Source organism: Diceros bicornis, chromosome 11 (assembly GCF_020826845.1).
Source record: "Diceros bicornis minor isolate mBicDic1 chromosome 11, mDicBic1.mat.cur, whole genome shotgun sequence".
NCBI classification, from domain to species: domain Eukaryota; kingdom Metazoa; phylum Chordata; class Mammalia; order Perissodactyla; family Rhinocerotidae; genus Diceros; species Diceros bicornis.
The window spans coordinates 65,349,194-65,493,372 of record NC_080750.1 but is presented as its reverse complement, the minus strand read 5'-3'; the positions used below and the strand labels follow the sequence as shown (position 1 = coordinate 65,493,372).

The following is a 144,179-nucleotide window of genomic DNA, read 5'->3' as shown; positions in this document are numbered from 1 at the left end:
ATTTCACGAAGCTTTCACTTCTCTAAGCATCACATGCCCCCTTTTCCACTTACAGAGGCAAGGAATACTCAGGTGTTCAGGTCTCAGATGCCTCCTGGGTGGGGCTTTGGGGGTCTGTCCCTCTCATCCTCGCCTTTATAATGTGTTCCCCTAAGTTTCGCGGGCTCACCTGTTTCTCTAGTTCCTCCGGAAATCTTCCTAGATACGCCTGTCTAAATGATCTGGTACTTTCTGTCGAAGGAATACATGATTTTCTCCATCACCATTGCACCTGGGCCCTGTCTCCCACGCTCTCTCTACAGCTGCAGGTGTCAGAGTTTTACTCCCGACTCTCCTTATGTCTCCTAATTAAATTTCCTCAATACCGTTTCCTCTTCTCTTAGCCCTCCATACAGCCTTTCTTCATTTTCACAATCATCTTGCCTCACTTAGGAGGTTGCTTATTTCCCCTGAGGGATGTGGCCGCCAGTGAGGGCAAACTGCCACCGCGTGGAGAAGGGGCCTCAGCCATACGTGGCCCTGTGGCCCACACAGCCAAGCCTATCACTGGCATCGTTCCCGAGTCAAGGATCATAGTCTACTTTTGGAGGGTTTAATTATGCCTTATGCTCCTTATCAAAACTACCAAGCATAAATAGTGATTATAATTAGTATGTTTACATAAACAATACAAGTAGATCGATACCATCACACACTTCATTTATTAATAGCTTAATTGTTCTCTATCATTGTTTACTTTGCCCTGGTTTCCCTTTCAACTTTAATTAGCATAACTTTTTAAGTTTTTAATTTATAATGAATATATTAACTTAAGCAAGCCCTGCCAGTGTGTGGCAGATGGTAAATGTCAAGAGCCCATGGGGAAGGCTTCTGTTTAGCCTGTGATTTTTTGTTTTGTTTTGTTTTTTAAGCCGGAGAAATGTTTGACTGTGCTGATAACTTGTAAGCAGACATCACCATCAACGTTTATCGTCCTTCAAATTCCTTGTTCTCCCCCTGATTTCTCTTCTACTGCTGGCCTAGGAGGAGCCAGGAGACCAGGCAGAAGCTTGCCTGAATGGCCTGTGTGATAAGCCTCATAAAGTTATATTTCTCAATTAATGGTGTTCACTGACAATTTACTGCTCTGCTTTAAGCTTCCCCATTTCCTTGGGCGTCTGTACATATGTCTGTGATAAGTCTCATCCAGTCTAACAAAATTGGCCCTCAGAATACAGACTGCCCTATTTTAAAAAGCTCATCTCTCTCTCTCTCTCTTTTTTCGGAACATAACACTTGAAAATACATTTAAACAGAAGTAATAGGGCCTTAAAGCAGAGCTATAAAAGTGATTTATTCATGAGTACATACTTATTCCTCTCCCAATTGACATCTGTTTTACATTAATTTTCCTTGAGTGTCTATCCTCAGCTTTTTTCTAAATCTTTACTTCTAACATAAACTTTTTATTTCACCCTTATTCCCTTCTATTTTGCTCCAAAGACTCTCATATGTGCTGAAAGGGATCTACTTGGTTCAGAACCACAATGTGGGAAACGGTGCTATGAGATGATAATGCTCCCTGGTCATAATTACTGACTTTATTAGGGAGCCAGTTAGCTATTTTTTAATTAGGGAAAGCAAAGTTCTTAATTCATTTTTTCTGAAGTTACTTAAAATGTATTTTTATAATCATGCCTTACTGGTAGCAGGAAAGCTATGGAAAGCATACCTTTTTCTTAGGTCAGTGGAACCTTCATTCTTTAGACATGTAATTTCTACAGAGAAATTTCTGTAGCCTCTCTCCCTCCACTCCAGAGGACTCATAGCACAAGAAACAAACAATGATAATAATGCTCCCTTCCTACTGTATAGTTTTCAAAGCAGATTCATACACATGAGTTCATCCAGTCTCTTTTTTTTTAAACAGAGGAGAAAACAGAGGCTCAGAGAGATTAAATAAAAGGCATCTTCAAGGTCACACAGCCTCTCAGTCAGTGTCAGAGACCAGGATTTAAACCACCACTTGATGATCCTGATTAAAAAAACAAATTCAATGTCACAAGTAGGATTAGAGATCCAGTGACTTTCATTAATGTTGTGGTGGGAATCTTTTGTAAACAATACTTACCAGTGACTGTGCTTTTCTGAGCTTGGATTTGTCCTGCAATTTATTTTTCTTATCATGTGAGTGTCGGCTGAAATCTGGGGTCATTTCGTGTTTTTTCCTTCTTCTGTAAATTGGAAAGCATTGGAAAAATTACAAATGATCATTTTAAAACTTTGTTGGTTTGCATAGCTATCTGTTTGATTTTGTTGTTCCTGTGATTTAAAAGATTGTCTTCATTAAACTGGAAACGAGCCAAATGTCTATCACTAGAGAACTGGTTGAATAAACTCTGGCACATCCACACAATGGAGGACTATGAGCTGTAAAAAGGAAGGCAGAATATTTCTATATAAAACTGTGGAGTGATCTCCAGGATATACTGTTACATGAAGAAAGAAAGGTGGAGAAAAGGGTATGTACTGTGTGCTACCATTTATTTCAGAAAGGGGTGTGTGTGTGTATATTTGCTTATATTTTCTTCAATGGAAGGATTATACCATAACATTTTGAAAAATGGTTACCTATAAGTAGGATTCCCATGTGATCCAATTAATAACAAGGAACAGTTGGAGGGGTAGGAAGAGAAGCTAGACTTCTCCAAATATATCTTATTTTATATATTTGACTTTGGAACCATCTCAATTTTTCTCAAAATTATAAAATAACATGAAGGAAGAAAATCTCTAAAATCTAAAAACAAAATGAAACAAACAATCTTGTCTTTTGAGTTGGTGGCATTACCACACAGAGAGGAATTATTTTGGGGGACTTTAACACAGTAATTTATCTGAATATTCTTAGCAGAATATATCCTAAGGACAAAAACACGGGCAAAGAAATATTAAACATTTTTCAGTAATCCTATTGTTTGTATTAATATTAATATTTGTTTTCTAAAACTGTCATATACATTAGGATAAAGTAGAGATCAGCAAACTACAGCCCAGAGGCCAACTCTGGCCCCCTGCCTGTTCTTGTAAATAAAAGTTTGATTGGAACATAGATGCTTATTTTTTGCATACTGTCTATGGCTATTTTCAGGCTACAATGGCAGAGTTGGGCAGTTGTGACAGAGATGTGTCCTGCAAAGCCTAATGTATTTGCTGTCTAGCCCTTTCCAGAAAAAGTTTGCCTAAAATAATAGATCTAGGCAATGATCATCACTAGTCACTAACATCACAAAAAGAGAGACAACCAGAAATTATGTGCCTCATGATGGAAGTACATGATCATTACATACTCAAGCCTCTAGATCTGACTACCAGCACGGCCAAGTACAGGAGACAGAGGAACATGGTAAGCTGCATGTTGGGAGTATAATCAGCAAAATCCAGAATGTGAGAAGCTCTACAGGATAAATGAGCTGATTTTTATAACAAACAAAGTGCAAGGGAGAAAAAAAGGCCAGAGGGGAAACCTATAGATCAAAAAGAAAGACTTAAGTGACACGTGGACCAAATGCAATATGTAGATCTTACTTGGAACCTGATTAAAAAACCAACTGTCTAAAAATATCACACACTTATGAGACATTCAAGGAAACCTGAAAACTGACTTGATATTTGATTGATTATACTAAGGAATTATTCATTGATTTAGATGTGATAATGATATCATGCCATGATTTTTAGAGTCTTTTTTTTTTTTTTTTATGAGGAAGATCAGCCCTGAGCTAACATCCATGCCAATCCTCCTCTTTTTTGCTGAGGAAGACTGCCCTGAGCTAACATCCGTGCCTGTCTTCCTCCACTTTATGTGGGACGCCGCCACAGCATGGCCTGACAAGCGGTGCATCGGTGCACGCCCGGGATCTGAGCCCAGGCTGCCAGCAGCGGAGCGTGTGCACTTAACTGCTATGCCACAGGGCTGGCCCCTAGAGTCTATCTTTTAAGGATAGGCATTGAAATATGTATGAATGAAATAACACGACATTTAGATTTGTCTCCAAAGTAACCTGGGGAAGGGCAGAGTGGGTGAGGAATAAACGAAACCAGACTGGTCATGAGTTGAAAACTGTTAATGCTAGATGATGGTTACAAGGAGTTCTATTCTCTCTGCTTTTATATATATTTGAATTTCCATTATAAAAAGTTTTATTTAAAAAGATCAACTTTGCCCAAATATTTCTTGCTGCTTAATTTTCAAAAATTTCCCCAACTTTTAGTTAAGAAATTTCAAACATACAGAATAGTTGAAATAGTACAGTGATTACCCATATACTCTCCAACTACATTCAACAATTAATAACATTTTGCTATTTTTGGTTTATCTCTCTATATACATAAATACATACACACAACATATATATATGTATGTATTTTTACCACGCCATGAGAAAGTAAATTGCAGACGCTTCACTCCTAAATACTTCAACACTCATCTCCTAAGATAAAGACATTTACCTACCTAACCACACTAGTATCATCATACCTTAGAAAATGAACAGTAATTCTTTAATATCATTTTATTTCCAGTCCACATTCAAATTTCTGCAATTGTCTCAAGAATGCTTTTTATAGTCTTTCTTTGTTGAACCAGAATCCCATCTAGATTCCAACTGCATTTGGTTGTTATATCTTTTATGTCTACAACACTTTCCCCACCTCTTTTTCCCCCCATGGCACTCTTTGAGGAGTCCAAGAATCTGGTCTATTTTGGTGAATGTAGCACATGCACTTGAAAACAATGTGGTTGTGGAATTGTCTATTTATCTCTTTAAATCTGTCAATTTTTGCCTTATGTACTTTGAGGCTTCGTAATTAGGTACATATGCATTTGTAACAGTTATGTCTTTCTGTTTAGTTGATTTCTGTATCATTACGAAATGTCCCTCTTTATCTTTGGTAATACTCTTTGTCTTGATGTCTATTTTATCTGATATTAGTGGTCATTCTTTCTTTCTTATGCTTACTCTTGCATGGTACATCTTTTTCCATCACTTTATTTTTAAACCCATCTGTGTCTTTATATTTAAGATGTGTCTCTAGTAAAAAGCATATAGTTGGTTCTTGCCTTTTTATCCATTCTGATAATCTCTGCTGTTTAATTGGGGTGTTCAGTACATTAACATTTAATGTAATTATTGCCTTTCACAAATAGTATTTGAGTCTCACAGAAAACTCAGGAAGTTATCAGTTTATCTCATGTTAATGTACCATTCATATGCCTGGGTATCTAAGTTAGCCTCTCTCTCATTTACCATCCTAGTCCAGACTAAGGGCCACGTACAAACTCTTAAATACTATCTCTAGGGATACACTGATCAACACATAGTCAGTACATTCACAATGGTTCAAAATTCAAGAGTTTGAAAGGATCTACAGTGAAAAATTTCCTATCCACCCTTGTCTCTAACTTACAGTTCTCCTCCTTGAAGGCAAATGATAGTATCAGTTTCTTGTGTATATTCCAGAGATATTTTATGTATATACAAATATATTTGTTTCTTTCTCCTCCACCTATTTTAATATAAATGGTAGTATTTTTTTCAAACTCTGTTTTGTACCTTGTTTTTTATCCCTCAGTACCTTCTAAATTATCAGCGAACTAATTGGACTTTTTTCTGACACAACTAGATGAATTTAAAGTTCATGAATCAAAAAGCTACACTTCTTTCAAAATCAAACATGTAACAAGTATTGCAATGCCAGTCAGTAGGGATATAAAGATGAGTAAGGCATGGTCTGTGCCCTCAAAGGGCTTAATTCTTGCTTAATTAGGGATACAGCTCTCATCTCATCTCACCTCCAAAGGGACACAAATAGTCCCGAAAATATGTGCGTAATCTTAATGGCCAAGTCATCAGGCCTTATGGGATTACCTTTTTCTTTATTAGCCAAATAATACAATTTTAGAAACTATCCTACACAAGAAGTCCTTACTTACTATGTGTCAGGCACTATTATAAGTATATGTCACATATATTAATCCTCACAGTGATGCTATGACTTAGGTATTACTACTATTGCCATTTTATAGATGTGGAAACTGAGGCACAGAGGGGTCAAGGGACTCCCCAGGGCCACATAGCTAGAGGTGTCTGGATTTGAACCCAAGCAGATTGGCCCCACAGGCTGTACACTGTTACTACCCTATGCTGCCTTGATATTAATCTGTTGAAATATATTCTAAAAACATGGCAGATATATTAAAACATTCTCAAATGTTTCAAAATTTGTTTCCTTAATTTCTTTTTTATCCTGTATGTGTGTGTGTTAACAAGTGAACAGTATATATGTACATACAGATACAGATGTATATTTTCTTACTTTGTCATCTTTCTATACTATGGGTGTCATACTATAGATATTCTTTGCAATTTGCTTTTCTCGATTAACAATGTACCCTGGAAATCACTCCTTATCAGTTCATAGAGATCTTCCTCTTTCATTTTTACAGTTGCCTAGTACTCCATTGTGTGAAGGGACCATACCTAGTTTATTCAACAGACATTCTCTTATGTATGAGAATTTATTTCCAGTATTTTAAAATCATAAACAACGCTGCAATAAATGTTCCTGTGCAGATGTATTTTTGGTATTTTCAAAGTTGATTCCTAGAAGTGGAATTGCTGGGTCAAAATGTAAATACATATGTATTTTTGCTAGATATTGTCAAATGTCCCTCCATAAGGTTTGTGTCAATTTATATTCCCACCAGCAATGTATGAGGGTGCCTGTTTGCCCACAGCCTCACCAATAGAATATATTATCAAACTTTAAAGTTTTTGCCAATCAGATAGTTGAAAAAATGGAATCTCTTGTAACTCTGTGCAAAAAGCAATACTGGAAGGATAAACCAGAAACTAATTAGATTTGTTACTGGGAATGGGGTAGAAAAGATGACAGGGTGGGAGTGGAGTGGTAGACATGGGGGGGTGTGGTACTTCTCAGAGTATACCTTTTGTACACTTTTTGTATACTTTTATATAGTTTTAACTTTAGAACCATGTGACATACCCACACAGAAGGAGATATTAAAAAAAAAACCATATAACTTTTGAACACAGTATTATGTGTATATACCCTCAGACTAAAGGCAAAAGAGAGCCATAAACAAATATTGAATTCTAGTTAGTATATTTGTTTTAATAGTGATCTGGGTCAGCAATTCTGAAATTACTTTCAGAGTGTGTAAGTAAATATATACTCTGTGTGTGTGTGTGTATACACACACTATACGTAACATACGATTTTATACAAAATAATACAAAAATAATACATATAGACATATATGTATATAGTAATATTTATGATATGTAATCTTTATATTATTATACATTAAATAAATATGAGAGCCAGGTTTCTCTCTGTCAGAGAGGGGAGGTGCAAATATGGAATAGGAAAAGACTAGAATGAACCCTATGATGCTGGATTGGAATTTGAGGTATTGAAATATTAAAAGAAGCTATAATATTAAATCATTACAGCTACAAAATGCAAACAAATCCTAATGAACAGGGCTAATTTACCAATAATGGTTTGTTTACTTTTCAATTACTTTTTGCTTCTATGTATTGAAAAGCATTTGTATTTCACAGTAAGTTCTATTTTCATCTACTGAAGTGCCAGTAAATTGTTTCTGAAAGCAAAGAAGTGGAGAAGGGCATGGAGCTTCTCACCCTTGCCAGATTTGCTGGATGGGGTCACAGTTGTCCAGGTAATTGAAGCGAATGATATCAGTTGGGTGCTTGTCGGAGGATCGCCAGGGTGGGAGTTCTTTCTCCCCTGGGTGATTCTTCTTTCTTAAAGAGGACGAGGGCCGGGAAGCTGATGAAGCAGACTGCTTTTCCTCTGGAGAACTGCTTGTAACTGGCTGCACATCAGCAATCACAAAGCCGTCTTTTGGAGGTGTCTAGAAGAGGAAGATTAATTACTTCCGTTCTTAAAACACTGTAATAATAATGACAATAAAACAAAGAATATCATCGTCATCATCACCATTATCACCACGATGGCAATGACAATGGTAACAATGATTACAGCAGCCACCAACCCAGGAGTACTTGCTATGTGCCAGGCGCTCTCTCAGGAAGTTTTCACGCATTATTTTAGTTAACCTTCACAATAACTCTAAAAGGTAATCGTTACTACTCCCATTTTACAGAAGAAGAAACTGAAGCTAGGATAAACCAATTAATTTGCGCACTGCTACAGACATAGCAAGACTCAGAGTCAGAAGTTGAGTCTGGGACTGTCCTGCTTCGAGTCCACGCACTGAACTCTCTCCGGTACTGCCGCCTCTTCCGCCACATCATTATGTAGTTTTTCCACAATTGCAGTTAATTTGTTCATAAAAATGTACACTTTCCTCCCCAAAACAGTACTGCAGCCCTAATTACCATAGAGACAATTTCGAGTTATGTAGGGGTGGACTACAGATTTTACCAATTATCAAAACCTCAGCCGCTCCCACAGAATACTTTTGCTTTAATTTCCCAAACTGAAAGTCTGTTTTGTGTGTGTGAATTTCATAAGGTTTTTATGTGGCTGTAGCCTCAGGGAAGTGGTATTGGTATGTCGAGAAGCCATTAAAGGCTTAATTTTTGTTCTTAAAGAGATTAGGGAAGCTTTGCTTGGTAAATGGGTTTGCTTGAATTGTTTGTGAAAATTAAGAAATTTCCCAGTCCCTCCAAGCAGAACCAGTTAGTTTCTTATCCTTGTTCCAACTACTCTTTGTATCTATTTCTTTTATAGGCTAGCACTTAGTATTCAGTGTTGTAATTATTTATTTGTCTACGTCCTGGGCCACTAGACTAGGCTCCTTGAAAGCAGGGTTAGGATCATTATACTCTTAGCACCTAGCACATAACAGTATTTAATAAATATTTACCCATTTAATGAATGATTGTAGTCTAGTAGATTAAGAAGACAGTTTATATTACATAATCAATAGCTCATTATTGGTTTAGTATTCAACATTTTGTGCAGGTCTCATTTAGAAGGGACATTCATTTCATTTCTGAGCTTAAATTGAATAAAATGTCTGTCTTGCTGCAGGAGGTCTAGTTTAATACACTGGGAATAAATAATATATGATGATAAAAACAATTTCAGGAGGAAAAATTCAGGCATAAATGCCAGTAATTATATAGAAAAAAACACCAGTAATCCTGAAAAGAACAAAATGCTTGAATTTTTAAAATCATGAATGAATGTTGAATTTTTTGTTAAATGCTTTTGTTTGCATATACTGAAATGATCATCTTTTCTCTTTTATTCTGTGAATTACATCGATTGATTTTGGAATATTATGCCAACCTTACTCTCTTTGGATACATCCTACTTGGTCATCATGTATTGTTCTTTTCTTTATATATTACTGGATTTAATATGCTAATATTTTTAAAGGATTTTTAAATCTGTGTTCATGAGGGATATTGGTCTGTGGTTTTATTTTTTCTTATAAATTCTTTATCTGGTTTTGGTATAAAGGTAATGAGTTGGGAAGTGTTCCCTCTTCCTCTATTTTCTGAAAGAGTTTGTGCACAATTGGTATTTCTTCCTTAAATGTGTGACAGAATTCACCAATAAAGCTATCTGGGTCTGGAATTTTGTGGAAAGTTTTAAAATTATTAATTCAATTTTTAAATTGATAAAGATTTATTCACGTTTTCTATTTCTTATTGAGACTGTTTGGGTAATTTGTGTTTTTCAAGGATTGTCCATTTCATCTAGGTTGTTGAATTTAGTGACATCTTCTCTAATTCTCTCATTATCATAATATTCTCTCATTATTCTTCTAATGTCTACAGGATCTGTAGTGATGCCCCCTCCTTCACTCCTGTTACTAGTAATTTGTGTTTTCTCTCTTTTATTTCCTTGATCAGTCTAGGTAGAAACTTACCAATTTTATTTATGTTTTCAAAGCAGCAGCTTTGGTTTCATTGGTTTTCCCTATTGTTTTTCTGTTTTCAGTTTCATTGATCTCGGCTCTTCATTATTTCTCCCTTCTATTTACTTTGGGTTTAACTTACTCTTCTTTTTCTAGATGAAGTCTTTTTGAAATTATGTTTTTTGGAGTAGATAACGTAGTCTTACAGACAGTTATAAAGATCATTCTAGTCCAGTCTTCTCATTTTAAGGTTGAGGACACTAGTATTAATCACTACCATCTGCTCATAAAATGCTTTCTAAAGCTCTGCTGGAGCATATGCCAGGTACAAGGTATTGAGGGGAAGGGAGAAGGTGATGTTGCTTGAGGGAAGGTAAATTATGCTCTACTCTAGTGGCTGTCTATGTTCACCATCATTGGAGCAACCTCACAGGGAATTACACAAATTATTCAGGTATGTATAGGGCTGACAGTTGACTTTATTAACCTTAGTCAGGAGGCTTTATTAATCTTAGTCTTTCTGACTTAGATCTATTTCTTTAATCAATAAATTTAAGATTATTAGTTGCTTTTATTAACCTTTGTGTTTCTGATTTAGGTCTACCTCTTCAACAGAAAAACTAAAGTTTAATACAACAAAGTACTCCAGAAATTTAATACTGAGCAAAGAGGTGGAAATTTTCTTACATCAGAACTATTCATTATTTTAAAATATAGTTAGCATAAATATTATGTGGAAAAAGAGTTACTGCTGAAGATGAAGCATTAAAATCAGTCTTATATATAATACTCAAAACTTCTTTTCATTCTATAAGTTGGTTAATCACTTTCTCTCTCTGCCCCAGAACAGCCCAAGTTTCAGCTACTAAATGCCATTCCCTGCCCCCAATTGAGAATGAGAGACAAGAAAACTCTTATGAGAAAAGAAGTCATAGCTATGGTAATTTTTAAAATAACTTTTTCCATCACTGCATTTAAAATTTTTCTTTTTTAAAGAAATCCTCATGGAGCACACCAATTACTGAAATCAGAAAAACTAGTTTTGTCACTGCAATTGTAAAAATATTAATTATGCATAGTTTATTACTATATTAAATATAGATGGATTCTGCTTTGAGAAAACACAATAAAACTAACCTAAATGAGCAAATTAGGAGTTGACTATTCATATTTCAAAAGGATTCTTCAATTTTAAAAGGATTCACTGCAGCTTTTTCATAGAATATGATACCCCTGTGGTTTTAAAAATCATTTAAAAAATTTAATTTACACATAATTTTTCAGGAACTCATCTATTGTCTAAAATGATACACAACTCTGCATGTGTATAGATCATGCCATAAAGAAAAGGCTCATAAAAATTTCCCACAAGTTATCTAATTAACTGTGACTATAAGAATGAACATAAACATTGGTTATAATGCATAGAAAACCACTAGAAAAAACTATTCTTGCATTATTTATTTTTTATGATTTTGTGTAAATACTTTACATTGCTAGTTTCTAGCTTAAAAACAACTTTAATATGCCCATTATGCCCTTGCCTAATTACTGATTTATTGGAAAACTTTTCTTAATAAACAATACAAAAATAAACTTCAGCTCACCTGGTAGAATCATAGAAAATTTGAATTAGTAAAGTAAAATCTGATGACCCATAGATAACAAATGCTGCACATTACCCACAGAGTTCTGACACTGGGTCAGAACTGTCTGGTATCTGAGTCAGAGATACAGAGACCCAGGTCCTGGACACAGTGAGGAGCTCCATAGTCCTAACCTCCTGGGTGGAACTGTGGTTTGGAAGTGTCAGATGAGGGCTCTCAATGAACATGGATCTCTTGAAAAAGGCTGTCAAGCTCTCAGAAAAGGAGAATTTTGAAGTCACAGTATGTTTCATTTGAACCAACTCCCTTCCCCAACTTTGATCATTTAGTCTTAGTTCTAGAATTCCTAAATAGCTGATGTTCATAAGTGTGATGCTTTTTGCCTCAAATTTACCTTAGGCTTGGTAACATGAAGTTCTTTCACCATTTGAATATAGTGCTTCTTCCATACACCCTGTTCAAAGGGAGTTGGAGAGAAATTGATGTACCAGTTAAACCGTAAACATTTGAGCATCCAGAGCTGATCCAGCTCAGTTAAGTTCTTCCAATGCCAGCTCACCTGGGAAAACAACAATTGGAAAAAAAACAACAAAAATCCTACTCAGTTTACATGCCCACTTTCACTAGGTTTTGAGCTGTCACGCTGGACCTGAGATAACTTTTTTGTCCTTTTCCTCCAAATCACAGCTTAAACAGTTACCTCCTACCTAAACTGGTTCCTATCCAGGCAGAAGGATTTTCTCTAAATGTTAATTCAGACTTAGAATCAGAGACAACTGATATTTATTGAGCATCTACTAACCATCCTCATGGCAACCTAAGGAGGTAAGTATAATTATTACTCTCATATTGCAAATAAGGAAACTGTGGCTCAGACAGATTTGGAACTTTCTAAAGGTTCCTAAAGGTCATATGAAAGTTATACAAACATTATAGAAACTCCTGTCTGCACATTGTTTATTCTTTTCATAGTATGTTTCCATTTTCCCTCCATTCTTATGACTTAAGCAAATATAATTTTTTGTGTCTGTGTGAGGAGGATCAGCCCTGTGCTAACGTCCGCCAATCTTCCTCTTTTTTTTTTTTTTTTTTTTGCTGAGGAAGACTGGCCCTGGGCTAACATCCGTGCCCATCTTCCTCCACTTTATATGGGATGCCACCACAGCATGGCTTGCCAAGCGGTGCGCCGGCACGCGCCCGGGATCCGAACCAGGGAACCCCGGGCTGCCGCAGCGGAGCGCACGCACTTAACCGCTTGCGCCACTGGGCCGGCCCATAAATTTTATAAAGGGAAAAGAATTATTGATACTATATGGTGTGTCCTATATAGCCTTTAAGATTCCATAGAGCATAAAGTATTTGTTCTGTACATTCCATTTCCATAGAATTATGGTCAATGCCACACATCCAGCAAATGGTGGAGGTGACCCTACTATGTGTAGCAGTATTTACAACAATTTACTCCAATTTTGAATAAGACTTGCTAGAAACTAGGGTCAAGTTCATATATAAGTTGAGACGGCATTCTGCCTGTTATCTTCAGAGTTGCAAAGAGAACATCTAACTTTCAAACTCAAATTTCATCCTTGGAAAACTGGCCTCTTTTTCAAGATTAATTAAATAACTAATAACTTTTGAGTGCCAAAAAAATAAGCAGAACACTCTAATGGGCCTTGTTATCCATACATCCATTTATTTATTCCCCTTTCCTCTCTCCTTCCATCCACCATGTACTGTGTTCCTACTATGTTTAGCATTGTTTTATGTGCTGAAGATGAGACATGCAGGAGAGAGGAGGGCACAATTAGAAGAAATAACAGGTCTAGGAGCTGCAAGGAGGAAAAGATCAGAGGATCCGATAGAGCCCTGCAGACAGAAACAGAAATTACATCTACTTTGTTCAACCCAGAAACGAAACAACACTGACCTTAATCCCTATATGGTTAATTAACTCAGAATTCAATGGAAAGGTGAGGTTTTGGAGGGAGAGGATGGGAAGAAAAGTTTCTCAATTCTCACTTCTTTCCTCCTTTTCCTTAGATCTTGCTTAGACCTGGGTATTTAAGTTGGTTTCTTTTCCCCCAGGGTAGATAAAGTTTTCCTTTTTGGTGTTTCTTTTTTTTTTAAGGTAGACAGAATAAGGAGAATTGAGGGGCAGGTAGGAGCTTTCAAAACTATAAGACCCCCACCCCCCACCTTTTTAAACAGCCCAAAGCTCACTTTAGTGCAATGACTTTATTGTTTACTTTAAATCTAACTGAAGAACAACTGCCTGTGTCCTCACAGTCAGTACTGGGAATAAAACATACTACTTAAATCTTGCAAGACTGACATATGGTGCACATAGATGATAGGATTAGCAATTGCAAATAACATTTCTGTCAAATGATAACATTCTCATTGTGGAAAACTTGGAAAATTCTGAGAAGTTTAAAGAAAAACAATACCCATAACCTCATCCATCAGAGATGACCATTATTAACAACCTGGTAGAGTTCTTTTGCTTTCTTTTTTCTAGGCATGAATGAAACAAAATTGGAAAACTCTATATAATTTAAAATCGTGCTTTCTTCATTTTACATATCATAAGCATCTCTGTTCTTCCAAAACATGTTTTATAATGGCTGCATTATAATTCATCATATGGCTGTATAATACTTTCCTGTTATTGGACATTTAGAATGCTATGCTCTTTTGAAAAATTGTTTCAATTTTGGAATAGGTGACATGTATACATTATACTAAATTCAAAGACACAAAGGGACATACGGTAAAAAAGAAGTCTCTCTCCCATCTCTGTCCTCTAGTCACTCATTTCCTTCCCTAGATGTAACCACTGTTACCAGCTTCTTAGGTGTATCCAGAAATATTCTAGGCCTATATTAACAAATATGTCCATATTCTTTTTTATTTTCAAAATGGTAGGACAGTTCTGTACTTTCACTTTTTTTTACTAATGATGTATCTTGGGGATTGTTGCAATTTATTTATACATCTCCCTAATGGTAGACACTTCCATTGTTTCCAAACTTTTCTATTACAAACAATGTTGCAATATTCTTAGCCAGACGTAATTTTTGAGTATGTTGAGTATACCCATCAGCCAAAATCCAAGAAGTATAACTGCTGGGTCAAAGGGAATCTTTACTTAAAAATTTAATATTACCAAATTGTTCTCCATGGTAGTTGCACCAATTTATCTACAAACAATATGTGCAAGTTCTTGTTTCCCTACATCCTCACCAGTATAGAATATTATCATTAAAAAAAAAAACTGTCATTCTGAGTCATGATAGATGGAATGTCATAATGAGGCTAAGCATCTTATATATTTTAGAAATATCTGCATTTCTTTCTGTGAACTACTTGTTCATTTCCTTTGCTCATTTTTCTGCTGAGTTGTTCATTGTTTTTTTCTTAATATAAATTTATAGGTGTTCTTTAAAAAATAAGGAAATTAGCCCTTCGTTGGCAATATGTTTTTTCCCTGTTTACAGTTTGGATATATTTATGGTGTTCTTTTCCACAGAGAAAATTTTAATTTTTATAGGCACAATTTAAAATCTTGCTTTCTTTATTCTTGCTTATAAAATATACATAGAAACATAAAATATATATAAAATGAATAAAGCAAGATTTTAAATTATGTATTTTCTTTTAAGGCTTCTGGGTATTATAGAATACTCACAAAGGCCTCCTTCCCCATGTTTTCTTTGAATACTTTCATGGTTTCCTTTGATTTCATATCAATCTTTTATTCTACTAGAATTTTTTTTTCAGATAGCTGCCCAATTGTCCCAACATAATTACTGAATAATTCACCTTTCTTACTGCTTACTGGACTCTATGAAAAGACTCAACAAAATGACTACCAGTTTTATACTTAAATAATTTAACTACACTTTAATACATCATGAAATTGCTTCTTAGAAAATAACGGTCAGCTCCTTTTCCAAGGCCTCTGTGAGCATACATGCCCACTCTGAACTCTTTTAGTCTCATACTCTTTTACACATATCTCATTAGCACCTTACTTTGAGGTTTTCTAGTTATGAATGGCCTGCACTATATAATTTAGCATTTTATTGTATTTATATGCTATACAATATAAGACTATCCTGCTGATGAACCATTTCTTCTATGTGTCTTTGCCTCCCCAACTAGCTAATACATTTTTTGTGGACATTAATGGTATCTTATACTTCTCCCCCCTGTTTTAGCAGTAAATACAGAGTTAGACACAAAGGAGATGGCGGTTTATCCAAACGACACAGAGTAAACATACTGACCATCTCATCTACTTCTTGGTTTTATGTATGTGCTTTTTTTCCCTTAAGTTGTCCAATTTCCAAAATTCCTAGGCTCTCCTTACAAAATGCTGTACCTTGCTTCTTTGCCGTTACCTGTGCACAACGACAAAGGCTTCGGGGGTCCAAGAAAGAAAAGATATATAAAGATAACACCCTTGGAAGCTTGGTAGTAAAATCCAAAGCTTCTGCTGGAATTTTTTCCTGAAGCTTTCGACAGCAGAACTTTTGCTGTGACAGGGAGCAGCGTTCTAACAGGCCTGTCAGGATTCTTCTCCTTTGAGAGTCTGTCCATTTGTCAAACTGGAAAAAAAAGAAAAAGAAAAAAAAGCTCCAGGTTTAGTCTGACACTAGAGATTTATTATGAGGAAGAGATAAAGATAGCATAGAAAGTGAGTTTACTAATTTATTTCTAATGAAAAGCATGTATTTCTTTTCCTAATTAGTAAATTCCACATTTTGCCACCTACCTGTCCTTTTGAACGTTTATATGTGTGATCATGTGCAAGAGCTGAGTGTGTACACAGAGGTGCACTTGACCTCAGAATTTGCAGTTACCTAAGAACAGTAAGTTGGGAGCTGGCCATATTCATAAACTGAGAAAATATACACTTATAAAATACAATTTCAAGAGCAGACACCTAGGCAGCCCCTCTCCTTCCAAAGAGTTTCTATATTAGCTTATCAGTGCTTAAAACTTGAAGACCAGCACAGATGTTAGCTCTGGGCTAATCTTCCTCAAGCAAAGAAAGAGGAAGAATGGCAACAGATGTTAGCTCAGGGCGAATCTTCCTCAGCAAAACAAAACAAAACAAAAAACAAAAACAAAACAAAACAAAGCAACTTGAAGACCAGAAACAAACCTTTGCATTCACAATTGGAGATAAGGTATAACATGCAAATACCCCTAAGAAAGGGAGTCTATTGGGTTAAAGTCCAACTAATGTGTAAATGATTGATACGATTAGAGAGGAAATGTCGATATGTGGACCTAGAAAAAAAAGAGTGCCAGGGCCAGCCCCGTGGCTTAGCAGTTAAGAGCACGTGCTCCGCTGCTGGTGGCCCGGGTTCAGATCCCGGGCACACACCTATGCACTGCTTCTCCGGCCATGCAGAGGCCACGTCCCACGTACAGCAACTAGAAGGATGTGCAACTACGACATACAACTATCTACTGGGGCTTTGGGGAAAAAAAAAAGGAGGAGGATTGGCAATAGATGTTAGCTCAGAGCTGGTCTTCCTCAGCAAAAAGAGGAGGATTAGCACGGATGTTAGCTCAGGGCTGATCTTCCTCAAAAAAAAACAGTGCCAGAGACAGGAAGTAGATGCCAAAGTAATCTGAGGGGTGACAAACAAAAGCTTTGGTTACTTCACAATCTTCCCCAGAGATAACCCTAAATCAGTCCCAAGATCAGTGACTGATCAAAGATAAGAACTTGAGGGCTGGCCAAAACCAAAAGAAAGATTCTTATGGGAACACCTACCACCTGAATAAGCCACTCTACCAGAGGCTAAATCTCTCTTTTCTTCCTTAGCCCCTTAGAGAAGAGAAAATAGGGACATCCGGGGCTACTTGTATTTTGTATACTATTGCATTTCACATACATATATTTATTACAGTTACAATAAAGTAATCAAAATTTTATAATGAACTTTAGTTGTAATCATAAAATACACTGACTACCTAAAAAGGCTTACAAAGCAAAAATGTATTTTTTACAAGCCTTATGACAACTCAACTTCATTATAGTCATATGATGTATTTTTTTAATTAGTAGTGTTAAACAACAAAAAATTCAACTGAGTAAATTTAAAAGATCAAATTGGCTTTATTGAACGATTCATGAATTGGGCAGCATCCCATTTGGGAAAGAGAAAGGAGCTCCACTGAGCTGCAGAAAAGAAAGGTATTGAGGTAATTAGGAAAAGTTTTTAAAGGTTTTTAAAGAGAACGTGGAAGAAAGGAAATTATTAGCAAAGAATGCATTGTTCTAGGCAAGGTTGCCCACCTAAGGGGAACAGAAGGGGTCTATCAGTGGATCACCTCCTAGCACTGACCAGGAAATTCCACGTTGCCTGGTTAAAAGTCACATTCCTGGGAAGGTTGAAACTGCAGTGAGGTTAGGTATTAAGTTTTGATGGTCCTTAGCATAAGTGACTCCATTTTGGGGCTGTTGTCTTCTTTTTAACAGTATGAATACTTCTTGATTAAAACTATTCGGGCCGGCCCCGTGGCTTGGTGGTTAAGTGCGCGCGCTCCGATGCTGGTGGCCCGGGTTCGGATCCCGGGCGCGCACCGAGGCACCACTTCTCCGTCCATCCTGAGGCCGAGTCCCACATACAGCAACTAGAAGGATGTGCAGCTGTGACATACAACTATCTACTGGGGCTTTGGGGGGAAAAATAAATAAATAAAATCTTTAAAAAAAAAAAAACTATTCACTATCGGGAGGTGACGTCAGCATCATGGTGGAGTGAGTTGTACCCTTTGTCTCTCCCCTCTAAGTTACAACTAAACAGACATTCATTAACCAACAGAGGATTCCCTACACAACACAACAGGAAGCCTGAGAGATCCACGCAGCTATACATGTGAAGGTGGGTGGACTGGATCCCCAGGAAGCGGTGGAACTAGGGAAGCAGCCCTCTCCCCCTCCCTGGTGGCAGCGATCCAGGTCTTGGATCCTCACACAGCAGCCGGCATGACTGTGAGTGGAGGTGGGGGCAGCCTGGGCCACAGGCAAGTGCTTTTGGAATGGTAGCCTGGCCAGTGGGAGTGCCCACCGAGCTGCAGTAGCCCTGCCCATAACCAAAGCTCCCCACTGAGTGGCGGCAGCTCAGCACCCGAGAAGGCACCCCGCCCACCAAGCGCAGCAGCCTGCAAACCTGCACACTGAGCGCAGCACCAGGCCTGCAGGAAGGCACCCTGCCCACGCAAGTGCAACTTGCCAAACGGCAGCAGCTCAGCCCATGTGAAAGGGCCCCACCCGCTAAGCACAGCAGCCCGCAGGACCCACCCAGAAGCACAGCACCAGCCTGCATGAAAGCACCCTTCCTGCCTAGCACAGCACCTCAGCTGAACCCACCTGCCAAGTGCAGCGGCCCCACCTGCATGAGCGAGACCTGCTGAGTGGCTGTGGCCAGGCCTTGTGAATGCAGAGCGGCTCCACAGGCACAACTACCAGCAGATGGAGCAGGAACAGAAAATACAGCTCCTGCCCACCCCCAGCAGTGGCAGGTGGAATCTGCGACCTGATACTACCAAAAATGCACCAGCAGAGCATCAATTCATCAAACACCATGAAGAACTACAGTAACACTGCAGAGCAAAAGGAAAATGACAAGTCTCCAGAAACCAATCCTGAAGTCACAGAGATTTACAACCTAAATGATGGAGAACTCAAAATAGCTGTCATAAAGAAACTCAACGAGTTACAAGAAAACACAGAAAGACAGTTTAATGAGCTCAGGAATAAAATTAATGAACAGAAGGAATACTTCACCAAGGAGACTAGAGCTCTAAAAAAACTATACAGAAATTCTGGAGATGAAGAACATAATTAATGAGATAAAAAATAATGTAGAAAGCACAAAAAATAGAGCAGATCTTATGGAGGACAGAATTAGTGAATTAGAAGACAGAAATATGGAAATGCTTCAGGTGGAGGAGGAGAGAGAACTAAGATTTTTAAAAAATGAAGAAATTCTTCAAGAAATATCCAACTCAATTCATAAAAGTAACATAAGAATTATGGATATTCCAGAGGGAGAAGAGAGGGAAAAAGGAGAAGAGAGCTTGGTCAAAGGAATAATAGCTGAGAACTTCCCAAACCTGGGGAAGGAAATAGACTTACAAGTACATGAAGCCAGTAGAACTCCTAATTACATCAATGCAAAAAGACCTTCTCCAAGGCATATAATATTAAAACTGGCAAAAGTTAATGACAAAGAAAAAATATTACATGCAGCAAAGCAGAAGAAAATAACCTACAAAGGAACCCCTATCAGGCTTTCTGAGGATTTCTCAGCAGAAACCTTACAGGCTAGGAGAGAATGGAATGATATATTCAAAATAATGAAAGACAAAATCTTTCAGCCAAGAATACTCTATCCAGCGAAATTATCCTTCAGATTTGACAGAGAAATAAAAGCTTTCCCAGATAAACAAAAGCTGAGGGAGTTCATCACCACTAAACCTGCCTTAAGAGAAATGATGAAAGGAGCCCTCCTACCTGAAACATAAAAAGCAAAGGCCTACAAAGCTTTGATCAAGGAGATAGACAAACGAAATCAGAAAACTGCAGCTCTCTATTAGAATAGGTTAGCAAACACTTATTTATAACATAAAAGACAAAGGGAAGGAAAGCATCAAAAATAACTATAATCACTTCAATTTAGTCACAAACTCACAACACAAAAAAGAATAATTTGTGGCCACAATAACTCAGAAGGAGAAGAGGAAAGGGATGGACCTGCTTAGGCTAATGAAGATAAGAGGCTACAGAAAATGGACTATCTCATCTATGAGATCTTTTATACAAACCTCATGGAAACCACTAAACAAAAAAGTCACAGCAGAGCCACAAATCATAAATAAAGAGAAAACTGAGAAAACCATCACAGAAAACCACCAAACTGAAATGGAAGCCAGAAAGACAAGGGAAAAGAAACAATGGAAATATAGAATAACTGGAAAACAAGAGATAAAATGGCAATATTAGACCCTCATATATCAATAATCACTCTAAATGTAAATGGATTGAATTCTCCAATCAAAAGACACAGAGTGGCTGGATGGATTAAAAAACAAGACCCAAGGGGCTGGCCCGGTGGCATAACAGTTAAGTTTGTGCACTCCACTTTGGTGGCCCAGGGTTTGCTGGTTTGGATCCTGGGTGCAGACCTATGCACCACTCATCAAGCCATGCTGAGGTGGCGTCCCACATAGAGCAACTAGAAGGATGTACTACTATGACATACAACTATCTACTGGGAAAAAGGAAAACAGGAGGAAGATTGGCAACAGATGGTAGCTCAGGGCCAATCTTCCTCAAAAAAAACAAGACCCAACAATATGCTGCCTCCAGGAAACACAGCTCAGCTCTAAAGACAAACACAGGCTCAGAGTGAAGGGATGGAAGATGATACTCCAAGCAGATGGAAAGCAAAAGAAAACAAGTGTTGCCATTATTATATCAGACAAAGCAGACTTCAAGATAAAACAGATAATGAGAGATAAAGAGGGGCAGTATATAATGATAAAAGGGAAATTCCACCAAGAGGACACAACACTTATGAATATATATGCACGTAACAGAGGAGCACCAAAGTATATAAAGTGACTATTTACAAACCTAAAGGGAGAATTGACAGCAACATAATAATAGTAGGGGAACTCAACACCCTACTTACAACAATGAATAGATCATCCAGATAGAAAGTAAACAAGGAAATAGTGGAATTAAGTGAAACACTAGACTAGATAGACTTAATAGATATACATAGAACACTACATCCAAAATCAGCAGAATATACATTCTTCTCAAGTGCATATGGAACATTCTCAAAGACAGACCATAAGTTGGGAAACAAGGCAAGCCTCAATAAATTTAAGAAGACTGAAATTACATCAAGCATCTTTTCTGACCACAATGCCATGAAACTAGAAATCAACTACAAGAAAAAAGCTGGGAAAGTCACAAATATGTGGAGACTAAACAACATGCTACTGAGCAACCATTGGATCAATGAAGAAATCAAATACCTGGAGACAAATGAAAATGAAAACACAACGTACCTAGTCTTATAGGATGCAGCAAAAGTGGTACTAAGAGGGAAATTTATAGCAATACAAGCCTCTCCTAACAAACAAGAAAAATCTCAAATAAGTAATTTTAAACACCTAACAGAACTAGAAAAAGAACAAAGCCCAAACTCAGCAGAAGGAGGGAAATAATAAAAATTAGAGCAGAAATAAATGAAATAGAGACTGAAAAAACAATAGAAAGGATCAATGAAACTAAGACCTGGTTCTTTGAGAAGATAAACAAAATTGAAAAACCCTCAGCCAGACTCACTAAGAAAAAAAAGAGAGAAGGCTCAAATAAATAAAATTAAAAATGAAAGAGGAGAAATTACAACAGATACCACAGAAATACAAAGGATTATAAGAGAATACTATGAAAAATTATATGCCAACAAATTGGACAATCTAGTGGAAATGGATAAATTCTTAGATTCATACAACCTCCCAAAATTGAATCAAGAAGAAATAGAGTACCTGAATAGACCAATCAGAAGTAAAGATATTGAAACAGCAATCAAAAACCTCCCAAAAAACAAAAGTCCAGGACTACATGGCTTCTTTCGAGATTTCTACCAAACATTCAAAGAAGATTTAATACCTGTCCTTCTCAAACTATTCCAAACAATTGAAGAAGATGGGACTCTTCCTAACTCATTCTATCAGGCCAACATCATGCTGATACCAAAACCAGACAAGGGCAAGAAAAAAGGAAAATTACAGGCCAATATCACTGATGAACACAGATACAAAAATCCTCAACAAAATATTAGCAAATTGAACACGGCAATACATTAAAAAGATCACACATCATAATCAAGTAGGATTTATACTAGGTTGCAGGGATGATTCAACAACCGCAAATCAATCAATGTGATAACACCACATTAACAAAATGAGGAGCAAAAATCACATGATCATCTCAATAGATGCAGAGAAAGCATCTGACAAGATCCAACATCCATTTATGATAAAAACTCTCAATAAAATGGGTAGAGAAGGAAAGTACCTCAACATAATAAAGGCCATGTAAGGCAAACCCACAGCCAACATCATACTCAATGGGGAAAAACTGAAAGTCATCCCTCTGAGAACAGGAACAAGACACAAGGGTGCCCACTCTCACCACTTTTATTCAACACAGTACTGGAGGTTTTGGCCAGAGCAATTAGCAATAAAAAGAAATAAAAGGTATCCAAATTGGAAAGGAAGAAGTAAAACTCTCACTGTTTGTGGATGACACAATTCTATATATAGAAAACCCTAAGGAATCCACCAGAAAACAATTAGAAATAATCAACAACTACAGCAAAGTTGCAGGCTACAAAATCACAAATCAGTGGCATTTCTATACAGTAATAATGAACTAGCAGAAAGAGAAGTCAAGAATACAATATCAATTACAATCACGACAAAAAGAATAAAATATCTAGGAATAAATTTAACTAAGGAGGTGAAAGACCTATACACTGACAACTATAAGACATTATTGAAAGAAACTGAAGAAGACATAAAGAAATGGAAAGATATTCCATGCTCGTAGACTGGAAGAATAAACATAGTTAAAATGTCCATATTACCTAAAGCAATCTACAGATTCAATGCAATCCCAATCAGAATCCCAATGATATTCTTCACAGAAATAGAACAAAGAATCCTAAAATTTATATGCAACAACAAAACACCCTGAATAGCCAAAGCAATCCTGAGAAAAAGGGACAAAGCTGGAGGCATCACAATCCCTGACTTCAAAATATACTAAAGCTATAGTAATCAAAACAGCATGGTAGCACAAAACACATTAGTAGCACAAAAAACAGACACACAGATCACTGGAACAGAACTGAAAGCCCAGAAGTAAACCAGACATCTATGGACAGCTAATCTTTAACAAAGGAGCCAAGAACATATAGTGGAGAAAGGAAAGTCTCTTCAATAAACAGTATGGGAAAACTGGACAGCCACATGCAAAAGAAGCAAAGTAGACCATTATCTTTCGCCATACATATTAACTCTAAATGGACTTGAACGTAAGACCTGAAACCATAAAACTTCTAGAAGAAAATATAGCAGTACATCCTTTGACATTGAGCATCTTTTCAAATACCATGTCTACTCAGGCAAGGGAAACAAAAGAAAAAATAAACAAATGGGACTACACCAGACTAAAAAGCTTCTGCAAGACAAAGGAAATCATGAACAAAACGAAAAGACAACCCACCAACTGAGAGAAAATATTTGCAAATCATACATCCAACAAGGGGTTAATTTCCAAAATATATAAAGAACTCATATAACTCAACAACAAAAAAAAACCCAATCAAAAAATGGGCAGAGGATATGAACAGACATTTTTCCAAAGAAGATACACAGATGGCCAACAGGCACATGACAAAATGTTCAACATCACTAATTATTAGGGAAATGCAAATCAAAACTACAATGAGATATCACTTTATACCCATCAGAATCGCTATAATTAACAAGACAAAAAATAACAAATGTTGGAGAGGATGTGGAGAAAAGGGAACCCTCATACACTGCTGGTGGGAATGCAAACTGGTGCAGCAGCCACTATGGAAAACAGTATGGAGATTTCTCAACAAATTAAAAATAGAAATACCACATGATCCAGCTATCCCACTACTGGGTATTTATCCAAAGAACTTGAAATCAATGATCCAAAGAGATTTATGCACCCCTATGTTCACTGCAGCATTATTCACAATAGCCAAGACGTGGAAGCAACCCAAGTGCCCATCAACTGATGAATGGATAAAGAAGATGTGGTGTATATATACAACAGAACACTACTCAGCCACAAAAAAAGACAAAATCATCCCATTTGCAACAACATGGATGGAGCTTGAGGGTATTATGTTAAGCAAAATAAGCCAGACAGAGAAAGACAAACACCGTATAATTTCACTCATATGTGAAAGATAAACACATGGATAAGGAGAACAGATTAGTGGTTACCAGAGGGGAAGCGGGTGGGGGGGAGGGCAAAAGGGGTAAAGGGGCAAATATGTATTTTGACGGATAAAAACTAGACTATTGGGTGTTAGCAAGATGCAGTGTAAACAGAAACTGATAAATAATGATGTATACCTGAAATTATACAATGTTATAAACCAATATGACCTCAATAAAATAATTTTTTAAAAATATAATGAGTATTCTGAACTCTAAAAAGACAAAAAACTATTCACCATCATAGATCTATTCAATGACCCATGAATCTCACTTTGGGGACTAGAATTTAAGAGGGAAAAAAATCCCCAAAATGAAAAAAAAAAAACCCCAAACCTTAACTTACAAATAAATGATTAAAATTTATTCATGTGTGAGTGTTCCCTGATTTCCCCTATCTTTGTCTCTACACAATCCATATCTCCAACTCCCACAAAAGCAGACTTCTTTCCTTTTGGGATGGATTATTAGAATGAATAGAGAGAAGCCCAACCGGAATGGCTACGCCCAGGGGATGGACCAGGCCCAAGAAGCTGCACTGATCTGTAAAATAAAGAGCCAAGGCAGGGTTGGGAGGGGAGAGAAGAGCTGTGGGGCTTTGGCTTTTTGGGAGTTTGGGTGTTCAGACTGTAATTGCCTCGCTAGCAGTTAGAGTGTGAGAGAACTGAGCAGTGAAGGAAAAAGATCTGAGAAGTCCTGTTATGAGTTTTAAACTGGATCCCCTGTGATTTTTCTTTGAGAGACAAAATGAAAATGGGTATTCATTTTTTAAATTACTTTTAGGCAGTGCTGTGTGGCTCTGCAGAAACTGAGCTACGTAGGACCCAGGATAATTATGGTTACAAAAAAATTTTCATGAGATATTATTATCACTGGAAGAAATCAGAGAAAACCCAAAAGGCCTAACAATAGGGGATCAGCTAATCAAACTGTAATATAGCAACAGGATAAGGGAAAGTATGACATTACAGATTGATGGTGGGTTTGGGAATGAGGCCATTGGGAGTCTCACATCCTATATTCTATTATTTCTAATACTCTTTAGAAATAAATCACTAAATTCCAGCTCCACCACTAACAACCTCTCAATTTCCTCATTTACACACTAAGAATAATGATATCTAAATTGTAGGGTTGTGAGGATTAAATAAAATAATATATGTATGAAATTCTTAATAGAGCTCATGACTCATTGTAGACATGGCAGCTATTATAATAAAAGACCAAAGTGATGTTAAAAATAATAAATACATGGGTTAAATCAATGTAAAAAGAATATATATGCAAACAATTAAATTAAAAGACATAAAATTACCATGTTTGTACATTGGCAAGGATGGGAAGTACATTTAGAATGACTGAGGTTAGCTCATGTACTTTCACTGATGCCCACAAAAACAGAATGGGCTCAAATTGAGGAACAGTGATTTAAAACGAATATAAAAAAACATTAGGATTGTAAAATGCTTAAGAAATCTATAAAAGGAAACACTAAAACATTTTCCTCTAGAGATTAAAAAGATAATTACATTGGTTCCTCATTTATTTCCCTGATTACAATGGTCGAAGGTAACTTAAATTTGACTTTGATAGGTATTCTTTGCCTCTAGGGATTTTCCTTTCTAATTGTGTTTGTTTAGGCTAATAGGAACTGAATTTGCATTCCTCGAACTCCTACTAATTGAAGGTGGGTAGATGACTCAGAAGAATGCTTAACAGTTGGGGAAAATCCCTTTGGAATTTAAAAGGTGCTAAAAATAATCCAAAAAGTAAATGATCCCTAGAAGAGTTAACTCCACAGGAATTCGATAATCTCCCACATCTCTTGCATCACCTCTCAAGTAAAAGTACCCAGAACACAGTAGCCACGGATCCAAAGTGTGAGACTGAGGAGCAGCTAGGACCATTCTCCTATCCTGGTATCTTGTATGGTACCTCACGTCACAGTGAGTTCCTTTTTTACATTACATTACATTACAACACATTACATTACATTATATTATACTACATTATATATTATAATCATAATTATAATATAATTATATTTTATAATTATTTTTAATGTCTTTTTATAGGGCTTTCTTGACTCAACAGAATTGTGAAAATCCTATTTTCGGAGCAGTTGGTACAAGGATTCTTGCTGCAGTTTCAGGAAGTGAGGCCAGTTGCTAGAGCCATCAGGTTCCACTCATCTCACACTCAATGGCAAGGAAAAGTTCACAGGGTTCGGAGGACAAGATGAAGAGGGAGGCTTGTTATTTTTTGCCTATTGGTTGCATTATCTTAATCTGGTTGAGTTTCTGAGTCCTATTATCAAAAACTTAATTTCACAATTAAAGTATGAATACATTGTTGTTTTAAAAGTTTCAAATAGGTACACAGAGTTGAACATGAAAATCCTCTTGAACCACTCCTCCCTGACAAATCTCACTGCAGTCCCCAGAAATAACCCTGTTCTGTTCGTGCATTTCTATGCATTTACTTACACATATATCTATCAATATGGAAGCAGTTAAGTAAATTAGAGCATACCTATCCTGTGGAATACCAAACAGCAGTTTAAAAATCAAACAAAATATAGCCATAAATGTCCTTATATGTAATGAATTCCAGAGCATATTGTTTTCTCATTCATTCATGGTAGGATGGACATGCCATGATCTATTTACTCAATTTACTACTGATACCATCTAGGTTGTTTCCAATACAAAAACAAAAAACAAAAAAAAACAACCCTGCAATATCCTGGAACATGCCCTTTCATGTCCCATGTGAATATTTCTCTAGTACAGATAAACAAAAGTGGAATTACAGGTACAAAGGATATTTGCATTTAAAAACTTAATAGATGCTGTCAAATTGTCTTTTAAAAGTCTGCATCATTTTACATTCCCTCCAATTGTGTTTAAGCATATTCTCCTACTCCCTAATGAATTCTTACTAACATTAGATATTATCTATCATTTCAATTTTTACCACGTAGACAAAGGGGGGAGAGGTTAGGAATCTCATTGTTTTAATTTGCATTCCTCTAATTCCTTTAATTTTAGTAAAATAGAGTATATTTTATATGTTTATTGGCCATTTATATATTTTTGTATATTTCTCATTCTTCTATATTAGCCCATTATTGTGTAGCGGTATTTGTATTTTTCTTGTTGATTTGTAGAAAGTCTTTATATACCCCAGATATTAATCTTTATCTATCATGCCATTTACAAAATATTTTCCCCTGTTTCTCTTTTTATTTTTTGACTTTTTTTTGTGTGTGTGTGAGGAGGACTAGCCCTGAGCTAACATGTGATGCCAATCTTCCCCTTTTTCTTGAGGAAGATTGGCCCTGAGCTAACATCCACATCCGTGCCCATCTTCCTCTACTTTATATGGGACACCGCCACAGCGTGGCTTGACAAGTGGTGCATCGGTGCGTGGCCGGGATCCAAAGCTTCGAACCCGGGCTGCAGAAGTGGAGCATGCGCACTTAACCGCTTGCGCCACTGGGCCGGCGGCCCCGTTTCTCTTTTGAATTTTAACTCTGAGTATGGTTGTTTCCAGCAAATTAAAAGTAATGCCATCCAGGGGCTGGCCCTGTGGCTTAGTGGTTAAGTTTGGCATGTTCCACTTCAGTGGCTCAGGTTCGGTTCCCGGGCGTGGATGTACACCATTCATTGGTGGCCATGCAGTGGTGGTGACCCACATACAAAACAGAGGAAGACTGGCACAGATGTTAGCTCAGGGCAAATCTTTATCAAGCAAAAAGAGAGGAAGATTGGCAACAGATGTTAGCTCAGGGTGACTCTTCCTCAGCAAAAAAAAAAAAGTAATGCCATCCACTTTTTTCAAATTCTTCATAATATTACTATTATTTCTATTCACAAGAAAGATGTTGAGGAAAAGTTTGAGATGCTTTCTTTTCAACTAAAATACTTCTGCTGTTGTTTTCTGTCTATTGGGAGGCAATTGCCTTTTCTAACAGGAACTGAAGGGCAGAGAAGATTTGAGAGATAAAGGACTAAGTAGCATAAACCAGCAAAGTAGAAGAGCTTTTCAGTTCCTCTTAATTATTTTGTTTATTACTGTACAGAACATTAGATAGGACCATGTGCAAATGTATGAACAAAAGTGACATTCTATGGCCAAATATAAAATACTTTCAGATTGTTTATTATTGAATAGGTTTCATACTACATCTTACCTCACAATGTCCAGATTGTTTTAAAAAATGACTTTACTTCTAATACTGGATTGACCTTTAAAACTAATACTTGATCCCTACAATGAAACTCCCAAGTAATGCTAAGTCAAAAATTGGTATCCTTATTTCTCCTTTCTTTTTTTTTGGAAAAATGCATTTCTTACGTTATCAATCCCTTTCGGTGCTCATGAAACACAAAACCTAAAAAATCTAAAAACTAAAATAGAGAGAAAAAATTAAATAAGGGTGAATTGGAAGTATCGCCCTCAAACTTAATTCATGGAGCTTTCATGGAGGTATATAGACTACTACATGATCTAGTGAATTTAAGCAATAAGTTTGCTGTTGGGCAAAAGAGAAAAACCAGTGAGTATCACTTATTCATTTAGAAAATATTTACTACATGCCTAGTAGTATCAAGGAATGTACAACAAGGATCACGATAGAACCACATCTGGCCCCCATAAATTAGTCTATTGGAGAAGACAGATAATCAGTGATCTTTGCAAATACATGCTTCTATTAGTTATGGTAAAAGAAAAGAATAAACAAGATCTTTTAAAAAGTTTGAAGACCTTGAATATTATCCAGGGTCATATTAAAAATATTTAACAATTGGCAATGCCACCAGGCAATCAAAACAAACAGAAGCTGGTCAGACACTCCAAATACTGGATGAACATTATCCCTGGTTATATTAATTTAGGGATTTCCACTAATAGTAAGTGAAATGATAGTGCAAAAATAGTCATTCTAAATAAGTCTCTTTTTAAGTTGTTGGTAACAGATGCAAAGTCAGTTTAAAAACAGAATATGAGAAAAATTCAGCTAGATTTTAAATTTTTGGTATTTTTCATTTCTTAATTTTTAGTAAATTTATTTTGTAAAATTTTATTATTATTTTGAATAGGTAATACATTCACATGATTAAAAAAAGCAAAAGATATGAAAGGCTATTCAGCTCAAAGAGTCTTTTCCACCCTGTCTCAGGCTCGCAGTTCTCCTCCCTGGGGGAAACCAACGTCGCCCCTTTTCTTGTGCATCCTTCCAGAGAGACTATATATATGGTTTTTTGTTTTTAATTTAGGTTAATAAATAGCCTTAGATTGGAGCTTGCAGACCAACATAGAAAAGAACCGGCAACCAACTAAGACAAACAAGAACAGTAAGAAATGGTACTTTATTTAGTCTTATCGCAATGGACTGCAAGTTTGTGTCCCGCACCAAATTCATATTTTGAAACCTAATCCCCAAGGCTACGGTATTAGGAGGTGGGGCCTTTGGGGGTGATTAGGTCATGAGGGCAGAGCCCTCATGAATGGGGTTAGTGTCTATAAAAGAGACCCCAGGGAGATCCCTCATCCCTCACTATAACCATGTGTGGTTATAGTGAACAGACAGTAGTCTATGATCTCACCAGACACTGAATCTGCCAGCACCCTGATCTTGGACTTCCTCTAGAATTATGAGAAATAAATTTCTGTTGTTTATAAGCCACCCAGTCTTTTTTTTTTTTTTTGTTATAGCAGCCCGAATGAACTAAGACATTTAGGAAAATGAGTTTCAGTAACTCATAGGAAAGGGCATTCTGTCTACTGCTATATTCTGGGTCAAAGATGCTCCCTTAAGAAAGAAGGTTTTGACTGTATGTTTTAAGGATGGAATATTTCAAGTTTATTACATATATCAAGAGTTAAAGAAATCTAAGTATAGTTTTTTGAAAGGATTCCTGATTTATTTTTTAAATTGAGATATAATTCACATGCCATAAAATTCATCATTTTTTATTGATGTCTTAATAGTTTATAACATTGTGAAATTTTAGTTGTATATTATTGCTTGTCAGTCACCATATAAATGCCTCCCTTCACCCCTTGTGCCCACACCCCCAAACCCCTTGCCCCTGGTAACCACCAAACAGTTCTCTCTGTCCGTGTGTTAGTTTATCTTCCACATATGGGTGAAATCATGCAGTGTTTGTCTTTCTCTCTCTGGCTTATTTCACTTAACATAATACCTTCCAGGTCCATCATAAAATTCATCATATTAAGTGTACAATTCAGTTTTTAGTACATTCACAAGGTTGTGTAACCATCACTACTATCTAATTCCAGAACATTTTCATTACTCCAAAAACAAATTCCACACCTATTACAGTAAATCCCTCTTCCTCTTGTCCCCTAGCCCCTGGAAACCACTAATCTACTTTCTGTCTCTATGGATTTGCCTATTCTGGACATTTCATACAAATGGAATCATATAATATGTGGACTCTATGTGTGGTTTCTTTCACTTAGCACACTACTTTCAAGGTTCACCATGTTGTAGCATGTATCAGTATTTTATTCCTTTTTCTTACTCTTGCTTTTTAAAAGTTTTGGTAAAATATATATAACATAAAATTTACCATTTTAACTATTTTTAAGTGTATAGTTCAGTGGCATTAAGTACATTCACATTGTAGTGCAACCATCACAACTATCCATCTGCAGATCTTTTTCATCATCCCAAATTGAAACTCTGTACCCAGTAAACAATAACTCCCCATTCCTTGGAAACCTGTATTCTCTTTCTATCTCCATGAATTTGACTACTCTAGGTACCTCATATAAATGGAATCATACAATATTTGTCCTTTTGTGTCTGGCTTATTTCACTTAGCATAATGCCTTCAAAGTTCATCCATGTTGTAGAATGTATCAGAATTTCCTTCCTTTTAAAGGCTGAATAATATTCCGTTGTTATGGATATACCACATTTTGTTTATCCATTCATCAGTTGATGGATATTTGGGTGTTTACACTTTTTGACTGTTATGAATAATGCTGCTATGAACATTCATACACAAGCTTTTGCATAACCATATGTTTTCAATTCTCTTGGGTGGTAGAGACTTTCAGAGTGTAGAGGAATTTGATGATTGATAATTGATGAATTTGATGATTGCTAAACATTGACCAGAGATGGATACTTTGATCATGACCCAGGGATGGACAATGACCACAGGGACTCTGTGTCTCCTTTGAGGAAAGGGTGAGAAAGTCTTCATTTGCATAAAGGATAGTTGTATCTTGTTAGATAGAAGCATAAAGTTGTTACAGTTTTCCTTTGGAAGTTTAAGTATATGTACAAGAGTGTATATGGATGCTAAGTAGCCAAACGGATGAACTGTGCTGGTTACTAAGCTATTGTCTCTCAGACCCCAACCCACCTTTCTATCCTCTGTGAGTAAAGAAGGCTGGGGCTCCACAAACCATATTTCTCCTTTGACGGCAGACTCCCTGTTAAATGCTGCCACTGGGGAGGGCAGGACTACAGGGAAACTGAGGGAGAAGAGCCTTACTCCTTTCCGTTCCCTTGCTTTTCCTGGCAGTATCACCTTACTCTTCACCCTGGCAGTAGCTGTTGACTCCAGTGTCCAGTTTTTTCCACACTCCCAGAACCATCATGCTGCCTCAGTTATATCAGAATCAGCTGGCTGTGATGTCATCTACTTTATTCCTTAGGAGTCTGGGTCCCAGCTCCACAGGGTCCTTTTCTGAGCTCCTGAGGTATCAGAAAAGCTGGTAGAAGCTACTTCCTGTAGTTCTATCTCCACTGCACCTCAGTGTTCCCTTTTTATCTTTTCCATTTTCCAGTGTTTGTTTAACTAGTTCTATTTATTAAATTTATTTATGTCTGTTAAAATAACTGGTATGATTTCTGTTTTTCTGACTGAACCCAAACTGATACATAAAGAAAGTACTAGTCAAACTTCTCAGGCAATGAGCAATCACTCATTACCTTATGTCCAAACCGAATTCTTTGGGCTGTATGATAACATAATATGAAAGTAAGGATATTTTAATTGGTTACCCATTTTCCAAGCAGAGCTCTTCTTTCTTCAAATACCTACAATAAATAAAAAAGGATGGAATGATTTCATATTTCATGGTTCAAAATACCCATTACAAGAGAGACATCATTAAAGTATCAATAAATAAATGTTGACAGTCTTTTCCTTGTGTCAACTGGATATAAAAAGACAGATTTCATTCCAGAGAAGGTATTTTACTTATTTTTAACTTGGGCAAGGTATCTTTTTTTCTCAGTTTCTCCATGTGGAATAATTTATCTTAAAGAAGAAGTAATTTTTTTTAAAGGCAAGAAATAAGAAAAGAATGGAATTGTAAAGTGAAGTCAATTTTAGAATTTGAAAGGAGATGAAAAAACTGACAAAGGAAAAACAGGAAAATGGAGATCCTCCCTCAAAATATTTCAATATCAATACTATGAGGACTTGTGAAACTTATGAATGAGCAGCTCTGTTTTCATATTTCAGTGTGCGCACATATCAGTGGGTGTACATGTACTTACACGCTTGTAGGATTAGAAATTTGTTTATGTGCACCTCTGGGCTTACAACTCAGGGTTTGTCTGTATAGCTTTGTTGTTATATACTATTTAGGACAGAAACCATGTCTAATTCATCTTGTCTACAGCGTGGAGTGCGGTACACAGCATATTACAGGTACTCATGTCTGCTGGATTGAATGAATGTGGTTGCGACAATGAATATCCTTATGGAGGTATTGGTACAATGTGAGTGTATTTATAATATTGGTGTGGAGGTGTTTTTCTGAGCATCAGTCACTTGTGTATTTGAACGAGTGAGGTAGGGAAGACTAATTGGAGAATGTCTGGCAGAGGAGGGAGTTATGGAGGGAGGAAGCAAGAGAGAAGAATGAACAGACATGAACGTCTGTCTCACTCCCACACACACACCTTGTGTCGGTTTTCAAAACTGGGATTGATGTTTTTCCCTTCCTCTGAGCACTACCTAAATTCTCTAGCACTGTAAGAATGTTCCTACTCACAGAGCAGCTCAGGCCTATTTCTTCCCTTTTTGTGGAGGAGGATGAGCAGCTGGTTTTAGGCTTCTAACAGATAATGCTTTCCTTCCTTTTTTAGACTCTCAAACTCTAGGTTCAAGGGACATACAAAATAGGCATTGAAATAACTGCTTCAACAACAACCTCAAGGCCAGGGAAACGTCAGTTTTGCTCCTGGCCGGAGAATCTCATACATCACAGGTAGACACTTTTTGCACATTAGAGAAGAAGAAAAAGAATGCCCTTCACCCCTTCCCCCTAATTACCTGGGCTACTAGGGCCCTCAAATAATGGCAATAGATAAACTCAATTTCTAGATGAAAATAGAAAAGAACATATAAAATACAGAAGATTCAAAAATCTGGATTCAAATATTTCCTGACCTCTTCTCCTCTATCTAACCAAATCTGATCAATAATCCATTGCCCAACCCAAGTCACCAGCACTAGCACTTTTCTGATGCCCAGTGACCTAGCTCCTCCCAACTCGTACTCTACTCATAGCCCAGCTCCCCTTGGACTATACTGGGTTTGCTGTGGCTCTCTGGTTGTTTCTGTTCATTTTATCTTCCCAGGTAGATTACAACCACTTTCTCTATATGCTCCACGACACCTGCTGATTGAACAACAATAACAAAAAGCTTCAAAAGCCACAGAATTTTAGAGCTAAAAGAAATCCTAAAGATCTTTTTGTTCAATTTCCTTATTTTAGAGAGGACAAGCAGAGGCCCAAAGGGGTTACATTTATAAATTAAAAAAAAAATAATCGATTCCAGACTGTCTGTTCAGCTCAACTCTGTACTTGGTTCCTCACCAGAACCTTGGTCTTCCCTATCCTGACTTCCAGCCCTACATTCTCGATGAACTGCTGCCCATGCTTTGGCCTTACAGCAGGAAGAAGTAAAGGTTAGGTGAAGACCACAACCTGCTTTCAAGAGGAGGATGGGATGACCATCATGATGCCCAATGACAACATGGGGCATTGAAACAACGGGGCACTAACTTGAAGGTGAGAGGAGAGTCAGCAAGATGATAGCAGAAAAGGAATAGGGTGGGACCTGGGGAGTGTTATTCAGGCTAAAACAATAGTCTTTACACGGCCAATGACCAAGGCTAAGCAGGGTCCAAGCAAATCCAGTTCCTTCCCAAAAGTCATCTAGACCCAAGTAGAAATTGATGGGAGTGAAGAGGCAGAGGAGAAACACTAGACAAACTCAAATCTGGTTCCAACTCTACTCTCGACCAGAAATAGAATTTGGGACAAATTATTTAATTATCAGGTCCTCAGTCAGACTTAGAGTCTTATATTCTCTAGTTTGGAGCAAGTCTTCATTCCAAAGATTTGCAATCAGGTTCTTCATCTTAAAGAGCTGGAAAACAAAGTATCGATTCAAAATGGAAATATTAAAATGGATCCTCTTGCCTCACAGAATGCTGCAGTCTGTTTATATCACAGTTTACTCAGAGCCTGCTGTTAAGTCAAAATCCTACGGTTGTTATTTTAGTCTGTTGACACTGCAGTTACATATTTCAACATGTGACATCATTACAGTATAGGAGTAAGACATTTAGGGGCTCCTAAATTATGATTGATTGATAGCTGCTTTTTCTCAGAACACCTTTTTAACATGTACTGTTCTACATCTATGAACCTACTCAAAAAGAAACGTTGGTTACTTTCAATTAAAACATTAGATGGCAAAGAAATACATACTTTTAAAACATTCCTCCTCTCAAAATTCACAATGCCTAAATTATTCCGAAATCTGTTACATTTGCCTATGCTGATGATGCTATTTTTTTAGGCATCTGAATTTGAATTCAATCTCTCTGCTTAAAGCCTGCTGTGAAGTTAAAATCCTGTGACTCTTGGGGCCGGCCCGGTGGCGCAAGCGGTTAAGTGCGCGCGCTTCGCTGCGGCGGCCCGGGGTTCGCTGGTTCGGATCCCGGGCGCGCACCGACGCACTGCTTGGTAAGCCATGCTGTGGCGGCGTCCCATATAAAGTGGAGGAAGATAGGCACAGATGTTAGCCCAGGGCCGTCTTCCTCAGCAAAAAAAAAAAAAGAGGAGGATTGGCGGATGTTAGCTCAGGGCTGATCTCCTCACAAAAAAAAAAAAAAAAATCCTGTGACTCTTATTTTAGTCTGAAATAGTTACATACTTCACATTTTACTACAGAATAGAAGAAAGACAAAATTAAGACAAAAACAAAAATCAGGACCTCAAAATTACATTGATCATTGGTGACAAATGCCTCGTTTTAGAAGTGTAGAAAACTCCTTGAAATTATTGTCTGGACACCTTCTGGCCAGCTGTATCCTTGGCATCTATTTTTAATCCCTTTCAGACAGTCAGAATGTCAGATGTGGAAGAGACCTTCAAGGTCATCTGATCCAACCCACTCATTTTATAAAGGAGGATAGTAAAGCCCAGAGAAGGTAAGTGACTTACTCAAGTCATGCAGGAAATTATTGGTACAGTTGATCTGGAACCAGAATTTTCAATTTCCAGAGTTATTGTTCTTTGTTTACTTTTATTTATATTTGTTTTTAAGATTGTTTTAAAATTTGAAGTTTTATTGCACTGTATAAAGTGAGAAATGAAAGCTCTTTTCTAACAGGCCACCTCCTCCAAAGCCATCCAACTCTTTAGGGGAAACCACTATTAATAGCTTGGTATATGTATATACACATTCTGTGTGTATGTCATGCACATTTATGTACATACATATGTATATATACACATACAAGATTTTAAAAAATAATTTTACTCCAAACTAGAACCTAACTAAACCAAAAAATAATTTTCTGGAATAAAATGAGAGGTCTGAACAACAAAATGAATATTATCTCTAAAAATTATCATTGAATTTGACAAAATCTATTCAAGAACCAAGACAATGTAATGTTTGCTGTGATACACTGCCCAGATCCCCTCCAGGACTGAAGGATTTATTCCCCCACCTGTTGGGAGTGCTGCTGGCTGCCAGCCATGAGCTTGAGTAATCTGCTTCATTCAAGGTCCTAGCCATTAAATGGTCAGTGTGCAAGTACAAAGGCCAGGCCCCCTTGACGTAATGTAAGACTCTGAAGCATCTTCAGGGTGTGTCCTATAGGGTTAAGAAGGTCTTACTGAGACTGCATCAGAGCTCAGCTTCTTCCTCTGCCCCGAACCCATGTCCTCTCCTTCTCTTTCCTTCCCTTCTCGGGTGCTGATCCTGAGAGCCTTCCCCAATCAACGTCCTACACGCCAATCTCAGAGTCATCTTCTCTAGTAACCCAACCTACAGCAGGCAATCAGGCAATTCAGATACTTTTTCTCCATAGCTGCTAAATTGATCAAGACTCCTAATTTTTCAAAGAAAATTTCTGAAAATCAAAGCATCCAACGAATCTGTATTTCAATTCAAATCAATTTTTCACATGTGTGTAAAACCTTCACAATTCTATGGGAAAACAGATTTCAAAAGTAAACATTGAAGTTTTTTGGGGGGAAAGCAGGGAAGCTGTTATATAAACTGTTGGAGAGCTAAGAGCATTGCAAACAGGTGCTCAATAAATAACTGTTGAGCTGAATAAAAAAGACTTGCAACAGACTTGTTCATAGCTAGATGAACCCTGAATTTCTCTCTCTTTCTCTGCTTTTCCTTTTCTTTCTCCTGGTCCTTCCTTTCTTTTCTATTTCTCACTCTTCGTTCCTCACTCCCTGTATTTTTTTCCTTTTCGGTCTCTCTCCCTTTTATTTCTCACTATTCCGATCTCTATGCTGGCTCCCTGTCTTTCTCCCCAAATTGCTCATGTTTCACATTAGAGGAGTAGAAATAGGAAAGTACTGAGTAGGAGGGGTCAGGATTGACGCTCCAGCTTTGCCAGAGTGATTAGCATATCTGTTAGGGTTAGAGAGGGAAAGGTCAAACCCAGGCTAAGGAAGGAGAGGTGTCGGGACAAGAAGGTGAGAGGCAACGAAGGAGGTCCCCGAGAGTACAGCTGAACCCTGACTCCATTCCTTGTTCTTCGAGAATCAAATCAGGCACTGGAGATGCAGAGAGAAAAGACAGAATCTCAACCCTCAGCACAGTGGAGTCTGGTGGGAAAGTTGGTGAACAGTGATGAGAACAAAGAAAAGCAAGCAGGAGGAGGTTTCCCAGAGAAAATGACACTTGAGTTGACTCTTACAGGCGGCAATGAGGAGAGCATGTGCAAAGGCGTGGAGGTGTGAGACAGCATGGCTCACCCGGGGGCCACTTCACTTGGCGTGGACATAGGATGAGAGGAAGCAGTGGCAGAGTTTGGAACTGGGAGGTTGGCTGTGGTCAACTCATGAAGGGTCCTCAATTCTATGGGTGGAGGTTTGGAAATTACCCTTTAGAGTGGCCCATTTTACATAATAGGATTAGATTTGTACTTTAGAAAGATCATTCTGGGACCAGAACAGAGCATGGATTGATAAGGGATAGAGGCAGCAAAACCACTTAGGGAGTTACTGCAATGTACTAGGCAAAGGATGATAAGGGTGTGAACTGAGAAGGTGGAGCTATATAGGTGAATGGAGAAAAGAGGCCTCAGTGAAGAGATCTAGGAGGAAGATCCCAGAACTTGAAAATGAATTGGATGTGGAGGTGAGAGGGTGCTAAGTAGACATTCCTCCCTGGGCCTCTCAAACTCCTAAATGTCTTAGAATACCAAGAATGCAAGGACCTGACCACTCTATTCTTGGGCCATCTCTCCAAGTTGTGTTTGCAGCAAGGCAACCTTGAGCAATGAGGTATTGTCTCCCTTTGAGACTAAGAGCAGGTTTGCTTACTGCTTACTATAAAAGCAGTGGATTCCCTGGGCTCACTGTTCCTCAGCTGTGATGCAAACCCACGGTGTGTGTAGTATTTATCTGGGCCCTCTGCATCACTCCTGTGAGACAAGGTAGGAAAGGAGAACCAATGCAAACATGATGCTCATGCTGCTTGCTGCACTGTGAGTAATAAAGTTCTTTGTCTCTGACCCAAGAATCTTGTGTCTTTTACTGTGAAACAGTACTGTCTTCTATGCCATAACAGGCTAAGTTATTAGCTTGTAAATTGGGGAAAACCAAATCTCAGACCCAATAGGGAGAAAGAAGAGTTCTGGCTTGAGTCACTTGATGTAAAGTGGTGCCTTTCACCAGCGATTGGAACTAGTGTGTAGAAGCAAGATAATGAGGTCAGTTTTATTGATGTTGATTGTACTTTACTGCCAACTAGGTGTGGTCCTTGTAACAGGTGCTCACAGACCCGTTGGTAAATTCTGCCTCTAACTGAAGCAGGAATAGAAATCCCCAGAAGTTGGCCAGTCTTACACCCCAGCATGATACTCAGCTTCCCACTGTTGCAATCCTTTGTTTAGTGTATTCTACTAGTGCCTCCCCAGAACGCAAGTAGGAAATCAACTTCTTAGGAGAACCTGAGTAATGTGAGTAATCAGTTGAGATTTATTCATTTTATTTATTTGGTTAAATGTAGAGCATTATCCAGTAACCACAGCTCTAGCAAGAAAATCTGTTGTTTGGGAACTCCTCACAGACTTTCCTCTCCTCGCTCATTCCTGTTGGTTCCAGCAGAGAACCAGTGATGGAAAAAAAAAGCATATGGGGTGAGAGAGAGGAGTGACAGTGGAGTAAAGAACAAATCTAAGACATTTTCATTGAGGGCAGGGACTCTGTGTCTATTGCCAGCCTTGCCCAAATAGCAAGAGCTCAGTAAAAGTTTTTGAAAAAATCCTTCATTTTTTTTTCATCTATTACACAATCCTAAACAATTCCTGTTCATATTTTGATAACCAAAATTTTAATATATTTTTTTTTCCTTAAGGTATAGATGCAACTGATAAAATAGCTCTAGTGACTTACCTGGTCATTCAAATGCTGATGGTTTAGGGGTGTCCAGGTACTCATCTTTGTCTGCATCTTGGGACCATCTGTGCATTTTGGAGGTGCAAATGCCATCATGAAATAACTGGATATTCTTCCATGAGAAAAACTATACCTATCAGAAGAAATGAATCATATAATCTTCAGAATACTAAAAATACTAATAACATACACTGTTGAGAGAGGGAATTGACGGAAGGAACATTTATTGGGAGCATTTCATATGTCAGGTACTTAATAAGTATGCTCAATTAAAGCTCATAACAATCTGGTGAGGTGGTGGGTTTTAGCTCATTTTACAGATGAAGAAAATGAGGCTCACTGAAGTTACATACCCTGCCCAAAGGTTATACAGACACTAAGTGGTGGAACTCAGGTCTGTTTAACTCTTTTTATTTTCATTGGACCACTGAGGAAAATCCAGAATCACTCCTAGCTAAGAACATACCATAATGACCAGAAAGTAGTATTTTAATTTATAAAATCATAGTGCAATATAAAACACCCTATCCTTTTCCCTTGTGACTTTCTTCCTCCCCTCCTAACTTTCTGACATTTAAATAAGAAGGGTTCTGACATGATACCATATTTAAGAAGAAGGGTGTAATGGACAAAGCCAAGCCTTTGGAGATGGACTAGGTTTATTGAAGGAAATGTGCTGTTTTTAGATGTCCAGTATACGTCTGTCTTCATTTGATCTAATTTCTACGAGGAATTACTTTTCCCTCATTGTTTGGTGTCTGCTGGGTTGGTTAATCAAGGTGGCCTCCCCCTTCCTGGTCAAGAGGTGGTCAAACCAAGCTAGGCCAGTCGGACTGATGCTGGCTTAACCTTACTTTATAGCTGAGGTGGTCATTCAAAGTAGCACTGGTGCTCTGTTCAGTTGTTCCTGCTGCCACATCCCTCAGAAGCCCCTCGTCCTTTCTTGTCTATTTTGTGAGCCACCTCATATCCTTGCAATAAATTTCCTCTTTTGCTTACATTAGCTAGAATCTACTTCTGTTGTTTACAAGCAAAATTTTTTACCTTATTAAGGTTTGACCCTGGCTCTAAAACTTACTAGCTGTATATCTTTTTGCAAGTTATTTAATCTACCTGAGCTTCAGTTTCGTCATTTGAAAAATAAGGATGTATATATCTACCCTCAACTGCTGCTACTAAGATCAGAAAAAAAGGGTCCTGAGTGCCTGACAGATACGTGGCCTCAACAAGTAGTAACTTTCATGCAGCTTTTCTTAGAACTTCCTATCATTACAGAGTGCCTCAAAACCTGTCCTTTAGACGGCCATGACAAAATATTTTAAGGTGGAAAACATTTAAAGCAGAATGATGGTAGTTTCAATATGTATCCTCAGCGTATCTCCTTCCTCTGCCTTCCTTCCTCTCTGAAGGTGAGTTTCATATTGGAAGGCAGTGGTGATGACTGAGCGTTCCAGGGCTTGCCTTCCCCATCTATGGCCTCCAAAAATTGCTCTACAGTAGCAAATATTGGACAATTTTTAAAAAGTCATTAGTTTTGGGCTGATATGGGATTCCCTCAAATGCTAGATCTGAAATCTTGGAGGTCTCACTTGGCATGTAATATTCTCTCTCAGGTTTAAGTCATAGCTGAAGATAAAGCCAATGTTTTAAAACCTCAGGGGCATCATTAGACAATACCTCTTGCAGTTGCCTGCTGCCAGCCTAGCAGTGGAATAAAGGGGGCTCAGATCCGCCCTCACATTCTTCTCAGCCCCTAACAGCTAATTATTTGAGTCACACATGTTTAGCTAAGCTGCAAAAGGCATAAGAAATGATTTCATTATAGTATTATTAATTGGCAGTTATGAAAGTACTTGTGAGCAGGCAAATTATAGCTATAAAGCATGGTCACTGAGTCTAGGTCTGCCCAGTTAAAAATTACGTATTGCTTTTTGTTGTTGTTATTTATTTACATTGACCTTTCTTCTCTTTAAACTAGTCGTTTTTAATCTTTTTTTTTTTTGAGGGCCATAAAACTCTTTGAGAATATGATGAAAGCTATGAATCTTCTCCCTAGAAAAATGTACATGAACATAAAATTTTGCTTACCCCAGGTTAAAAACTCCTGCTATAAGCTGAGAAACTCTCTCTCTCTCTCTTCCCATTTGGTGTAAGAAACAAGCTAGGCACAATTTTTGAATTGGACAAAGTAGCTTTTCTAGGGTCTCTCCAAGGTCCTGCACTGGATGTTTTCTTTTTCCTGGTTTCTCAGAGCTAGAAATTATTTGAATTAGGCTTTCTTCAAATCAACTTGAGGAAAGTCTGGTTTTCAGGAGATGAGCCTGGCCAGGAGAAACAGCCCTCTCAGTAATACAGTCCTAATGAAACATGCAAACGGAGGTGTCCTGTCCTATCTTTTGTCATTACCCTTTTTCAGTTTTTTCCTCCTCCTTTCATTCCAGAAGATGGGCAGTATGCATATCTGCATACACACACACGTTCACAGTAGACTACTCAGGACTATTACAAAGACAAACAGTTTTATATAACATACACAAAAAATAATTGCTCCCACTCCGGCAACAAGACAAAGCAAGTTGTCTTCCCCTCCTTCCACATATAAAACTTGCTGTTGCTTTTTTGTGATCTCTTTTCCCCTTAATGGCTGTCCTTGAAAGAAGACCTATGGTCCTAGCCCCCAATGTACAGTTCTAGTTCCATATTGAACAGCAAGGATGGGTCCTCTGGTAAAGTTCCACCTCCTAGTGGAAGGCCACCACTTACAATCCCATCTTCCAAGCCATTCTTTACATTGTCACCATTATTCAATTTTACTAATGACCTATTAGGCCTGTGTTAGGGGTACAAAGATAAGAGTCTCTGCTTTAATGGGACTTACAGTCTACTGTTAGAAAGTTGGTTTTTTTCTTTTTGACAAATAAAGTGTACATATTTAAGGTGTACAAAGTGTTTTTTGATATATGTATACATTGTGAAATGATTACCACAAAATATTTAACACATCCATCACCTCCCAGTTACCGTTTTTGTGCATGTGTTGAGAACGCTTGAGATCTACTCTCAGCAAATTTCAAGTGTACAATATATTATTGCTAACTATAGTCACTATGCTGTACATTAGGTCTCCAGAACTTATTCATCTTATAACTAAAAGTTTGTACACTTTGATCAATATCTGCCCTTTTCCCCCACCCCCCAGTCTCTGGTGACCACCATTCTACTTAGGGAGGTATTTTTTAAAATACCACTTGATGATGTTACTTTTCAGCTCAAACACCTTCAGAGGCTCACTAACGGCTACAGAATTTCTAGACTCTTTAGTACGCAAGTCTAGATCCACTATGAAATTACCTCAATCTATCTTTTTAGCCTCATCCACCTCTCCCTTCATGCACTATCTGCCCAGATACAACGAACTTCTGATCACTCAGAGAAAATGGTACAAAACTTTGATGCTTCTGTGCTTATGTGGTTTTCTGATGCTGCTCATCTGAATCCCAATCTCATAGCACACAATAAGTGCTCAATAAATATTTGTTAAATCAACTGAATGAATGAATGCAATAGTGGAGGGAGGCAGTTTAAGGATTAAAACTAGCAGAATTGTAGGGTAAAACTCAGATCACTATGAATTGAGCACTAGAATTATACTCAGGTTATCAGATTTTTATTTGGAGTTTACACAGCAGAATAGGATTGAGTTTCTCTGCTAATATACAGCTCACTTATTGTATACAGCAGTATCATTAGAAAAGGGAATTTCAGAAATTATCAGGAAATTATCAGGAAATAGGGCATGGTTAGATTTAAACACGAATTCATCTTACAGTCAACCAGTTAGAAAAAAAGCAAAAACTATAATACAATACAAAGAGCTAGTGCGTGATAGGCATAGAAATAAATTATTTGTTGGTTGTTAATCTTATAAGTATAAAGCATCTGGCACTTGAACTGCAGCTGAAATGGAGCAAAATGTAATCCCCAGAAACACTGACAAGGCTTGCGAGAGGCCCAAGAGGATCTGAGAGCGGAGCTCTCAAAAAGAGCCTCCATCTTTTGCATGCACTGCGCACCGCCCTCACCTTTTTTAGCTTGTCTCCCTCTTCAAGCCTCAATCGCTGGTGTTGCCATAGTTGCTTCTCTTTGACTCTGTCCAGCCCCCACCCCTCCTAGCTTCCAGTAGTCCAATCACCATCTATAAATCCTTTCGCTGGCATCCGGGGTCTCTTAGGCAACAATGTGTGGTCTCTTGATTGGCCAGGAGATCCAGGAGGGCTGGCTCCAAAATTGGGCACACGGATAAAATGAAAAAGTGTGAGCGCCAAGAGGGTGGGAGGGGCTGCAAACTCCCAATACAATGCCAGGAGGAAGATGCATCCAATCTCGAGACAAGCAGCATTGAAAGCCCTCATTCAAGACGTTTGTGTTCCAAATCAGGCCAACCTATTGAGCATGCCCAGTTATATTGCTCTGGTCATTCCGGGGCTCCAAAATGTTAGCTCCACTTTTCCAGGTTTTAAGAGTGGCCAACAGGTAAAAGAGGGTTGGAGGAAAAACAATTCGTGACTGGCTCAATGAAAGAAGAGCACCTGCAACAGGAAGTAGAAAGACGTGGGAAAATTGCCCAATACACAAACTCACAAATGCTTCAGCGTGAATTTTAATTTATTGGATTAAAGGATTCAGGCTGACTGACAGATACACTATGGAACCAGCAGATGGCATGCCTTTAAGAATAACTCCAAATTTGGGAAATTTTACAATCCAGTCTAATTTAATTAATTAAATTTATCGAAGCCATTACATGGCACCCACCGTGTAATAAGGGGTTGAGTGAGAATACAAGGATAAAAAAGAAGTCTGACGAGGATGACTGGAAAATGCAATGTGTAAATAACTAATGTAAGGCCCACAGTGATAACTGCTGTGATAGAATTGTAAACAAGTGCTGGAGAATCACCAAAAAATTCAAAATTCCATACGGAGCTTCTTTGGTAAATGTAAGGCAGTTCTATAGCAAAGACAACAAAAAAGACTTTCCTCACTATTTTATGTTTCTTAAAATAGATAAGAACATCCTCTCCTCCAACTTAAACAAATGTAAACCCTATGTTAGTATTGTGTTTCAGTTCTGAAATAGGCAGCATTTGTCTATCTCCAATTGAAAAAGAAAAGTGAAGCTCATCGAGATTGCTGCTTTCTTTGAGTTACCAAAGGATCTGTAAGTGGTCAAACTGAAATTAGAAGCCAGGTTGTCTGCATTTCAGCCTAGTGATTTTCGCATGACCGAGTTGTATGGAAACGAATAAACAAAGCCTATGGGGGGGGCGTGGCCTGGGGGAGGTATGTAGATGCAATACTAAATTACCATGTATTACCAGTTAACATTTATGTTTCAAAACGGGTTCATCCAGAAAGAGATCAGTTTTAACAACGTGCTGTGAGAGTGCTGTGTCTCTGTGAAGTTCCCGCTCGTTAAAGACTTTCTATTGGGGGTTACAACATGGAATGAAAGACAGATGGGATAAAAGAAAGCTTTGCACTCTATATCTGTTGGATTTGAATTTTTTTGTGTGTGAGGAAGATCAGCCCTGAGCTAACATCTGTGCCCATCTTCCTCTGCTTCATAGGGACGCCGCTATAGCATGGCTTGACAAGCTGGGTGTTGGTGCACGCCCAAGATCCGAACCCGTGAACCCCAGGCCACTGAAGCGGAGCGCGCGCACTTAACCGCTTGAGCCATTGGCCGCCCCGGATCTGAATATTTTTATCGACGAAAACAAGGTCACTTTCGTCCAGCCTCTCAACCAGCACGCTCTGGGCCTCTGCTTGTCTGATGTCTGACATCTCATCACTCTGACTGCTGATCCCCACCTCCACCCGGAGTCTGAATAACACATTCACGCTGTGTTCATAATGAGCACACCAACTCAATGTCTGACATACTTCAACATTACTTTTAAATGAAACATTTCAAACATAAAGAAAACTTGAGAGACTTGCATTGGAAACACCCTGTATCCCCACTGAAATTTTTAAAAATATTAACATTTTTGCTTCATGTGTGCAATTAGCAATTGAAGACCCTTTTGTCCACTTCCCGGATCTCATTCCCCTCCCTGCCTGCCTAGAGGCAACCACTGTCGTCAAATTGGTGTGTAGCCTACTCAACCATTTTTTATGCTTTTGATATATACATGTTTTTGACCTCATAAACAATATGGCTAGTTGTTTTTAAAGAGGTATCATAATTTACATATCTTGTAGTTTGCTTTTTTTCACTCAATGTTATATTCCTGAGATTTGATCATGTTGATACATTCGCTGATAATTTCTACACCATCCCTACCTCCCCATGTGAGCTATGATATGTCCTATGCCGGACAGTTTTCACAGGACGGTGTGTAAATTGCACAAACATACATCTAGCTGCACCTCTCCAGAGGTTCCGCCGGTACAAGGGATCTGAAAATACATAAAGCAGGCACACAGATTTTCACATACGCTACATGCTTCCTCACTCACTCTCAGTGGAGGCAGTGTTGGCTCCACAGGACACACTGACATGCTTAGAATCAGCCTAAGGATCAATATTAAGCTTTTTAAAAAGCTGTTACTACACAAATATTTATTTATTAAGAAAATTGAAAATGTCACTTCAAATATCATTAATTATGCTTTTCCCCATAGCTCACCTTCTGATGTTAAACTATATTTATGGCTGTCCAAGCTCAATACTCAATATTTATTTACGTATTTAACATTTATTGAGCACCTTTTGAAAAATTTTGGTAAAATACACGTTAACATAAAATTTAACATCTTAACCATTTTTTAATTGTAGAGTTGGGTAGTGTTAAGTACATTCACACTGTTGTGCAACAGGATCAATATTACTGTAAGTCCTGTGTGCTAACAGAACAAAATGATGCCCGTGACGTCTAGGCTGAAGAGGGACAAAAAGGAAGAGAGAAAGAAAGGTAGGTAAAACAGTGTAGTGAAAAAGAATAGCTTTGGCTTTGAATGAATGTCATTAAAACGCTGTGGGGCTTTGGGGAAGTCATTTAATCTTTCTGGGCGTTCTTTTTCGTCGTCTGAAAAATGAGAGGTTCGGTTTAGATGATCTCGGAGAACTCTTTTAGCCCTAAAATTTTTCATGTAGAGAAAGGGGAAACATTTCTAAGGAGCAAAAGATGGGGAATGCCACCAGTAACCACAAGCTCCACCTGTTCTCTAAGGTCTTGGCAAAGAGGATATAAACTGTTCTCGGGCAAGTATCCTGTCTGGTCTGTTGTTTCAGCACGGAGCTCTGCAACAGGCCAGTTGCCTCCCTCTACCAGCACCCAGTGCCACCCTCAGCAGTCGGTGACCCGCCTCTTGACCACCTCCAATCCCCGGGTCCCGAGGCCGGCACAGTAGTTCTCAGAACAGGTTTCGGCGGTCTTGCAATAACAGCATCACAGGCTCGGGTGGTGCGAGTTGCCGCGCTGTCTCAGCAGGGCAGGGAGGGAGAGCTTTGCAAAGAGGGCTGAGCGCATTAAGAAAAACGCTTCCAGGCGCCGCCGGGGCAGGACAGTGGAAAGCATCACCCAGAGAGCACAACGCAGTGACCAACAAAGCCCGCTGAGCCGGCAACGCGCAGCCAGGCTCAAAATGGGAGCGCGCGAGCGAGCGTGCACAGTGCGCCTGCGCCTTACGTGCATGTGCGCGCGCTCGCGCGTTCCCCGGGCCGCGCGCCCCGGCGCTCGCGAAAGCTCGCGGTCGCTCCGAGGCGCGCGCCGGCGATTCTCGCTTGCTCGGTTTACCTGAGGGAGCAGCGTCCGTCCCCGGCTGGCGCTGCGGCCCCCCACCCCCCCCGCCTTGGAGCGGGGCCCGGAGGTGTGAGGTGAGTGCCGAGGCGGGCGGTTTCCCGGCCGGGTTAGCGGGAAAGGGGCGCGAGAGCGTGAGGAATGAGGAGGTGCCGCCGTGGCTGCCCGCTCCTCTGCCTAACCCTGTGCTGAGGAGCCGCCAGCAGCCCCGCACCTCCTCCTCAGGGATCGTTATTCTCGTCGCGGCCAAAACAAAAGCCTTGGGCGCCGGGCTGTGGCGGGTGTCGGAGTGGCTCCTCGGGCTCGACGGCAGGCCGCGGGGGGGCGGAGGAGGCGAGTTCGGGGCTGAGGGCTGAGGTGGGCAGATGCCCGGGGAGATTGTTAACCCTCTCGGTCCGGAGCCCGCGCCGGGCAACCTGTGCGAGTGTGGACGGCGGCTCGCTCTCCGCCACCCCCGGCCCAGACCCTCCTCCGGGGACGGTGCCCCGGGCCCGAGCCCGCTCGCCTGGGGCGCCCGGGGGCGAGGGGCGCTGCCCGCCGGCCGGCAGCGCGGGTGGAGGACACGGTCGCCGGCCGGGGGAGGACAATGCGCCGAGGGCTCCAGCGGCCCGGGCGCTCGGGCGGCCGGGGACCCACGTTAGCGTGTCCCCTTGCTCAGACGTCGTTTTAGCCTTTGGCCGACCTCTTCTTTCTAGCGCCTAAAAGTTGTCCCCTCCGTGCCATCAGTTTGCAAAGTCTGCTGCTCCCCCCGGAGGCTTCCCCCAGTCGCCCCCTTTGATGCTGTGTCCGCCGTGGGTACTGCTGAGTAATTAGGAGATGGCCTCTGAAAGACAGTGCCGGTGAAATATCTCGAGAGGTTTTCATATCCTCCTAGGGGCTCTGTAGATCTCGGGGGTCTTGGAGTTAGGTGCCTCCTCTGTAAGAGAAAGCAAGAGGGCTTCTTTTTTTTTTTTTGAGAACAAAAGCACATGCCATTAATTCAGGCATAGGAGTGGACTTGAAGTTGAAAAATATTTACCCTATAAAAGAGGTCCAGTTTTTTACCCAGTATTAAAATGAAATTTTGAATTTTGGTTCCCTTCTCAATTTAGGCAGATGCAGCAGCAGAGCAGAGCAGCAGCTATATAAATGGTGACTGCTATATAAAAGTATCCAAACAGAATCTTATTTTATAAAAGTAGTTTTGATAGACCTGTAATGTTTATTTGTGGGAATTGTTTGGGTCACTTTGCAAAGCCAATACCACAAGAGCAAGGAAACAAAGACCTGACTGGCACGGGGATGTTACCTCCCTCCTCAGTCTTCTTTAGCCTGGAGTGCTGTGCTGACAGTCTAAGGAACAGATAAATCCTCAGTTCTGTTAAGAAGCAGTTACTCCTCAAGATCATGCTTTCCATCCGTACTTTTAAGCAAACCAATTTTCATCCAGGAAAAAAAAAGCATTTATTTGAATTACCAAACCATAACATAAAGCAAAGGAAAAATGATTCAGAGTTGGGGAGAATAGGAGAGAGGTGTAAAAGCTTAACTGGGTGGGCTTAGAAGGATAGAGCTGAAGATAAGATATAATTAAGATGCAGCCCTTCTCTTACCACATTGCCTTTTATTTAGTGAACTTCCTGTTCCTCCTCTACTTGCCAAATGCTTTGAAACTATCAGAAAATAAGTGAGTAATTAATAAAGCCTACCATCCTAACTTCTCTTTCCCCCTACTTCTTTTTTTTCTCATCCAGTAATATTCTCTACCTCCACGTCTCTCCTAAGTCTCTAACAGTGTCCCATTAATAGAAGAAGGGACTGTAGTCTCTTTCATTCCTTTCCTCATCTTGGCTACTATATTCCTTTGAGTTTTATTTTGTGCTTTGGACATTTAGGTGAATTTTTCTTGAGAGTTCTATGATTGATATATGAGAAGTAAGGAGAGTTGAGGGGAATTTAATAGTAAAGTGCACATTCTTTCTTTGTATAGTACAATGTGAAAGCTTTATCATTGGGGAAGGAGAGAGGAGTTTTTAATTCACAGTAAGTCCTCTGTTTCCCACTTGACAGGAAAAAATACCTCTACCCAACTTAAATTTCATATTAGTTTGTAAGTAAAACTGTAATATTTTATACTCAAAACTTATTCTGAGCATATTAGTTTGTTGAATTTAGGCTGCTACTGACTTTATTTTCTTTAGGAGACAGGTAGTAGGAAACAGTTCTTACTGCATCTTTACCTTCTTTTCCCAGGAGGGAGTGGTGTTGGCCTCAGGGTTTTTTTTTTTAACCCCTTAATCTCTAGAATTAGGGCTGCTTAAAGCTGCAGCTGCCCACGAAAAGAGCAGTAACGCAAATAAAAAGAATAGTTTGGCAAATACGTACTGGAGAAATTATTCAGTATAGATTTGGGAAAAGATGTATGGCAGGGTCTTGAGGAAAGAAATGAAGATTTTTAATAGTCTCATTTCTCTAAGGCTAGGAATACATGTTTGAATAGTAACAACTCTTCACTGGCTAGGAAGGAGTTTGTCAAAAATGACTTCTCTCTCTTTGCTTTCCAATTCATTATGCTGAGAACTATTGACAGTTTTGGTAGACCCAAGGAATGCATTGCAAACGAAGTTTCAGATGAATATAACGAGGCTAGTGGGCTTTGAAAAAAACCGAATCCTAGTCCCCAAATTTTATCTCAAGGAAATAATTTTATCGTCAAAGCATACAAACCATACAACCTTGCTAAGGGAAAAAATTAGGGGCTTGATATTAGAGAATTTTCTGATGAACAGATTTTAATTGGAAAGGGAAGCTGGGCTAGAATTTCAACCTGAATTTTTTTTAGTCCAGAATCTGGCCATCTTTTAACTTTCCAGTTTTATTTTCAGGTTAGTTTTAAAAGATCTGCTTTCTTTAGTCTTAAAAGTAATTTATAATTTTTAAAGTGGACTGGATTTTAATGCCTACCATTCATTTTAATTTTGAACCTAGATGTATTTGTTTTTCCTGTTTCCTTTTTTTTTTTAGCCCTATCCCTCAGCACATTAGAAGATTAGGCTATTTGTTGTAATCAGTAGATGACAAGATGGATTTTAAAAATTAAAGAGATGAAGTGGGAAAGATCAGAAGAGAGATACCCACTCTGAGATTAATAGAAATCTAGGCCCTATGAATTAAATATGAAGCTATATAAACTTTCTTTTAGCAACTGGGAGACAATAGTTTGAGAATGAATTTTTTTTTTTTTTTTTTAATAATAAGATGTGGGAAACAAAAGGCCAAAGACCTCATAGGTTTTAGGAGAAGGAACATAACACTTAGGGCAGTGAGTATGCTCTGAATGTATATTTTGTCTCTCTAACAAGACGGTAATTTCCTTGAGAGAAGACACTGTTATTTAGAGGTTGTCATTGCTAATCCTTGCAATGCATTCTTAGAAAACTACTCTGAAAGAAAACAAAAAATATCCCTGTTGTTCCCACTGTAGCCACTGTGTGTGAGGCAACCTTTAGATGGTAGTTCTGAATTGGAAATGCAAAATGTTGTCTACATTATAGAGTGTCAAAATTAAATCTTTACTGAGAATGATGAAACGGTTCACTTTCTGTACTGAGAGTGTGAATTGGAATAGAATTGCTGAACATAAATGTTTTGTTGCAAGACCCTCTTGACAAGCCCACAGGGCCCACTTTTGTCATTGCTTCTTCTGGTATTCAGCCTGCTTTCTTCTTCAGTTCCCGCTTCCTGCTTTTCCCACCTGAGTTCTTTGGGTCTGGCTTTGCAGCCAGCCTGGGAAGACAGTCTTCCAAGATTGCATCCCCTTCCCCTTTATTGCTGTCCTTCAGGACAAATACTCAGCTTATTTTATTTTAAGGGCTTTTTCTTGTTATCATCAAAAGAAAACTGGTAATTGGGGAGCATCAGATTCATAAAAATTAAAATGTAGGTTTAAGTTATCTAGTCCTTTTTGTTTTCTCATGGAATGATAATAAAGTAACTTACTCTGAAATCACTTTTCCAAATACCTTATATTGCTCTATAGAGAAATGACTGTGCCTCTTTTCCCACAGGTAAGGCATGAATAACTGTTGCCATATCACTCACTTTTTGCTGGACTCCGGCCCATGAAGCTGTTCACTCCGGTTGTGTTAACCCAGCAGGTCCTTTTATTTAGTTGAGATTCTGCAGATTCCTGTAGTAAAAAATATAATATCACTAAGAATGCCAAAACGACTGTTAACCTTTATTTTATGAGTTGGTATATTTTGGCAGGATCTCTTTGGGTCTAGAATCTTCTCTGTGTCTTACATGTTTGAAACTTCAACTTACAGCTGTTCCATGAATGAAGCCACCTTAGGAAAAATGACTTTTGCTATCCACACTCATGTGATCCTGATTAGAAGAAATTTCATTATGTTATTGAAGAATGATTTGGAATATATATCAAAAGTTTTTTAAAAATGTGCATACCATTTGACTCAGCTGATAGGTGATCTGATTTCTTTCAATATTGTAAATTGGTTTTTGGCTCATGCTAAATTGGTCATCACTTTTGCTCTTCTTACTGCCTACAGTAAGGCAGTAGTGTGTCCCTTAGCTTGTTGCTTAATTAGCGGCCAATAAATCAGTGATTCAACTAGTATGTATTCTTGTCAGCTAGTCAGCACATGTTTATAGATTTAGCAGAGTTAATTATTCCATACATAAAATAACGTACCACAGGTTCTTTTATAAAATCTCAGAGCATTTATAATATTTTATTTATTTTTTTTTTGCTGAGGAAGAGTCTTCCTGAGCTAACATCTGTTGCCAGTCTTCTTTTTTTTCCTCACTTGAGGAAGATTAGCCCTGAGCCAGCATCTGTGCCAGTGTTCCTCTGTTTTGTATGTGCATTGCCACCACAGCATGGCCAATGAGTGGTGTAGGTCCGTGCCCCAGTTCTGAACCCACGAACCCTGGCCACTGAAGCGGAGAGTGCTGAACCCAGCTACTAGGCCACGGAGCCAGCCCCTATAATATTTTATTTTTAAATAATTGAAATAGTTTTATTCTATATACATATGTTTTTTGACAAAAATGGAACATATATATGCTGTTTGGTAAACTTTTTTATTTTTTATTTATTGTTTCTGTCTTCCATGTCAGTAAATACAGACTTTGCTTATTATTTTTAGTGACTATATGACTATATAATATTCTGTTATGTGGTTGGACCACAGTTTAACAAATCCCTTATTGGTAGACTTTTAGGTTGTTTCTAGTTTTTTATTTTATAAACAGTATTACACTAACATTTTGATTATGCATCATGTGTACTTGTGTGTTTACTTAGAATGCATTATAGAATAGATTTGCTGGATTGCATTGTGCACACTTTAAGGGATTTTGATATAAGCAGCCATTTTTTAAAATACCACCTAGTTTACATTCCTACCAATAGTATTTGAAAATGTTGGAATGTTGAAAATGTTCTTTTCCCTGCACCCTCTCCTGTACTGTTCTCTCATTGTTATTTTGCCCATCTGATTGGCAAATATGATGTTATCTCTTATTTGCATTTTTTATTATTAGTAAAATTGAATATCTTTTCATATGTTGGCTATCTGTATTTCTTTTGTAAATTTATGTCCTCTTCCCATTTTTCTATTTAAAGTTTTATTCTTTATCTGCTTTTATTTTTTAAATTCATTTTATGTATTACTTTTGCTAAGCATATAATTATATGCCTATACTCTTTTAAATTGTTCTATTTTAGGATAGCATTTCTCAAAACATGACTTATGAATTGCTTATAACAGTACCTGAGATAATCATTAGAATGCATATCATTCTCCAGAGATTCAGATTTCTTAGACCTGTCAGGGGATCCATGAATCTGCTATATATTAAAATTAGAGAACCTCTGATTTGGGGGAAATAAAAATTCTTTGAGATTTTTACTGTTCCTACTTCCTTTTTGTCTCACTGCATTCTGCTGGGGTTTTCTCTTATTTATTTTAAAAACCATAAACTGCAACCTTGATATATTAAGATTATTGTCCTACCTCAGCCTAACATACAAATTTTACAAAGTGTTTTGATATATGGTAATTTGGATGTCATAATACATAAAGGAAGCATTTTTATAAGATGGTGGGATGCGTCACTTGAAGTGAGGCAAAAGGAGTAATTGAGAGGAAATCAGGTAAAATAGATGGTGTAGGCAGAAGTATAAGAGGGGTGTCACATTTAGTTTTAAAATCCCAATGAGGTATTGCTCAGTTTATTCCTCAAGTTTTATATGGTAGTCTTCTTTGAACCATAAATTTGAAACCCATAACTGCTTGGAAAATAGATTAATCTCAATGAAATTTTTGAAATTCTTATTATATACATATTCAATAGGGAGCAGTGTTCCCTTTAATTTTTTTTCAGTTGCAAGCAGATGAACATACTGCATAAGCAACAAACTACAAAGACTGAACTTATATGGACATTTTAATACTATAACCAAATAAAGCTTTCTGCAGTTATTTGACACATATTTAATGATATGCATAATTGTTACTGTGCTACATGGTAATTAAGCTTAAATATAAACGACTGTGTTTAATATCAGTTTTCTATAGCCAGACATCACATTTATGGGGCCAGCTTGAAGGAGGAAAAAAATATGGCAGGCCAAGGAACTTTTGCAAAGATTTCTGATTTAGGGGTTTCTGTATAGAGAGATTGGGCATTTGGGGCAGGGATTGCTCATAACTTGAGTGTTGCTAATTCTAGAGGCCACAGACTTTCCTTTTCCTTTCCTCTACTCAAGACCATCTACTAGGGGGAGAAATTGGGAAGATTCAGCCATTGATTGCTTTACTTTCTCCAAGTAGTTTTTTCTGTCTAGTAACTAAAGCTTGGGATGCAGAGGTTCCCAATCATTGCTAGTCAGTGCACAAAGGACTGTTTCTTTTCCTGCTTAAGCCAAACCAGTTCCAGGTCTCAAGGTCTAAGCTGTCATGGGCCCTAGTATTTAAGTTGTCCTATTAACCTGTGTCTCTGAGAATTTCTGAACCTGAATTTCTCGTGTTTTCTCTGTCTAGGCTGTCTACAACAAACACAGAAACATCCAGTGCATATGAAATAAAATGAAATAAAAACAGATTTAACATCATTACTAAACCAAAGGAAAGTATGATAACTTAGAATATGCTCTTTTCCTACCAGGCCTGCTTTCCACTCCACACCCACCCTCCCTGCCCCAAATGACGTGTATATTTTTGCCCCTAGAAAGTAGGAGCAAGTCAAAGATTCTGTAGCTTAGTGGAAACTATAACAGAATCATTCCTATTCCTGCTGTGACTTTCTAGGCATGATTTCTGTTCTCTGTAGCCTGGCTGTGTGTAATGAAACATTTGTTGGTTAAATGTTTCTGCATCAATGGTACTAAATTTTTGCGCTATCTCAAAAGATAACGTAATGTTGGGAAAATTTCCTGATATTACTTTTAGAAATTTCTATTTGCCGGTTTAATATTGGTTGATAGAGATAGCCTTTGTATCACCTGTAATTCAGTACTAAAACTACCTAATGTTTGGTGCTGCTTTACCATTTATAGAGTACTTGCACATACATTATCTCATAATTCACTCAGATGTTATCCTTGTTAGAGAGGTGCTATTTTCAGGAAGAGAAATTCTGAGTTCAGAGAAGTTAAGTGATATGTTTCCATTCACTCAGCTAGTAAGAGACTTGAATCCATATCTTTTGATTTATTTATATTTTACCTCTTTCACAGAAACCTTCTGTCCAATCAGTTAATGTAAAAACGCACTATTAATGGTTAAAACACATATAACAAATTTTAAATTCAATAGCTTACATTATAAATATGGCAGATATCTAAATAAAATTTAGAACAACAGGATAAGAATTTTTCAAAGTGGATCAATTATATCATGACAAATGAAAAATTGCTGTCATAGGCAAGAGATTAAACCATATGTTGTATAATTTTGCCTTTAAATGCTGTTTAAGGATTGTTTTAGTATATCTATAGCATAAGTGATAAAGTGGAAAAACTACTATATCTTTACAAAATATCCTTGTATTTTATCTATTAGGTCATTCTGATATCTTTTATCAAAGATTGTTTTCTTTGTTTCTTTTTCTGATAGTTTGTTGCTAGTATATAGAAATGCAACTGATTTTTGTATACTGATTTTGTATCCTGCAATTTGACTGAGCTCATCAAAGATTTTAATATCAAGGCCACAATATTTTGAGAGGAAATGACTAATTTCTCCCATTTAAAAAAAAATACTTTTCAGGTATTTCAATCAAAGGAAGAAATAGCTCTTCTCCGAAGATGGAATCTGTTGTTTGGGAATGTGGTTGATCAACTTGATATGTTGGCCAAATGTGCCCTATGTAAAAAAATGAAAAGAAGAGACAAGATGATGTCATTTTCCCGTATTGTGAAACCCAAAACAAATGCCTTTTGTGGGACCGAGCTACCAAACCTGTGACGGTGCAAAGAATATTAAACTGTTTGAAAAACTTAACAGTAAGATATAGAAGAAGTCCTTTCAAGCTGAAACCTGCAGGTGTATAAAGATTCAAAATACATATTGAGTAGACCTGATCATCCGAATCTCATTCAGATCCAGAAAGGATGGCTATGAGTTGGATTGTCTTCTATCTTTGGCCCTTGACTATGTTTGTGGGGCATATTAGTGGGCACAGTTTGTTTTCTTGTGAACCTATTACCTTGAGGATGTGCCAAGATTTGCCTTATAATACTACCTTCATGCCTAATCTTCTGAATCATTATGACCAACAGACAGCAGCTTTAGCAATGGAGGTAAGACTTGATCTATTCTTTGACATATCTTAGAAAATGGTTCTTATATTGCCCTGTTAACTAATCTAATGAATATGTCTGATTAACAACAGGGAAAGAATGTTATTTTTAATTACATCTTGTACATTAAAAAGTTATATATTTGGGTTCAAGCTGTAATAGATTGAAGAATTCATGTTTGGGGAATGTTACTCGAATTTTTTTTAGACGTTATACTTCTATAAAGAAATTTGAAACATGGGAGATAATAGCCATTTAGAAATTTAAAATTGTCCAAGTTACGATCTCATTATGTCTTTTCTGTTATTTGGCCGATAGTAAAACTTTAGATAAAGAGCAGAATATAATAATAATAATAATAATTCAGTCATTAAGTGTTGAAGGTAAAGGGGTTTTGAAAAATGAGTTCTTTTGTTCAGCCTTAGGCTGGTGGTTTACAGTATTTGAATTTTCTTAAATACTTAAAATGATTTCCTAGTCTTACCATGTTCATATGAATTTAAGAACAATAACTCCCAAGCAATGAAAAAGTTTTTGTTCTGTGAATTATCTGTTCTTGACTTGTCAGGCTTTTATGAAAATTTGTTGCCTTACTTGAATTTTTCTAATGGTAATTTTTTAGGTATTTTTTAATGATTTTACTTTAGAAACTATGACAAATTAATGGATATAGTTAATTATAGGTTTAAATAAGTATGTATGTGTTTTTATAGTGGTTTTAGAATTGTGGACAAGGATATATTTACCAGATGAGAACTAGGCAGCAGTAAATAGTGGCGATAAGGAGCTTAGGCTTTGAGTTTGGACATACCTGAGTTTGAATTCTAGCTCTACCACTTTCTAGCTGTGTTGCTTTGGGCAAGTTATGGGAACTTTTCTTACCATAGTTTCTTTGCTTGTAAAATGGAGTTAATACTCATACAAACTTTTGTAAGGTACAAAATGAAAATGTGTATAAAGTACTTGGCACATAGTAAGTACTCTAAAAGTGATAGCTTTTACCATTTACCCATATTCTCATATTGTGACTACATAACACATATAATTTACAGAGAATGTTTTGTACTTTAGTCTTAAATCCATTGTTACAGTGCTTTCAGCAAATCGAAGCCTACATGTTTTGGAATTCTTCATTTTATAGTAAAACTCAAAGGTTCATTATTTCCAAGTGGGCTACCATAAATCTGTCTGGGAAAATTTGTAGAAGGATTATTATTCATAGATTTTTGAAATGTGAAGGGCATCTTATATATTCCAAATATTTGAAAATGTTATAGAGGTTGAACGAAACATTTTCTGCTTTTCCTCTGACTACACAAGGTCTAACTGGTAAAGAGAGATTTGGTATAGATTGTCAAGATTAGGATATATGAAAATGGGGATTGGTTTAATATGTTAGTTTGGTTCCAGGCATGGTAGTCCCTGCTGTGTATTAAAGCTATCAGTTTCCTCACAAAAAAATTGAAATAGGAATTACCTTTGTTTCTAGTTTCGTTGTAAGTCAGTACAGCTCCTTTGGAAAGCAAATAGGGTTGTAAGAGAAGCAAGTAATAAAGATATTTGTACTGATTTGGATTCAGCTTTTAGCTCTGCCGTGTAGTAGCTTTAAGATTTTGGACTTTGGACTTATGTCACTTAACATCCCTGAGCCTTGGTTTCTTCATTTGTGAAAAGGCATTAATAACAAAAATACCCTCAAAGGGCTCTTAGGATTAAATGAGAGATTTATAAAGTAGGTAGCACAATGCATAGCACGCAATAGGTGATCTGCAGATGTTAATTCTATTCCAAATTCCATTTCTAAATGATCCTAGACGGAAAGTACTAGAAAGATGAACTTGCATCTCTAGTTATAGGCCCCTGGGCCATTCCTAAAGATGGCATGGTAAGCTATCTCTACCCTCTTCTCAAACATGCCTGTGTAGTCTAGATATTTTATTGGCAGTGAGGTTGCCCTTGTTTGAACTTCACACATTGTAGGAAGAGCACCTAAGTGGGTAATACTTTCTAAGAGAAGGCTTTAGTGATCTGAATTAATTAATGTTGGAAATATAGTTACTTGTTGCGTGGTTGTCATATCAGGACAGTGATGCCGCTGACGAAAAGAATCATCTGACAGTTTGAGGGTGTAAAATTTCTGTAGTACCAAAGGACATGGAAAGTCAGCAGTCAGCAAAACAAAATTCCAGATGGAAGTAAGGATTCTTGGGTCCTTACGAGGACTTATATCTATTGATGACACCCTCCACTTCTGATCCAGAAATTTTGGATACATTTCTGCCAGTTTTTACCAGGAGCAAGTAATTTTAGGAGCAGGTAATCGCAGCACATTCTTGAGTGTTCACTTTGGGACTGAATGAATTGAAAGACAGTTTCCTAGTGTAACATCTTTCAGCAGACCCAGGCTTCAAGCTTGCCTGGGTTCATTCCTGTACTGATGTTTGGTGAGTCAAAATGAGTCCTTGGAACAGAATTGCATATGACAGTGAGCTAAGGATGCACAGATGAGAGAAAGTATAGAATTTGGGTTATTTCAAATTTGATTATTCACAATCAACAAGTTCCATGTTCTTTTATTGTTTATAGAGGATTCCTTTTCTATACTTTGACTGAAATTGGGACGTGTTTAAATAAATGGGATAAGTGTCAACTTATTAAGTTGGAAAAGAAGATTCTTGCTAATATGTTTATTTCTCTACTCTACCTTCCAAAACATGCACATCTGTCTACAGACACACACACTAAATTTTTATAAGTTCTTAATTTGACGTCTCACTTTTTCCCTTGAGTCTCAGTGGCTTTTGATAGAAAAAAACATTTTCTCATTCTCAGTTTCTTAAACCATTTTGAGCTGTCCAAATTGCTAAGTAAATTTTTGGGAGCTGTCCAGCTTGGACAACAAATTGTCAGTAACTGTCTTTACCAACCCACATGTTATCAGGTATTTTTGATTCTGGTGGTAATAAAAGATCTGAGGAGCCTTTTCTCCCATACTGAATAATTAAACCCAGTTGAAGAGGAAGGGAACAGTTTAGTGGAAAAAGCACTAAAATAGGGATAGAAGACTTGCATTCTGCCGCTAACTAGTTTTGTAACTTCTTTGTGTTGGTTTCCTCTAGGAAGTGAATTTTTTCCCTGTCCATTTTACAAGGTTATTGTTACGGTCAAATGATATAAGTGACATGTATATTAAAGAAGTTTGAAAAGTTCAAGTGCTGTGTGAATGCAGAGCATTATTTGTTGTGTGTCATCCTGTTTAATTTCAGTCAGATTGTGGAACAAGCAATCTTTAATTTCTTCGGGAAGTTGATTGTCTACTCTTTTTTTTTTTAGAAACTAAACTCTATAGGATAATCAGAGGAAAAACGCCTGGGATGGTTTGTGTTTGCCTCCATTTCCTGTTTTCTTTTGTCCTTCTCATTAAAGATTTTCTGTAGCATGCGAAGCTGGCAGCAGGACAGATCCTAGTAGGAACACAGAACCTAAAAGCTTGAATATCCATGGGGTATCCTTTATGGTTCATTAAATACAAAGCATGTTTGAACCAGTCTCCCAATTATCCAAACTCAAATTTTAGCCTTTTTTCCCCTAACTTTTTATAATGGAAAATTTTAATTATATAGAAACATAGAATAGTATATTGAATGCCATATAACCATCATCCAACTTCAAAAATTATCAACTCATAGCATCCCTGTGGTGTTATTTACCATGTTCCTGTCTCCTTTTTTGATTTTTTTTTTGAAAGAATACAGTCATGCGTTGCTTAATGACAAGGATACATTCTGGGAACTGCATCGTTAGGTGATTGCATTGTCATGCGAATATTGTAGAGTGTGCTTAGGCAAATTTAGGTAGTATAGCCTACTACACACCTAGGCCATATGGTCCTAATCTTATGGGATCCACTGTCGCATATGCAGTCTGTTGTTGACTGAAGCGTTGTTATGCAGCACATGGCTGCATAGGCATGTAATATCTGATTGTCACTCTTTATAATTTTAGTAGCCGTTGATGATCATTTCCTAGGTCTATAATGGTATTAGGGATTTGCAAAATGGTGATATTCTAATTCTATTATTCTTCATTCTCAGCAGGAGTACTTTATAAACAGAAACTTCTTCTCTGACTATTGGACTACTGAGTTACTTTCGTATACAGATTATATAAGAAAGACAGGATAGGTACTTGATTGTTCTCCTTTGTTTATTCATTTTTAGGGTATTGAGTTGATTCCCAAGCATCCTCCAAAGATGACCAATGAGGTCTTTTTTTTTTTCTTTTAAGTATCATCACGAACTTATGGATTTTTAACATGTTTGATGTATTTCAATCTGTTGCAGTTGTTATTCTTTTTGGGGCTCAAACTGTCCCATCCTTGGTAGTGGGAGCCTGTTCAAGGTCACTCCTGAGTGTTTTTGATGATACTCTAGTGGTCTCTGCTAGCTTCCTTGCTTTCTGGTATAATCCAAGCTCATTTCATAAAATTCTGCTTCAAACCTTGAATCATTAATTTTTCTAGGGAGCCCTGGTTCCTTTTAGTTGGAAATGATGTTTAGAAATCCACTATCTGAATGCTAAGCCTATTGATACTAGGTTAGTCATTTTTAGGCCTTTTCATGGACAGCTAGGAAATACGTTTTTTTAAAAGAAAGTACGTCATAAGTTTATACTGGTACTTTCAATTCAAATAATACTGCAGAGTTTTTGTTTAACATTTAAAAATTTTATTTGTTTCTCTTTTCTCTTATACTGAAGCTTTATTATACCCATACATTATATAATTTCAGAATAATAGCATTACTAACAATATGATTACTGAAAGCAGTTTAAGATTTCTTTCTACTACTTTTTGTCCTTAGGATGTATTTCACCAAGGATGTACAGTCAAATTACTGTGTTTTAAAGTTACTTAAATACTTCTCTCTGTGGTTAAACTCAATACACAGTTAGGTTATTATGTTTCATTTTGATTTTGATTTTGAGGAATAACTTTTTAACAATTTTCTGGTTTAAATTTATAATTATGTTTTAAAGCTTTATATATAGAACAAGGTACATTCAGAGGAGTCTAGTTTCTGGCCTTCTTGCCTCTACCTTGTTCTTTCCTTCTCTTTAAAGGTAGTTATTTAGGTTTTTGTTTATCCTTCCATTAAAGAATTGTAAATATAACATTTATATAAAATATTTATATACTGTCTGCCTGTATCTATATATTCTTTCATGTTTCTTTGATATAGTATCATCCTGTTTGTTTTCTCTACCTTACTTTTTTCACTTAACAGTATACCCTGGATATTCCATAGTAGTTTTTATAGATATTCCTCAAAAAAAATTTTTGTTTCTTGGCTGAGGAAGATTAGCCCTGAGCTAACATCTGTGCCAGTCTTCCTCTACTTTATAGGTGGGTTGCCAGAGTGGCTGACGAGTGGTGTAGCTTTGCGCCCAGGATCCGAACCTGGGGACCCGAGCCACCAAAGCAGAACGTGCCGAACTTAACCGCGATGCCACAGGGCTGGCCCCCCAATTTTTTTTTAATTGTGGCAAAATATACATAATATAAAGTTTACCATTCCAACCATTTTTAAGTATACAGTTCAATGGCATTAAGTACATTCACCTTGTTATACAATCATCATCACTGTCCTTTAGCACTTTTTCATATTCTGAAATTGAAACTCGGTACCCATTAAACAATAACTCCTCATTCTCCCCTCCCCCCAGTCTCTGGCAACCACCATTCTACTTTCTTTTTTTCTCTCTGAATTTGACTACTCTAGGTACCTCATGTAAGTGGAATCATACAGTATTTGTCCTTTTGTAACTGGCTTATTTCACTTAGCATAATGTCTTCAAGATTCATCCATGTAGCATGTGTCAGGATTTCCTTCCTTTTTAAGGCTGCATAATATTCCATTTTATATATATACCACACATTTAGTTTATCCATTCATCCTTCAGACACTTGGGTAGCTTTCACCTTTTGGCTACTGTAAATAATGCTGCTGTGAACATGGGTGTACAAATATCTGTTCCAGTCTCTGCTTTCAGTTTTTTGGGTATATACCCAGAAGTGGAATTGGTGGATCATATGATAATTCTATATTTAATTTTTTGAGGAACCACCATACTGTTTTCCACAGCAGTTGCTCCATTTTACATTCCCACCAGCAGTGTACAAGGGTTCCAGTTTCTCCATCTCTACATCCTCACCAACACTTATTTCCTCTTTTTTTTTTTTTTTTGATAATAGCCATCCTAATGGTTGGCTTAAAGTTTGTTCTCATTTTTTCCATTCATTTCCTATTGAAGGACATTTGGGTTGTCTCCTGTCTTTTGCTGTTGAAAGCAGAGCTTGTCCTGTTCATCTTTGTATGCCTTACAACTAACACAGTGCATCACACATAGTAACTGCTAAATAAATTTTGAATGAATTAATGAACCTTGTAAACTGTAAATTCCATAAGAGGTGGTAGGTTATGGTCATGGTGCTGTAACTAAGCACTTAATCTTCTGGAGTTATAAATAGTAACATGCTTGGTGGAGATGGTAATGGTAATCCCAATACGAAGGATACCACTTACCTGTGAACACTAGTGTTTTACTTTGCCTTTTTTTTTTCGTCAAGGTGACTTGAAGCTTTCAGCATTGCGTGTTTGCACTTATAAGTGGTGTAATTAAGCAAAAGAATAAAACAACCAACTTTCACATCTCTAGACCCTTCATGTTCATTCTGCCTTAATACTCTCTTCTCCATCTTTGCCTGTCAAGATTCTAACGGTTATATTTGATACCTTAATAAGGAGGAAACAAAAAGGAGTAGATGACAAAACATTATGTATGATTTCCTGTTTTTGTTGAAGAAAAAAAATATATGCATTTCATATAGAGTAAGTGATCTGGAAAGATTTTTGTCAAGGCCAATAGTGGTTATTCTTGAATTAGTTCAATTTATTTGTGTTTTCTCTGTTCTTCATTTAATGTTTGTATTTTCTCATTTTTCTGTAAGAAACACATTGTGCTTTTAAAATAGTAAAGTTAGTACAGAAACTTTTTTTTATTGATGTTTTAATAGTTTATAACATTGTGAAATTTTGAGTTGTACATTTTTGTTTGTCCATCACCATATATATGTCTCCTTTCACCCCTTGTGCCTACCCCCTACCCCTGGTAACCACAATACAGATTTCTCTGTCCGTGTGTTGGTTTATATTCCACATATGAGTGAGATCATACAGTGTTTGTCTCTCTCTTTCTGGCTTATTTCACTTAACATAATACCCTCCAGGCCCATCCATGTTGTTGCAAATGGGACGATTTTGTCTTTTTTTTATGGCTGAGTAGTATTCCATTGTATATATATACTGCATCTTCTTGATCCAGTTGTCAGTTGAGGGACACTTAGGTTGCTTCTACTTCTTGGCTATAGTGAATAATGCTGCAGTGAACATAGAGGTGCATAAGCCTCTTTGGATTGTTGATTTCAGGTTCATTGGATAGATTCCCAGTAATGGGATAGCTGGATCATAGGGTATTTCTATTTTTAATTCTTTGAGGAATCTCTGTACCGTTTTCTATAGAGGCTGCACCAGAAACTTTATTTTTGAAAAATCTCAACTGTCCTTATTTGTCTAGCTCCCAGTTGCAGTGCCTAAGACTTAGTATTTATTAAATATATTTTGATTGAATGACTGAAAACTAAGGAAGAGCTTGGTAAATGCCAAAAAAAAGCCATAAAGTTCTAAGGGGATTCAAAAGAGAGAAGGATGAGATGTGGAAGGGATCAGTTGCAGATGATATTTGAATGGGCCTCTTTTGAAAGACAGATAGGTTTTTGTTGTGTGTGGTTTTTTTTAAGAGAATGTTATAATATACCCTTAGGTACTAATAATTATTACTAATGTTTTGTGGGTAGGCTTCTTAGGAAATGAAATTTCTTTGATTATATTTACTCTTGGAATTCACGGTTTGTGTCTTTAGAATACATGTGTTATCCAGCAGATTTACTTCTCTTATTATCTTTTGTTTAGGTTAATATTAATAAAGTGGTTTTCCCTAAGCAAACAACAATCTAGTGAAGTGACTTGAGAAGACTATTTGTGTGACAGGGAAACCAGTCAAGAATTAAGAAGTTTCTAAATTGAAAAATCTACACACAAGTATTGGAGAATTAATTGCATTTAGTTATTTCTGACTTTAGAAAAAACAACAGCAGCTTTTAAAAATTTTAATTGGTTTTCTTATGTGACAAATCACTTTAAAGGAATACCTTAAAAATACTTGTTTTAATTTAAATTATTAATTATGGTGGAATTTGGTTTCTAAAGTTTTATCTTTGGAGACAGATCATAGTTCACAACTGTTTATGATATTTGAAATATTAGAAGTTTACTTCCTAAAGAAAAGTCAGATTTTGTGGGCTGCTCTGGGGACTCCCCTTTGACTTAAGAAGATAAATATTCTCCTGTGATAATGGTATGTTTCTGCAAACCAACTCACTGAAAGACTATTGGAAAGTATTTAATATGCTATCACGAGACATTTTTAAAAATTAAGATTTGTAAAAGAGGGCCGGCCCGTGGCTTAGCGGTTAAGTGTGCGCGCTCCGCCGCTGGCGGCCGGGGTTCGGATCCCGGGCGCGCACCTACGCACCTCTTCTCTGGCCATGCTGAGGCCGCGTCCCGCATACAGCAACTAGAAGGATGTGCAGCTATGACATACAACTATCTACTGGGGCTTTGGGGGGAAAAATAAATAAATAAAATCTTAAAAAAAAAAAAAAAGATTTGTAAAAGAAAAGCATAGCTATGGGATTAAAGGTGCTTCACAAACCTAGAATTTTTTTTTTATACTAAGTAATTCTTAAAGTTTTGGACCTTTTCTCATTAGGAATTTTGTTACAAAAAAGGAGTTAAGAAGGTCTCATTTTTAATCACTTAAAATTATTCTAAAAAGTTGTTTTTGAATTTTTTATTCTGATTTGGATCTGAAATAGAATGAATACCATTTTTGAATTTTCAAGGCCATTCCACATTTGGTTTCACATTTAGTTAATTTAGTCATAGTATTCCCAAACCTAGTGTGATACAGTTTCTATGGTTACCAGGCCCTTTGTAGAGTGACAAAGATTGGAATTCTGATTCTCTTGAGTCAAATTTTGGCCTTTGACTCTGTCCCCTTTTCACACCCCTTGCTAAGCTTCGGCTGTTGCTATGCTTGAAGGCTTGTCAGCTAGCAGGTTCCTATGGTAACAGGAATGGCAATTTGAAAGAAGAAAGAGAATGGGAGCACAAAGGCTTGGTTGATTTGAATTTGAACAAAGAATGGAAGATTCCATGTTGTGCACCTTTGTTGTAGAAACCAGAAATTTAATTTTAGAAAGTTACTTTTCAGTTTGTAAACTTCTTATACCCTAGTCTTAATTTAGTGAACAAAAGTATTACTGTTTAAGGAAGTACTCAGTAAGAATCTTTTAAAATTTAATCAGCTAAAGTTTCTTTTTTCTACTTCATAGAGTTTTAGTAGTATTCCTTATATGTTTATTCTCAACTTTACAGTATTCAGCCCACCTCATTTAATTTTGATTTTGCTGAGGTTAAAAATTGTTAGGGTTTAAATCAAGGTAGTTTGCATATTTGAAAATTATTAATATTTTTGTTTTTATATAACAGCTTTATTGAGGTATAATTTGTGTACAATAAACTGCACCCAGAGTGTTCAATCTGATAAGTTTTGACAGCTGTATATACCCGTGAAACCATCACCCCAATCAAGATATAGAACATTTCCATCAGCTTAAAAGCTTCCTTGTGTCCCTCTGTAGTCCACTCTCCTATTGACTCCCTGCTCCAAGCAACCACTTATCTGCTTTCTGTCACTATGGATTAGTTTTCATTTTCTAGAGTTTTATATAAATGTGATCACACAGTATCTACTTTTTTTGTGTCTGGTTTCTTTCACCCAGCATAAAGATTTTGGAGATTCATCCTTGTTTTGTTTTGCTTTTTAAAAACATCATTCTCATTGACTTTCTCGCTTGGCAGTTGAGAACAGGGAATTCAGCAGTATTCCCATCAAATAGGCCTTCTACAGCTCTGTTAACCTGCAACTCTTCCCTAATCCCCTTTTAAGCTGTCATTTACTGGGTGTTCTATATGCTAACTATTTTATATATTCTTACTTATGTGTTGTTAAGATCATTTTACAGAGGAGAAAACTGAAGTTTAGAGAGGTTAAGTAGAACAAATTGGTTCAACTCAAGGGCTCTAGATAAGAATGCCAAGGTTTGACTCTTGAGTCTGTCTTTGTAGCTCTGTGATCTTGGGCAAGTTACTTAACTTTCCCTGTGTCGTTTTCTTCACATGTATTCTAAAATGAGATTAATAATAATGGTACCTCCCATGGGATTGTTGAGAGGGTTAGATGAGATAACATGTGTAACGCACTTAGAACACTGCCTTAGAATACTGACCTATAGTAAGTGTCAGTAAATGCTAGCTGAGATAACACAAGGTACTTATAGCTGATAAGTGACAGGAGCATAAACTTGTAGCTTTAGGCTCAGTGCACATAGCGCAAAATAGTCACTCAAATCAGTTTTATAATTCATGATGGGGCTCACAGATGGAGGTTTTACATAGTAACATAACAATTTGGCTTAGTTGGCATTTTTTTGTATTGCTAAGTACCAACTAAGTTTGAGACTTGGTTAAGACATACATATGCATATATGTATGTTATGTATGTACATCAGCAAGTGAATATAATACATTTTTTAACTTGTAATTTTAAAATAATTATGGACACACGGGAATTTGCAAAAATAGTACAGAGAGACTCTGTGTACTCGGCCTAGTTTCCCTCAATCTTACTACCTTATGTAACTATTTTACAGTATCAAACCATGGAAATTAACATTAGCACAATCTACAGGCCTTATCTTATTTCACCAGTTTTTACATGTTCAGTCATGCGCTACATAACAACATATCAGTCAACAATGGACTGCATATAAGATGGTGGTCCCCTAAAATTAGTACCATATAGCCTGATGCATTTCTCAGAACATATCGCCATTGTTAAGTGACACATAACTGTTTCATTTTTGTGTGTGTGTATATGCGTATGTGCATGTATGTGTGTGTAGTCTTTGCAATTTTATCACGTGTGTAAATTCATGTAGCTACTGCTACAGTTAAAGATACAGAACTGTTTTATCACCACCAAGGAACTCCCATGTGCTTCCTTTCTCTCTTGCCCCCCTTTCCTAATCCCAAGCAACCACTAATTTGTTCTTTATAATTTTGTCATTTCAAGAATGTTATATAAATAGAATCATACAGTATGTAATCTTTTGAGATTGGCTTTTTTCATTTAGCATAGTACCCTTGAGATTTGTTTTTAATTGCTGAGTAGTATTCCACTACAGAGATGAACCACAGTTTGTTTAACCAGTCACTCATTGAAGGACATTGAATTATTTCCAGCTCTTTGCTATTACAAATAAAGCTGCTATGAACATTCATGTACAGGTTTTTGTGCAGACGTAAGTTTTCATTTTTTGCCCAGGAGTGTCATTGCCGGATCGTATGATAAGCTTATGTTGGGATTTTTAAGAAAGAAACTGCTCAATTGTTTTGCATAGTGGTTGTACTATTTTACATTCCCACCAGCAATGTTTGAGAGATTACATCCTCTGCATTCTTACCACCATTTGGTATTTTCTCTACTTTTTATTTCCGCTTTTCTAATATGGTGTAGTGATACCTAATGTGGTTTTAATTTGCCTTTCCCTCATGGCTAATGATATTGAAAATCCTTTCTTATGCTTCTTTGCCATTCATATATCCTCTTTGGTGAAATATCTGTTCATGTCCTTTGTTCATTTTCCAATTAAATTATTTGTTTTACATTTTTGAGTTTGGAGAGTTCTTTATATATTCTAGATACAAACTCTTTGTTGGATATGTGGTTTGCAAATAGTTTATCCTAGTCTGTAGCTTGTCATTTCATCCTCTTAACAAGGTCTTTAGAAGAACAGAAGTTTTAAATTTTAATGAAGTCCAGTTTACCAATTTTTTTTTCTTTTATGGATCATGCTTTTGGTGTCATTTTTAAGAACTCCTCAGTCTGTCTGAAAGACTTTTTCTCTCTGTCTCTCTCTCTTTTTTTAATTTTATAGTTTTATATCTTACATTTCAATCCATGATCCATTCTGAGTTAATTTGTGTAAGGAATGGTTCATTTTTTTACCTATGAATATCCACTAGCTTCAGCACCATTTGTTGAAAAGACTCTATCCTTCCATCTTTGAATTGCTTTTGCTCCTTTGTCAAAAATCAGGTGGCCATTCTTGTGTGGATTTATATCTAAGTTCTCTATTCTGTTCTGTTAAATTTTGTGTCTCTCTCTCCACCAGTACCACAGTGTCTTGATGACTGTTAGCTATATGGTAAGTCTTAAAATTGGATAGCATGATTCCTCCCACTTTCTTTTTCAAAATTGTTTTAGCTATTCTACTTCCTTTGTTTTTTTTAGATAAGCTTGTCTTTATCTGCTAAAAGTCATGCTGGGTTTTGATAGAAATTTCATTAAATCTGGAGATCATTTGGGGACAACTAACATCTTTACATGTTGAATCTCCAATCCATAAACAGTGTTGTTTTGGGTTAAATTGAGTCTCCCTAAAATTATATGTTGAAATCCTAACCCCCAGTACCTCAGTATGTGACCTTTCTGGAAATAGGGTCATTCTAAATGTAATCAGTTAAAATGAGGTCATGCTGGAGTAGGGAGGGGCCCCTAAAGCAATATGACTGGTGTCGTTATAAAAGGGAAATTTGGAAACAGACACACATAGAGGGAAGATGATGTGAACAGGCACAGGGAGAATGCTATGTAAAGATTGGATTTATGCTGCTCCAAGCCAAGGAACTACCAGAAGCTAGGAGAGAGGCCAGGAACACATTCTTCCCTAGCACCCTCAGAGAGAGCATGGCTTTGCTGACACCTTGATCTTGGACTTCTAGCTTCCAGAAATGTGATGCAATGAATTTCTGTTGTTTAAGCCGCTCAGTTTGTGGTACTTTGTTACAGCAGCCCTAGCAAACTAATACCAGTATATATCTGTCCATTTATTTATATCTTCCTTGATTTCTTTCATCAGCATTTTATAGTTTCCAGCATACAAATCCTATATATGTTTTGTTGGATTTATACCCAAGTGTTTCTTTTCTGTTTTTTTTTTTTAGTGATTATAAATGTATCATTTTAATTTAATTTCTACATGCTCCATTATATATAGAAATACAGTTATTTTGTATGTTTCTGTTGTATTCTGCAGCCATGCTGAACTCACTTATTAGTTCTGGGAGGTGTTTTTTGTAGATTCCTTGTGATATTCCATGTAGACAGTAATGTCATCTGCAAATAGGGACAGTTTTCTTTTTCTGATCTCTACGTTTTTTATTTCCTTTTCCTGCTTTATTGTGATATCTAGTACTATGTTGAATAACAGTGGTGAGAGCAGGCATCCTTCCCTTGTTTCCAATCTTAGAGGTAAGAATGATGTTAACTGTGGGGTTTTTGTAGATGCAGGTTATCAAGCTGAGGGAATTACCCTCTATTTCTAGTTTGTGAAAATCTTTTAAAATCATGAAGGCTTTTTCTATATCGTTTGTTATGATCATGTGATTTTTCTTTGTTAGCCTGTTAATTTGGGGGATGACATTGATTGATTTTTGAATATTAAGGCAGCCTTGAATTTTTGGAACAAATCCTACTAGGTTGTGGGATATATAATGCTTTTAATATATTTTTGAATTTGATTTGCTACTCTTTTTTTAAAGATTTTTGCATTTATGTTTATGAAGGATATTGGTCTATAGGTTACTCCTTTTGTACTATCTTTGTTTGGCTTTAATATTAAGTAATTCTTGCTTCATAGAATTAGTTGGGATTAGTTCTCTGCTATCTTCTGGAAGAGGTTGTTTAGAATTGGTATCAGTTCTTCTTTAAATGTTGGTTAGATTTTACCAATGAAACCATCTGGCCTGAACATTTCTTTTTCAGGAGGTTTTAAACTACAAATTCAATTTCTTTAATAGTTATAGGACTATTCAGATTATCAGTTTCATCTTGGGTGAGTTTTGATAGTCTGTTGCTTTTGAGGAGTTGGTCCACTTCATCTAAATTGTCTAGTTTATGTGTATAGGGTTGTCTGTAATATTCCCTTATTATCTTTTTAATATCTGCATAGCCTCTAGTGACATCCTCTCTTTCATTCTTGATGTTGGTAATTTGTGTTTTCTCCTTTTTCTTTCTTTATCAGTCTTGCTAGAAGTTTATCAATTTTATTGACATGTTCAAAGAATCAGCTCTTGGTTTGAGTGATTTTTTTTTTCCCTATTACTTTTCTGTTTTCAATTTCATTGATTTCTCCTCTTTGTTGTTTCCTTCCCTTTGCTTGCTTTCAGTTTATTTTGCTCTTTTTGGCTATTATGAATAATACTGCTCTGCTGTGAACATTCATATAGAAATTTTTGCTTTAACACCATTTTTAATTCTTTTGAGTATATACTTAGGAGTGGAATTGCTGGATCATATGGTAATTCTATGTTTAGCTTCTTGAGGAATCACCAAACTGTTTTCAATAGGGGTTGCCTCATTTTACATTCCCATCAGCAGTGAATGAGGGTTCTGATTTCTCCACATCTTTATCAACACTTGTTATTTTCTGTGTTTTAGATTATAGCTATCCTAGTCGGTGTGATGTGGTATCTCATTGTGGTTTTGATTTGCGTTTCCTTAATGATTAATGACATTGAACATCTTTTCAGGTGCTTATTGCTCTTTGCATAACTTCTTTGGATAAATGTCTGTTCAAGTTTTTTGCCCATTTTAATAATTGAGTTGTTTGTCTTTTTGTTGAGTTATAAGAGTTCTTTGTGTATTCTGGATACTAAACCCTTATCAGATATATAATTTACAAATATTTTCTGCCATTCTGTAGGTTATCTGTTCACTCTCCTGAGTGTTCTTTAATGCACAAAGCTTTAATTTTGATGAAATCCAATTTATCTTTTTTGTCTTTTGTGCTTGTTCTTTTGTTGCCATGTCTAAGCAACCATTGCCAAATCCAAGGTCATGGAAAATTACCTCTATGCTTTCTTCTACAAGTTTTGCAGGTTTTGCTCTTATATTTAGGCCTTTGATCCATTTTTTTGAGTTAGTTTTTGTATATGCTGTAAGGCAAGGGTCCAGTTTTATTCTTTTGCATGTGAATGTCTAGTTGTCCCAGCACCATTTGTTGAAGAGACTATTTTTCCCCTATTGAGTGGTCTTGGTACCTTTGTGAAAATTAGTTGGCATATACGTGAGGGTTTATTCCTGGACTCCCGATTCTATTCCAGTGATCTGTAATCGTGCTGCATGACGACGTTTTGGTCAAACATGGACGGCGTATATGATGGTAGTCCCATAAAATTTACGATTATATAGCCTAGGTGTATAATAATAGGCTGTACCATCTAGGTTTGTATAAGTACACTCTAAGATGTTCACACAATGATGAAATTGCCTAATGATGCATTTCTCAAATTGTATCCCTGTTGTTAAGCAAGGCATGACTGTGTATGTCTAGCCTTCTGTGGTACCACACTATTTGGATTACTGTAGTTTTGTAATAAGTTTTGAAATTGAAACATGTGAATACTCCAACTTTGTTCTTTTTCAAGGTTGTTTTGGCTGTTCAGAGTCTCTTGCAATTCTATATGAATTTTAGGATCAGCTTTTCCATTTTTCCAAAAAAAGGCCATTGGAGTTTTTTAAGGGATTACATTGAATCTATAGATCACTTTAGGGAGTACTGCCATTTTAACAACATTGTCTTCCAATCCATGAGTGTAGGGTGTCTTTCTATTTATTAGGCCTTCTTTGATTTCTTTCAACACTATTTTGTAGTTTTCTGTCTTGCATCAATCATATTGGTTAAATTTATTCCAAAGTATTTATTCTTTTTGATGTTCTACTAAATGAAATTGTTTTAAATTTTCTTTTCTATTGGTGGTTTTTAAAAAGTTCATTTTCAATATATTTATTCCTGGAATGTAGAAATAGTTGCTTTTTTTTTTTTTTTCTGTGTTGACTTTGTATCCAATGACCCTAGTAAATTCATTTATTCTAATGGTTTATAGATTATTTTGGATTTTCTTTGTAACAATCATGCTTTATCAGTCTGGTTCAATTAGGAGACAGAGCCATCAGTGATTTAAATAAGGGAAGTATAATATAAAGAATTAATAAACTATTAAAGGAGAATAACTGTAAGATATACAGAAAGCTCTATAGGGTTCTCTAGGGCTGAGGGACAATCTTGGAAGGGTCCCTGAACCCCAAGGCTCAGACCTTAATTATAGAAAATGTAGTTACAGCTCATTGGATAGCAGACAAGATCACTGGGTTGCCTGGGCCAGAGCTGGTCTACAGTTGCCAGGCAAGCAGGAAGCAATCTTTCAGGGCACAGGCAAGTGTCACCCAGTAGTTGGGTAAATAGAGGGAGGCAGCGCACTGCTGTAGGAGGCCTTGAGCATGCAGTGTCCATATTGGGAAAGCTCTAAGAAGGCGGTCACCAGGCTCAGCTGGGGCTGGAAGTTGCTGAGGGACTATTCTGGGCATGTGGCTTGGACAGAGCACCATAGATTTCCTCACGTTTACACTGCTGACGGACTATGCAGCAGCCCCAAGCAACAAGAGAAGCCCCCTGCATCCTGCAGTATTCCTCCAACACTCTCTATTGAGAAAGTGTAAAATCATGCTCACTGTAAATGAGGAATGGTGAAAGGAATCCCATCCATTATCACAGAGCGTGTATTGAAGAGTGAATTTGGAACTGAGAGAAAAATTTGGTAACTGGAACACGTCATCTGTGAATAATGATAGTTTGTTTCTTTCCAATCTGTACACCTTTTATTTCGTATATTTCTTTCTTTCTAATCCTTTTACTTTTTATTCCTTTTTGTTTTCTTATTGCCCTGGTGTGGACTTTCAATACAATCTTTAATAGGGTGGTGATAACAGACATTTTTGCCTCATCTTTGATCTCAGGGGAAGCTTTCAATAATTTACTACCGAGTGTGATGTTTGCTGTGGTTTGATATATATACTTTCTATGAGATTAAGGAAATTTCCCTCTTAATCTGCTAAGAGGTTTTGTAATAAATGGGTGTTGCATTTCATCAAATGCTTTAATGCATCTGTTGAATGATGTGATTTTTCCCCCCTTTTTCTGTTAATGCCACTAATTACATTAACTGATTTTTCAAATGTTAATCACCATTGTGTCCCTGGAAAAAAAACTGCATTTGGTAGTTGTATATTATTCTTTTTTATGTATTTTTGGATTAATTTACTAATATTGGGGTATGGTTTTTACATCTATGGTCATGAGGTATAATTTTCCTTTCTTATATAGTCCCTGTTGGGTTTTGTTATAAAAATTATGCTGCTTTCATAAGATGAGTTGGAAAAGGCTCCTTTTTTGGAAAGAGTTTGTTTATGATTGCTATAACTTCTTCCTTAAATGTTTGATAAAGTTTTTCTAGGGAAACCATCTTGGCTTGGAATTTTCTTTTTGGGATGGTTTCTAATAATGGATTAAATTTCTTTATAGATAGAAGACTAGGTTTTTTATTTCTTCTTTTATGAATTTTGGTAAATTGTGATTTTTTTCCCCCAAGGTATTTGTTCATTTCATCCTAACCTGTCAAATTTATTATTTATAGTATTCTGTATTATTTTTCTAGTTCTCATTCCTGATCTGATAATTTGTAGGGGATTTTATCTTTTATTTTACTTATTATTCCCTTTTTTATACTTTTTCTAAGTTTGGCCACTCTTTCTAGCTTCTTGAGATGGAGCTTAGAACATTGTTTTTTTTTCATGCTTTCTAATTTTCTGATATATGCATATCAGGTTATAAATTTCCTCTGAGTACAGTTTTTGCTGACATTGTATTTACTATTTTTCTATATATATACATTAGATTTCTCTTATAAATATAACATATATTATATATAATTATATGTACAATTTAAATTTCAATTATGATTTTTCATTTGTTGATTATGGGTTATTTAGAAGTTTGTTGTCTAATTTCCAAACAGTTGGTTATTTTCTAGGGTTCTTTTTGTAATTGATATTTACCTTAATTCCATTTTAGTCATAGAACGTTCTCTGAATGATTTTAGTACTTTGAAGTTTGTTGTGGCTTGCTTTAGGACCTGGAATACAGGCAGTTTTGGTAAAGATTCCATGTGTATGTTACATAGGTTCCAGTCATTGTTGGGTGCCATGATTATAAATATGTCATTTAGGTCAAATTTGTAATTGTCTTGTTTAGATTTTGTATATTTTTATAGAATTTTTGTCTCTGTCACTTATCAAGAGTACTGTATCAGTCTTTCACTCTGATTGTGGATTTGTGTATTTCCCCTTTTAGTCCTGTTTTTGATTAAAATAATTTGAAGCTATGTTAAGTGGTGCATATATGTTTAGATTTGCTTTTTAGTCTTGGTGAATTGATTCTTTGATTTTGTCTGTATGAAATGACCTTCGTTATCTCTGGGAACACTCCTTGTCATAAAGTCTGCTCTTTCTTTTGGTTAGTTCTTGCATTGTTTATCGTTTGCCTTTTTACTTTTTACCTCTCTGTGTCCTTATATTGAAAATGTGTCTTTGTAAACAGCATAGTGTTTTTCTCTCTTTTTGTTTTTACCTAGTCCAATGATCTTATTAGTCTTTTACTTAGAGTTTTTAGTCCACTTATTTCTAATGCAATTATTGATGTACTTGGGTTAATATCTACTGTCTTACTATTTGATTTCAATTTGTCGAAACTGTTTTGCATTCTTTTTCTTCTCTTATCTTGCCTTCTTTTGTATTTTCTCTCTTTATTACCTTGTTGGTTGTGCATTCTTTTATTGTTTAGCCTAGAAATTATGATATATACCTTTGACTTATAATATTCTAATAAAAATAATTACTTTAGCCACTCCCCCATTAGTGGTCCTCTGACCCCCCCATCTTTCCCTTTTATTATTACAGATATTAATTTCTGTGTATTTTGTATGTATTTTAAGACATTATTTTTTTTTTGGTACAGAATGTATTCATTTGTATTTTCTCACATATTCACCCCTTTTGTTGCTCTTAATTTCTTTTGAATTTTCATCTTAGATCATTTTTCCAAAGAACTCTTGAGCATTCCTTTTAGTGCAGGTTTGTGGTGACTAATGTTCTCCAATTTTTGTCTGTCTGAAAATGTCTTTACTTTGCCTTCATTTATAAAGAATATTTTTGCTAGCTGTAGAATTATAGGTGGACAGTTATTTTCTTGCAGCTCTTTAAATAAGTTATTCGGTTGTTTTCTGATATTCCAAAGTCAGCTCTGAATGTTATTGTTGCTCTGTTGAAGGTAGGATATCTTTTTTTCCACTGGCTGCTTTTTGATATTTTTCTTTGGTTTGCAACAAAAAGTAAATAAAATGTGCCTAGATGTGGTTTTCTTGTATTTATCCTTCTTAGGGTTTGCAGAACTTTTTGAATCTGTGAAATGTTTTCTTGAATCAGTTTTGGAAAATCCTCAGTCATCAACTTTTTATATAATGCCTCTGCCCGTTCTCTCTCTCCTCTCCTTTTGAGATTCCAATTATGCATATCTTTGACTTTTTCATCTGTTTTACATGTCTCTCATACTCTTTTCTGTATTTTTCAGTATCTTTGGTCTATGTGCTTCTGTTTGGATATTTGCTATTGCCTTGTTTTCTATTTTGCCAGTTCTATCTTCTAATATGTCTAATGAGTTCTTAATTTCAGTGATTATATATTTCAATTATAGAATTTCCATTTGATTCCTTTTATAATAGATTCCAGTTTTCTGTTGAAATTCTTCACCTTTTATTTTCTTGAACATATTTATCGTAGTTATATACAGTCTTGTCTGTTAAGTCCAATAGCTGGATTACCAAAACATTGTACGTTTTTTTCTTGGTTTTTCAGTCTTATGGTCCTGTCTCTTGGAATGCCCAGTAATTTTTTATTGAGTACTTACACATTACAAAATATTGTGAGATTTCAGATGATGTTATGTTACTCCAGAGAAGGTTCACCCTTTCTTCTGCTTAGCAGATAAATGGGAGCAGATCACCTTAATTCAGTCAGGGACTAAGCTGAGTTGAGGCTGTGTTGCGGTTTTGGTAGGTCTCTGCCTCCTTCTGATTTGCCCCTGCTACTAGGGTGTAGACATTCAGGGGCTTCCAGTTGAGCGTTTGGTATGTTCAGTTCCCCTGGCAGGACTTGAACTTGAATTCATGTTTCCTCAGCCTGATAAAATTGCCAGAATCTCCATTCTGCTTTTCAGAGGCTTTCTGCTTAGCTGCTTAGCCTCCTTCTCTGTGCAGCTTCAGAATTTTCAAATATCTTGAAGGGAAAACTGGCTATGTGTTAGGCTCAATCCTTGGCACTTCCCCTTCTCACCTCTATCTCCAAATTTTGTCTGTAGCCTCACAAGCCCACCAAAGCTCTGATGACTTCTCAGTTCTCTAGCACCAGGCTATGCAAAGCTTGATTCTCAGCCTCTTGCCTTATGCCTAGATTCAACAAATGCCTCCTTGGAAAAGTGACTGCACTTATCACTCCACCTCTCTGTGCTTTGCTGCTCTCTGGGCTCTTGGTCCCTCTAGTTCTTTGCCTTTAATACTTCTCCAGTAGCTTTAAATAGATATTTTTAAACTTTTTTGCTGTATTTTAAAGTTGTTCTTGATAGAAACATTGGTTTAACACAAACTACTCTTTCATATTTGGAAGTGATAGTTACATATAGTTTATCATCACATATAGTTTATTGTTACATATATTGTTGTATATCGGTTATCACATCCATTATACAGTTAACTTCTTTGACATCAGTTTCTTTAAGTGACTCTTGGTTTTCTGACTGCATCATGTATAGGAGGCCTCTGGAAAATATTATATATCAATGTAGGAATAAATCGATTCTTACTTAATAGAAAGACCTGGTGGTGAGAATATCTGTTATCAGTTCAAAATCAGCAATGACTCTGAAACTATTATATAAACAAGTGGAAGAAATATTTGATAGTTAAAAGCCCAGATGCACGTTTCTTGGGATATTTGATCTGTTCCTGTGGTTATAATAATGAGTTTAGTATGTATGTTTGGAGCCACTATTTTTTGTTTCCTTAATATCAACTTACGGTGTTAGCTCTGTTTACATCATGTGATTTTAAAGTTGGAAGAACTCTGTTTTAAAATTTATTTTTAGGGCCTGGCCGGTGGCGCAAGCAGTTAAGTGCGCGCGCTTCGCTGCGGCGGCCCGGGGTTCGCCGGTTCGGATCCCGGGTGCGCACCGACGAACTGCTTGGCAAGCCATGCTGTGGAGGCGTCCCATATAAGGTGCAGGAAGATGGGCATGGATGTTAGCCCAGGGCTAGTCTTCCTCAGCAGAAAAAGAGGAAGATTAGCAGATGTTAGCACAGGGCTGGTCTCCTCACAAAATAAAATAAAATAAAATTTATTTTTAATGTAAAAAGAACAAGAAAATGTGAGAGAGAGAGAGATCTCTTCCTTACCTCCCACTCTCAAAATAACTATTATATAATTTCTCTCCTCCCTCCCCTTTTCCTTTCAGTTGTCTTTTCTCTCCTGTTGGCATGTCTGAAGAAAATGTAGAAATTGAAACACATAAAAAGAAGAATATTAAAATCTCTTGTAATCCTATCACCAAGCAGTAATCACTCTTTTGAGCATTTGGCATATATCTGTTGTGTTTTTTCCTATGTAAAATGGATCATATTTTATTAGTTGTTCTCAGCCCTGCCTCTTCATTAATATCACCTGTGACAATTAAAATATAAATATAGATTCTGGGATATACCTCAGACTTAACCAAATCAGAACTCCAGAGATAAGGCCAAGAGAGTTTTGTTTAAGAACAAAAACAACAACTCCCCTTCAGAAATTTTTAAAAACCTTCAGGAATGTTTTATAAGTGGAAAAAAAAGAATATTGCAATATTATATATAGAAAGGTTTAACTTGTATACAACTCTTTCTCTAATGATTCAATTTTAACTTTTTCCTAGCCATTCCACCCTATGGTGAATCTGGATTGTTCTCGGGATTTCCGGCCATTTCTTTGTGCACTCTATGCTCCTATTTGTATGGAATATGGACGTGTCACACTTCCTTGTCGTAGGCTGTGTCAGCGGGCTTACAGCGAGTGTTCGAAGCTCATGGAGATGTTTGGTGTTCCTTGGCCTGAAGATATGGAATGCAGTAGGTGGGAAAATCCTAGATTTTCACGGATCATTGCTTATGTTGCAGTATATTTAAAATTACTTGTCTTCTAGTTGATTAGTTTTTAAAAGCTTTTTTGAAGTATATATATTAGTCTTAATTTTGAACAGCAGTTTCACAGCCTCAGAATTATTCATTTCCTTAGGAATTTGGAAGCCCTAAATGAAAAAGGTAGAAAAAGAAAAGCATTTCTATGAAGAAGTTTTTAAAAGCATTAAATTAAGAAAAACATAATCAAGACATTCAGTTGATTTTTCTCTCTTAAAAATTTCTTTTCTGGTTATAAAAGTAATGCCATTTATGAAAAATTAGAAAATAATCATTCATTGCTTCATCATTAAATATCTTTAATGATATTTTAATGGGAATTAAATATCTTTATGATTTAAATGTGTTAATGACTAAAGTAGTTCTGTCAGTTCTCTTTTTCTGTCATGTATTAACATACCAGACCCTGAAAATGTCAGATGCTTTTCAAATGTATAGATTTTAAGCATTTCCTCAAGGTTTGAGGATTTTTACTAGACAGTCTTATAAATTTGTATGAGAGAACATTATTAGTAGTAATAATGTATATAGTATTAATACTGTATTTCTTCTATAAAAATGTGCCTTTTTTGTATTAAGGATAGAGAATAATTAGATGAATACATATGTACCTATTATTATCTAGCTTTGTCCAGTCTTAACATTTTGCAATATTTGCCTCAGATTTTTTTTTTTAAGAGATAAAACAATACAGATAGAGTTAAGGTTCTTTCCTTGGTACTCATCTTGATTTCATTCCATTCTTTCCTCCCCAGAGATGAGGTAATCATTATGTTGAGTTTGTTGTTAATCATTCCTATGTTTGTTTTTATAGTCTTACTACATATATACATACCCCATAAACAACATTAAATTTTTTTTACACGTATCTATGTTTCTATATGTAGGTCTGGTTCATTCCTTTTAATTGCTATATAATGGCCAGTTATATTAATATCCTGTAATTATTTAGCCATCCCCTATTGATGGTCATTACATTATTTCCAGGTTTTTGCTGTTATAAGCAATACTGCACTGAACATTCTTTTCTCCTTCATGTTTAAAATTAATTTTGTTTATCATCTGACAATAGCCCTTGGAGGTAGGTAAAAAGCAGGTGTTGTTACTCTCATTTGACAGATGGATAAACTTAAGAAATACAGCATATATTAGTTTCTTGTGGTCAATTCACTGATATTTTACTTTCTTATATTTGTCTGCTCTTTTTCCCACCTGTTTAACCTATTCTCTTATCTCTCCCCATCTAATCATTCATCCACTCTCTCCCCAAACACTTGATAGTGTTTATAGTCTCTCTTTTAGAAGTCTGTAAATTTCTTGGTGTTTACAACAGTTATGAATTGCCTGTGCAGGAACCTTATTTTTTGCTTCTTGTGTCTAACTCCCATTGTTTAGTGGTCTTTTTATTTTAATAGTTTATATACAAGTATAGAAATCTCATTATGATCTTTATTTATTTATTTATTTTGATAGGATTAGGTCTGTTTTATGTCCTCACTCTTGCCTGTGATTGCCTAACTCTGAAATCTTCAATTCTGCCAAACTGATCTTTCATAACAACCTTTTATTCTTCCACATCTCTCATATCTTTGTTCCTACTGTACCTGTTCTTCACCTTCATGGACGCCTCAGACTTGGGGTTACCCCCCTACAATAGGCCCTTCCTAATTTCCTTTGTTTCCTTACTTAGCTTAAGCTCTATGGTTTATCACTTGACATAACACCTTTGCTAGCAATTTCAACTCGTTCCTTCTACTGTACTTGTTCAGATCTCCAAGCGGATTGATTTAGCTAATTTCTTACAAATTAATTATGCTGTATATTTAATGATTCAAACCATAGCAGTTCTATTTGCTGTTTGTCTTTGGTCAGTTTCTAATTTGGTCAACAGGAAAATTTCCTTTCATTCCCCTCGGCACCTATACCAGATCTATATCACTCACTTCAAACCCATATTTCACCTTTATACTACATTTGACCCCTATTCCCCTCAACCTTAGCCTGTCCTCCTTTCCTGAAAATCAGTTAGGCCATATTGTGGTCTGCTGCATCTCAGACCAATGCTTCACAGTTTCTTTTCTTGGATCTTCTTCCTTTTTCTGCTCCTTGAATACTGGTGCTTCCCAGAGTTCTGTTCCTGTTCTCTTTGACTCTACATGCTTTCCCTGGATAATCTCATCATACTGATTTTAACTCTTATTCATATACTGATGACTCCTAAATCTAATTCTGTAGCCTTGACATCTTCCTGCTAAATTCCAAATTTGCATAGCCAGCAGCCATTGGAAACCCTAGCCTGAATTTGTCTCAGATACTTTGGTTTCAGTGTATCTCAAATTGATTTTATTCCTTGCTCATTTTTTTTATTACCTGGAAGTTATCTTCCTGCTTCATTGACTTTAGCTCCCACATCCAATCAGTTGTAAATCCTTTTGCTTTTATCTAACTAATTTCATATCTGTCTCATTCTCACTGCCTTATCTGGTTTTAGTTCTGGCTCAGCTGATATCTCTGCTCCCATTTTTGCCTAGCTCAAATCTGTCTTCTGTACTGCCCATAGTCATCTTTCTAACGACTTGGGTTAGGGCTGTATGAGTATATTTACTCAATAATCATTAATTCAACAAATATTAATTGGTTGTCTTCTGTATGCTAGGCACTATTCTAGATGCTGAATATGAGCAATGAACAAAATGTAGTCTCTGTTTTTATGGAGCTAAAGTTCTAGTGGTATTGGTGCGAGATAAATAAATAGATAATGTCAGATAGTAATGAATGCTAATAATAAGAAAGAGTAGGGTTAGGTGATAGTGATATAGTACAGGGAAGCAGAAAAACTATTTTCTATGGAGACATTGGGGAAGGATGTCTTTGATAAAGAGGCATTGGAACAGGGACCTAAGTGAAGTGAGAGAACAAATAATGCAGATATCTAGGGAATAACAATCCAGGCAGAGGAAACAGAGCAGCAAGTGCAGAGGCTGTGAAGTGGAATCATACTTGGTATATTCAAAGAACAACAGGAGACCAAAGAGGCTGGAGCAAGTGAGTGAGGGTGAATGGAAGGAAATAAGTTCAGAAAAGTACTGGGAATGGGGTCTTTGTAGCTCTGGAATGGCGTTTGGATTTGACGCTGAGTGAGAAGAGAAACCATTAAAGAACTTTGAGCAGAAGAGACATGAACACGAGCACACGAGTGGCATGTCTTTAAAGGATCACTCTGGCTGCTGTGTGAAAATGGAGATCACTTGGAAGTCACTCCAAAAGTCTAGGGAAGAGGTACTCATGGCTCAAACTGGGCGACAGCAGTGGAGGAAATGAGAAGTGGGCAGGTTCTGGATATATCACAAAGTAGAATGACAGTATTTGCTGGTAGATTGTGAGGTCTGTGTTAGAGAGAAAGGACATCATGGATGACCCCAAGGTTTTTGGCCTGAGCCACTAGAAGAATGGAATTACCACTTGTAGAGAGAAAGCTAAGGAGTGGAAATCAAGAGTTTGGTTTTGGAAGGGTTAAAGAGTGAAGGATGTGTATATTTTGAATTGCCAGTTGGATATACAAATATATCCATAAAAATATATATTACTTTGCATGGTTTTAAATTTTATATCAATGGTTATATATACATACATACGTACACACAATATGTACACATACTTCTGCAATGTACTTACCTCTCCAACCTCATCTCCTGTCACAAGTCATGCACACTTCATGCCTCAGCAATACTAAACAAACCCTGTTCAAACATCTATGCCTTTGCTTGTATTTCTTAGTAGAATACTGATTGGCATACTGCTATTACTGGCAAATACTGATTCAAATCCTGTGTTGAGGGACCTACTCTGTGAAGTCTTTCATAACCTCTTGCCCTGAAATAATTAATCCTTCTCTATATCATTTTTATACTATATATAGATATTGATTGCTTCATGTATCACACAGCTGTATTTTGTGTTGTGTTTACAAGTTTGTATCTCCTTTTAGACTCAAGGATAGAGATCCTGGTTTATCTTTTTATTTTAAACCCCTGGCATACTGCAGGATTCCAATAAATGCCTGAATACAGTAAATTTCTGTCATTTGGCTTTATAATTCCAAGCCCTGTGAAGAAAATGGTTTGTATCAGAAAATAAAAGATTAATGAGCTATAGCATAAAAGTTATGCATGTATTTGGCAAACTTAATATCAATGATAGTTTCTTGGAAACATGTGATGCCCATAAACTAGTAAATATCTAGTTAGTGGGAGTCTGAAGGCTTAGAAACTAATACTGGCAAGAAAATTGAAGACGCAGGAAATTTGTGAGAATGGTATCCTTAGTCATGTAAGTATATCTGCAACACAACCCTGTTTTCTTTGTCCTGAGGCTATGTATGATGCTTTCTGAAGTCTGTGGATCGTGTCCTTCTGGAAGATTGTTAAAATGCAGATTTCTTGGGCCGTAACACAGGCATACTGAAATAAGATTTGTGGTGGTGGGGAGCAAGAATTTGCATTTTAAAATGACTTTAAGTTTTTCTCATGCACAGCAGAGTTTGAGAAAAACTGAATTAGAGAATGCAATGGATTGGAGAGAAATTAAGGATGGTAGGAAAGCACTGGTTGACTTTAGAGACCTTAGAAGGCCCTTGATCAATATGATAAGCAGAGAGTGAATGTAAAATGGGAAGAAAAGATCTAAAAACTAAGCCACTTTTAAGGATTTTTAATGCTAGTCTAACTCAAAACACCTTGGGCCATGCATTTAGGGAAGATTTTTAACTCTTATGTTTGAGTAAGTTCTGAGTCTAGATAAATTGAGGACTGTACTGTAGTTAAAGGTTAGAAAAAAGTAACTTTTAGCTACTATTCTTTTTGAGTTATATACTTATTTATTTTATTTATTATATATATCTGTATTTTGAAATCTTACTCTAAACTTTGTGTCCTAAATAGTTTATTTATACACTGTTATTTATTGAGGGCTATGCTTGACTGTTTAATAAAGAGTACTGTTTTTGAAGCCAAAACAAAATTAAGTATAAAACCATATCATTTTTTTTGTCAACTATGGAAAATCTAATTGTATGGCCCACACAGAAGATATTACCATTTACTTTATTCCTATTTATTGTAATATGCTCCAAGGACATAAGAATAAATAAGATCACAGGTGCTAAATTTGGAAATCCAAATTGTTAGATGGCAGTAGATTTCCCTATAAGTAAAGATGGTTCTCATCTTGTATTTTATAGGTTCCCAGATTGTGATGAGCCGTATCCTCGACTTGTGGATCTGAATTTAGCTGGAGATCCTACTGAAGGAGCCCTGGTGGCAGTGCAGAGGGACTATGGTTTTTGGTGTCCCCGAGAGTTGAAAATTGATCCTGATCTTGGTTATTCTTTTTTGCACGTGCGTGATTGTTCACCTCCTTGTCCAAATATGTACTTTAGGAGAGAAGAACTTTCATTTGCTCGATATTTCATAGGATTGATTTCAATCATTTGCCTCTCTGCCACGTTGTTTACTTTTTTAACTTTTTTGATTGATGTCACAAGATTCCGTTATCCTGAAAGACCTATTATATTTTATGCAGTCTGCTACATGATGGTATCATTAATTTTCTTCATTGGTTTTTTGCTTGAGGACCGAGTAGCCTGCAATGCATCTAGCCCTGCACAGTATAAGGCTTCCACAGTGACACAAGGATCTCATAATAAAGCCTGTACCATGCTTTTTATGGTACTCTATTTTTTTACTATGGCTGGCAGCGTTTGGTGGGTAATTCTTACCATCACATGGTTCTTGGCAGCTGTGCCAAAGTGGGGTAGTGAAGCTATTGAAAAGAAAGCATTGCTGTTTCACGCCAGTGCATGGGGCATCCCTGGAACTCTAACTATCGTCCTTTTAGCGATGAATAAAATTGAAGGTGACAATATCAGTGGCGTGTGTTTTGTTGGCCTCTACGATGTTGATGCATTGAGATACTTTGTTCTTGCACCCCTCTGCCTATATGTGGTAGTTGGGGTTTCACTTCTCTTAGCTGGCATTATATCCCTGAACAGAGTTCGAATTGAGATTCCATTAGAAAAGGAGAACCAAGATAAATTGGTGAAGTTTATGATCCGGATTGGCGTTTTCAGCATTCTTTATCTCGTACCACTCTTGGTTGTAATTGGATGCTACTTTTATGAGCAAGCTTACCGTGGCATCTGGGAAACAACATGGATACAAGAACGCTGTAGAGAATATCACATTCCGTGTCCATATCAGGTAAGGGAAACCTTGTTCTAAATTTCAGCATGTGTAATAGTGAAAAGAAGGTGTATTACTATAAAGAGCTGATCTCAGCTGGGTTCTTTTAAAACTCTTTGTGAACCTCCAACTTGTACATTAAAATTTTAAAGTGAGAATAATGAACAAATATATTTTTTATATATATATAAATAATATATATAAAACATATATATTTTTTTGTAATAAGAATGTCATACACGTTTCTATAAACATCTTCCTTTTAAAAGATGACTTTTACAAGTCTAAGCTATGGGCTTTTGAGCAATTTACTTCTGTTATCACAAAACAGTTGCTTGTTGATTCTTTAGAAGTCTGCAGGTTTGAGGGGAAGAAGTACTTGACCAACTCTGGTAAAAAGGCACTCTTTTTGTGGAAATTTTACTGATGTTCAGAATAGGAATTAATTGTTTTTTAACAATTTTCCGAAAATAATAGAATGCAGTTGTACAAACTAGTCCATCTCTTAATTGGTCTTGGTTTTTCTTTTTTGCATACTGAATATTTGGTGATCTACCTTTGAGTTTAAAGAGATCAGATAATCATAATCATAGTCATAGAATCATAGAATTTTAGATCTAGAAAGAACTTTAGAGATCCTTTATTCAGGTTCCCTCTGTAATTTAGAGTTCTTAAACATCTATCTCGAATGTTAAGTGGCTTGCTCACACTCAGCTGGGATATAGTCCTAAGAGAGGAGTGGAACAAGTAAAGTAGTTCAGAGGAGTTCATGCTAAGTATTTCTCTCTCATCTTAAAACCTTCTCTAGAAGCTATGCCCCTAGCTATTACCCTCTCTTCTTCCTTTTAAGACAAGTTTTCTTGAAAGAGTTGTCTCCATTTGCTGTCTCCTGTTCATCATGTTCCAGGTTTCCTATTCTCAAAGTGCACCAGCCACCCTTTCATCTCCCCCAACCCTTACGTTTTGCTAATATCTTTTAAATGCCTTTATTAAAGTCCTTATGTGTTATCGATAACTGGTTTACTTGGTCTCTTTCCCCTACTAGACAGTGAACTCTTTGAAAGCAGAACTTTTTTTCATATTTTTTGAATGCATATTCTATAGGTTGGTAGATGATAACATTGGGAATGTGGCTGTATAGATAGAGAAGAAGAGATATTTTTAAGAAATGATAACGGTACTTTTAGTCATAGGCTAAATAACACTTTTAGTCATAGGCTAAAAGTGTTTTTTATTTCCAGCATACAGAAATAATGTTGGATTTCCAACATACCGAACAGGATAGAGAAGGATATAATAACAATAACATAGCTACTAAACTGTAAACTCTGGAGCAGGAATCCTGGCTTCATATCTTACTTTCATTATTTACTAGCTTTATAACCTTAAACCAACTTCACCTCTCTCTGCTTAAGTTCTTCATCTGTAAAATGAGTAATAGAATCTAATAGCACTAAAATAGTAATAGCATTAGATATAAATAGCGATAGAATCTACCTTCTAGGTTTGCTTTTAGGGGTATACATGCAAAACACTTAGAAGAGTGCCTGCTATGTAATAAGTGCTGAAATCTTAGCTTTATTATTTGTTTTCTTCATGATCGTTTCTGCTGCTGTTAATTGTTCTTTACACATACACATATATATACACACACATAAATACATATATACATATAAATATATATATATTTTTTAAACCATCCAACACCAAGCTTTAGCAAATGCCATGTTTGTTTCAGATTTTTAAAAGAAATCATATTACAGATTTGGCTGAAGCTCCCTGTGTATCCTTCCCCAGTCCTGTTTCTCTTATTCCCTACCCAGGAGGTAACCATCATCCTGAATTTGGAGTATATCATTCCCATGAAAGTCTAGACAATTACTACTATGTATGTAGTTATGAAAAAATTTTTACAAGTAAGTAAATGATACACTATATATCTGTTTCTGTAACTTGATTTTCTTAACTTAACATTTAGTTTTTGAGGTGTGTTTATGTTAATATTGTAGCTCTAGATTATTTTTTTAAATGTGTTTCCTTTAAAGGAAGTTTACATTATAAAATATTTTAAATATGTAGAAGTATAGAAAATAATGTAACAAACATCCATGTACTCACAACCCGACTATCTTGAAATCATAATATTATGTCGTGTCTGGCCAGCTGGCTGGCTGGCTATCTATCATTAAGGACACAGTTGATGCCCCCCCTCTGTTCCCTTCTGTATTCCCATTTCCTTTCCTTCTCCTTCTGCAGAGGTAACCCTTCTCATAAATATGATATTTATCATTCTTCTCAGTCTTTTATACTGTGGCTGAATATTTATGTAGCTATAAAACTTGCTGTTTTGCAAGTTTTAAAAATCTATATAAGTGAGATCATTCTGTAGCTTGCTTTTTTCACTCAATTTTATGTTTTTGAGTATATACTTGTTGATATGTGTACCACTAATTGTTCATTTTAACTTCAGTAGTCTAATGTATAAATAGACTGCAATTTATTCACTCATTATTCTGTTGGACTTATAGTTGTTTCCAGGTTTTTTTTTGCTATTATAAACCATTTTGCAATGAACATTCTTGTAATACCTGTCTTACTTGCACATGCCAGGAATTTCCATGGGTATATATCAAAAAGAGAAATTATTGCATTATAAGATATAGACATCTTCAACTCAAGTGGTTATTTTAAATTACACTTGCAGCAGAGTGTGAGTTTCCCATTTGTTCCCATCTTGGGGTTCTCCTGCTTTTAGGTTTTTGCCAATCTTTGAAACACTATCTATTCTATAATTACTATAGTAATAGAATAATAAAAATTACTTTTATTTCCCCTAGTATTCATAAGGTTGAACATGTTTCATATGTTTGTTGGCCATTTGGGGTTTCTCTTCTGTGATTTGACTTTGTTCCTTTGTCCTTTGCTCTGTTAGGTTATTTGCCTTTTGTTATTATTGTTGTTGTTGAAATATTCTTGGTATCAATTCTTTGTCAATTATTTGCATTGCAGATATATTATCCTGTTCTGTCATTTGTCTTCTCACTTTGTGTTTTCTTTGCCTTTTGTGTTTTAAGAAATCCTTCCCTGCCTCTAAAGTCATAAAAATGGTCTGCCATATTTTTTCTAGCAGTTTTTTTTTTTTTAATTTTTATTTATTTATTTTTTCCCCCAAAGCCCCAGTAGATAGTTGTATGTCATAGTTGCACAGCCTTCTAGTTGCTGTATGTGGGACGCAGCCTCAGCATGGCCGGAGAAGCAGTGCGTCGGTGTGCGCCCGGGATCCAAACCCGGGCCACCAGCAGCAGAGCGCGCGCACTTAACTGCCAAGCCATGGGGCTGGCCCTCTAGCAGTTTTTAAATTTTGATTTTTTGATTCCAATCTCTAATCCCTTGAAATTTATTTTTGTCTATGTTATGAGTAACATGATTTTGTTTTTCCATATGAATAAGCAGTATGCTTTCTGCACCATTTATCAAATAGCCTATCTGAATTGTAATGCATCCTCTATCATAAACAAGTTCCATTTTTAGGCTCTCTCTTTTGTTCCATTGGTCTGTTTGTATAATCATGTGTCCATTCCACATTGCCCCTACCTTGTTCTTCTTCAAAATTATTTTAACCATTCTTCACACTTTTCTGTATGAATTTTAGAATCAGTTTCTCCATGAAAAACACCGTTGGGATTTTGATTGAATTTGTTTTTTATTTTAAATGAATCTCAGGAAAATTGCCATCTTTGTAATACTGAGTTTTAATATTTTTGTTTGTTTATGTATTTATTCATTCATTTGATGTTAGGTACCTTATAGTTTTTGTTGCAATTGTGAAGGGGATCTTTTCTCTATTACATTTTTATTTTTTTTATTTTTATTTATTTTTTTTGTGTGAGGAAGATCAGCCCTGACCTAACATCCGTGCTAATCCTCCTCTTTTTGCTGAGGAAGACCGGCTCTGAGCTAACATCTATTGCCAGTCCTCCTCCTTTTTTTTCCCCAAAGCCCCAGTAGGTAGTTGTATGTCATAGTTGCACATCCTTCTAGTTGCTGTATGTGGGACGCGGCCTCAGCATGGCCGGAGAAGCGGTACCTCGGTGCACGCCCAGGATCTGAACCCGGGCCGCCAGTAGCGGAGCGTGTGCACTTAACCGCTAAGCCATGGGGCCGGCCCTCTATTACATTTTTAAATTGGTTGTTGCTGGTGTACAAGAATGCCATTGATTGATTTTTGTATATTGGTCTTATGTTGAGCACCCTTGCTGAACTTTTGTTAGTTCTAATTGTGTATAGATTCTCTTAGTTATTCTTTGTAGTAGTCCTATTGTCTGCAAATAAGGACAAATGTTTCCCTTGCTTGCTTCCCAATTCTTATGTTTTAAGATTTTTGCATTAATACTTATGAGTGAGACAGATTGTGATAATTTTTTTTTCTTGTACTATCCTTGTGCTGTTTGGGTTATAATAACTTTATAAAGTGAGATTTTTTTCCTATTGTCTGAAGCAGTTTTTACAATAAATAGGAGCCGTCTCCTCTTTGAAAAGGTTGGTATATCCTCCTGTAAAAACTGTCTGTTATGGTTTCTTTGAATAAGGACAGAGAAATTGTGGAAGATACTAGGTTTTTCAAACTACCACTTCAATTTCTTTAATAGAAATTGTTTTATTCAGGCCTTTTATTCCTTCTTGAGGCATTTTTGGTAATTTACATTTTTCTAGAAAATTATTTCATCTAACTTTTCAAATACATTAGTATAAGGTTATTCTTCCTCTTTTTTTTTTTAATTGTTACCATTTCCTTTTTTGGTTCCTAATGTATGTTCTCTTTTTTCCCCCCTTGATCAATCTTGCTAGAGGATTATCTTTTTAATTCTGTTACTTCTGTGCTTATTTTCTCCCTACTGCTTTTCTTTATAATTACTTTGGTTTTTTTAGATTCTTGAAAGGTTAACTCATACATTCTCAATATTTCCTGATTTTTAAAGTGCATTTAACAGTCATTTAACAAAAAACCATTATTACCGAGGTTGGTCACTCATTCAGTTTCCCATACTTGGCTCCAAGCAACTTTATCATTTTTTTTTTTTTTTTGGTGAGGAAGATTGGCCTTGAGCTAACATCTGTTGCCAATCTTCCTCTTTTTTAGCTGAGGAAGATTGGCTCTGAGCTAACATCTGTGCCCGTCTTCCTCTATTTTGCATGTGGGATGCCGCCATAGCATGGCTTGACGAGTGGTACATTGGTCTGTGCCTGGGATTTGAACCTGTGAACCCTGGGCCACTGAAGCGGAACACGCAAACTTAAGCACTATGCCACCAGGCCGGCCCCTGGTTTTTTTTTTTTTTTTTTTTTGAGAATGTTTTATTAATTCAAGTTGGGGAATCTCTGGTCTCATTTTTTTTTCATAGAAAAGTTTTCCCAAACCTAATGGAAGGGAACGTTTTTCACACTAACACCTCATGGATTAATAGCGCTCAGGTACGTGCATTGGTTTTTAATTTCCGGCAATGTGGTGGTGTTTTGTTTTGTTTTGTTTTTTCCAGAATTAGTATTAACCTTTTCCTTCAGCATTATAGTTCAGATGCTGTTCTGGAAGATAGTGCAGGTATGATTAAAGGTTTATTCTGTGTATAAATTCATGAATTCCCTTGTGACGCTTTTGCTTTTCAATCTTCATTAAGTAATAGGTGTTGAGTTACATCTGGCTTATTCAAAAAAGATAAAGTACCATAAATATGAACTGTTATTATTTATACAGATTTCATTGTGGGTAAAATCTGTGATCTCATTTGATATCCACAACAACCTTATGAAATAGATAGTATGACTTCATTCCACTCTGAAGGGAGGAAGTTGAAAGAGAAAGAAATAATATGTCTGACACAGAGTCACATTAGCTTAGGGGTCAGCCAACTATAGCCCACCCAAACTATAGCCCACTGACAAACAATAGGGCCAGCTACCTGGATGTTTTTTGTTTTTTTGAATTGTGATAAGGTGTTCATTATAAATGGTAATATAAAATTTACCATTTTGACCATTTTTAAGTGTACAGTTCTGTAGCATTAAGTACATTCACAGTGTTGTGCAACTATCACCACCATCTATCTCCAGAAACTTTAAGCTTCCCAAACTGAAACTCTATACCCATTAATCAATAACTCCTCCGTCCTCCCTGCTTCCCAGCCTCTGGCAACCATCATTCTACTTTGTGTCTCTGAATTTGACTGCTCTAGGTACCTCATATAAGTGGAATCATATAATATTTGTCCTACTTTATGATTTTTTAATATTCAAATATTAGAATTTTAATATTAGTTTTCATTCAAAATCTTACTTTAGAGGAATCTTATACAGCTTGTGAATTGAGTGCTGGAGATACTAAATTCCTATTTAAAGTAATATCCACACATAATTGAACAAGATTTGCTATCACTGAGCATGCCTAAAAGAATACTTAGCAGGCTCTGATGATAATTCCTAATGAGTTTTTAAAATGTATTAAGCAATGATATTATCCTTAGAGTAGCCTTCTCAAGTGATTTAGAGAACATAATATTTGAATATGTTTGCTTAAAAATCAGTGAGGTTGCTTTACAGTCATTTCTCATATTACTGAAGCTTTCAAGTATTTGAAAAATCAGTTTGTGAAGTAGTTGATCACTTTTTTTTCCAAAATACCAATTGGATTTAATGCAAATTGCATGTATTTAAGTCTATGATTTAAGAAAAGTGGGCTTGTATAAAGTATTTAAAAATATTTAAAATGAGTGTCCTTGCTGAAAAACGAAATTAACTGCTTAGATTTTAAAATACTTTATACCAAAACTGCTTTTAGCAAGAACACTTTTTTAAAATGTGTATTAAATAATACTTGAGAAAGTAATGTTTAATTCCTCAATTTACAATTAATTATGAAATATAACCTGAGATGTCAGGATAATGTATATTTTACAGTTTAAAATCAATAAAGTTTATTCCTAGAATATATTTTCACCTGATGTATTATTTAAATAATATATTAGTAATTTTCCAGGTACTTGGGTTTTTTCTTTTTTTTTTTTTAAAGTAATTCCATCTATTTAGTGCCTTCTAAGAGATTGAAAGCATTTTATGAAAGAGTTATAAGTCTCACAGGTTGTTGATATTTCTAGAAAACCATTTGAATATAACATATTGGTTAAAAACATGGGCTTTAAAGTCAGACAGGCTAGGTTTACGTCCTGTATCTAACATTCTGAGCCTCAGTTTCCTCATGTAGAATGCAGAAAATAATATATTAAATACAGTAATATCTACCTCACGGGTGGCTATGAAGATTAAACAGTAATAAATTTAAACCTCTTACTAGAGTGCCTTGCACAAAGAAAAATTACAGTATTAAATTCTGTTGTTACGAGTACATAATTCTTGAAGTTTGAAAAAGGATTATCCTTATATTCTGTACTAGAGTCATAATTTTTTTCTTTTAAATTAATTTTCAAGAGAACAAGTTTCCTTTCCTAAAGTACCCCTTGATTTTTTTCATCTCTTTCATCCATCTAATCCAGTGCTATATGTCCCAAGGAATTTTAATACTAGAACCAGTGTTTCTATAATAGAAATGTGTTACCATAATATAGGCAGCTTGGCTAAGACTATCAAATTCACATTAGAGCCATTTGTAGAATTCTAAAAAAAATTATTTTTATAGAAAACAAAAATAACATTATTTGTATTCTTTCAGCCACACAAGGCAACCCATCTGTTGTTTATCTAGTCTCGATTCAGAAAAATACAAAAATAGCAGAATAATGTCAAATCTAACTTATGGTTTTAGCTTCATTTTCTGATAAGAGTGCTTCCCTTTACCAGGCAATTCCAAAAGGAATCATCATTGTTTATGAAAGGACCATTAGGGAAATGGGTATGTTTTACACTTCCAACATTAGCGACAGTGAGTAATTCTGTATAAATATATAGTTCTACTATCTTTTTTTCCTGCAATCTTTAAAGTGGTAAATGTCCTGCCTGTGACTTCTAGCACCAAATTAATTTTTCCTCAAAATTGCTTAGTGTCTGTAGTAAAGTAAAAGACTAAGAATTCCCTGAAAAAATATTGTAAATTTCTTGTTTTATAGGAAAATATTATAGAAATATAGAATATTAAATTTATAGGAATTTATTTATACTATTATGTACAGGTTGTAAAATGCTGTCCAACAGCCCTTTTGGATAAATGTATTAAAACATGAAAGTTGCTGTTATTCTGGCCTCTGTTAAATAGAATAGCCTAAGCCATGAGTTCGATTTGAGTCTTAACTGCAGGTATATCTGGTATACAAATAGTTTACACGTTTTTAGGAAAAAATTCAATGTACTCGCCATAATCTACAGTAGGGCACAGGAAACTTTCTGTAAAAGGTCAGATAGTAAATATTTTAGGCTTTGCGGGCCATATCGTTTTTGTTGCGACTACTACTCAACTCTGCCAGTGTAATACAAAAGCAACCATAGACAATATGTAAACAAATGGAAGTGTTCTAATAAAGTTTTATTTACAAAAACAGAATTGTGGCAAATTTGGTCTGCAGTCTGTAGTTTGCCAACCCCTGATCTACAGCAAGCGTTATTGTATATCACCTTCAAAAATTCTTTCTTAACAGTGGTTGGTGATTTACGGCATTTTTCTGTCCCGTGTAAATTGTCACTGTTTCATTCTCATTACTACTTTTGAGGATCATCATTTTACTCTAGTGCATAATGGTATTAAAAACATTGAATACAAGCTAGTACTATTATATCACTATAATAAATAAAAATAAATTCTATTACATCACTATAATAAAGTCATGCCAATAAATCTTATTTCCAATAGTCTTTGAAGTCATCACCACACCAATTTAAGGAAATAACTGCAGTAGTTTATGGGAATAGTAAAAGAGAAGCAATGTAATGTAATAATCAAAGAAGCTACTAGTTACTAAGTATTTACTATGCCCCAGGTCTGGTACTTGGCCAATTTATACACTTTATCTCATTTAATTCTCACAATAGCCCAGTAAGTTAGAGTGTACTCAATTTTACGAATGAGAAAACTGAGTCTCGTATAATTATACAACTTATCCAAATTCATACCGTTAAGTGATAAAGCTAGAACGTGAATTGTCTTTCTGCTTCCAAAGCCTACAATCTTACCATTACTTTACACCTCTTCTTATGCAAAAAATGCTGGTATGAGTATTTGGGAGACACATTCTAGTCCTGGCTGTATCTATGAATAGTTTTGTACCTTTAGACTAGTCACTCAATAGATGAGATAATTTCTTCACCTCTAAGATTAGAGAATTGTATTGAATAATCTCTAAGGTTCTTCTCAGGTCTAATATCAAATGAGTCTAGAAACTTAACTTTTATAAACCACAGTTTATTTTTTCCCTTCCTTTATAAAACTCGTTCGATAATGCAACAACCTTTTATTACTTATCTACCATTGTATATTGATAGTTGCTGAGGAAGCAACATCATGGCCTAGTTGAAGAAAATAAATATGGAAATCAGATAATTCTGTGATTAAAGTACAATTATTTTATGAGTTCTGTCTTTTGCTCCTTTAAAAAATACAGAGAAGGAGCCAGCCTGGTGGTGTACCGGTTAAGTGTGCGCGCTCTGCTTCAGCGGCCCAGGGTTCGCAGGTTCGGATCCTGGGCGCACACCGACGCACCGCTTGTCAAGCCATGCTGTGGTGGTGTCCCATATAAAGTAGAGGAGGATTGGCATCAGATGTTAGCTCAGGGCTGATCTTCCTCACACACACACACACAAAATACAGAGAAACCTAGTGAAAACACCTTTAAGAATATGATATTGATTATACTATGGCTAAAAATACAGAGCTGTTTAGTAAGTTTACAAGGATTAATTTAGAAGAATACATTTATTTTTCTAGCACTTCCAATGAGAATTCTTCATAGGCAAGTTAAAATATGTCTCTTTATAAGTTGAGTAGGAAAAACTTGCCTGAGGTCCTAAAGTTTAAAAGTGATCAGATAATCACTTGAACAATTTCTTAGATAAATGTTTTGTCATCTTTACCCTCAAATAAAATATAGGACTTTAATCCCAAAGGGTAATTATGAAAAAAATAAAAATAAGTGATGTCTTAAAATTACGACCAGGTACAGCACTGTGCATGCAAATACATGTTCCTGTGTGAACCTTACAGTATGTTTTGCATATCTAATGGAAAGTGAATGTTGGCTACAATTCTGAAGCCCAAATCCTTGACTAGCTGCTTATAGTGCTGTTTATTTCAAAGGGATATATATGTGTGTGTGTGTCCATCTGTCTGTCTAGAGGAGTTCCTCTTGTGCTTTTAACAAGAGAAAGGCCAAATGGCCTGCTTTATTAATTTTTGTCCTAAGTCTACTTCTGGTCTTGGCCCTATCTGAGGCTTACCACTTGCACCATAATTGGAGGAAGCAAGTGAAGATCTGAAAATAACTCTTCTCCCTAAGGCCTAAAGCTGACCCTTCATGGGCCACCCTTTTCCATGCCTCCTTTCTCCCAGGTCCCTCGCTAATTCTAGTAAGCCTTTCCAGTGGAAGAGACGTCGACAAGGGAAAAAAGAGAAAGAGGATTGTTCGAGTTTTCACCCAGTCCTTTACAGTTCTTTTCCCCCTCCCACGAAGTGTCCATCTCTTGGTACAGTGGCTTATTTGTCCTCTCTGAGGACTCCATTTTTTTTCTTGGTCCTTATCTGAACACCTTTCTGTCAGAGGTAGAACCAGGAGGTGAGACCTGGGCTTCTTCGGAGATTAGAGAGTGCAATAAACAGATATCAGTTATGCTCAAAATAACTGACTTTTCAGACGACCTGGCTTACTAGGTTAGAGGATACTTCACAGGACCTCTATAAAATAAACTGGTGACCAATGCATGTTGGATACTTGGGCTAGAAGGCTATTTTCTAGAATACTTGCATACTTTTCTTGCTTACCAGTAGAGTTATGTGTTAATGGTGTTTATTATGTGTATTTTAAATTTATTATGTTTATTCTAAAACCTGTTTATGAAGGTAGTGTGTGTTACTTTAATATAGAATTGAATTACATATTAGGTAAACCAATGAAGTATGGGTTGGAAAAGAAAGCATTGTTTTCATGAAAACTAAGTTGATTGCTAAGTTGGTTGATTGGAAAGACTCAGGTTGGTTTTTTTTTTAAGTTATTGAAGTTAGTATGGGCAAGATGAACTGTCCAAGACTGAGTTGAGGAGATTGTGAAAATCTAGAATTTTGCACTTAGATTGCTTTATAAGTATTTGAGTTTTCTGTTCACTTTAAAGAAATAGAAACTGGAAATCATGGATGATGAATAAACTTGTAGCATGTAAGAAAAACTGGAATACTAATTAGCAGACCAAAATCAAAGAAAAGGCCTTGACTTTCCATCAGATGATTAACTGTTTTACATTAAAATAAATGTATTTTTGTATGTGTAATTTTTTTGCTTTACCTAACTTTTTTTTTTTTTTTTTTTTTGGTGAGGAAATCAGCCCTGTGCTAACATCTGCCAATCCTCCTCTTTTTTTTTGCTGAGGAAGACTGGCCCTGGGCTAACATCCATGCCCATCTTCCTCCACCCTATATGGGATGCCGCCACAGCATGGCTTGCCAAGCAGTGCGTCGGTGTGCGCCCGGGATCCAAACCGGCAAACCCCGGGCCGCCACAGTGGAGTGCGCACACTTAACCGCTTGCACCACCAGGCCGGCCCCTACCTAGCCTTTTTTTATGTTGATACTAACCACCTGCCTGATCGTGTCAAATATGAAATCATCTATTTTATTTCCTTTGGGGAATACAGATATTCTTTCGGTGACTTTATAAACTGTGTTAAGGTCATCGAGTTCACTAATATTTTATAAGTTTGCAAAAGAAAGAGTTAAGAAGTTTGTCTCAAAGTAGAACGTTAGGAAAATGATAAAATACACTCAAGTTCCTTCTGACAATATGACTTCTGACAATATGTCTAAATAGGAACAGTCAACAAAATCTGAACCAATAAAATCTGGAATGATCACAGATCTTACATGATGGAGGGGAGATCTCCAACGAGTTCCCTGCTTCAAAAATAGTTATGAATTGGAGACAGCACAACAAGGATCTAGGGCTGGTCAAGCAGGGGCTGTGAGGCAGATGAGAGGGGAAGGGTTGCCTAAGTGTGGTAGCTGTTGGTGGAAATTGAGACTTGGGCCAGATAGAAAGTTGAGAAAGGAAGCCAGGAAATCCCTTGCAAGCCTAGATTGCCAGAGTCAGAGGCTGAAGTTGCAGGTTGGTTTGCAGGTTGGTTGTAACTCCTGGCAATCAGCAGAAGCATGTTCTTCCTGCAGGATTCCCACTGATTGATTAACCAAATAGCTCACAATATAATGCCACCAAACGCGTGAGAAAACAAGCCACTGTGATTGAGTCACTGGATATAACAACATCAAACTTAGATCAGAACTGTGGATATTGAAATTGTCATATACTGAACAATAGAATAGATAAGTATGTAATATTTGTAGAAATAACGGATACAGTCACAAAGATAATCTACAAGAAATTACTTGGAAAAAGTAATAGCTGTTTAAAAAATTAGATGTCTAGAAACAATTTTTGAAATAGAAAATTGATGAATTCTTGAAATATGAGACAGTTTAGACTGCTGTTTGAAGATAAATTTAATAAACTAGTATATGTAAGAGTAAATAGAGTTATACAGAATGCAGCAAGAAAGATAAGGAAAATATGAAAGTGATGTTAAGAGAAATGGAGGAGAGAATGAGAAGGCCTATTAGGAGTCTAATTAGAGTTCCAGGAGGAGGGAATTGAGAGAATGTAGGAGAGACAATATTTAAAGAGATAATGGCTGCAAATTTTCCAAAACTGCTAAACATGTGAATCCACAGATCAAGGAGGTACTATATACCCCTAGCAGGATAAATAAAAAGAAATCCACACTTTGGTGAAAATGTAGAAGACCAAAGACAAAAATCTTGAAAGCAGTCTCAAGGAAAGGACAGATCATCTAAAAAAGACTAACAGTTAAAATGACAGCAGAGTTCTCAACAATAACAATGAAAGCCAGAAGACAGTATAATATTATCTTTAAAATATGGAAAGAAGAGAGCCAGCCCTGATGGCCTAGTGGTTCAAGTTTGGCGCTCACCCCTTTGGCAGCCCGGGTTTGCTTCCCAGTCACGGAACCATACCACCTGTCTCTCAGTTGTCATGCTGTGGCAGTGGCTCACATAGAAAAACTACAGTGACTTACAGCTAGCATATACAACCATGTACTGGGGCTTTGAGGAGCAAAAAACAACGAGGAAGATTGACAACAGATGTTAGCTCAGGGCGAATCTTTCCTGCAAATAAATAAATAATAAAAAATATGGAGAAAAGAAAACTATTCAACCAGAATTTTGTACCTTGTGAAACTGTTGTGGTAGATATGGAGATGCCCTGCCAGATCCCCTTCAGAGAAAGACTTGCTGCTCAGCTGCAGGGAGTGTGGTTAGCAGATACATTTCCGCTACAGAGAGCTGCCTTATCTGAGGTCATGCCCTTCCTGGGGCAGCCTGCAGTCAGGATTGTTAGGTGGGCTAAGAAAGCCTGGCCATTGGCCCAACATGAGACCCTCTGAAGGTCTTTATTTGCTCCAGAGCTACCAGTTTGGCAGAGGCTTTTCTGAAAATGCATGGCAAGTCAACTTATTTCTCTGCTGGGTCCTGCTTCCACTCTCATTCCTTCACAGGTACTGTTCCCTAAAAAACATCTTGCACCCTTAACTTCCTCTCTGCATCTTCTAGAGAACTTAGCCTGCTCTCAAGAACAAGGATGAAATAAAGCCATTTCCATATATACGAAAACTGAGAGCTTACCTCTGAGAGACTTGTACTAAAGGAATTTCTAAAGGTTATATTTCAAGAAGAATGAAAATGATCTCTGAAAGATAATAGGAGATGTGAGAAAGAATAATGAGGAAATAAAGTTGTAAACGTATATAAAACTAAACAAATAACTGTCTATATAAAATAGTAATAAGAATATAATTTGAGGGTTTAAAAAATACAGGTAAAATCCAGTAGAAAAAAAAAATAGGGCAAAATATATATATAGACCAGAATTGGGTTAATGCTGGAATCAGTGAGTTGCATCAGCAATCAATGGTGATCTAGAACCTTCCTCACCCCCCTTTTTCTGCTATCTCTCCCTCATAGACCTCTTGTTCTTTAGGGTTTTTTAAAATTCTGATTGTTTTTTACTTTAATAATGTTAAAAATAGAAAATATATATAGTGAAAAGCATTATTCCTACTCCTGTTCCTCATATTCTCAATTTTCACCCTCTCCCCATCCCCGTCAGTAACCACCATATATAGTTTCTTATATAGATTTCCAGAGTTTCTTTTTCCATAAGATTGTTTCTAGAAATAAAAGTCACAATATACTTAAAAGAGTCCAGCACACAGTAGGAGGTCACTAAATATAATTCTCTTCTTCCCATAACCATTTTATTACCTTAAGACCCAGAAAGGATAGTTAACCATGTGTTTTGCTGCTGAATGTCATAACTTTTGCTTTATACCTATAAACATAAATTAGAACTATAAAACCATGTTTCATGCATGTCATATGCTTAACGAAAAGTTCAGAGAGTTTTCCTAGTCTTGGCCTAAAACTAATTGAAAAGGCAAAATATTTTTTAAAGTGAATATGATTAATAGAACCTTGTGTGCTTTCTGGAAAGTGATTCTGGTGTTTCAGAATATGATATTCATGAAATTATACAGTTTGGTTGTGCCTATATTTTCCAAAATGAAAATAGTTCTATTATTTTAAGTATTGTAAAAATGTAAGATTAATTTTTTCTTTTTTTTAAATTGAGGTATAATTGACATATAACATTAGTTTTAGATGTACAACATGATGATTCAATATTTGTATATATTGTGAAATGATCACCACAATAAGTCTAGTTAATATCCATCACCATACATAGTTACAAGATGTTTTTCCTTGTGATCATACTTTTAAGATTTACTCTGTTAGCAGCTTTCAAATATGCAATACAGTATTATTAACTATAGTTGCCACGCTGTACATTACATCCCCATGACTTATTTAGTAACTCAAAATTTATACTTTTTGATCCCCCTCACCCATTTTGCTCACCCCCCTCCCCACCGCCTAACCACACCTCTGGCAACCACCAATCTGTTCTCTGTGTCTATGAGCTTGGTTTATTTTTTTAGGTTCCATGTATAAATGAGATCATACAGTATTTGTCTTTCTCTGACTTATTTTACTTAGCATAATGCCCTCAAGGTCCATCCATGTTGTCGCAAATGGCAAGGGTTCTTTCTTTTTTATGGCTGATTAGTACTCCATTGTATATTTATATATTTACCACATTTTCTTTATCCATTCATTCATCGATGGACATTTGCGTTGTTTCCATGTCTTGGCTATTGTAAATAATGCTGCAGTGAACGTGGGAGTGCAGATAGCTCTTTGAGTTAGTGTTTTCGTTTTCTTCGAATAAATACCCAAAAGTAGAATTGCTGAATCATATGGTAGTTTAAGTTTTAATCTTGGGAGGAACCTCCATTCTGTTTTCCATAGTTACTGCACCCATTTTACATTCCCACCAACAGGGCACAAGGGTTCCCTTTTCTCTACATCCTTACCAACACCTGTTATTTCTTGTCTTTTTGATAGTAGCCATTCTTTTTTTTTTTTTAATTTAATGTAACTGAGAAACGACATTATTCCCCAGTCCTGCAAGAGTACAACTTAGGTATTTCTACAGTTGGTACAGAGGCTTCTGATTTATTTTAATTTTATTTATTTATTTATTTTTCCCCCAAAGCCCCAGTAGATAGTTGTATGTCATAGTTGCACATCCTTCTAGTTGCTGTACGTGGGATGCGGCCTCAGCATAGCCGCCAGCAGCGGAGCGCAGCGCGCGCACTCAACCGCTAAGCCACGGGGCTGGCCTGATAGTAGCCATTCTAACAGGTGTGAGATGATAGTTTGTGCTTTTGATCTGCATTTCCCTGATGATTAGTGATGTTGAACATCTTTTCATATACCTGTTGGCAATCTGCATGTCTTCTTTGGAAAACTGTCTATTCAGATCTTCTGCCCATTTCTTTTTTATTGATGTTTTAATAGTTTTTAACATTGTGAAATTTTGTGTTGTACATTTTTGTTTGTCCATCACCATATATATGTCTCCCTTCACCCCTTGTGCCCACCCCCACCCCCACAGCCCCTGGTAACCACAATACAGTTTTCTCTGTCCATTTGTTGGTTTATATTCCACATATGAGTGAGATCATACAGTGTTTGTCTTTCTCCTTCTGGCTTACTTCACTTAACTTAATACCCTCCAGGCCCATCCATGTTGTTGCAAATGGGATGATTTTGTCTTTTTTATGGCTGAGTAGTATTCCATTGTATATATATACCACATCTTCTTGATCCAGCCGTCAGTCGAGGGACACTTAGGTTGCTTCCACTTCTTGTCTTCTGTCCGTTTTTAAATCAGATTGTTTTTTGCTATTGAGTTGTATGAGTTCTTTATATATTTTGGATATTAATCCCTAATCAGATATATGATTTGCACATATTTTCTCCCATTCAGTAGGTTGCCTTTTTCGTTTGTTGATGGTTTCCTTTGCTGTGAAGAAGCTTTTTAGTTTGATGTAGTCTCACTTGTTTATTTTTTCTTTTTGTTACCTTTGCTTTTGGTGTCGGATCCAAAAAGTCATCGCCAAGACTGATGGCAAGGAGCTTACCACCCATGTTTTCTTCTAGGAGTTTTATTGTTTCAGGTCTTACGTTCAAGTCTTTAATCTATTTTGAGTTAATTTTTGTGTATGGTGTAAGATAGTGGTCCAGTTTTATTCTTTTGCATGGGACTGTCCAGTTTTCCCCTGCGCCATTTATTGAAGAGACTGTCCTTTTCTCACTGTATATTCTTGGCTCTTTTGTCATAAATTAATTGACTATATATGCGTGGGCTTATTTCTTGGGTCTCTATTCTGTCCCATTGATCTGTGTGTCTGTTTTTATGCCAATACTATACTGTTTTGATTACTATAGCTTTGTAAAATAGTTTGAAATCAGGGAGTGTGATGCCTCCAGCTTTGTTCTTCTTTCTCAAGATTGCTTTAGCTATTCGGGGTCTTTTGTGGTTCCATACAAATTTTAGGATTGTTTATTCTATTTCTGTGAAAAATGCCATTGGAATTTTGATAGAGATTGCATTGAATCTGTAGATTGCTTTGGATAGTAGGAACATTTTAACAGTATTAATTCTTTCAATCCATAAGCATGAAATATCTTTCCATTTATTTTTATCTTTTAAGATTTAATAAAATTTCTGTTATTAATCTTATTTTTCTTGTTTTAAATAATGAGATTGCAGAACAATTTTGAAGAGTTTCAAAGAACTCATTTCTGAATATGGTCTATCCTCTAAATAGTTTTTACAGGTCTGAGGAAATTGATCTGTTATAGTAATGCTTGGTATTTTCTGTTTCATTATTCTATGCTTAATAAACTAATTTCTTTATTTTTTTTTCTGATTATTCTTTGGTTCATATTTGGAAGAGAGAATGGAACTTTTCAAAATGAGTTACCTTTCATTTGATTTGTTTTTGGGAAAAAAAACAGTTGTTTATTTTTTCAATCCAAAAAAGAAAGATTATGCTTTTTACAAGATGAATGGGCATCATTATACTGGGAATGAAGATTAGAGTTCTTTATGTGCATCAAGATTAAGCATAAATTCTATAGAATTTTAAATTATTTGTTTCCCAGTTATTATTGCATCCATTGTTGTAAAGTGTATGTGTGCAGTATACTGTTTCATTTTCTAGTTATTTCTAGTTCATAAGACTAAAGTGACATCAGAGTGATGATCATTTTTTCCTCAGGTGTAATTTGGATGAAAGTTCAAGGTGTTATCCTTTGCTTAATCAAATGTAACTTATGAAGAAGTGAAATTTTCTATTTCATAATACCATCAAAGCGAAGTAATGATAGAATAGAATTGAGATAACTGTATTATTTCTGTTTTCGTTTTAAGTTCTTGAGTGAATTTGGCTTTAAGCCTTTTCTTACCTCATTTGTGAGTTTTATATGAGGTTAATTAAATAATAGGCACAGTATATCCAGATGTCATGATAAATCTTTGAGATAATAATATTCTGTGGTTACTTCTCTGAGCACTTATGCTCTTTACCAATCAATTTCTTCCTAATCAGGCAAGCTCTGCTTTATTTCCCTTCAGTTTACTCGTCAAGCCATTTTCTCATCTCTTTGCTATCTGGTCTCTCCTTCAGGAAGTTGTATATCCCTTAAATAATGGGATAAAAATTCGTTCTTTAATCTTTAAATTTTATTTTTTATTTTCGTAAAAGTTGACATCACCCAGAGTTGTACAGCAGTCATTGGTATAGTTAATTATGATCTTAAATTGTTTTAACTTTCCTCATTGCCATTAGCCACTCTTGAATTTAGAAGAAAGAGTTCTTTTAAGAAGATAGTGTCTGTTTTTGGAAAAGAAAATGAGATTATTTGCAAAATATTTGAAATGTGGAGTTTGTATTTTATGATTTCCTCTAATGATTGAAGGAAAGCCTGGAAATTGAAATCCCAGCTTACTATACTTATTTTTCACAGTTGCCAATAAATTAGTGGGCCAAGAATGGGAGAAGAGAAACTTAGAGAGTAAAGGGAAGATGCATAGATACAGGTCTAGTTAAAGGCGTGAATTACTTAGTTCTCTGCTTTATTTACCCTACCTGGTGCTGCTTTAAATTTCAAAACTATTGCCTCCTTGAGAGGAACAAAGTATATTGTAATTATAGGAGCTTTGACTTCCTCTTTGTCCTTTCTTTTTAGAAGGTATTATAGGGCCGGCCCCATGGCTTAGCAGTTAAGTGCGTGTGCTCCACCACTGGCGGCCTGGGTTCGGATCCCAGGCGTGCACCGACGCACTGCTTCTCCGGCCATGCTGAGGCCGCGTCCCACATACAGCAACTAGAAGGATGTGCAGCTATGACGTGCAACTGTCTACTGGGGCTTTGGGGAAAAAAAAAAAGGAGGAGGATTGGCAATAGCTGTTAGCTCAGAGCCGGTCTTCCTGAGCAAGAAGAGAGGAGGATTAGCACGGATGTTAGCTCAGGGCTGATCTTCCTCACACAAAAAAAAAGGTATTATAAATGTTTCTGACGTATATATATGTATAAAGAATAATACATTGAACACCAATAGATCTACCATCCACTTAATAAATAAAACACTAACAAAACACCAGGCCCTCCTCCCTGATCACATCTCCCTTCTAAACTATCATTATCCAGAATTTTTGGTGTTTTTATTTATTTACCTATATATTTACCCATATATATTTTTTCCTAAACAATAAATAGTATTAGTTTCGGTATTTTAAAACTTTATAATGTCAAGACTGTATGTATTCTTTGCAGTTTGCTTTTGTCATCCATTATGTTTGTGAGATTTGTCTAGGGTAATATGTATGTGTTTATTTGCTTTCTCTGCTGCTCAACATTCTGTTGTATGAATATATCAAGTTTATCTATTTTACTCTTAATGAATATTTAGGTTGTACCTTGTTTTTCCTCTATTACAAATAATGCTACTATGAATATTCGTGTGCATCCATGTGAGTTTCTCTAGAATAATACCTAAAAATGGGATTGTTGGATCATAAGATATGTGAATTTTCGTCTTTATTAGATGTTGCCAAATTGCTTTCCAAAGTGGTTATACCAATTTAGAACCCCACATGAAAGTTCAGAGAGTTCTCATTGTGCTACATCGTCACTATCACTTGGTGTTATGAGACTTTTTAATTTTTGAGAATCTTATTGGCAATCCTCATTGCTATTTTAATTTGTATTTCCCTGATTACTAGTGAGATTGAATTTCTTTTCTTATATTTATTACTATTCAGATTTCCTCTTCTGTGAATTGCTTGTTTATACACACAAATATATACATATATTCTGGATTATAATTCTTTGTCAGTTTTATACATACAGATATCATCTAGCTAGGCTTCTCATTTTTTTAATGGTGTTCTCTGATGAGCAGATATTTTAAAATTTAATTTATGTATTATTTATCCATCTTTTTCTTTGTTTTTTTCCCCTTAAGAAATCTCTACCCCAAGGTCGTAAAAAATATTCTTTGTTTTCTTCTAGCACTTTTAAGGTATTGCTTTTCAGATTTGGGTTTTTAATTTATAGAATTTGTTTTCATATCTGGTGTGAGGGGAAGATACCATTTTTTTAATATGTAGATATCCACTTAACATCATTTCTTGACTGACTGTCCATCCTTTCTCCACTGATCTGTAATGCTGCCTATGTCGTACATCAAGTTTCCATATGTGCAACTTATTTCACTGTTCTCTTCCATGGTCTGTTTTCTATCCTTGTCTTAATCTTCTATTACTAAGCATTATGATTGGTCTTTATATCTGTTAGGACAAGCAGGTGACTTTTCAAAGAAGAATAAAAGTTAAAGGTAGATAAAGTAATGTAGTGTAATAAGTGCACAAAATTTGGAATCAGAAGACGTCTGTTCTAGAACTGTTGTCACTTATCAATATGACAGACTCTGCATGAGCCTAATCAATAGTTTATTTTTATGTGGGCTTTAGATGACCACAGGCTCAATATAAGCCAACATTTTGTAATGACTCTAGTTTTTAAAATGATAGCAAACCTAATGCAATATATGTCTCCATTAGAAAAGTATAGATTCCACTTGACAGGGAAAAAAGCCAAGCACTCTTCCAACCTGATTCAAAGCCAAAGTCTCAGAAACAAGAATTGAGTTTAGAGCACTACAATAACTGTAAATATATCCTTGGTGGTTTTCTTTTTTTGCAAGGCTTTTTTCTGCTTTAGCATGAATAATTTTTTCTATTTAATTAAAAAGAATTTAAGCCCCAGGGTCTTTGGTGGATTATGGATCTAAATTGGAAAAACGAAATATGGGAAAATATTTTCCATATTATGGTTGAATAAAGTCATATTACAAATTTCTATTGATTAAAATTAGAGTGGTGTTAGTGGAGATCAGTTGTTCAGAAGATAGTGAATGTAGGCTGTTCACAGCTAGCCAGGCTGTTGTGGAAAAAGGAAAGTAATCAAGATACAGGCTTTATAGTGAATGCTGACTGTCTGCCTTCTCTGCCTGGTATTCTCCTTCAGCTCCCAATAAATAGACCAGAGAAATATATCAGGTGAGTTTTTTCAATTGTTAAGGTGATATATTTTAACATCAATAGGAATATAGTGTTTTCAAAGGATAATTATAAATGAGAGAATATTTTAAAGTTGCTCATTTGTCTATTTTAATTATATGAGGAACTGAGATATTAAGTGGGTTTTTTTTCCTCAAAAAAATATCTATAGGCATTCAGTTCGTTATAGGGCTATTTTATTTAATTAATTAATTTTTTTGAGGAAGATTGTGCCTGCACTAACATCTGTTGCCGATTTTCCTGTTTTTCTTTTTTCTCCCCAAAGCCCCAGTACGTAGTTGTATATCACAGTTGTAGAGTTGTAGCTCTTCTATGTGGGACGCCACCTCAGCATGGCTTGATGAGCTGTGAGTAGGTCCTCGCCCAGGATCCAAAGCAGCGAACCCTGGGCCACGGAAGCGAAACGCACGAACTTAACGCTGCACCACCAGGCCGGCCCCTATAGGCTATTTTAAAATAAAAACGTATTTCTTTTCCTTTATTTAAATATTTTTCTTTAGTGGGCTTTGCCTTTCTAGCTAGTATATATCCTGTTTTACATACTAGCTGCCTGAATTTTTCTTGTATTCACTGTGTGATTTATAACCACATAACAATGCATTCTCTCCTTTATTTATTTATAAGGGAAAACTTTCCTTATAGCAATAGCTTGGCCACTCTTCCCCAGCATCTTGGCCCTCTGGCTTCAACACTCTTTGCCTATGGCACATTCACAAAACAGGTGTTGCTTGAGTTGCTTTCTCAACTTACCATGGGCAGGTGCTGACTTGTCTTCCCTGGAATTCTGGCTTTAACTAGAACCTTATAATGCAAAACGTTCCATGTTACATCCCTCTGTCCTCCAATTCTCCTCTGTACTGTCTTGCCTAATTGAAGGTTTTGGTTGTTGCTGTTATTACTGATTTTGTTTTTAGCACTCCTTCCCTTTAATTTAAGCATTTCTGTTATGTGGACAGTATTTCTAATTTATGAAAGACAGTACAATGCAGTTTAAAAACTATAGAAGTTACAAGATACGGTTTCTCACTTAGATTCTCTCTTTTTTTTCTCCCTCCCGTTTTCTGGGTAATCTCATCCAGAACCGTGTTTTAGACGATATAGCCCAACTTTGTTTCTGAGCTCCAGACATATATCTATTTACATGACATTTCCATTTGGAAGTCTACAAGGCATTTCCAAGTTAACATGTCTAAAATAGAACTCTTAATTTTTCTCCTTAAACCTGCTTCCTATGTCCCATCCCCAATTCTTCCCCGTTCAGTAAATGGTATCATCATTCACAAGTTGCTTAGAGCCAAATTTGGAGCCGTCTTTGAGCCCCCTCTTTTCTCACATACCTAATCACACACCATCAATCAACTTCTCACCTCCTCCACTTCTACCTCAGTCCAAGCTATCTGATACTTCCACAATGGCCCTCCAATTCATCTTCTTGCATCTGTTCTTGTTCCTTTACAATTTGTTTCCAACACAGTAGCCAGAGTGATCTTTTTAAAACATAAATGAGATCATGTTGCACCTTCAAACAAAGCCCTCCAATGGCTTCCTTTTACTCTTAGAATAAAATCCGTAATTCTTACTGATGGGTGCAGGCCCATCTATAATTTGGCCCCTGCCTACTTCTTTGGTTTATTTCCTACCATTCTCCTCCTTGCGTGCTCATCTCTAGCCATGCTTGTCTCCTTGTTATTGTTCTTCAGAGACAACAAATTTGTTGTCTCAGGATTATTATTGCTGTTCCTTCTGCTTAAAATACTCTTATTGCAGAATATACTCCAAATCCCTGCTTAAATGTCGTGTCCTTGGAGAGGCCTTTTCTGACCACTTTGATCTCAAAAACATGCCCCATCTACCATACTACAGCCTAAATGCTATTCCCCACCCTGCTTTAGTTCAGAGTTTATTACTACCTGAAATTATAAGATTTCTTTATTTCTTTGTTTGTTGACAACACTCCACCCTCACCCTGCTCCCACTCCTCCCTAAAATGTAAGCTCAAAAGTGCAGGGAATTTTCTGACTCATTTACTGGTATATCTCTTGTACCAGGACCTAGTAGGCACTAAGTATTTAAGTGACTGAATTAATTAGCTCTGTGACCTTGAGCAAATTAATTCACCTCCCTAGACTTTGATTCCACTTATATAAGCAAAAGGATTAGACTCTATTGATAAGATCTCTGAAGAAGAGTATTTTAGATTGCAGATGATCAGTCATCTGGAATTGAAGGCAACCCCAAAGTCATTAAGTTCAAGCCCCGTTTTTAATAAATGATTTGACTGAGGTCACATTGCTCAGGCCAGTGCTCTTTTCACATCACGTAATACCTCTAATTCTGTGCTCGACTCTGATTAAATCTCCCTCTGTAGTTCTTTGATTACAGTTTTACTAGTTTTAATTTTTAGGTTCTTGGCCTTCTTTCTCTTCATTAAATCATGTTACCTTGGTTTACGTAAGCCATGTGTTTACATTTACAAATAATTGTTTTTCTTCAATCAGACCATTCATAAGCAGATGTGATTTGAAGCATACTTCTCAATGGTCACATTCTTCCCCTTACCTCCCTCCACTTTTATAGGAACTTTCTCTTTTTTGTGAGCCAAAAAATGTATACAATCATGGCTAAAATGTACATATTAACTAGTTTGATAGATTTTTAAATCACAGAAAAGGAAAATTATTTTTGAAGCACAATTAGACATAATAAAAACTAGTCTCCAATTCCCCTGGAAAATTTTTCAAGCTTAATAGGGTCATAGGCTGTTAGACTAAACCTTAGAATTTACCTATCCCAACCCCTTAATTTTCAGATGGGGAAATGTAAATGTATAACAACATAGGAAACACTGGGATAAACAAACAGTTCCTTACTTCAGGACTTTTTAGAGTCTTTAATGTACAAATGTGCATGTGAATCTCCAAAGAGGGATTATAATATCCAAATTTTATTTTACCACAGAATATCTTACTATGGATTCCCTTTTAGTATCTTCTGGGACAGTAGTGCTCCATGTACCACATGTTTCAGCATTTATTAAGTGTCAAACAGTTCTAAATACGTGTTTCAACCCATTTTATATGCTACATATATTTCTTCTTTCTTAATATTATGTGAAAATATGTCTTTAAGAAGTAATGTGCCATAGCAGAGAATTCAAGGAAGTCACAAGAACATGTGTATAAATGCAGAATATAACTCCTAGGCATTGATTCATTTATAATTAATCATAATGTTTTCTACCTAGTTGATCATTGATCTATTTTTATAGCTTACTTTAGATATTTATGACATTCACTGTATACTACATATTAAATATCAATATAATTTTTGACAATTTCTTAGAGCAATTCATTTGTAGAACATTTGTTGATATCTACCATAATCCAAATTTACATTGTATCTCATGAGCTTTTGGCATTGCATTAATTTGGTAAAAGTTTTCTCAGTTAAATACATTTTGTAAATGTTGACTATATACAGATAGTTTTCTCCAGCTTCAAAAATTCCAAAATATCAGGATAAAATTATTTTAAAACATGCTCAGAGGAAAAACACACCTCCCCATCAATATGACCACTATTTACGTTTTTCTATATATGTTTCTAACATTTTGGTAGCTACTCTTTAGAGGTATGCACCCCCCTGCCTCCAGCCCATGAGCCACACTTCTTTCTCTTGTGTAGTCCTTTTCCTTGAATTGGACTGGCTCTGTGACTTCTTTTGATTAGTAGAATTCAGCAGAAGTGATTCTGCATGACCCTGAGGCTAAGTCATAAGAAGGTTTGCAACTTTTGCTAAGTTCTCTTAGAATGCCTGCTCTGGGAGAAGCCAGCCTCTAGTAAGAAGTCAGACTGCTCAGAAACTACAAGATGTGTGGAATCCCAAGCTAGTCATAAGCTATATGTAAAGGCTGCATGAAAGGGAGGGCAGGAAGGAAAGAGGGAGAGAGATCACCAGCTAGCTCCCACGTTTTCCAGCAATCCTAGCTAAGATGCCAGATATTTGAGTGAAGAAGCCATCTTATATGTATGTCCAGCTCAGGCTTACTTTCAGATGATTCCAGCCCCAGCTGGAATGCATGCAACTACATGTGAGAACCCAAGTGAGAGACACCCAGCTGAGCTCAGTCAAATCACAGAACTGTCACAGATGATAATAAATTATTATTAAAGCCACTAAGTTTTGGTGTGGTTTCTTACACAGCAGTAGATAACCAGAATAATGCATAGTGGTATGTAACAAAACACATCAAAGTCACGTTTGATATATGTATAAATAATATGTTATTATATAAAATTTTTAAATATAAATGTGATCGTATTTGACATGTTAGTCTATACCTAGTATTGTGCTAGAGCTGGCTCACGCTGGCTCACAAGGGACAATTGTGCACCTCTCTTCCATGACTCCACATTTAGTGATATCACATTGGTACCTTGAAAATAGCCGTGGTTGGTGTATTTACACCATAGAGATTGGCAGATGCTACAAACCAGGGCTTCCCTCCACCCGGAAAGCCAGTTGTTAAACATTTACCAGCACACCACTGTCTGTATCTTCCTTTGTTTCACTTTACGTTATCATTTTTGAATGGCTGCTTATTTAGTTATTTGGATGTACTGTAATTAATTTCAACAATCCCCTATTATTGACCTATTATTTCTTTAGCATATATTTCTTGAAACAGAATTTCTGGATCAAATGGTGTACACTTTTAAATTTTTGATAAGTATTATAAGATTGTATACCAGGAAGATTATACCAATTTATATTCCTCCTCAACAGTGAAGGTGTTTCCTCATATCCTGCCTAGCTTTTATTTTTATATTTGGAATGTTCATACTTAAAAAAAAAAAAATTTAAGTTCTCTTTTTTTATTCTTAAATTTTTAAAATCGATAATATATTCACATGGTTCAAAATTCAAAAGCTGTAAGAGTATATGGGAAAATGTCTCCCCTCTATTCATACCTGTGTTTCCCAGCTTCCCTGTACCCTTCCCAAGGGTAACTTGAATGTTACAAAGAATTTGTATATCCTTTCGGAGATGCTTACGTGTGTACAAGGAAGTCTATTCCTTTTCTCCCTCTCTTTTACTCAAATGGTAGTTACTATACACACTTCTCTACCTTGCTTTTGTCATTTAACAATTTAGCTTGAAGATCAATACCTAAAGAAAAGAGGTTTCCTCGGTATTTTTTATGACTTCATAATATGCCATTCACTGGATAAACCACATTGTTTCTAATATTTTACTATTGCAAACAATCCTTGTATGTACATCATTTCACATATATGTGAATATATCTGTAACATAAATTTTTAAAAGAATTCCTTGATCAAAGGGTATAATTTTTTATTGAGTTTTCATTGACATAAAACATTATATTAGTTTCAGAAAGAGTATAATTTTGATAAATATTGACAAATTGTCTTACAGAGATTGTATGAATTTGTATTCCCATCTCCAACATATAAGAGTCATATATTTCTCCACTCATTTACTAATACAGTGTACTGTCAGACTTTGGATCTTACCTATCTGATAGGTTAAAAATAGAACCATCATGTAATTTTAATTTTTTTAAACTATGAGTGAGACTGAGCTCTTGTATCCTTTTCTGTAAACTATCCATATCTTTTGCCTATTTTTCTTTTAGGTGGTGGACTTTTATTTATTTGTAGGAGTTATCTATTTATGAACAAAATTAGCCCCTTTATCTGCCATAACGTTTGCAACAATTTTATGCCACTTTTTTTTGTCTTTTGGCTGTTGTTATGGAAATGCAGAAATGTTGGGGTTTTATGTAGTTAGATTTATTTATCTTTACTTTTATGGATTCTAGCTTTTGTGTCATAGCTAGAAAGTCATTCTCCACCCCAAGAGTTTAAAAGCTTTCATCTTGAATTTTATGGTTTCTTTTTCGTTGTTTAATTTTTTTTTTTACATTTGAATTTTTGATATACTAGGAATTCATCTTGTTATGAGATGTGGTATGCAACCACTTGGTTTATATTTTTTTCCTAGTTTTTACTATTTTGGTAATATAATTGAAAGAAGAAATATTAATACCACATGAGGAGAACCCCAGCTAAAGAAATGTGAAATATACAATAAATGCTTTTTTTTCCCTTTTTTGTTCATTTTGGATGCTGGTGCTAAACTTCTAAGTGTCATGATTTAAAAAGAAATTTTATGCCCTTCTTATTTATTTCTAGGGTGAGGGGAGGATAACATTTTTGCTTTCTTATGTAACTCTCCTTGAAAATGTACAGTGTGAAGTTTCTCAAAAATTTTTTATCCTTGAAAGGGAAAAAAATTTTTTTTCTAGATGCATATCCAGAATCCATTTATTGAATAATTCATCTTTCTCTGAATGGTTTGAAATATCACATATATTAAATACTAAAACTGTTTATGCTCAGTATTACAGTTTTATTATATCTTAATGTATTTCTCTTCTCTTTCAACATTTTCCTGTTTTAGTCTTGCTTGTTTGTTTTTCTGTATGAACTTTAGAATCATCTTGTTTAATTCCCAGATAACTCTGTTGGTATTTTTATTGGAATTGTGTTAAATTTAGTGACTAAATCAAGGAGAATTTGCATTTTTATGATAGTGATTCTTTCTAGCCAAGAACATGTTTTAAGAGGAGTGCATTTTAAAGCTTCTTCAAATACATCATTCACTTTTCTTATTCAATTTATTTCTGGGTGCTTTCTCTCTTTTGTTACTATGGTTGTGTTAGTTTGCTAGGGCTACTATATAACAAGATACCACAGACTGTGGCTTAAACAACAGACATTTGTTTTCTCACAGTTATGGAGGCTGAAAGTTCAAGAAGGTGCCAGCAGGATTGGTTTCCTCTGACGTCTCTCTCCTTGGCTTGCAGATGGCTGCCCTCTTACTGTTGTGTCACATGGTCTTTTCTGTGTGTGTGTGTATCCCTGCTGTCTGTGTGTCTAAATTTCCTCCTCTTATAAGGATACCAGTCAGATTGGTTTAGGGCCACCCCATATGACCTCATTTAACCTTAATTACCTCTTTAAAAAGGCTGTGTCTCCAAATAATTCACATGGAGTTGGGGCTTCAGCATATGAATTTTAGGGGGACACAGTTCAGCCTATAACAATGGCAAATGAAGACTTTTCTTTCTTTTACCTACTAATTGATTGTTATTTATACGTGTGAAAGTGATTTTTGTATTTTATTTAGTACCTAGCCATCTCGCTTATGATTTATAGTAGTTTTTACTATATTCTCTTAGTTTCTCGAGGTATAAAATTATATTATTTGTAAGTAATAATAATTTTATCTCCTTCTTTATCGTTTTTATACCCTTAATTTGTTTCTTTTGTCTATAGTAGTACCCCCTTATCCGAGGCGGATGCCTTCCAAGACCCCCAGTGGATATCTGAAACCGCAAATAGTACTGAATCTTGTAAATACTATGTTTTTTCCTGTACATACATACCTATGATAAAGTCTAGTTTATAAATTAGGCACAGTAAGAGATTAACAACAACAAATGATAAAATAGAAGAATTATAACAATATATTGTAATAAAGGTTACCATAGATCTTAGCAACCTCAGCATGCGATTTTTTTTCTTTCCTTATTAAGTCGAGAACTTGCACCTTTGCACTTAAAGGAAGCACTTTACGGGGCTTCTCTTTGGCATATTTGAATTGCCAACATCACTACTCTTGTGCTTTGGGGCCATTATTAGGTAAAATAAGGATTACTTGAACACAAGCACTGCAGTACCAAGCACTGCAGTATCACAACAGCTGATCTTATAACCAACAGAGCTACTAAGTAACTAACAGTTGCGTAGTACATACAGCATGGATATGCTGGACAAAGGGATGATTCACATCCCAGGCAAGACGGAGCGGGACCATGCGAGATTCCATCATGCTACAATGATGTGTGTGCAATTTAAAACTTATGAATTGTTTATTTCTGGGAATTTTCCATTTAATATTTTCAGACCGTGGTTGACCATGGGTAACTGAAACCATAGGAAGCGAAATTGCAGATAAGGGGGAACTACTGTAACTGCAGTCTGTTAGAACTGTTGAAACAAGGCTAATTAAGAGTGATGGTAGGAGATACTCTTCTTGTATTCCTGAATTTAATGAGAATAATTAGTGGCTTCTGGTGTTCCCATTAAGCATGATACTGGCTTTTGGATTGAGATAGATTTAGTCACTTTAAGGGCTTATTCATCATCTATTTGTATTTTATTACAATTTTTAAAGACCAGGAATGAATGTTTAATTTTATCAAATGCCTTTTTTGGCATACACAAAAATTATCATGTATATTTTCCTTTTGATCCAATAATGTGTTAATTTATAAATCAGTTCCCTAATATTTAATTATCCTTGCTTTTCTATGTTTGGTCATGGTATAGTCTTGCATTTGCTGTTAGATTCTGTTTGCATAAAATTCATAAATGAGACATCTATAGTTTTGTTTTTTGGAGTCTGTTGAATTAGGTACAATTTTATGCTTGCTTCTGGAGTCAGTTTTGTTTATATCTTCCTTTTATTTATTTCCATTAATTTTCAAGTTTATTTGCATGGAATTGAGTAAAGTAATCTCTTAAGGTTATTTTAGTTTTGTTCTTTTGGTAGCTATTGATTTATTATCATTTCTGTATGTGTGTGTGTGCGCACGCGTGTGTATGTGTGTGTGTGTGTGTGTGAGCTGTTTTCTTTGTTGTTTTGATCAGGCTGGAGGGCAGTTATTTATTTTTTTCAAATAGTCAACTTTTGAGTTTATTAATTAGTTCTTTTTTTGTCTTATAATTACCTAATTTCTTCTGTCTTTATTAATACCTTCAATTTCTTGTCCTTAGGTTTGCTTTATTGATAAATAATACAGTTAATACTCCTAGTTAGTCTTTAGTCTGTTAATTTGATTTATGGTTTCTTGTTCTACAGAAGTTTTAAGTTTTTAGTAATCAAAACTATCAATCTTTTTCTTTTATGGCTTCTTTGTTTCGTGTTATCTTTAAAAAAGACCTTCTGTACCTGCCCCCCCATTATAAAAGTGTTCTTCAGTTTTTTCATATTTTTATCATTTTTTTATCTGTCTAGAATTTATTTTTCTTTATTGTGTGAGGTGATGTCTAAATTATTTTGTTTTCAGGTGGATTGCCAACCATCTCAACATCATTTATTAAGCAATCTATCTTTTCCTCATTTATCTGAAATACTTTTATCATATACTTAACTTTTCACATTCTGTGAAAAATCCTATTGGTCTTTTTGGATTGTATCTGGTTTATCTGATTAATTTGGGGGATAAGTGAAGTGACATCTTTAAAACATTGACTGCATGTAGAAACATGAAATATTTTTCCATTTACTTCAGTTTTTCCCTGTGTCCTTCAATAGAGTTTTATGATTTTCTTTTTATTTATTGTTAGGTTTATTCCTAGGTGTCTTACAGTTTTTGTTGATGTTATAAATGAAATTGTTTTCATTATATTTCTTATCTGGTTATTAATGGTAGGTAAGAAAACATTCGATTTTTGTATATTAATCCTGTCCAACTTAGTTACTGAACCCTTTGATTGTTTCTATTTGTTTTTCAGTTGATTCTCTTGGATTTTCTGGATAGTCTTATTGTCTCTTTGTTCCCTATACTTATACTATTTTCTTAAGTTTTGCTTCTAGCAGGGTATCTTATTGAATTGACTAGACTTCTGGAATGGTAGCCTTATTCCTTATAGCACCAGAGGACAGAACTAGGACAGATGGGCAGAACAACTAGAGCTTTTTGAACATGAAAGAGGCAACTTTGTATTTTATCAGTACATTGTACTGATTATATTCATAGAACAACTAAATTGAAAGCAAATTCATTTGTTAGTTATAGAGTAAGACTAAATGACTTATAAGTCTAAGTAAGTAGTTGAGAGTATAAAGAGAGAATCGAGAAGTGACTTTAAGAACTCCTATACAGAGAGTAGTGGGAGAGAAAAGGATAGAAAAGCAGAAGTAGAAAGTTAAGAAGAAATAGTATAACGCCTGATTAGGAGAGTAATCATGACTATGCAGTATTATAGAAGCCAGGGGAGATGAAAGTTTTGTCAAGTATGAGATGGTCGTCAATAACTGATGCTACATAGAAGTGTGGGGGAAAAAAAGTGAGCCAATAAGAAGGCATTGTATTTGTTAATGAGGAGGTTATTTGTGATCTGCTTTAGTGTCTCTTCATCTGCTTCTTGTGGTTCTTAACTTTTCTGTGGTTTCTTTAATTTGTATTTTCATCTAGAGTATCAGTTTGGTGGGAACACGAATCAAGATTATTTCTGTTGTGTAAGTCTCATGGGGCTTTGAACAGTTTTATTCTTAGGAATAGACGATCCGTAAATATTTGTTTGTTGATTTTTGTGTAAATCCTAGAGGAATTACAGCTTAGTTTCAGGTTATGACTGCAATTTAAGTTCCATGTTTTGAGCTTACCAGTCCAGTTGTAATCATGTACCAGTTATAGATAAAACATAATAAGAAAAAATTTTAAACATGCTCATTCAAAAGGACAAGATAAACTAATTTGTAGAATAGAAATGCAAAATGATGACTGGAAATTAAAACACGGGCCTCCTGGGGCCAGCCCGGTGGCGCAAGCGGTTGGGTGCGCACGTTCCGCTGTGGCGGCCCGGGGTTCGCCGGTTCGGATCCCGGGTGCGCACCGACGCAGCGCTTGTTAAGCCATGCTGTGGCGGCGTCCCATATAAAGTAGAGGAAGATGGGCATGGATGTTAGTCCAGGGCCAGTCTTCCTCAGCAAAAAGAGGAGGATTGGCATTGGATGTTAGCTCAGGGCTGGTCCTCCTCACAAAAAAATAAAAATAAAAAAATAAAAATAAATAAAAAACACGGGCCTCCTGGACTCCAGGTCTGAAGTGGCTAGAGGTGACTTGCTGTTCAGTTTATATGGGGTATTGGGAAGTAAAAGTGTCATGTGGAAGTCAGGGGACCAGAACTACGCTCACTGGTTAAAAGTAGCAACTGGAAATGGGGCTTCCTGCTCCTCAAAGGAAGTTTATATAAAAGGTACTACCAACTGTACCCTGAAGCTGTAGTTAATATAAAAATACTTATCTAGAGAGGTGGGAGGGCGCCAACACAGCCTTAAGACCAATACTTAAGCCAAACTGCAGTGGCTCAGTACCTGAATCTACAGTAGCCAATAATGTCTGGAGCTACCAGTGACCAATACGCGACCTGGTTTTTGACTAGGGCCCCATGGGGACTGGTGAAGAGAAACAAAAAGGCATGAGACAGGGTGAGATAAATGGAGGGAAGGAGAAAGAGAGAGCAGGGAAGAGAGGAAGAAGGAGAGAACTCTGTCACTCAAGATGCAAACTAAAGTTCGAAAGTTCACTGCAAACTAAAGTTCCATAGCACAATTTAAAAAAGAAAGAGGCTAAACCTAGAAATGCATCCAACAAAATTAACAGTCAGAAGACCAATTCACTCCTAGATGAAATAAAAGTAGTAAACTAATTTTTTAAAGACTTACTTAAAAATAAGTATATTTAGGACTCTCCAAAAGAATAAAAACCCTTTTAAAAGAATAAGAAATTAGGATAAGTTAGCAGAAATGAAGTAAGAATAGATAAGTATAAGAACCAAGTAGGTATCTTAGAGATGAAGTTCTGAAGAGTTCACCCACAATACAGAATATAGAGACAGAAAATACTCAAAATTATGTAATTATGTGGCTAAGAGACATAAAAAATAGATTGAGGGACTTCAGTATACATCTAATAGGAATTTTAGAACAAGAGGCCACAAGAATGACCGAGAGGCAATAACTAAAGAGCTGATGTCTGAGAATTTTCCAGAAATGAAAACTTTGAGCCCTCGGATTAAAAGTACACTCTGCATGCTAAACAGGATAAATAAAAATCAGTCACAATGAGAAACATTTAGTGCAACTATAAAACAAAAGGATAAAGAGAAACTTAAAAGCAACCAGAGAGAAGAAATAAACCTCCAAAAGAGTATCAACTAGACAGACTTCTCAACAGCAACAATAGAAGCTAGAAGACAGTGAACTAATGTCTTTAAAATGCTGAGAAATGATAACTTTACCTATCTCAACCACCATTCAAGTTTGAGGGCAAAATAAAGACATTTTCAGGCAAAGACTAAAATAGTTTATCTCTGACATACCTCTGTAAGAATTTCTAAAGGGCATCCTTTAGCAAGAAGAAAAGGGAACCCAAAGGTAGGAGTGGGGTGTACTTTTTGGCAAAGTTAATTAACAATGACAATAACAAAAATAATTATTTTTGTAAAGGTTGCTCTGAATCTCTGGAAAATAATAATAAGGAATATAGGTAGCTAAAGTGTGCTAGGAACATTGTCTTGTTCAAATGCTGAATAATTTTAATTGTAATTATTTTCTATTAAAACCAAGTATAAGTATATATTTTAAATGTATGTATGTATTTATTGAGCACCTACTATGTGCCAGGCACTGGCCTAGGCAGGCTCTAGGGATAAAGTTGTTGGGGGGAAGAAACTCTTCATGGAGTTACACTTTCATGGGAGTAAACTGCTTAAAAGAAGCGGTATAACCCAAACACACAGACTTGAAAGAAATATGTTGGTAAATAGGAAAAGATACACCTGGAAAATATGCTGGTGTGATGAAGTGAAAAACTGTTGTGACAATATTAATGTCAGATAAAATACAGTTTAAGGTGAAGAGCTTTACAGTCATGTGCTGCATAATGACATTTCAGTCAACGATGGACGGCATATACAGTCTGGTCCCGTAAGATTAGTACCTTGTAGCCTAGGTGTGTAGTAGGCTATACATCTAAGTTTGTGTAAGTACACTCTATGATGTTCACACAATGACGAAATCACCTAACGACAGCTTTTCTCAGGATGTATCCCCATCATTAAACGACACATGGCTAATAAAGTAAAATGAGCAGCTAGAGCGTTATTGAATTTACGTAACACCTTACATAGGCTTGAAAGTGAAAACTGACAGGATTAGAAGGAAAACTGGTGAGTCCACAGTTATGTGAGAGATTTTAGCATACCTCTATTAAAATGGAAAGATAAACAGTCAGAAAATTAGTCAAGAATAGAGACTTGAACAATGCAACTAACAAAGTTGATCTAATACATATAGAAAATTTTGTACCCAACAAATAGAGAATGTGCATTATTTTTGAGCACACAAGGAATGCTTCCAAAAATTGACTGTGTCCTAAATCACAAAAGAAGTCTCCAAAATTTAAGAATCATATAGACCACATTCTCTGACCACAATAATTAAACTTGAAACCAGCAATAAAAAGAAAGAAACAAAAAACTCATCTGACTAAAAACTAGAAAATGCACTTATAAATAACTCGTATATTAAAGAGGAAGCTTGAAAAGAGCCAGCAGAGTAAACATGAGGTAGAAGGAAGGGCATAATACAGATAAGAATAGAAATTAATAAAAAGAGAGGAAAAGATTAATACTTTCCTAATAATTTATTGTGATGATCAATGATAGAACTAGCAAAATGGCCAAGAATCCAGGTGTTGTTTGAGCCTCTATTCCTCTTCATGGTTTATCTTCTACATTAATAATCTTTTTCTTTAGATGTTCAGTGTGAACTAATAAGAAAAATATAGGACTCAAAAAATAGAATATAAATTAATTGTCAAATTTTCAGGAGTGTATTGTTTTCATATGACAAGAAAATTATAGAACTATATAAGTGAAAACATCAAATTTGTAGAATTATTTTACTACTGTTTATTTTTTGAAAAGATTTTATAGTGGCCATTAATGGAAACTTCTTTTTATATAGTTAAGATATTTTTCTTTTCCTTCCTGTAGGTTACTCAAATGAGTCGTCCAGACCTGATTCTCTTTCTGATGAAATACCTGATGGCTCTCATAGTTGGTATTCCCTCCATTTTTTGGGTTGGAAGCAAAAAGACGTGCTTTGAATGGGCCAGTTTTTTTCATGGTCGTAGGAAAAAAGAGTAAGTTGAATTAAACTATCACAATGTTCACAAACCTCACAATCACATAAATTTTTTATGTTGCTCATGTTAAGACAATTTGGAGGAAGTATCCCAACAAGATTGTAACCTCAGCTGCCATCAGTTACGATTGGCACAGTAGCGTTCTTAATTAAAAGCTAAAAACTTATTTGAGAAGATAGCCAAGTAGAACCAGGCTTAAGGTCTATTCCTTACTAATTCAGAATATTTGAGGGAAGTCCGGTCTTTATTTTGAAACATCCATATTATAATTTTCTTAAAATGAAAACAAATTAATGCTTTTATATATATTCTTATTTGAGTCTCTTGATATTCTGGTAAGGGTTGGTATGTATTATCATCTCTGTGTTACAGATGAGAAACTGAGACACAGAGAGGTTAAGTGCCTTGCCCAAAGTCACAAAGGTATTAGATTAGACTTCCATTTCCAATTATCCATTGTTCTTCCAAGTATACCATAAATGATTCAAAGAGATGCCATGTTATCCCATTCTTATGGAGTACACGTTAAAGCCAAAATAGAAAAATGACATTAGTAGATTAAATTAAATATGTTAAAGAAATTATTTTATTTCATAGTTGGCCACATGGCATATTAGAGTATCATGGTAAAATATAAGACTTGACAAAGCAAACTTATGAGAGCATATTTAAGGAATCTTTAATTTTTTGAACCCTTAGTTCATAAAACAAAATAAGACCCTGCAGTATTCACAAAGGAACAAATGATTTCAAACTTTTTACTCAGCATGTCTTATATGTATACTATATCTGAATTATCACAAATTCTAACTTAGTAGAGTCTATATTCTTGTGATTTTACTTAACCTAGGGTCCATGGAAAATGGGCTTTGGGGGATAGTCTGTAAAACTCTTAAGATTATATTTAAAATGTTGGGCCTAATATGGGTTAGTGTACTTTTCTTATACAACTTAAGTGCCTCGTTAACAAAATCTATATTCTCTAAAATACCAGTAATTAGCAGTTTGTTACACAGGTTAGATTGAGATAAAATAATCCCAATTTTAAAATATACATTTCTTATTACCATATCTGAGACTGCTACCTGAGATATCAGATGATGCATTTCTCCTTTAAGTACAGTTTCATAGGGCAGAGAAGGAAAGACTCATTCAACAACGACAACAAAAATGTATTTCCTAGTCATTTATTCATCCTTTAAGAAAGTCTTTATTGGGGCCGGCCCGGTGGCACAAGCAGTTAAGTGCATGTGCTCCACTGCGGTGGCCAGGGGTTCGCTGGTTGGGATCCCTGGCGCACACCGATGCACTGCTTGGCAAGCCGTGCTGTGGTGGCGTCCCATATAAAGTGGAGGAGGATGGGCACGGATGCTAGCCCAGGGCCTGTCTTCCTCAGCAAAAAAAGAGGAGGGTTGGCAGATGTTAGCACAAAGCTGATCTCCTCACAAAAAAAAAAGTCTTTATTGAATGCTTGCTATGTGCCGTGAACTATTTTGGGATATCAGGGATTCAATAGCAGACAAAACAGGCCAAATCCCTGCTTTCATGGAGTAGCCTTCCTTGTGGGTTTTAGTGATTTATCTGTGTGTTCTTTGAAATTTTTAAATATGTTTTAATCACAGTAAAACACAATGCTGAGGAAAAGGCTTGAATTAAACATTCCTGGTCACCTCTAGACCATACACAAACAATTCTGTAATAGGGTTGTATTAGAAATTCCAGATAGAGCTAAACCGAAGCTACCCTTATGGGAAATCATCCTAGTTATTTGTGGGATCCTTGTTGGGCCAGAATCCTTTTGAAACTGGTTAGAACTCCCAAGGAACCTTCTAATTTGATTTTCTGCAGCCATGGATCCCCACCCAACAAAGTCATTGTGATCCTACAAGCCAGGACTGTGCTCTGGGCTAGAGTGTCAGCTCCTTATTCTGGAGCTCAAGAGTGTGAGCATACTATAGCTATTTCTAGCATTTGTCTGGTTTAGCCTTTGAGAAATAACTATAAAGTAATCATAATGTTACCAATTAATTGAGCACATTTAATATTCCAAGCACTGTTCTAAGCGTTTAACATATTATTAAATCATTTAATCCTCTAAACAGCCTTGTTAAGGAGATCATCATTTTACAGATAAGGAAACTGAGGCAAAGAACCAAGATTTCATAGCTGGTGAATGCTAGAATTGAGATTCAAACCCAAGCAGTCTGACTCTAGACGCTGGTCTTTGCTCTTAACCCCCTCTGTTATACTGTGCTATAAAGAGACTGGCTTCTAAAGTTGTGCTAGTCAAATTAGTGTTCTCCCACTAAGTGAAACCACATCTCAGACTGTGCTTATGCTAATAATTCTGACACACTGAAATATTTTTAGTAATCTTTTGGAATTATCTGGGTCACATCACTTAATTTCTCTGGACCTCTGGGGTTTTTTTGTTTTTTTTTTTTGGCTGAGGAATATTTACCCTGAGCCAACATCTGTTGCCAGTCTTCCTCTATTTTGTATGTGGGTCGCCACCACAGCATGGCTGCTGACGAGTGGTGTAGGTCTGCACCTGGGAACCAAACCTGGGCTGCTGAAGCGGAATGTGCCAAACTCAACCGCTAGTCCATGGGGCTGGCCCAGGACCTTTGTTTTCTTACCTGTAAAATGAAGGGACAAACCTTCACAGTTTGAAGGTGGATTAAATTTTTGGAACGACCAGAAGTCAGTTTGAACCTAAATTTAAAAATAAGTTTAGAAAATCAAGTCAGTGATCAAGATTGACTTGGGATGTATATATATGTGAATAGGGCCGTTGATGACAGAGGAACAAACATTTTTTTTAACTATTTTTGACTGGTTCTTTCTTCTGTGTAGTTTTTGACACTTTGTTTTCAGGATATATGTAAACATTATGTTTTATTATTACTTTATGATTGGCTTCTAAGCCATTTAAACTTAAGTTTGATCCCCAACTGTTGGTTTTGTTGTGTGTCTTTTGGAAAGTTTTTTAATCCCTCAGAACCTCAGTTTCTTCATCTGTAAAATGGGGATCACAACATTTATTCTTAGTAGATATCTAATATCCTCTTAGAAATATCCTCTCAGGATATTAATCTTCATAATAAAAACGTTACTAAAAAGATCAAAGGAGAATGTATGTAAAATGCCTGACACAATATGAGTACTCAAAAAATATCACTCTTCCCTCAGCCCTTCTCCCTCAGCAGTAAAAACAACAAGAGCAATATCAACAGTCCTTTTGTAATTTGAAAACTTAGAATACATGCACTTTCTCACTGTATGATCCAGTCTTTACATGTTGGGGTTTTATTTTTTGATGAAATTGTGTATCTAATTTTAACTTTGATTCTCATAGTCAGTCACTTATTTACATACACTGAGACACTGATCTGTGCAACTGTTTAATTGGCTCTTTTATTAATTTAATTACTGCTTTGTTCATCATCATAAATATCTATCTATGCTTTTAACCCTTTCATAGCAGTTAAAAACTTTTACTCTTGACAATAATTTATCCCCTTAAATTTTTTTCCCTTAAGCCTTTAATATGTCTAGGACTTAATAGTATGTTGCTTAAATTAATTTTTCATATGTTTTGTTCTGATTATGACCACTCATGTTTATTCCAGCACTAGACAACTGCTTCTGCCATAAAATCCACTTGTGGCCTTAAAACAACTGCTCGAACAAGTTAAAAAATACTGTATCTATGCTACAATGAGGCCTCCACTACTTCTAAAAACCATGCAAGAAAACAATTTCTCTACTTTATAGTAATATCTTTGTAATATTTCAGTGTCCTTGAGGATCATAAATTTGTTTAGCTGAAAGAGATTTTTTAGAAATGATGAAATTGTATACTTTCATTTTATAGAGGAGGAAAATAAAGGAAAGGGGATAGTGACTTGCCTAAGATCGCATATTTATTGATAAGGTTGGAACTAAAATCCTGATTGCCTAGTCTAAGACAGTCCTCTTTCCATCATACCACTTCACTGGACAAATTGACAGGCATTTTTATATTCTTTCCTTTGTCAACAATGTTACCTTATATTTGTCCTAATGACATTATTTGGAGAGCAATTAATTTTAAGAATAATGTCAGTGTCACAAAAGTATTGTTTATTGGTCTATAGGCATGTTAGTCTGTATCTTAAATTTAGTTTTTGTTGTCTAGGATAGTGAATGAGAGCCGACAGGTACTCCAGGAACCTGATTTTGCCCAGTCCCTCCTGAGGGATCCAAATACTCCTATTATAAGAAAATCAAGAGGAACTTCCACTCAAGGAACATCCACACATGCTTCTTCAACTCAGCTGGCTATGGTGGATGATCAGAGAAGCAAAGCAGGGAGTGTCCACAGCAAAGTGAGCAGCTACCACGGCAGCCTCCATAGATCCCGTGATGGCAGGTGAGTTTTATTGGTAACTTAGTTTATTTCATATGCTGAATTAGAGTCACACAGCTTAAGAAGGAAGAGTAGCCAGTTCTGAAATAGAAGTTGAACATTATTAAGCTTTTTGAACTTTGCTAGGTACAGTTGTCCCAGATTATGATCAGACTTAAAGCCAGTCAGAGGAGTTTAGAGTTTAGACTTGATGCGGTAAGCAATATGATGTCATTGACGGGTATTGAGCTTGGAGAAGGCAGGGTGAAAGTGGTTATTTTAGTTAAGATTAATTTAGCAAACAATTATGGAATACCTGCTACGTCAGGCACTGTGCTAGGCTCTGGGAATACAAAGATGATTTAGGCATGATCTTTGTTCTCAATAAGCTCACAGTCTATTAAGAAAGATAGTGTAGTCAATATTACTATTGTGGTTAAAAAGATTGGGTCTGGAATGATAAACCTCAGTTTCCTCATCTGTAAAATGGAAATAGTAATAATATCTGCTCCTTTAGGAATGTTGTATAAAATAAATGAAAAAATATTTGGCACTGTTCCAAGCAATTTAGATAATATAATTGCTTGAAACAGTGCCCATCTCAGTAAGTGCCTGATATCAACTTCTATTAATATTGTAAGTGAACAATTAAAGTAAAATGCAAGTGTGATGGTACAGTCCAGAGGTTGGCAAACTTTTTCTATAAAGAGCCACATAGTAAATATCTTAGGCTTTGTGGGTCATATGGTCTCTGTTGCAACTGTTCATTTCTGCTGTTGTAGCATGAAAGCAGCCATAGACAATATATAGTCAAAATGAGAATGGCTGTGTTCCAATAAAACTTTATTTACAAAAATAGGAAGGAGCCAGATTTGGCCAGCAGGCCATAGTTTGCCAACCCCTGTTTAGCAGGTGCAGTAGTAGCATGTAGGAGGGAGTGATTAATTCTGGTGGGGGCGGGGTCATAGAAACCTTCACAGAGAGAATGTTTGAGAGAAGGCTGGATGTGTTTTCTTGTTAAATTTGACGATGGAGACACTAGAATTAGAAACTTCTTAGGAGCTTTATGATAATTCGGTTGAGGGATGATGAAGGCTTATAGGAGAGTAGTGACAGTGGGAAGAGAGGAAGAGTTGATCTGAAAGATATTTTGAAAGAAGAAATGAAATGATGGGAATTGGTGATGGATTAATAGCAGCTGGAGAGAAGGAATGTGTCAGAGATTTTTTTTTTTTTAAGATTTCTGGTTTGGGAAGCCAAAAGAATGAAAATTCTTATGCTTAAAATGGAAAGCATTTGATGTTCACTTTGAAACATCTGTTTCCACAACTGTCTTGTATCCTTCCAATTTCATTCCAGCCTTTCTCTTGGTCTTCTCTGTTCTCCTAGTGTTATATGATGTCTATACTTACTCTCTTTTTATATCTTCTAGTTTTTCCTCTCAACTTGCTTTCTTTTGCCTTCTAACTTTAGCTACTCTGTGTTTTAAAAAGCAGCAGTCTTTCTTTGACTATGATATATTTTCTTTTATCCATTTCTTTTTCCTTTCCTTGCCACATTTTTGAAATGAATATATTGAATATTTCCTTTCTACCTATTCTGTCCTTAGTTTCTTGTATATCTAGTCTTTTTCTCCTTCTTACCCACCTACACTGTACCTTCTAACATAACCAATGACCTATTTTTTAACCACACTTAAAGATCCTTTCTCTTTCCTGCCTTTTTCTTTGCATTAAGTACTCTTATATGAGAAGCATTTTCCTAAGTGCTGGGGATGCAGAAATGGAAGACAGAAGAGCAAACAGTTAGTTATAATACACTTTAATGGGTATAATAAAATCATATACAAGATACTTTGGGATCCAGAGAAGAAAAACTAGCCCGGGGCCTTCCTTTACTAAGGAAGGGCACCAAAGAAGTGAGATGTACAGCGTGGTTATATACCGTCTTGGAACAAAGAGCATACATCACATATTATAGCAATGTCCCTTTTACAATTGTTACAAGATGCTTAGCTGGCACAGCAGATCAGTGGTCAGCAGGTCAGTGGTCACAAGGTGAGTGGTCACAGGGTAAGCACAGCAGGTCAGTAATTAATCCTTAGTTTAGGGAGAGATGCTTATTGTAAAGGAAATGCCAATGTGGGGGAGGTTACATCCCTATTTTTAGGGGCATCATTCTTGTCTTTGGGACATAGTAAATATTTAAAACAGATGTATAATGCATGCTCAACAGGCCATATCAGGCCCTTTTGGAAAAACAAGGTCAGGCCTTATTAGTTTTATACCAAATGGCTTCCTCATATACTCCAATATATCCTATTGCTGTTCATTTATTTATCAATGCTTTTTGACAGCCAATAGGTCTTCAGCTACTTATGATTAGTTCTTTTGATGACTGTTTAAAAAAGGAATGGCCTGCTATATCCTTTTCATTTTTAGAAACATTACTTAAAATTTAACATATTAAAGTTATAAATTATGTTTAGTTAAGTTTTCTTCGAACTTTGTTATCCTAAATTAAATACTTTTTACAAAAAGCTGCATGTATGGTGTGAATTTCTTACCTCTGGTGGGGCTTAGTGAGTCAGGATTGCAGTCAGGATTGTACCTTTCAAGATAAGTACAATGATGGAGGAGAAGACTGCCGGCAATAAGTAATGTAGCCCAGTTAACTTACTCAAAAGCTGGGTCTTGGGCTGGGGGTATGGAGAGAGTTTGCTTTAGCAGGAATATAGGTTACAGAGTGTTAGGATGTTGTTACTAGTATATTTAAGTAGATGTATCGTCTATGAAATAGTATCTTCACAGCCTCAAGCCCTAATGCAAAGTAATTAAGACCATTTGCAGGTAGTTAATTCAGCTGTTAACTGGGCTATCTGCAAAGAAGCTGTCAGCACATACTGTCATCATTGTTTGCCAGTTCATTCACTTTTTTTTTAGGTTCCACTAATTTTTCCTCTAATTTCACATGCTCCCTCTTCCTAGTCTTTTAGTAAAATTTCATTTTGCTGTACTACTGATTATAACCAATCTTCTAGACTCCCTGGGACAATGCCATATTTCTTCTATTATTTCTCCTCTTCCTGAACCCGCCCCATAACCCAAAACTTATTTGAATGAGAAAAGTATCCATACTTAGCATAGCTCCATTTCAGTAGCTCCACTTAACCTTAGCTTCTGTCCTTTTGCAAAGAATAGAACCTTAATTCTGAACCTAATAAGCAGATTTTCTCCTTTTTTTTGTTAGCCATGTGAATATTTCTACAGTGTTAATGAAATTACTGTAAATCATCAAAAGTTGGTTGTTATTTTTTCACCTGTTGGCTTCCTAATCATTTCATTTAATGCGGCATTTTCATGAAAATTTTTAGTGTTGTTTTCTGCTATGTTCTGTTACCTGCTTCAAAGTAAACTCTCCTGTATTAGGTACACTCCCTGCAGTTACAGAGGAATGGAAGAGAGACTACCTCATGGCAGCATGTCACGACTAACGGATCACTCCAGGCACAGTAGTTCTCATCGGCTCAATGAACAGTCCCGACATAGCAGCATCAGAGATCTCAGTAATAATCCTATGACTCACATCACACATGGCACCAGCATGAATCGGGTTATTGAAGAAGATGGAACCAGTGCATAAATTGTCCTGTCGAAAGTGGAAAACTTGTGCTGTTTAAAAAGCAGATTTTATTCTTTGCCTTTGCATGACTGATTGCTGTAACTCACTGTTATGCTTTCAGTCAGGTGCAGAGTGTGTCCATTGGAAAAGTAAATGTTTGCTTTCTATATTGCATCAAATTTGGAACATCAAGGCCTCCAAAATGCTAAGAATTATATCATCATATAAATAATTCTTATTTCTAGGTTATGAAGAGATAATTATTTGTCTGGTAAGCATTTTTATACACCCACGTATTTTATATTTAGAAAAATCCTAAAAGTATGGTGACTGCTTTGTAGTGAACTTTGATATAATATCAACTAGTTGTGAGATCACATTCTGGTAGTTCTGGTAATAAAACAAAATTTCAGAATTAAAGAAATTTTCTATGCAAGATTTATTTCTCAGACGAATAGTAGGACTTTGTAGTTTTCTTTCCACTAAGTGAAAAAGAACTGTTTTTAAACTGTAGGAGAATTTGATAAATCAGCAAGGGTATTTTAGCTAATAGAATATAAGATCAACAAAAGAATCTGATTAGTCTATCGAAGGCTCTTTCAAAATTCTATCAAAATAATCTTCATCCAGAGAAATACAGGATTAGGATTCGCAATGGGCATTTTTTCCCCTATAATTGTGCTGTTTTTATTACTTTTGTAAATATTACTTTTACTGGCTGTTTTACTTTTACTGGCTGTGTTTTTATAACTTATCCATATGCATGGTGGAAAATTTTTAATTCGTAGCCATCTTTTCCCATGTAGTAGTAGTGATTCATAGAGAATTTCAGGTTCAGAGCTGTTCCGTGGAGGCATGTAATAAGATAAGCGTCACACATTATAAGGTTTTTTGTGGCAACCACAATTACAAAATGGCGAAATGTTATCTCTGTATTCATTGTTGTATTTTTCTACAATGAGATGTCGTCTTGCCAAAGCCACCAGATCTTGGTATCCAGGCCCCTCCTACGAGTGAGTTGATTGTCTGTGCTTGCACTGCCCAGTAGCAAACAGGCTACAGCTTTTGCCCCATACTCTTATTTTCAGATTCTGGATTATTCTTGTTTACAGCTGAAATATATATAACCTAAGTCCAAAGTGGTGATTAATTTGGGGTATTTGAAAATTGTTGTAGCTAAATGAAGCATGATTAGTCTTGCTGTGAAGTATCTTTTAATCTTGAAAATATCAACTCAAAAATGTTTGACATTTTGTCTTGTGATGTTTAAATAGTTTACAATAAAAACTGTGAACTTTATTAGGCATGAAATTGATCAGAAGGGAAAGGAGAATTCTGGAAAATGCTAGATGTGTTATATAGAAAAGCATATTTAAACAAGCGGTCCTCAACCCTGACTACAGATGAGAATCACTTGGGGAACCTCTGATGCCCGGCACCTTCCTCTCATTCAGATGAGAATCGGTAGTTTTTTAAAAAAAAGCTTTCCAGGTGATCTAACCTGCAGCCAGATTGCAGGCTGTTTTCAACTAACTAGCCCCTGATGATGATCTGTTGGCATCATATTATATCACGTGAAAATCTAGCTGGACTCAATGTTAATGCTTTTATATCATTACCTGATATACAATTGTTCTCCACTTTATTGTCCACTATAAAATGTGGAATTCTGGGCTCCACTCCTAAAAATTCTTATTCAGTAAGTCAGTGGTGGTAGGACTTTAAAATCTGTAGTTATAAAAATATAACATGTGATTCTTATGCAGGTAATCCAAGAATCACACTTTGAAAAATATTCTAGACTCTAGAGAGGCCTGGCTTTGTCATATGCTAGTTTTTGACCTTTAACAAGTCAACTTCTCTGAGCCTCAGTTCCCTTGTCTGTAAATGAAGATAGAAAATAAATACCTACCTCACAAAGTTGTCAAATAGGGATCAAATGAAAAATCATATGAAAACTCTTTGAAAACTGTAAAGCATTGTGAAATATAAGGGATTAAGATTATTGAGGATTTAAGAGATTTGTTTGAGGGCTACTATATTACATTCCTTGATGTGTGTTTAATTCATTTGTACTCTTTTCTCTTTCTTTAAAACAAAAAGTACAAAGAAATTTGGTCTTGAAAAAGAAGCTTTTATCAGGCATAAAAGTTAGTTTTCTGATGATAACTTGTTTGTAATCGTGTTGTTTCTTTCAAAGTACATATACCTTAATGTTTATTATTATTAATTCTTCATAAGATATATTTGAACATTTGGCCCACAATATTTTTCTTTTCCCTCTGTCTTCATTGTCTTTCTCCTTGGAACTGGAGCTAGTGCTCGAGGCAGGCAGAGTCTGAATTCCCTCATAACCCTCGTAACTGACAATTAGTAAACCTTTTCTTTGAAGGCCAAACTTATAACAACTCATTTATAAATAAATTGGTAATTCATGAGGCTTTTGTCTGAGAATCTCTCCTGAGAACAGCATGAGAGGACCCAAAGAAACATTCAGAAACAAAAATAAGAAGTTAAAATAGAAGGTACCAATTTGAGCTCAAAGATGTTGTCATCTATTGCCATCTGCATTATATTATCAATTGCCAAAATGTTAATTGGTTTTGTTGTACAAGTGGGCCTAGTATAGACAGTTAAGTGAATATCACTATGAAAATCTTAACATTGTCTTCCTGATTTTTATATATTCAATTGTATCTTCGCTATTAAACTGTGGGGGTGTGTGTAAATGCTTTCAGTACCTTAATTTTGCTCCACAGAGTTTACTTAGTATTGTTAATTTATTGTTTTCAGTAAAAGTATTTAGTTTGAGCCATGTTATTTATCAAACTAGAGCTCCAAATTAAGAATTTTTTTTAAGAGACAGTTGAAAAACCTATAGCAAAACAGCAATTTCAAGACTCAGCTAGCTTAAATCAGCTTGAGCAAGTCTGGACAGCTTTCTCACCACATATTTAACTTTAATTTGTGTTGTGATTGGCATATGATAATGTTTAGTGTTTTATTTGTTCAGTTGACAACTGAGAAAAATAATAGTTCTCTCTAAAATGTTAATACATAATCAAAAGATTTTTGAAAAGTACTTTGATTTCAGCAATATTGTATTTAATTTATTCAGTAATTAAAGCAAAAGATCCAAGACAATATTAAGCTCAAAACACTAATTAGTTTCACAGAACAATTGATTGATAACTCTACAACTAGCACAGGGCTTAGTACATAGTAAGTTTTTCAATAAATGTTTAAATGAATGAACAACTCATGTCATGCAACTCACTTTTATCCTGGTAGAGTCTCACTTCAAAGAAATTTGAAGGATCTAAATTTAAACTAAGTGAAATGAAGTCTCGCTTTACCAGAATAACATGTGGCAAGTCATAAGAAATATGTAAATTGTACCAAATGAAGTTTATTTCTCCTAGAGTAGCGGTCTGTATTACTATTTTTAGAAATATATATGCAAACTTTTACCAACACTTTATATTAATTTTAAAAGGTGAAAGTGAGTCTTAGAAGTAAATGTCTAGGCTCTTGTTGGTTTTATGTGAAGTTAGATCTTTGTGTACTGGTTGAGTGAATGAATAGTCAAGCAAACATTTACTAGTAATGATTTTCTTTTTCTGCTTCTTAGAGTAGATTTATAAAATTATAAGAATCTCTTCAAATTAGAAAAATTTACTACATTTTAACCTACCTCATTAGTTTCTTTGTGATAATAGCTGGAAATAACTGAAATTGTAACTATCTTGGTTTAGGCAATATCCCTGTGAAATAAAAGGAATTACTTAAATTTTTTTTTGATAAAATAGTGGATCATTGGCTGGAGCTCAGAAAACATTACTATACCGAAATTTCACTATGATGATATTTATACTGCTTTTGACATGCCAAAGGTACATTTACATATTATCATAGTTGAATGACTTACATAGTCTAATGTAATGAAAATTCCACTGGGCTTGGAATTCAAAGACCCATAATTATGATGTGAACTGGACAGGTCATTTAACTTCTCTTAGTCTCAATTTCTTCTGTATAAAATGAGGATAAGGTAATTTTTGGTCCCAACCTATCTCACTGGACATTGTGAGGATCAGATGAGATAATATGTATTATAGCACTCTGTAACCTATAAATTGCTCTTCTGATAATATTTGTTTCTGTTAGAATTTTGGGATTATAGAAAACAAGGATATGGTCTTCAGTGGTATTTAGCAATAACAACAAAATAGGCAATTAGACCAGTATTCATTTGGTACAAGCTTTTAAGTCAGTAATCTAATTAACCTTTAAAAAATGTGATTCTTTTTCAAGAGTAGCCATGCCCTTAAATTGTGTTGGCTCTTTAATATATGTTATAAATTTGTAGGTCACTTTCAGCAGAAGTTTGGGGATCTCCATTATATTTTTCCTTTGATATGGAATTATACAAATACATTAGCTTGGCTTCACTGAAATTTATAAGAAAAATATAAAGAGGAGTGTAAGCCCCATGACTTTTGTTTTTTCTTTCAGGACTTTGATGTGCCTAATTCTTTCCAATTTAGAACAAGTTTTTTAAAAAGGTGATTACTGTAACATGTTGGTTTTCATCATGGCAAATCTTTAAATTTTAAGTTGTAACATTATCTTAATTATTTGTATATATAATTTTTTTTAACCTGCGTAAAGTAAGGATGTTTCCATTTTTTCTCACACATAAACACACAAAAGATAGTATTTTTATAGAACCAGGATTTACAAAGAAACTCATGATTCTTTTAAACTTCTTTTATGCCTTTTTACAAATGATTAAGAAAAAGTGTTTACGTTTAATTCAGCTATGTTTCCTAGTAGCTACATAGTTTTATACATTATTCTTACATCATTTCTGTCTATTTTATGTGAAAAAATTATGTTGACATTTCTTCATAATTTCTCTTCTCTTCTTTATTGTTCTTGTTCTAGTTATATGAGTTTTGGGAAAGGAATAGGAAGACTAAGAATCCTTTACCTTCCATCTGACTAATCAGTCTCCTGGGTTATTTTTCTAATTTAATTTTAATCCTATACTTCTTTAATAGTCAAATTGACAGAGGATTATACTTTTCTCTCAGGATCCAAAATCTTCTAGGAAGGAAAACATTAAGGTCTACCCAGAACCAGCCATCTTTGTAGACATTCCTATTTGGTTGATTTATAAAGATTTAATATGTTAATAACCATATTTATTATTCCGTGATTTCTATAGAAAGTAAAACATTGTTGCCATAAAGGTAAAAGAAAGTAAAGTTTCACTTATATTTTAGTCAAATACCATGCCAATCAACATTACTTCCTATAAGAGAGAGTAATTCAATCTATTTAAATACGTTGAAAGATAGTTTCCTTCAGACTATTTTTTTTAATAATCACCTATCTCAGGAAATCTATTGTGTTCTTTCTCGGACATTTTCATTGGTATGATAACATTGCTCATAATTTATTCTCATTTTATTGGCCACTGTCACCAGTTTTCCCTGATAGAGAAGCAAGTTTTTTCCTTGTAGTAATTAGGATTTTGAAGACTCAGTGTTCCATTATTTTGGTAATTACCATTTACTAGTAACATTAGTATTTATAAGACAGTGATATTTTTCAAGCTTGTTATTTTATCATATTTCTTGAAGTAGGGTAAACTATATTATTATTATTATTGCCCTAGGGTTTTTGTTATATAAGTCAGCTTGTTTGTATTGCTAACTTGCAGATATTTCTTTGATTGTATTGTACTTATTGACTTGAAAAAACTTTAGAGCTTAATCATTTCTGTTTTCTAAATTGGCAGATTTTTTTTTAATGCTTAATAAAAATGCATTATGTTATTTTTAAAATACCACAGAATTTTGAGTCAGGAGACCTGATTTCTAGTCTTGCCTCGGTTTTCAATGAGCTGTGTAACTTTGGAATTTTACCTCTTGGGACCTCGGTTTTCTCATCTGTAAATGAAAGACACAAGGGGATTAGATTAGGTGGTGTCTCAGATTCCCCCTGTCTCTAATTTAGTTGTCCCTTGACCATTTTATAATCGTTATTCTGGGCTTACTTTTATTCTTGTTGTTCTTCCATGAACTGTATTTACTAATCAGCCTGTACTGTTAATGCAATTTATACTTAAATTGATAGGATTCAGATATGTTATTAACTTTGTTTTCCATTCATGATTTTAAGTAATTTTAAAGGAGGAAAATTATATTACAGATAATAAAAGTGAAAGAAAGTTTACAAATAAAGATTACAAAAAAAGACGTCACCTTTTTTTTCCATGGGAAACGTCTCCTAAAGCACCAACAAATAAGCACCTTAAATTGATATACAGAAAAAAATGACATAAAATTTTGTGGTCTCTGTTCTCTTAAATATAAATATAAATAGTTAGCCTAAACTTGAATCTGATGTCCAAATATTTCATTGAATATTTTCTGAGTTTTGATAATGGGATATTCTATAAGATAAAGCAGATAATCCTAGATTGATCTAATTTATATTTATCCATCCACCATTTTTCTATTTCTCTACTTCTTCCCTCCCCAGTTTTGAAAAGAAAATTTATAAATATCTTCCCTCACTCCCTTTGCTCTACCTCAAATAATTTTTCCCTGAACTACTCTTGTTGGCAGAAACTAATATGAAATAATTCTATATTTCTGAGACAACATCAGCATAGTAGTTCTTTTCATTGAGCTGAGGTGAATATATATTTGAAAATAATGTCTTTATATGTGAACTTAAAATTATTTTTAAAAATCATAAATTCTCTGATATGAAAATATTAGTCTATAAGTTCTCTTGTCATCAGGTGATATTTCTACCTTAGTTGTGTGTTAGAGTAAATTTGAATTCTTTATCATTCATCTTTTTTAAAAATTTAACTTCTCTGGAATTATCCCATTTCACATTGGTCTTTAACACCAACTTCAGACAACTTTTCTGCTTTTATTTTCAAATACCAAATTTTGTTTTTGAGAGTTTTAATTTTTTCATTGAAGTTTAAAAGTATTGCATATGTGAAGGAGTGGCTGCAGTTTAGACATTTATTTTGGCATGAAAAAGATATCACACCACCATCCCTCTCCCCCAGCCCCAAAAAGAAAGGTTTATTTGACACTCAAGAACTATTAAATTTATTTGAAAGAGCTATGTAAGCTGTTTCTTCTAATTTAAAATTTTTTAATTAAGAAAATACTGACTTTGCTGTATTTTAATCTGATAGGGGGATTATTTATATAAATATATGTCTACAATCAATAATAGTTATTAGTTATTTTCACTTTACAATGCAACACCCAAAGCTCACATTTATTTAACGTGAGCTTTTTTTTTTTTTTTAACATTTTTTTGTTTTCTTAACGTTGTACAGTGTCGTATATGTTAAGTTATCTTGGTCATCTCAGCAGAAAACTCTCCTGTAAATGAACTATTGTTTCTGAGAATGAGGCCAAGGAGATTTGTTACTACTTGGTCATAGTTGGATAATATTGTTCTGAACTATGTGAAATTGCTAGTTTTGTTGGTCGAAAGTGATCAAATGTTAGCAATTTCATAATATATATTCAAGAAACAACCAAAAGATATTTTAGAACAGATATATTAACTTCCCATCCCAACTCTTCTTATCAACCCATCAGAAAATTTATGAAGGAGACTCAAACTACAGATAAGCACAGGTTTATCAAGAAAATTCTGCTTCATTTTGTTATTGCCCAGTTTTCAAAGATATTTTATCAAAATGACTTCAGTAATTGAAGCAAATACGTGTTGGAAATACATATGTTACAAAAGCGTTTCATTAAGTCTGTATAGTTTTTAAGCTTTCATAACCTGAGATATTGTCATATATCAAAGGATTAGTCTGTAAATATCATTTGAAGGCAAAATAACTTCCCTGCCTTGTATCTAATAAGGACTCAAATTCTGCTAGCTATAGAATTTTATCTTCTTGGTAGGCATTCAAAAATAATGAATACTACTATGTTATATAGTAAACAAATTTGCCTTAAAATACCATTTAAAGATTTTCTTTATACCTATATTTCAGGTTGTAAGAATAAAAGTATATGAGTATAAAAATACATACAAAAATATGAAGCTCCTACACAGGAAATCCCCAATTTTAGATAGAGCTGTGATCTAAAAGGTTGTAAATTGGGTCATCCCAAACTCAAATCACATCTTCTGATATAAATAATATTATTATGAATAATAAAGGTAACAGGTTAGCCGACAAGAGCTGATCTAATGCATTCCAGTATTAATCTAGAAGTCTTGGTTTTGGATAAACTTTTGTAGTGAGAAAGCTTGCTTTGATCTCTCAATAACTGCTTGGTACACGTCTTCCTAGGTAATACCCTGAGCCCTGCCCAGGTACGTACTCTCTCCATCTGGCCTATTCCTCAAATGCTACATTCCCCGAGACTTTCTACCTGCCTTCTATCCCCAGTCTTCCTTATCAATACTTCCAAAAGTATAACCTTTCTCAAGTGTTGGGAAGAAGGAAATTTGCTTTAACTAATTCATATTAAAGTCTTAGTGACTATTGCCCTTTTGTCTCTCTTAAAGAGAAATCTGCATTGCTGTTAGCACAAATTACTATCAATTAGTAGAATATTAAACTTTAAAACAAAAGTAGAAGTAATTTAATTAGTGTTGAGGTGGGACTATTTTGAGACAAGAGATATCATTAAGTGACCTAACTTGGGAATCTGCCTATCTTTCCTGAACTCATGTGATGTCTGAAAGTGCTGTATATTATCAGTGACCTTGAGGAAGGGAGCTAGTCATTTGTATTTATGGGTCATATGAAGTCAGGGCATTGCTAATCCTATGTTTTGCAGTTCCAGGGCTGTGTCTGGAGCATCTTAGATATCCATCACCCACAATATTCTAAGACTGTCTCAGTCTACCCTACCTTCCAGCTAGGCCTGTCTTTCCGCTCTGCTTGTGGATATCAAATTTACAGATGAGCACTGTCTATTCTTGTAAAAAAAGTCTTTCCTCATTTTACTGTTAACGACGACCACCCCCTTCTCCTTTTTTCAAGAGATATAAAAAGATAAAAAAGATATTCCTTTTCCAACATTTTAAAAAACTATTATTTTTAAACATCTAGCACTTAGCAGTTTAGTTTTCAAACTTCTTCTGAATTAAATTGATTCTAAAATTTTAATCTTGCTTTATCACATAAACATCTGGTTAGAAAGTATTTATGCTAAAGAGTTGTATTTTGTGGCATTAGTTCTTCATGTTTCTTTTTTATGTGTTTAAAATTGTTCATTCATTTCCAAATGAGTGGAAAAGTTACTGCTGTTGAGATATATAGAGGGCAAGTGCACTTGATTAGAGCATGAACTGTACTTTCACATTAGCTGGATGTGCTTTGCACTCTGCTCTTATAGATTTATTTTGTTTACAGTAGACTGATGTCAGTTTTTGTAAATGTTTTTACTTAGCACTTTAACTGTGAGTGTACAAACTGATTTTAAATGTAGTGGTTGTATATTTTGGTTATAAATTGGAAATTTTTAATAAAGTTAAATGTTCTCTATTTTGTCATTAGTACCTGATTAAATGTAATTTTCTACGTCATCTTTCAGACTTTTTAACATATTACACTGCTATTTTTAAATTAGGTTTCATATTTTATATTATGCTAATATTACTAATTTTTTCATTCATAATAACATGGATTCACATTAATCTGGGACATAGAAATATATAAACACACCATCCTGTATCATATCCCTTTCTCTTACACTTATTTTGTCAATGTAGAAAAGATCCGTCTCTTCATTTTATGTCCTCAGTACATAACACTACTGGGCACATACTAGGGGCTCTATAAATGTCTTGTAAAAAAATGAATATATTAGAGTATCTGTATCATTTTACCAGTAAGAAATCCTACCCACATAAGCAAACCAGTTGATTTTTTTTCATGCACAGGAAGGCAGACCAGGATTTGGATTGCTATTAGAATTTCTTGCCTAGATCATACAGTCTTCAGTTGGAAGGGACCTTAGAAATCATAAGGGCCAACTTCCAACCCAGTGCAAAAAATTCTTCAAAACCATCTTTTATAAGCCTCTGCTTGAGTGATTTCAGTAACAGGAAGCTCACTGCTCTGGAAGGCCTTCCATTCCGTTTTGAAGCAGCTTTAATTGTTATAAAAGGCTTTCCATATATTGAGTGGAAAATGTATCTTTGTTACTGTCACACATTGGTACTGCTCTACGGACATACAATAATTCTTTTGCAGGACTATTTTCTAGACATTTGAAAAAAGGTATTCTGTTTCCTCCAAATCTTTTCTACAAGCAAAACATGTCCTATTCTCCAGTTCTCTTATGACTTCCTATCAGACCCTAGTTGTTCCCCTCCAAAAGACTCCAGTTGTGAATATTCCTGTTAAAACTTTCCACAGAACAAACATGTATAAAATCTCCAGATTCTATAAAATCAGTGAAGAATCCAGTGTATACTATATTCTGTACGTTATACTTCTGTTAAGTTTATCACAGAAGAATGGGGCACTTGTTTTTACAACCATCTCCTTCCAATCATGGAAAGGAAGTAAAGATATGTATGTAAGACGTGTTCCTCAATTATTCAAACTCTAATGTTTGCCAATTAAAGTCAAATATTTCCCAGAGGCACTTATTGATTGCTATGTGCCAGGCAATGAACCAAATAAAGTCCTTAATCTCCTGACCATTTATTTCTAAGGTGAACCAAATATTTAATTAAAATGGGAAAATATCCTAAATTACTATTTTATGGTTGCTAAATGTAAGATGTTCACATTTGAAGGGAAGGGAGGATTTTTTATGAGTGTTCTATGTTGACATAGATACAAAGTTAGATCTTTGTATCTAACTTTGTAGATAAACCTTGATCGTTACAGGTTGAGTGCTAATCATGATGTATGTGCTGGAGCACGTATATATACATGTGTACACAGTTTCTTCACCCGTAAAATGGAAGTATTGGACTGAGCCAATGGTTTTTAGCTATGGGATCCCTTCATCAAATAAAATAGTATATATAGTCTCAGTACATAAAACAGATAAAAGCAGACTTTTGTTTAAAGAGAAAGTGGCTGAAATCCCACTTAATTTGGCCCAGTCCTTCTATCTTTCTCCACTACAGCATCTCTTGAAACACCTCAATGGAACTCTTAGACCTCAAAGAGCCTACTTTAAAAATTAGTAAATCGTTCTGTATCTTGACTGTGGTGGTGGTCGCACAAATCCACATGTGATAAAATTGCATAGAACTATACACACACGCGCACACACACACAAATGAGTGCATGTAAAACTGGTGAAATCTGAATAAAATGGATTGTATCTATGCCAATTTCTTGGGGTTTTTTGTGTGTGTGTGTGTGTGTGAGGAAGATTGGCCCTAAGCTAACATCTGCCAATCCTCCTCTTTTTGCTGAGGAAGACTGGCCCTGGGCTAACATCCATGCCCATCTTCCTCCACTTTATATGGGAGGCCGCCACAGCATGGCTTGCCAAGCAGTGCGTCGGTGCGCGCCCAGGATCCAAACCGGCGAACCCCAGGCCACCGCAGCAGAGTGTGTGCACTTAAGCGCTTGCGCCACTGGGCGGGCCCACCAATTCCTTGGTTTTGATATTGTACTATAGTTACAAAAAATGTTACCATCGGGGGAAGCTGGGTATGGGTATTATTTCTTAAGACTGCATGTAAATCTATAATTATCTCAAAATAAAAAGTTTAAGAAATTTTTTAAATTAGTAAATTAAGATGATCTGTAGATCCCTTTTAAAATTCTATGATTAATGCCCCATTCATTTTCTTTTTCCTTCTGTTAGTTTTAAAGAACCTATTAGCATTCATTTTGAAGAGACTCGTGGTAAGTGTCACTTACCCGGGAATCCTTCAATTCTTATTTGGCTCTCCTAATTGAATGTTCTCACATGAAAACAAGACCCTGCTGATATGCTTCATACATTTTGCCTGTTCCCAATCCCCTCCTTCCTCTAAGCTTCCTAGGAGCAGCAGTCAATAATCAAATTGCTCAGCACCCCATACTCTTTGAGTATGGTGAGCAGAATAATGGCCCCCAAAGATGTCCAGTCCCTGATTCCCAGAACCTGTGAATATGTTACCTTACATGGCAAAAGGGACTTTGCAGATGTAGTTAAGGTTACAGACCTTGAGATGGGGAGATTATCCTGTATTATTCATGTGGGCCCAATCTAATCACATGAGTCCTTATAAGCAGAGAACTTTTCTCAGCTGTGGTCGGAGAGAGAGAGAGAGGTGACAATGGGTGAAGGGTAAGAGAGATGCAACATGAGAGGAACTTAACCTGCTGTTACTAGATTTAAAGATGGAGGAAGGAGACCATGAGCTAAGGAATGTGGGTGGCCTCTGGAAGCTGGGAATGGCTTTCAGCTGACAGCCAACAAGAAAACATGGATCTCAGTTTTACAACTGCAGGAGACTAAATTCTGCCAACAACCAGAATGAGCAAGGAAATTAATACTCCCCTATAGTCTCCAGAAAGGAACTACTGACATCTTTTTTTTTTAGTCTGATGAGACCCATGTCAGACTTCTGACCTACAGAAGATAATAAATTTGTCCTTAAGCAGCTTCTAAATTTAGGGTCATTTGTTACAGCAGCAATAGAAAACTAATATACTGAGTCTCATACCTCCACATCTGCAAAGTGTAGGCAATGAACAAATGAGTAATGAGAAACAGCCCAAGGAGTCCAATAAGAATCAGAAACATTTTTAGAGAGCTGGCCAGTTGCCATGAAACAGACTTGAGGTGGATGGAGACAGGTTGGAGGTATTGAGATTAATAAGAGCAATCAATCCCTAGTGACTTCTTCCTATTCTCTTTTATTCTTCATTTTTTCCACCATTATTTTTCAACTTTCTTTTCACTTTTTCCCATTTCTCCTTTTATCCTCTCTTCCATCCTACTTTCCTCCTCTTTAAAACTCTACTCTTCATTTTTCCGTGTTAATCAAGTATATGTTTTTATTAATCCCACACTCCCATCAACATACCCACCAATGTCAGAAGGAAATAAGGAGCAGAATACGCCTTGGGAAAATGTCAAGATTTTCAAGTGTGCCAAGTATTAAAAAAGTTAAGGAACATAGCTTTTTCACCTGGTCTCTGGGTACCCCACAGCAACACATACATACCCAAAAGAAGGTTATGTACAAATCCGTTTACTAAATATATCATTCCATTCTCTCCCAGCTTATAAGGTTTCTGCTGAGAAATCCGCTGAAAGCCTAATGGGAGTTCTGTTGTTGGTTATTTTCTTCTCTTTCGCTGCCGTTAATATTTTTTCTTTGTCATCCACTTTTGACAGTTTTATTTATTTATTTTTATTTTATTGTGGTAACATTGGTTTATAGCATTGTATAAATTTCGGGTATACATCATTATACTTCTATTTCTGCATAGATTACATCATGTTCACCACACAAATACTAATTACAATCCATCACCACACACATGTGCCTAATCATCCCTTTCGCCCTCCTCCCTCCCCCTTTCCTGTCTGGTAATCACCAATCCAATCTCTGTCTCTATGTGTTTGTTTGTTGTATTTTTATCTTCTACTTATGAGTGAGATCAGACGGCATTTGACCTTCTCCCTCTGACTTATTTCGCTTAGCATAATACCCTCAACGTGCATCCATGTTGTCACAAATGGCTGGATTTCATCGTTTCTTATGGCTGAGTAGTATTCCATTGTGTATATATACCACATCTTCTTTATCCATTCATCATTGATGGGCACTTAGGTTGCTTCCAAGTCTTGGCTATTGTGAATAATACTGCAGTGAACACAGGGGTGCATGTATCTTTACGCATTGGTGTTTTCATTTTCTTTGGATAAATACCTACCAGTGGAATAGCTGGATCGTATGGTAGTTCTATCCTTAATTTTTTGAGGCATCTCCATACTGTTTTCCATAGTGGCTGCACCAGTTTGCACTCCCACCAGCAATGTATGAGAGTTCCCTTCTCTCCACATCCTCTCCAACACTTGTTTCCTGTGTTGTTAATTATAGCCATTCGGACGGGCATGAGGTGATATCTCATTGTAGTTTTGATTTGCATTTCCCTGATAGTTAATGATGTTGAACATCTTTTCATGTGCCTGTTGGCCCTCTGTATATCTTCTTTGGAGAAATGTCTGTTCAGGTCTTTTGCCTGTTTTTTAATTGGGCTGTTAGTTTTTTTGTTGTTGAGATATATGAGTTCTTTATATATTTTGGATATTAACCCCTTATCAGATATATGGTTTGCAAATATCCTCTCCCAATTGTTAGGTTGTCTTTTCGTTTTGTTGATTGTTTCCTTGGCTGTGCAGAAGCTTTTTAGTTTGATGTAGTCCCATTTGTTTATTTTTTCTATTTCTCTTGCCTGGTCAAACATGGTACTTGAAAATATGTTGCTAAGACCGATATCGAAGAGTGTACTTCCTATGTTTTCTTGTAGAAGTTTCATGGTTTCAGGCCTTACATTCAAGTCTTTAATTCATTTTGAGTTCATTTTTGTGTATAGTGTAAGATAATGGTCTACTTTCATTTTTTTGCCTGTTGCTGTCCAGTTTTCCTAGCACCATTTATTGAAGAGACTTTCCTTTCTCCATTGTACATTCTTGGCACCTTTGTCAAAAATTAGCTGTCCACAGATGTATGGGTTTATTTCTGGGCTTTCGATTCTATTCCATTGATCTGTGTGTCTGTTTTTGTGCCAGTACCATGCTGTTTTGGTTACTATAGCTTTGTAGTATATTTTGAAATCAGGGAGTGTGATACCTCCAGCTTTGTTCTTTTTTCTCAGGATTCCTTTGGCTATTTGAGGTCTTTTGTTGTTCCATATAAATTTTAGGATTCTTTGTTCTATTCCTGTGAAAAATGTTGTTGGAACTTTGATAGGGATTGCATTGAATCTATAGATTGTTCTGGGAAGTATGGACATCTTAACTATGTTAATTCTTACAACCCAAGAGCACAGAATATCTTTCCATTTCTTTGTGTCATCTTCAACTGCTTTCAGCAATGTTTTATAGTTTTCAGTGTACAGGTCTTTCATCTTTTTGGTTAAGTTTATTCCTAGGTATTTTATTCTTTTTGTTGCAATTGTAAATGGGATTGTATTCTTAGTTTCTCTTTCTGCTGCATCATTGTTAGTGTATAGAAATGCAACTGATTTTTGTATGTTGATTTTGTATCCTGCAACTTTACTGTATTCATTTATTATTTCTAAAAGTGTTTTGGTGGTTTCTTTAGGGTTTTCTACATATAAAGTCATATCATCTGCAAATAGTGACAATTTTAATTCTTCCTTTTCAATTTGGATCCCTTTTATTTCTTTTTCTTGCCTAATTTCTCTGGCTAGGAATTCCAACACCATGTTAAATAGGAGTGGTGAAAGTGGGCATCCTTGTCTGGTTCCTGTTCTTAGAGGGATAACCTTCAGTTTTTCACCATTGAGGAGGATGATAGCTGTGGGTTTGTCGTATATGGTCTTTATTATGTTGAGGTACTTTCCTTCTATACCCATTTTATTCAGAGTGTTTATCATAAATGGATGCTGTATCTTGTCACATGCTTTCTCTGCATCTATTGAGATGATCATGTGATTTTTATTCATTTTATTAATGTGGTGTATTACGTTGATTGATTTGTGGGTGTTGAACCATCCCTGTATCCCTGGAATAAATCCCACCTGATCATGGTGTATGATCTTTTTAATGTATTGTTGTATGCGATTTGCTAGTATTTTATTGAGGATTTTTGCGTCAATGTTCATGAGTGATATTGGCCTGTAATTTTCTTTTTTCGTGTTGTCCTTGTCTGGTTTTGGTATCAGGGTAATGTCGGCTTCGTAGAATGAGTTAGGAAGCTTCCCCTCCTCTTCAATTTTTTGGAAGAGTTTGAGAAGTATAAGTA

The 144,179-nt window shown here is 35.9% G+C and overlaps 2 protein-coding genes across 3 annotated transcripts in view; one reads left to right on the top strand and one right to left on the bottom strand.

The window, feature by feature from the left end:
* FBXO16 (F-box protein 16) overlaps positions 1 to 43,777 on the bottom strand; it is a 54,390-nt gene extending 10,613 nt beyond the window's left edge. Inside the window, exons 1-7 of one of the 2 annotated variants that reach the window (XM_058550432.1) lie at positions 43,641 to 43,777; positions 39,556 to 39,691; positions 32,663 to 32,698; positions 15,933 to 16,139; positions 11,924 to 12,088; positions 7,710 to 7,942; positions 2,111 to 2,213 (exon numbers count right to left, since the gene is read on the bottom strand). In XM_058550432.1, the coding sequence (XP_058406415.1) occupies positions 2,111 to 2,213; positions 7,710 to 7,942; positions 11,924 to 12,088; positions 15,933 to 16,139; positions 32,663 to 32,698; positions 39,556 to 39,654 (843 nt within the window). In that variant the 5' untranslated portion in view covers positions 39,655 to 39,691; positions 43,641 to 43,777. Of the gene's footprint in view, positions 1 to 2,110; positions 2,214 to 7,709; positions 7,943 to 11,923; positions 12,089 to 15,932; positions 16,140 to 32,662; positions 32,699 to 36,641; positions 36,788 to 39,555; positions 39,692 to 43,640 lie in introns of those variants that run through there. The other variant, XM_058550433.1, reaches the window with a different exon arrangement.
* A 3,593-nt stretch (positions 43,778 to 47,370) lies between these two features.
* On the top strand, positions 47,371 to 135,506 carry FZD3 (frizzled class receptor 3). Its single transcript, XM_058550431.1, has 7 exons — positions 47,371 to 47,443; positions 55,643 to 56,175; positions 78,335 to 78,531; positions 83,836 to 84,853; positions 120,039 to 120,187; positions 124,371 to 124,604; positions 128,009 to 135,506. Exons 2-7 carry the CDS (start codon positions 55,987 to 55,989, stop codon positions 128,220 to 128,222), a joined length of 2,001 nt encoding a protein of 666 aa, XP_058406414.1. The 5' UTR covers positions 47,371 to 47,443; positions 55,643 to 55,986; the 3' UTR covers positions 128,223 to 135,506.
* The last annotated feature ends 8,673 nt before the right edge of the window (positions 135,507 to 144,179 follow it).

What these genes read in the sequence shown, in the direction of transcription:
- FZD3 (XM_058550431.1), top strand. Translation starts at nt 55,987, where the DNA reads ATGGCTATGAGTTGGATTGTCTTCTATCTTTGGCCCTTGACTATGTTT. An exon ending in CAGCAGCTTTAGCAATGGAG is followed by an intron (nt 56,176 to 78,334) that starts GTAAGACTTGAT and finishes ACTTTTTCCTAG; the next exon opens with CCATTCCACCCTATGGTGAA. An exon ending in CATAGATCCCGTGATGGCAG is followed by an intron (nt 124,605 to 128,008) that starts GTGAGTTTTATT and finishes CTCCTGTATTAG; the next exon opens with GTACACTCCCTGCAGTTACA.